At 38.7% G+C, this 117,931-nt stretch overlaps 6 protein-coding genes and 1 non-coding gene across 13 annotated transcripts; 3 read left to right on the forward strand and 4 right to left on the reverse strand.

The window, feature by feature from the left end:
* Positions 1–3,491: 3,491 nt before the first annotated feature.
* On the reverse strand, positions 3,492–14,622 carry LOC135481824 (coiled-coil domain-containing protein 181-like). Its single transcript, XM_064761548.1, is given in 8 exon segments — positions 3,492–5,942; positions 7,044–7,195; positions 8,397–8,617; positions 8,620–9,001; positions 9,003–9,211; positions 12,442–12,823; positions 13,696–13,843; positions 14,562–14,622. Coding segments are annotated over 7 exon segments (1,635 nt in total). The 5' UTR covers positions 13,831–13,843; positions 14,562–14,622; the 3' UTR covers positions 3,492–5,788.
* A 139-nt stretch (positions 14,623–14,761) lies between these two features.
* On the forward strand, positions 14,762–18,608 carry LOC135481755 (ras-related protein Rab-39B-like). Its single transcript, XM_064761434.1, has 2 exons — positions 14,762–15,296; positions 16,322–18,608. Exons 1-2 carry the CDS (start codon positions 15,079–15,081, stop codon positions 16,746–16,748), a joined length of 645 nt encoding a protein of 214 aa, XP_064617504.1. The 5' UTR covers positions 14,762–15,078; the 3' UTR covers positions 16,749–18,608.
* A 6,635-nt stretch (positions 18,609–25,243) lies between these two features.
* Trnal-uaa (transfer RNA leucine (anticodon UAA)) lies at positions 25,244–25,326 on the reverse strand. The gene has a single exon. It is a non-coding gene; the product is annotated as a tRNA-Leu (tRNA).
* A 270-nt stretch (positions 25,327–25,596) lies between these two features.
* LOC135482309 (ADP-ribosylation factor-like protein 13B) lies at positions 25,597–37,730 on the forward strand. Of its 3 annotated transcripts, none has more exons than XM_064762225.1 (10): positions 25,597–25,675; positions 27,653–27,761; positions 28,720–28,790; positions 30,409–30,655; positions 32,096–32,201; positions 32,896–33,098; positions 33,925–34,045; positions 34,356–34,764; positions 36,228–36,431; positions 37,428–37,730. In XM_064762225.1, the coding sequence occupies exons 2-10, from the start codon at positions 27,709–27,711 to the stop codon at positions 37,526–37,528; spliced, it is 1,515 nt and encodes a 504-aa protein (XP_064618295.1). In that variant the 5' UTR covers positions 25,597–25,675; positions 27,653–27,708; the 3' UTR covers positions 37,529–37,730. The 3 variants fall into 3 exon arrangements, with proteins under 3 accessions (XP_064618295.1, XP_064618297.1, XP_064618296.1); XM_064762227.1 differs by having other exon boundaries at positions 36,228–36,407; XM_064762226.1 differs by having other exon boundaries at positions 25,608–25,650.
* Positions 37,731–40,769: 3,039 nt separating this feature from the next.
* Positions 40,770–76,911, reverse strand: LOC135477164 (ralBP1-associated Eps domain-containing protein 1-like). Of its 4 annotated transcripts, none has more exons than XM_064757329.1 (20): positions 76,615–76,911; positions 73,345–73,468; positions 70,681–70,719; positions 69,591–69,639; positions 68,733–68,871; positions 67,186–67,474; positions 66,451–66,633; positions 65,753–65,816; positions 65,273–65,418; positions 64,554–64,630; positions 63,357–63,458; positions 62,112–62,211; positions 61,218–61,382; positions 58,878–59,132; positions 57,541–57,590; positions 53,994–54,218; positions 53,291–53,333; positions 45,843–45,889; positions 44,445–44,557; positions 40,770–43,583 (listed from the first exon to the last, which is right to left on the reverse strand). In XM_064757329.1, the coding sequence occupies exons 1-20, from the start codon at positions 76,762–76,764 to the stop codon at positions 43,412–43,414; spliced, it is 2,532 nt and encodes an 843-aa protein (XP_064613399.1). In that variant the 5' UTR covers positions 76,765–76,911; the 3' UTR covers positions 40,770–43,411. The 4 variants fall into 4 exon arrangements, with proteins under 4 accessions (XP_064613399.1, XP_064613392.1, XP_064613406.1 ...); XM_064757322.1 differs by having other exon boundaries at positions 57,511–57,590; XM_064757336.1 differs by lacking the exon at positions 61,218–61,382 and having other exon boundaries at positions 57,511–57,590.
* A 269-nt stretch (positions 76,912–77,180) lies between these two features.
* On the forward strand, positions 77,181–93,881 carry LOC135462132 (histone-binding protein RBBP4). 2 transcript variants are annotated; one of them, XM_064739502.1, is made up of 14 exons: positions 77,181–77,471; positions 81,006–81,153; positions 83,778–83,828; positions 84,491–84,585; positions 86,598–86,771; positions 87,527–87,581; positions 87,771–87,831; positions 88,135–88,227; positions 88,728–88,795; positions 89,181–89,307; positions 90,240–90,394; positions 91,359–91,416; positions 91,789–91,899; positions 93,762–93,881. In XM_064739502.1, exons 1-14 carry the CDS (start codon positions 77,453–77,455, stop codon positions 93,828–93,830), a joined length of 1,284 nt encoding a protein of 427 aa, XP_064595572.1. In that variant the 5' UTR covers positions 77,181–77,452; the 3' UTR covers positions 93,831–93,881. The 2 variants fall into 2 exon arrangements, with proteins under 2 accessions (XP_064595572.1, XP_064595571.1); XM_064739501.1 differs by having other exon boundaries at positions 77,182–77,471; positions 84,461–84,585.
* Positions 93,882–96,654: 2,773 nt separating this feature from the next.
* Positions 96,655–115,927, reverse strand: LOC135469632 (TGF-beta-activated kinase 1 and MAP3K7-binding protein 2-like). Its single transcript, XM_064748155.1, has 8 exons — positions 115,805–115,927; positions 111,455–111,607; positions 108,353–109,727; positions 104,636–104,775; positions 101,341–101,437; positions 100,985–101,167; positions 100,336–100,524; positions 96,655–97,887 (listed from the first exon to the last, which is right to left on the reverse strand). Exons 2-8 carry the CDS (start codon positions 111,554–111,556, stop codon positions 97,877–97,879), a joined length of 2,097 nt encoding a protein of 698 aa, XP_064604225.1. The 5' UTR covers positions 111,557–111,607; positions 115,805–115,927; the 3' UTR covers positions 96,655–97,876.
* Positions 115,928–117,931: the final 2,004 nt, after the last annotated feature.

Below are 117,931 nucleotides of genomic sequence, written 5' to 3' on the forward strand. Positions count from 1 at the left end.
ATTGTTGTAGGGGGATTACCCAAGCACGGTCCTAGATCTAACAGTCTGTTAAGCCCAGTCCTATAATTTTGCTAGGATTAACCCTGTCTGGCTCAACATTACTCAATTCTACAAGGAATACAGCAAGGAACATAATACAAGCGACGTTACCTTCAATCGGAAGTAGCCCTTTCACATCTTATATTCATTTTCTTTCGCTGCAGTAAGTTTGATGAAGGCGTGGATAACCATCAGTGGAATCTCTTCATAGCGCTGAAGAGTTATTCCCCCCTTACTTCGCCTCGTGTCCACATGGGGCACTCGATAGCAGTGGACGAAACAAGCTATTAAGAATTAAATACAAAAATGTTGTCCGGGTTGGTTTACAAAGATTATAAGCCTGTCGTGTCATTTTCCCTAAGCCAAACTTTCAGGTGTCACTCATGCAGTGTGTCATTTATAGTGTTTTGTTAATTGTGGGTCCTGAAGGCTTATTTCAGGTACCGGTTAAGCAGAACTATCTATCTTATTGTAATAGATGTTTCACCAATGCACAGTGTTTTACATCCCCTTTTCGGGTTAATATTACTTTTCATGATATTCTGGGCCAAAGCAATTAAAATGTCATGACAGAGGTTTAAACATATAAGTAACCCACATCTACGTATGTCGGAACTATTCGCATGGCTATTTTGCGAATGACCTCAATTATACGTGCTCTTGTGTGATGTGATCCTGTGGTATCTAGGCTTAAATAGGCTACATTTATTTATTTGATTGGTGCTTTACTCAAGAATAATTTATTTATACGACTGTGGCCAGGATCATGGTGAAAGGAAACCGAGCAGTGCCAGGGAAAACCCACGACCTTCCTCAAGTTGCCGAAAGACCTCCCCACATTCGACTGGTGATGGGCTCTTGGGTCATAATTGCACCGTGCTGGCACGCTAATGACCACTCCTCTCGCGAAGCTGATACTATAATATCTATACCGTGTATATGAATGACCAGTCCAATAAGGTAGAGGTGACTAATTATCTGCTTGATCGATGTATTTGAATCACGTAGGGGTGATTCTGTTGAATCTGTATAGAGTATTAAAATGACCAATCCTCTCTAGGAGATAATCCTCTGGTATCTGTGCAGGCTATAGGAATGACCAGTCTCCATGTAGAGGTCATCCTGTAGAATCTGTATAGTGTATAAGACTGACCAGTCTCCATGTGGAGCTGATTCTGTACAATCTGTATAGTGTATAACAATGACCAGTCTCCATGTGGAGCTGATTCTGTACAATCTGTATAGTGTATAACAATGACCAGTCTCCATGTGGAGCTGATTCTGTAGAATCTGTATAGTGTATAACAATGACCAGTCTCCATGTGGAGCTGATTCTGTACAATCTGTATAGTGTATAACAATGACCAGTCTCCATGTGGAGCTGATTCTGTACAATCTGTATAGTGTATAAGACTGACCAGTCTTCATGTGGAGCTGATTCTGTAGAATCTGTATAGTGTATAACAATGACCAGTCTCCATGTGGAGCTGATTCTGTAGAAGCTGCATAGTGTATGAGAATGACCAGTTCCTCGCGGAATGGATTCTACAGTATCTGTTTAGTGCATTTGAATGACGAATCATCACATGGAAGTGACTCTGTAGTATCTAGACTAATATTTATTTATTTACTTCTTTGGTTTTTTTTTATTCCATGGTAGAGAATATTTCACTTATATACGATGGGAGGAGACCGAGCTCGGAACTCCATTATCTTGGTACTTCTCTCAAAGACATAACATAATTTACCGCAAACACTAATCTGGCACTACAATCACGTCGGTAAAACATTCGCTCTCTTAACCAGTTATTACACATCATTTTTTCTTGTCATATGATGACCATAACTGTAGATGTTGACACAAAATGATTTCCACAATTTTTCTTTGATAGCTTCACTACAAGTTTTGAACTTTCTAATTAAACTGTTGGATCGAATACAAAGCTTTCATATTTGACCTTCAATGTTCGTCACAACGAAGAAGGCGCTTGTGTTACTGTGTACAAGATGTATATGACAAACTCATGATATAACAAAACAGGCCCACTAAGCCGTCCAGTGGGTGGATCACAGAATTTATAGTACTATAGTATTTTATAGTACCTTGGCCTAACCACCACAACGTCCATTTCTTGGTATTAAATATGACGTGATGACTGACTGATAAATCTGTACATACGTCAAGAAGTAACTCCAGGGGCCGAGCTGACATGTCATTGGCATAGACTGATAACAAAATACCCGTGATATTACAGCCAAGGCAAGCTCGAAACAGAGCAATGTCTATCTCGTGAACATAAAAAGAGCATCAAAAGGAATATGAACACAGTTCAGATTATACCCACCATTCGAGTAATAACTATTTATATCAACATCAGAGAAATTATTACAATCAATATAACAATATTTGTCTTGGTTCAAATTAATACTTAGACCGGGTCGTGACTTCCAATTTAACATAACGCGCAAAGGGCGATGGTCAGAAGACATAAAGCTCGCAGACATCATTTACCGAATTAAAACGTTTGTGCATACACGATGATCTAACCAACAGGTGGACGTAAGAGCCTAGCCTACATGCGTGAAAGCAGTTGTAGGCAAACATTTAACATCAACAATACTAAGATCAAAAAGAGTCACAAAACTAAATAAGCTCTTTACCGAATTCCTTTCTAGTGGGATCATTCCAGTCACCTGTCACCATGACATTGAGAATAGGAAATTCGTTTATAATGGTTTTTATTTTGATTGATTGATAATCGCTGAGAAGTGGTTTGTTATCTGTGTTATCAGCAGGTAACACAGGCGAGGAGTAGTTGCGAGTGTTTGAACTCGAAACTTATTCCAAGCAGATTCGATCGTTCGGACTACAAACTTATTTCAATCAATCTGTGATCATCATACTCGATTATGTCCGCAAATTTGCCTGGAGATGTTCGCTACAAGAGTGCAGTTCCACAAGGTCTACCTTGAGACGGCTTTGCCTAATTCATATCTGCAATGCCTCAACCATAGAAATCTTTGTGTATCACGTTTAGCACAGAGCATTCAGGCGCATACAGCCAAGTTCCCTTGTCTTTCTATCATGGGTATTTTAGATTGACCTGCTTTCTGGGTTCGCGGTGACAACAACTGGTCAACGAGATGCTTCAGTATCTTTGAATTGCACTTGTCTTCCACAAATATGGTGTGTATATTTGTGCAATACGTGTTAGAAAGAGCAGTGGTTTTCCTCAGGCAATCAAGTATCCTCCACTAATAAAACTACCATCATATAAGTGAAAATTCGTCAGTGCAGTGTTAAACACCAAATAAATAAATATGTCAAATATAAGACAATCCATCCTGTCACACAGCACTGACATCCAAGATACCGAGAGCAATCATGTTGGGTGGACACTCAACCAACTAATGAGATGAACTGATGATGTTTTATTATCGTGTTATTTTAAATTATTTTTTAAGATACAATTCTTACATCTAGCAGTTCACGTCTATTTTGTACCAAAAATAAATCAATATGTACAAACAAAATGTACAGTGTGTAATTAAACCTAATTAGGAAGTATAAACAATGTATGCACATGTGGTATGTTCAAGTGTCCATAGACTTCCGCTTGAGAAAGGGTGTTGATAATTAATGTATTTGTATTTGTCATTTGGTGAACTCTATAATATTCTGTAATAAACTACAAGGTAAGTTAAATTGCAGAATAAACATAAATAATTATGTAACTGTTCACATCTCTTGATTGTACCAACACTTGAGCCATAAGCATATGGCACCTCCTTATACACACGGTAAACAACAAATCTGATTTATTTATTTATTTTATTGGTGTTTTACACTGTACTCAAGAATATTTCACTTATACGACAGCAGCTAGCATTATGGTGGGTGGAAACCGGGCAGAGCCCGGGGGAAACCCATGACCATCTGCAGGTTGCTGCCAGACCTTCCCACGTATGGCCGGAGAGGAAGCCAGCATGAGTATACATCTATCTATAAACAGGTCACTAACCTGTAAAAGGGCTAATTATTACATAAAATCAGAGCAGAGAAAAAAAGAACACAAAATAATCCCCTTCAGGTGCAAAAATATACTGAAATCCAAAGTACATCTTTTGCTCAGAAGTATATAAGATGAAATACAGAAACCAAGTCCTTTAAACTTGAAAGGGCCATAAATATGCAGAAACCAATGCATCGGCCACTAAAATAACAGATGTATATCTACAGTTGGTGGGGACATTGTCTATAAAATTCAGTTAAATCCTATGTATATTTTTTGCTAGGACACATTGACAAGAACAACATATAAACAAATACATAAGACAATGTGACATAAGACATCTGTGATATCTGCTTCCCAAACTAGAGTCAATTTTGAATACAAAAATATCACATGCAAATCTACAAATTGCAAGCATGTTTTTAGCTGGGATGCTCTGACTAAAAATTATTCATTGACAAGAAGTTATTATGCTATGACAGATGGACAGATAAACACAGTAACAAACTAATGGCAATGTTTACATGTAAATACATGTATGACCATGGGGATAAAAATATTTCACCGTTATTGAAAACTCACAAACATGACCTGTGAAGTTATTATTTGATCAGATGTTTTTTTAATAAAAAAGACACAGTCAAGAGCAAACAACAAATCCGAAGTTAACAAGTAAAACAGGAACAGGAACAGAGCTATTTGTCTAAAAATTGCAGGGAATCTACATCATTTTGTTGAGGCTCTTCAATGGCAAAAGATCTCAACAGAAATTACTGGTACAGTACATGTTGCATGAAGAGGAAATGTTTTACTTGTGAACTTTTGTATCAAGCAATTAAACAACATTATCAACTGAACAGAGCCAATCTAGATGTAGTTTTATAAAAAAAAAATCATGAACATTTATTGTATGCTGAACAGAAAAAAAAACCCTGCAATACTAACAGTCAATTTCTTTGCGCTTTAAACAAAGCAAAAGTATGTCTTAATGCCTAAAATATGAGCTGTATATGTTCTTACCCTGACATATTTACTGCAAAAAATTGTATCACATGATCAGCAAAATTAGCAACAATGGGCACCACTAGTAGAAACAAAAAGTTTGTTGGAATTGTAAGGTCTCCTGTTCCTGTGCCCCTCCTCACTGTAAACTGTTTGGACAAGGTAGAAGGATGACAGTTAACTGTGCAAAAGCATGTGGTGCCAAGTTGTGTATCTTAGGAACCTCAGCTGAAGCTTTCCTTTATTGTGCTCGATTGCAGACTTTTAACATTTGAACTTTTGATGCTTTTTGGAAATTTGAATGCAGTGTTTATTACTAATATTTTTTTTAGTATTTGAAAAAGAATCATATTGAATCTGTTTGATCAACTTAATCAGCAAGCATTATATGGTCATGGCTTTTGTGGTCGTTTTGAGTTACCCTCTGGTTTCATGCATTATTCAGCATCTCCAAACCAGGCATAACTGTGTAGTCCTGGACACTGGCAGCCCATGCATTATCTCCCTTCATCAACTGTCAAGCGTGCCTGTAGTAGGACTTGAATGTAAAAACCTCCTCCAAACTGTTAGAGCTACGTGATTGGTTAGTTGCCAACTCCACAAACCACTATTAAAATTCATACAGATCAGCTGACACCTGCCCTGAGCTTTGGTTGGGTGTCGCAGCAGGTTTTTCTCCCATCTATCACACAATGACATGCCAGCAGGTGCTATGTTGTAACCAGTGATACAGGTCAGTATGTGTGGTAAGTCAGCAATCTGTAGAAATTAGCCAGTTGAAGGGGAGTCAGAGGTTTGTGTAACCTCTTGGCTGATGACAGCATTCCATACTTCTGTCGCTCCAGGCCACGTCTGTGCCAAGCATCATGATTCTTCTTCCTGAGCCACCTGTTCAAAGAAAAGCAATCAATGAACTACGCCAAGCAGTATGCAACTACATTCACTCATAAGAGTAATAAAGTAAAGTACTACACAGGAGACAAGTCTATTGGATAAAACAGATGCTAGATTGGTTTCCATGGTTATACATGCAGTAGTTTCCTGAAACTTCCTTACAATGGGGAAATCGTAAAACCTTAGCTGTGACAAGAAGCTCTTTAAATCCTTCTCTCCATCCATTGGTTGGTCTGTCAGTCCAATTTTTGACAGCCTATATCTTTTAACTTCGGTCAGATGGTCAACTATTTGACATCCTATCTTTTAGCATGGACAAGTCAGTCATCTGTTTGACATCCTATCTTTCAGCATGATTTAGTCACTCAATTCTTTGACGTCCTATCTTTCAGCATGGATAAGTCTGTCCAATTTTTGACATCCTATCTTTCAGCATAGGCAAGTCAGTCAACTGTTTGACATCCTATCTTTCAGCATGATCTTGTCAGTCAACTGTTTGACATCCTATCTTTCAGCATGGGCAAGTCAGTCAACTGTTTGACATCTATCTTTCAGCATGGGCAAGTCATTCCAATTTTCGAATCCTGTATTTCCACATGGACAAGTCAGTCCAATTTTTGACACCCTATCTATTAGTATGAGCAAGTCAGTCCAAGTTTTGACATTCTATCTTTTAGCATGGACAAGTCAGTCATCTGTTTGACATCCTTTCTTTCAGCATGATTTAGTCACTCAATTCTCTGACGTCCTATCTTTCAGCATGGATAAGTCTCTCCAATTTTTGACATCCTATCTTTAAGCATAGGCAAGTCAGTCCACTGTTTGACATCCCATCTTTCAGCATGATCTTGTCAGTCAGCTGTTTGATATCCTATCTTTCAGCATGGACAAGTCAGTCAACTGTTTGACATCCAAATTTTTCAGCATGGTCTAGAAAGTCCAGTTTTTGACATCCCATCATTTAACATGGGCTATTCAAATAACAAGGGGCCTGTGTGCATTGACTTATTGCTGGATGTTCCAGCTCTTGCAAATTTACTGCCTGTGAATCCGTGAGTAATAGCAAGTTGTTTTAGCACAAGTGAGTATACTGACTGTCTAAAGGCTTGGTCACACTCTTTTTGAGATCGGCATGGCTGACTACATCTTCTCTCTTCCTCCTCTCTCTGCTTCAGTAGCTTCTCTCTCTTATTCTGCTCCTTCTTCACCTGAAGCCACTCCCTAAAGTAGCTTCTCTGATTGCTCTCCTGAATACACAAAACACAATCGATATTTAGAGTCAATGCGAAAGATAAACAGTTAAACTTAATCAAATGCTCTTTTACCAGCCTTAGAAGAAAAAATAATCATACATAAATATCAAAATGTTTTGAGACACAGGCAAAATAGACCAGTAATGAAACAGTTCAAGCGATGGTGGCATTTTACGAGATAATGTACAAGGGGAAACAATCCAACTTCATTGTCTTAGATCGTACAGAACTGTCTCATAATGAAAAACACCTTAGAAACATGATGACATTTATCAAAATGGAAGAGAAAAACAGCAAACCTTGGTACCGCAGATTAATTTTTAGTCACAAGATGAAAGCAAACTAAAGGGAGACATTTTAATGGGACTGGTCAAACTTAATGTTTTATCAGTTCTTGCTCAAAGTTATAAATAAAAAATCTGGCTGTCCTCCATTACACTGGTTTAATTACCGCAGTCCAAAGAACAAGAGGTTACCCTCTAACTAAGCATACATTTACAATATTAGAAATGTAAGATTTCCACATAAAAATGTCACACACTAGGTTGGTATTTTTGTAAATCACAACTCATACCTTCTCTTGACTGTCATACCTCTACACTGTTCATGGTTAACTGGCCTAAGCATGATGAAAAAGCTTGACTTTCAATCAATGTATGAGAGCCTAATGCTAACAGTATGTCATAAAATGTTGCAATTAGATCTGATGTGTAATTCTTAATTCGATACTCTCAATATTAATATCTCTATCAACTAAAAGTACTCCACTGATCGATGCCTCTTCGTACTGAGATGTTAACTGTAAAGTTTTGGAAGTTTTAACATGTCTGTAAGGCTCAGTTTATAAATTATTGTAAATTTTCTCCCAAAATGACAAAATCTACACCTGCACAGTATGTCATTAAACACCTCCTATCAGATATACTGATCAGTGAACTGTAAGGTCATGCCACTTTATGTATCTTAGGCACAAATGTCCTTTTCCAAACTGCTGCAAATGGTCGTGGGTTTTCCACGAGCCCAGTTTCCTCCCACCATAATGCTGGCCGCAGTTGAATAAGTGAAATATTCTTCAGTATCCTTCAAAATAAATACAGAAATAAATCTTTTCTCCTGCAGTGGTATGCTTCTCAGTACATCTCATGATGAACAATTATTTCTTTGAATACACACTGCACGTTTTTTGTAAGCCTACCTCACGCTTTGTTTCCTGGGAATTAGTCCTTATTTTACAAGCTGAATTTTGTTTCCGTTTCAACCATGCATCAAATGCTTCTTCATTTTCCTTTCGTTTCAAACGATCTTCTTCCTTTTTCTTGGCCTTCATGTTTCTCTCTCTGGATTCTTTTCTCTTGATGCCCTCTTGAAGCTGCTGTTTTTCCTGTTCAGTTAGTCCATATGGTGATACATAGGAGAAATTCTTAAGGCGGAGCCATGCTCTATAACATTGGCTGAATGTGGTCGTTGTGAGGCTGGTCTGACACCACGGTGTCCACCAGGGTGTCCAGAGGATGGTCGAGGGGCAGATGGGGGTCTAGGGCTGACAATCACACTGGATTCTTTGTCAGGTTCATCAGTTTGTACAGTGCTTGATGGCGTTATTTCCTCCCGTTTTTCACGTTGCACACTGGACACATCATTGAACTGCATCTGCATACCCAAATCTCGGGCACGAATGTCATCAGCACTGACAAGTTCAAATTTGCCATCCCGTTCTATGAGGACTTTATGTTTACTTTGACCCTGAGGAGAATCACTGCTGCTGTTGTTGTTAAGAGTTGCCTGTGAATTGTCAGAGGGTTTTGTCAGTCTGTGAATGGAGCTGGGTCTGGGATGGCTCCTCCTCTGCTGAGGGGTCCTCCTCCCACTCTGCAGGGGGCACCACCAAGTCCACAGGGTCTTCTTTGAACATCACTTTGTGTTCTCTCTCGTCAGGCATAGGCTCGCTGGCCAAATCTGCATTCAGCTGTTTGATACGGTCCTTAACATCGTATTCTGGAGGTTCCTCATCTGTAACACGTACATAATATATATTAAAGGCAAAAAACACACTAGCACGGAGTATATGTCAGATGAAAAACCAGTAAAAACTGTGTAAAATGGTTTTAAAACATTAGATTCTATGGTAGTCTGTAGTGAGCCAGAGCATCATTGACGCCACATCCACATTTTTTGCTTGAAATAGTCCCTTTGGTGAATATATGGTGAATATGTACATGAATTTTTATTGATGAAATGTAGCAGCCCATGTGTATTAAGTGGCAAAAAGGCTGATGTGATGTCACTGGTTCCAATATTGCCAGAATACGCCATTGAGAATTCAAATTTTCAAATGCATTTTACTAGGTTGAAAAATTCCCAAAAATAAATCAAACTATTTTTTATGGACAGCGTTTCATATACTTGATGTTACCTTTAATAGCCGTATGTGGGAAGGTCTGCCAGCAACCTGTGGATGGTTGTGGGTTTCCCCCGGGCTGTACCCAGTTTCCACCCACAATAATGCTGGCTGCTGTCGTATAAGTGAAATATTCTTGAGTGCTGCGTAAAACACCAATTTATTTGTTTATTTGATTGTGTTTTACGCTGTACTCAAGAATATTTCACTTATATGACGGCGGCCAGTATTATGGTGGGAGGAAACCAGGCAGAGCCCAGGGGAAGCCCACAACCATCTGCAGGTTGCTGACAGACCTTCCCACGTAGGGCTGGAAAAGAAGCCAGCTTGAGCTGGACTTGAACTCAAAGCGACCGCATTGGTGAGAGACTCTTGGGTCATTACGCTGCGCTAGCGCGCCAACCGACTGAGCCATGGAGGCCCCCAAAACACCAAACAAATAAATAAATAAATAAATTACCTTTAATAGTGTTGCTGTTATTACATCTGCTAATATGTACCATCTAGTGACATGCAATAGTTACAGCACGTGACACAATCGATACAGATTATACTTTTGGTAAGGCAAAGCCCCGAGATGTATTCATATTTGGGAATTGGTAATGGCCACATGACACGTCATGGTATCACAGTTGCTTTCACCCAGGATAAAAAAACTGTCATCACAACAAGCAATGGCAGAACATCTGGCGCGAGGGATAGGCATTAAATGTTTCAGCATGCCAGCCTAATCAAGTGATTAGAAAGTAAATTGGGTACAGCCTCCTTTCATAACCATTGTATGCACATTGCCAGCTCCTTCCATAATCGATGGAGTGCAGTTGTTTAAAAAATAAATATTTCTAGCCATATCAACTGGTCAACTGCTACTTCACCAAAGATATCATACCGTATGAAGACCCACCCAGATACACTGGACTGACAACAGTTCAACCAGCAATTGACTTATCTCCTAACTCTGAGGGCGAAATAAAAAAAGTACCTAGGTGGCCTGTTTTAAAGTCTTAGTTATGACCAGGACGAACAATATCAAGGGATTCACAGCACACCTATATCTCACCTGACTTAGCAGATCGTAAAACTGCATAATGTTCAACTTAGGTGATACATTGAAATACATATGTATGTCAGAGTGACAATGTCCCCTTAATGCTGAACGCCATGCGAGGAAGTTACAGCTTCCTCTTTAAAGGTCTTAGGTGTGATTCGATCCAGGGTTGACCCTGGATCTACAACTCCTGAAGCGGAAGCTCTACCAGCTGTGCTATCCAGGCCCGGTTGCATGTCAGATATTATTCTCAGATATTCACGGATATTATCCATGTGAAATATAGAACTTTGAGAAGAACACCATGATAATGAAATGTGTGGTCAGCTATGAAAAGCATTATTATAATATGTACTTGAATGGTGGTATCTATGAAAATAAAAATAATGACCAAATTGTCATTATTATTAAGGATGTAGCTGTCTAAATGACATACACAAGGTTTTAGACAAATTGGTGAAATACTTTAGCAGGAGTTCCGTGGACAAAATCTGTGTACCTGAACAAGAGTAATTATGAAACTAATGCTAAGTTTCATGGAAATATGTTCAGTACTTTCAAAATCTTAATATATGGAAAAGCACTGACCATTATGCCAAGTACTAAATGGGGGTAATTATGAAAATAATTACTCAATTTCCATTAATCAGCGCAGTAGTTTCTTCGGAGATTCATTGACAAAATCGTAAGTACACACAGACAGAATTAGATGTAACTACTGATCCCAATTAGAAAGATATAACCTGTTTAAACAGCAAGTTATCAGGAGGGCTTCTGAGAAAGGTAAGAATGACTTTAAATCCAACAAAAAAACAATGAATTCACTTACATATCTATGATGACAACTACCAATACATGTTATGCTTGGCACTCCAAATAGCCTATGCCTACAGAGGTCTGTAGCCATGTACAATACAAACACATGTACAATGTGACGTCTGTGTTAGTGTACAGGCATTTACAGTCTATCAGGTTTCAGTTCAGTTAATAGCATTTTATAACTACTGTGTGCCGGTGCTATTGTGAAATTTCAGCTGTATTCCTCTTGTAGCTCTCAGCTATATAATGGCGAGAGCAGATATGGCTGTTTTTGGTGGGTACAAAATGCTTTCGAATTGTGCATCAAATCCAAGCCTTCCTGAGCGCCAAATTATCCGGAATTTGAAAAAAACTCCAAAGTTCTTTGGCAATCTGTTCTACAACTGCATGCAGAACAGCAAACCATTTCAAAGAGAAATTTGATATGCTTGTTGTCACTTTTGTATATTTTTCAGCACCTGAACTAAATGGTGAAGTTCTGGCAAGAAGAGAGTACCAAGTGTTGGCAGAAAAAATGCAAAAACACAGCCTCATTATCTATTGATTTTAAGTGTCATATTACGCTGATGACTGTACCCTTTTTCAATCTTGTTTTACACTTAATTTAACGATATATACCATTCAGACATAGGGAGATGATGAAAAAGTTTGACCTTCAATCAATGTATGAGAGCCTATTATACAGAAGCTAAAAACAAAGCTTAACCAGTCACCAACGCCGACACTGCCACTTCTCTCCCCTCTCACAATATCTCTCCTTACCTCGTACAGGTGAGCTAAAAATGATCATATTATTCACCTATGGGCATATTCTGTGCTTCCAAGTGCCCCAACTAGATCAACTGATTTCAACCTACAAAGTATTATTAAATATTAATATAACTTAAATTTTCATTTATAGATACGTTACTTTTGGTTGTTGAGATTTGCCACAAACAGCATAAGTAGAAGCTAGCACATGTGATGTTCAACTACCTGGAAAACCCTCTGTTTCTGCTATAAGCTGCTCCAGCTCATGACTGGCCCGTTTTTGGTCCTCCGTCAACTCATACTCATGGTCATCATCATTGTCAGAGGACATGTCTCCCTCCGTGACAGAGTGGGGTGACTTGACCTGGGAACCACTCTCAGGCAGAATAAATACATCCATGTCTTCAGCCTCACACTTGCCTCTGGGTCTCTCTGATCTATCATCTTTTGTGACCTCTGAGCCTTCACTACACACGCTATCACCTGAATGGGCTTGTGACTTTGTTTCCCCATTATTGACTTTCAGTTGCCCTTTTTCAATGCCTTCTAGTAGCTCATTCAGATCTCTGTCCATGTCATCACTATTTGTCTTGTCCGTCATGATAACCTGTAAAACCAAGAAAAATGAACCAAAAGCGAAATGAGAAATTCATATTGTTTTATACTGTTCATTATTTCATTTACTTAATGTGTGTTAAACACAGTACTCAAGAATTTTTTACTTATACGTTAATGAAGTAAGTTCTGTGGATGGAAGAACTTCGAGTGTCAGGGGTATTCCATCAACCTTTGGCAAGTAATGAGGTTGACACACCCAGTAAGGTTTTATTTAATTCAATTGATTTGAATTGATTCACATTTAATCGGAACATATTTTCTGTTGACTCACAGACCTTCCAAGGGCATCAATGTGGATTGATGTGGATTGACATGGACATACTAGATTCAGTTCAATGCTGTTCCTAAAGTGCAGTTTGGCAGAAATTCTTTCTAATAACATCAATGTATGTCATACTTTCGGTTTAACTTGATAAAATAACTATTATTTATTATTATATAATATTATAAGTTATAATAAAATTGAATTTAGAGGAATGCAACTGTATACCTGCCGATACACCCAATAACCAAACCAATGTACACGTACATCAAATCAAACTGTCACACGAGGTATGTCTGTAGATTGAAACAATGCGCACTGAAGCACATGATAACTGAATCTGGTGTGTGTACAGCCACATTCAATGCGAACCAAGCCCATTCTGTTTCCATTTGTCAACAGCATAACTATCAAAAGTTTCCACAAGTAACAAACTCATTTTTGACAACCCAAATGCCCTTACAAGCACTGTATATTGCTCACTAGGACCAAAGCCCAGATAAAAGTGATAGATGGAGAACTTTTGAGGTTGGCATAAAACAAACACAACATCTGTGTCTTTGCGACACAAAGAAAAAATTAAAACCAAATTTGTTTACTTTTCTGTTGGTTGTAGAATTTCTGTCTGAACTTTTCTCTGAGCTGTCCTCTGCCATAATGTAGGCATCTAATTCCTTGCTAAAGTCGTCATCTACGAAAAGTCGTTTGTCAAAACGCTCCTCCACAGCATTCATGGTTCAACAAATCCTGCAAAGAAATCAAATTCCACAGCATAGTAAGCACAGAAAAACATGTGTACATTTACTGACAGAAGTTAAAATCAAATGTTGTCCATTCATGCAAATAAATTACCTCAGTCACATGCATGAGCTCTTTTTTGGAGTTTGAAACATATCTATATATAACGTACAGAATTAAAACATAACAGTTTGTCATACCGAGAAAAGACCTAATTTTAGGCAGATTGATAAAGTTTTTATAACTGATAGACAATGGCCAAAGATCAGAAACATTATGTGTGAATTTAATATTACGGCTTCAGCCAAGATTTCAAGCATTTCCAAAGTAAACACGAGTGATTTTACCTGCGCTAATACGAATACAGAAAACCTGTGCCTCTAGCTTGTGGGATGTAAGGCGGACGATATTATACTTAGTAACATGTACACATAACATGCATGTTAGTGAAGCCGGAAAGTTTGACTAATTGCCACAAAACATGCACAATCGACAGGTAGACTCGTTACACATCGTGCCCTCACAATTTCCATATGATTCACAGTCACCCGGAACGAACAAGTGCTGACATGACGTAGGTCAGCTCTCCAACTCGTCCTCTAAACCAAGAAACAGGCAATTTGCCAGATGTTACAAATTATACGAATATGGGGTCTACACTCCAGTGTCTAAAGACGAGACGTGTAATTCTAAAAAATATTGTTTAACATCAATAAAATTAAATTACCATGTACAATCCGCTGCCTTGTTAAGCGCTGTGTTGTTGTTGTCTTAATGGCTTTCGGTTTCCCTGGCGATGAGCGCCTTGAAAGAATGAGAGGTTTACGTCATCAAGACGTCACAACCGAGGTAGCTGGTAAAGGGAAATAACTCACCATAAGAGTTTTATGACATGCGCATTATCATGGGAAGCGCTGGGTCCGAAGATTGCAGACGAATACATTGACGGATGTTTTGTCTTGAGAAGACACTTTGCAAGTGACATCGCCTTAAGCAGACGAACGTCGCCACTCAAGAAATTTGAGTGGCTGTGGCTTTCAGTGGTCTCAATAGGAAACAAATTGAACGGTTTCTTTCCGATACGACATAAAGGACATTGCCTACCACAAAAAGATATCTGTCATCTCGAACTCAGTGTCTGTTGTCAAGCCTGTGTTTTGTCATGTTCTGATCGCCCTTTTGACATTAGTTAAGACAGTATACTGCATAGAGTGTGATTTACCCAAGGGTTTAGAGTCTCAGTTATGGTAGAACCAATCTTTGATTATCAGTTTCGTTTGATTTTAATTGGAGACAGTACAGTTGGGAAGTCCTCCCTATTGAAGTACTTCACAGATGGAAAATTCGCAGAAGTTTGTGACCCAACTGTAGGAGTTGATTTTTATGCTCGCTTAATCGAGATAAAACCAGGAGTACGTGTTAAACTACAGCTATGGGATACAGCAGGCCAGGAACGTTTTAGGTACATTACCCTAGCAGTCAATAAAGCCAAAGTTTCCTGTTAATGTGACATATATATATTAGCACCACAGACCCAGGTATATAGAACTATAGGTGTACTGTTATATAAAGATAATATATATAAAGTTTCATCGAGTTCAGGAATAAAGCATTTCTCTGTTGGTCTTACTCTTATCTGTACTTCATGGTGTTCAGCGAGTATCACATTGCCAATTGTTTGTCAAAAATATCCACAATGTGGACAGAATCCATCAACATGTCAGCAGTTAGATTAGTGATTTATCTGGACACAGGGCTTCTCTTTTCGGTCTGCTCTATCTTATAATATCACCTACATCATATTATGGGATAATGGCAAACTATTGGATATGATACTTGCTGGACACCATGAAGTACAGATGCATGTAAGACTAATGGAGGTATGTTGATGTCTAAACTCAGTGAAACTTTGTTTCCGACCTTGCCCTCCTTTATATCACAATACGCATATAGTACTTATCACTAGGTCTGTAGCATCATTGATACAATGGACAACAGGATATCTCCCAAAACAGCAATAATTAGGTGCTGTCTTTACAGGGGAAAAGCCTATTGTCAAGGCATCGATCCCAGTGAGCCTTTCCTTCGGTAATGGTGAACAGCCGCTGTTTCAAGCCAATGAAACCCTTTGTTTTGAAAAAGCCAAATATGTAACAAGATCCCGATTGAACAATACACTGGTTGACCAAGATACTGCCTGTCAGTCACTTCCAGTTCAAAAAGGACCTTCAGTTAATAACTGCCAGACCACAGTTGAATTTTGAGTTCCAACATGGTATGAGATTAACTCACAATGTTATTCAATACCCATATTCATGCTCATACTTTTTTTAATTCAGCACCCAGTGTTTCCATTTTGAGCTTAGCCCTAGTGTGTCCTGACTTGTTCAAGCCAAGAATGTGACCTTTCCCACAACCATATCAATGTCATATGAACAGTTATCTGGTGGTATTATTTGTCAGTTAGTGTATATTTCTTTCTTTCAGATCCATTACGAGGTCATACTACAGGAATTCTGTTGGGGCATTACTAGTGTATGATATAACCAAGCGTAAAAGCTTTGAGAATTTAGGCGAGTGGCTTGAAGAATCTAAGATGCACATAGAGCCTCACCAAGCGGTATATGTAATAGTGGGCCACAAGGCAGATATGGATGCGGAGAGGAAAGTAACCAGTAGAGAGGGAAGACAGTTTGCTGATATTAATGGACTGAAGTTTCTTGAAACATCGGCCAAAACTGGTCAGAATGTGGAGGAGGCTTTTCTGACTGTGGCTAGAGATATTTATCAGTTATTAGAAGAAGGCAAAATACAAGTAGAAGAAGGATGGGATGGAGTGAAAAACGGATTTGCTCGGCCAAGAGAGTCATTCCAGCTGATGGAGGGAGAGGCAGAGGGTGGAGGCTGCTGTTGATAGTCCAGTCAGACCGAGGGGCTGGGAGCAGTATTGTGTGGGTTGTGCAATAGCCGGCTGCCTGTTGGAAGCATAGTGCACTCGCATTTGTTGTGCATGTAAATGTGTGGTGTATGCAGGGGATACAAGCCCCGCTTGATTACTGTGGACTTCTAGTCATGCTTTATACACGGTATTTTGACTTCATACAAATTTTCCTTTGGATATTGAGTGGATAAATATTTCATGGAAATCTGCATTTGTTTTTAAATGATGAAACCTTCTAAACAATAATCTTTACTAATATCTAGTAATTTTATTACCCACTTATACAAGGTTTGAAACAGGTTCTGTTAACAAACAGTTCAGCTTTTGAAATTTCCATTTGAAAAATTAGATAATGAATGTAAATGTTTGCAAAGAAACCATAGATCATTTTATTATTAATCCTCTCAATAATTTGTTACAAAGTTCAAATGTGGTGCAAAGTTGTCTACTTTGGTTTCAACATTGATACCAACAGTATTGGTACAACTTAATGTGTAGTGAAGTGCTCTTGTGTTTGCTGCATTGTCACATAAGCTTGTACAAATACTGGAGACAGGAGCACAAAATCAACTGAATATTGCCTTAGTATGATGACATACAAGTCTTGTGATGAATTTAGTTCTGACAGATTTAATTAAAACCTGCTTACAGTTATCAGGATTGTGCCTATATGCTTGGTGTCAAGGTCAAATTCACATATAAGAGAGAATGAAAAGTACTTGTTTCAAGTACTTGTTATTTTTGCACTGTCTGTGGATGTACGTGTACCACCCAGGGCAGTGGATTCTCCAAAACTTTGTATGTCTTTGGGATTTTCAGTTATTGCCAGAGTGCAAAATGTATTATTGGTCTCTACATTTTTATACAAAAGTATTTGTGCCATTTATAATATGTGTGCTATTTTGATTTTGAAGAGAAACCAATGCTTTTGTAAACATGAAATATTTATTTCTTGTCTTGCCTTAAAGCAACAGAGAATGTGGAACCTTTCCCATTTAATTAACTTGGGCTTTGAAATGGCAATTTTTGAGCAAACCAGTAATGTAGTTCTCATGTATTATGAGGAAACACTGGTCATCCTAGTTGCCATTCCATGGGAAAACATACTCTATTGAGGTGAGACAAAGGTTCAAGGTTACCATGTCTAATTAACAGAAAATTTTGTGAGCATTATTGTAATAATATTGGATACAATTTACAACCTTGAAATAACTTTCTGGAAAATAAGTATCAAGAAATCATGGTAAATAATGCTATGTAAAACTTTTTCTTTGCTTTTCTTACAGTGCTATTCATGCTATAAATTTTAAATTGCTATCATAGCATATACATACGCAGATTGCAATTACTGGGAGCAAGATTGGCGTGTGATGACGGCGCCTAAATTTGTTTGTGCCAAAATACAATTTGACAAACTTTTTGGAAAGTGTCCGTCTGGTACATGTGTTTGGAATTCACAATGCCAGAGTTTCCATCTGGGGTAGTCCAATGAAATAGCTTGATTAGTCGTCTGAATCTGGGAGCTTGCCAGACTCCATTTCCTGGTTTTATGTAAAGGTCTGTTCTGGGTCTGTCATGTCTGAATTGCCAATATTACACTATTGAGATCACCTGGTCAAACCCAGCACCTGCTCAGTGTTGGTCAATTAGCTGATGGTTTCCTGTACCAAGGTTTTCCTCTGTCTATATTAACCTGACTGCCATCTTCCAAGTCAATTATTCCTTAGTGCCCAAACTAAATAAGTAAATAAATTAATAAACTAATGACACATTTAAATTTTATGGAAAACCGGTTGATATACTATGTAAGAAATACGATGTAAGAAATCAGTTGGATTATTTATTATTTATTGTTGGATTATATTTTTTATGTGAAGCAAAGTGCTGTGAGAAAGACTGCCTATTATACTGCCGGTATGTGTTTATGACTGAAAATCCCTTCAATGGTTGTCCGGCACCTTTTACTCCACCTTTTTATTGTTTTATTTACATGTGTTTTTCCTGCTATTTGTCTTTAAGGTTTTTAAGAGATATTCCCTACCAAGTTTTTCACCTACTGAACATGTAGGTTACTAAAATGTTCCAGTGGTAACACCTGTCCATTGTTTGTAGTTCACTTTGTGTTGTGCCTGTTATTTTATTTCTTTACACCCAGTCTTCATTGATTGTTGTAAATTTAAATTAATACTTTGAGGTCTCTTTTTGTTTTAACAATGTGTTTAAGTTTGCCAAGTAAGTTGATTTGAATTGGATGCCATACGAATTTAACACATGATCCCATTATAGTATATGTGAGTCCCGTCCTTGTTCTTGTTAAATTGATTTGGAAATATCTATAATTTTGTTTTTCCTGATTTTATTTACTTTGTTTAAATAGTGTATTCATGCAATTAGTTATGCCCGGCCAAAATTAAGCAGAGAAGATAAGAAAAAATTAACTTAATCACTTACATATGTAATTATTTTATTGCATACCAGGGAAGGCCTGCCAGCAACTTGCACTTGGTTGTGGGTTCCCCTGGGCTGTGCCCGGTTTCCTCCCACCATAATACAGGCTGCCGTCGTATAAGTGAAATATTCTTGATTATGACACCAATCAGATACATAAATAAATGAATAAATAATTTTTATTGCAATTCATGTGCAGCTTTTTAGAATTGTGGCTTGCTTCCTTATATTGATGATTAATGTTACTCATTAATCTTTTATCATTTTTTAAGGCTTTTTATGCTTATATATATATGTATTACATATATTTATATTACTTACTGCTGCAGTTCTCCAACATGTTCTACAGTATGTTCTGATATGTTATAAGTTAGGCAGTAATATCAGTACCCTTGAAGTGCAGCAAACCCCAAATGGTATGTGCATGTTAGTAGTATTGCAAGAGATGTGAGATGGTAGGAATTCTGGGCCAACTTTTTGCAAAACTCTCTTGATGAACTTCTTTGTTAAATCACGTCATCTTTTGGTGCTTGAAAAAATTTTGATTGTTGAAAAATTTGATTTACCAAGTTTTGCGAAAGTGGACCCTGATTCCTTTCTTGTGTGATTAACACAGCATGGAATTATAATGGTGCCATTCTTCAACCTTATATACAGTTAAGTATGTATATATTTTGGTTGATTAAGTTTGTATTTACTCAATTTCGTATGCACAATTTATAAAAAAAAAACATAACTAAGGTGTGATAACATTGTGATCTATGCTTTTGGTGTGTTATTGTCTTGAAAATTAACATTGTCTTGTTCATAGAGCCATATATCCTTACGTCATGATGTCCAAGTTAAGTGTAAAATAAATGCAGATGTGTATATAAGCAAACAATTATCTGGAAATGTTTAAATTTAACCACAGAGCGATCTAAGGACCACATATTCAGACTGATAGAAATGAAAAAAAAAAGCATAATGACATCATTAATCATGCATCCAGTATGAATAATGGTTAGGTCTTCATACAGTCTTTCTTGCCTCAATTGCACGCCTGTTAGCTTTGGATCTTCCTGTTCTGTATTTATACTTATTATGAGGATTTTTCTTGTCTTGCTGTTGCTGGAAGCCACTGAAACTGAGGAGTAAAATAATTTGCACTATTTGTGAAACAATATAGAATGCTACATTAATTGGCGTGTGTAACTGTGGGTGTAAATTACTTGTAATATGTGCCATTTGGTCTGCGCAATTAAACCTCTCTTAAGAAAACTTTCACATTTTGCTGCGTGTGGGAAAAATTATTTATCAAATTATGTGTAGTATATATATTCTGAATGCTAAAAGACTGCTGATTTCAAAAAGATTTTCAAAATTTATTGTCTCTTTCATGTTAGTGAAAATAAAGAGAAAATTGTTAAAAACCAAGGGCTGGTCTTCTAGTACTCTCAGTTGAAGCCAAAATGGCTATGTGGATAAGGCAGTGATGTCAATATGCTTATAAGAATTATGAATATGATTGCTTGATTTCAAATGCATCCTGCATTTATGTGTGATCGTCAGATGTTGGACCTACTTGCCCATTATGTTTGAACAGTGCTCATCCACAAAATATACCAGCAAAACGTAATTAACGTGTGGATTGGACATGGATCAGTATTTAGGTATACTAACTGTAAACACTGATCATGTTGATTTGGTTTTGATTTCATCTTGCTTCCAGTTGTTACAGCCAGTAAAATGCTAATATTCTCTGCAGTGTTATATTATTGTTGTGCCAAATTCACAAGGGTACATTGCTTTCATGAAGCATTAGTTGTCTCTTACTTGACAATAGACCACAGGGCATATTTAGCATATAATCTGTACTTAGCATAGTATGGACTTCCTGCTTTGTAGACATGTCAGCTTTCATTTCACCAGTTGCAACTGTGAAAACAAATCTTTTCGGCTTCATTAATACTGAGAGAGAGAGTACAGCAAGTCTTGCATATGTATATTGTGAAATTCGAAATTTTGTATTCTTAATATATAGCACTTCAGTTTTTGACCTCGAGTTTGAATTTCTTGAGAAAGTGGGTTTTTTTGTTGTATCGGGAAAGGCAAGTTGTCTATTGGCTGTATTATCATTCTGTTTATACATACATGTAGGCCTATAATGTATAATCACGTGACCTTATGAGTTTGAAGCATACTGGTATATGTATATTGAAACATTGATTCAAGATGAAAATATATGTTCACTTGTGAATCCTGACTTTTGTGTTTGGACTTCCTTTATGCTCAACAAAGTTTTATTTCAGGGTACCACATCTGTAGTTTATCTGAAGTTTGACCTATAAAACTGCACATTCGGAAGCACACATACTGTAGACCTCAAAATGATACTTTTGATGCGAACACTTAAGGTTTTGTTATATTTATTTATTTATTTGATTGGTGTTTTACAAGGTACTCAAGAATATTTCACTTATATGACGGCAGCCAACATCATGGTGGGAGGAAGCCGGGCAGAGCCCGGGGGAAACCCACGACCATCTGCAGTTGCTGAAGACCTTCCCACTTATAGCCGGTGAAGAAGCCACCATGAGCTGGACTTGAACTCACAGCGACTGCATTAATGAGAGGCTCCTGGGTCATTACACTGCACTAGCGCGCTAACCAACTGAGCCACAGAGGCCCCAAGATTTTCAATGAAACTTCACAAAAAAAAAAAAAAGCTACTGTAAGATGGATGAATTAATAAGAATCAAGCTAAATTTTAGGTGAAATACAGTGGGCCCTGATGGCTTTGGTAGTCTGTGTGCATGCATCTCTATGGCTCCCTCAGTGCAGGTACTCTTGTCTGTCACATACATGTAACTCCCAGAGATATAGGGCCACAGATTTAATGTTTGGTGATGAGATGCCTGTACCATTGAAATGATAACTTGTGATTCGTGTTAATTAGATCAAATTAGATTAATTAGTTTCTATAGTTACCAGATTGTCATTTACTTATGGGTCACTCTGGAAACAGGTATATGACTAGATGTGGGTTGTCACAGTAAGTCCCAGAGCTCTAGGGAAAAGGTTTTAGTTTATTGATGGGCAAAAATTTCTGAAACTTTGTGATAAAATCCACATTCACCCAGTTTGTAGATTGCCATATTAATCTGGTTCGCATTTCAAGTTTTTTCAGTTTATTCTACTTCAGGTATAGGTTTGTGTCTATACAACATGGAAAATACATTCTTAGACATGGATGAATACGGTATATATTGGCAAGACAATGTCACAAACAACCTAAAATCCACAGCTGAACAATCTGGTGAAAGCTGCATTTGTAAATGTCTGCGTGGGTTGCCAGCTAGTACAAGCTGCTCACAGTGGCACAACAGCATATATATGTATATGTTTGATTAAGCTTGTATTAACTCATATATATACGATTACAGACATCGTATCTTTGAGTGTCTGAAGCTTCTATGTGTCATTAACATACAGCACTACAGTCACCACTAGACTGATTCGTTGCTTATGTTCATAACCTGTTTGGACACGAGTGGATTTGTTTTGCAAGGAGTCTAGGCCTATTTAATAGACTCCTTGGCTGGTTTTATCGAATTCCTGACTTCAAGGAAAATAAATCTTACTTTTGGCCCATTTGTTCAATTAATTAATAGACAAAGATAAGTGCACTGTGATAGGTTGTGTTCTACAGCTTTGTCAGCTGAGAAGGTTTCCTTTAACATAGCAAAACACCAAATTCTAAAACTTAAACTGAGCTTCTGTTTGAAGAGTTGAGAATTGGAGCCAGGAGAAGGATGTGGTTCCCCAGGCAGTTGCAGTTATTTATCCTCTGAGCCCAGACTGGAATCCTCTAGCTACCCTTTATTAAAACCTTATTACTTCTCTTAAATAAGTAATATAGTCATGAGTACCAGTAGCTAGGCTTATAGAACCAATCGAATTTATACAAAATTCATCTCAAATCTGTATTACAGCATATTTGTGGGAGAAATAGTTATACTTGTGAGAAGATCTAATTTATAAACTCAACTAAGAAGAAGTCGGCTCTGTGTGCCAATATTAATAGGTAATTTGTTTTCAAATGTGGAATTCTTAATTTTGTACATACATTTACATGCAGTCCTGGCCATGCAGTGTGTAAACTTGCACTTTAATTCAAGTGAATGAGTGAGTGCTTGGGATTTAACGACGCACTTAGCAATATTTCAGTCCTATCACGATGAAGAGTCCCTAGAGTGCATGTATGTGTAATGTGCCTCCTTGTTGCAAGACAGATTTCCACCGCTCTTTTATCTGGTGCTGCTTCACTGTGACGACTTACCGAAGGCAAGTAAGCCACCCTGCCCGAGCCATTATACTGATACGCCAAGCGAAAAAGTTACAACTTTCTCTTTCAAAGTCTAAAAAGGCTAGGATTGAACAGGATTGACCCTGAATCTACCACTCCTGAAGTGGAAGCTCTACCAGCTGAGCTATCAGGGCTGGTCACTTTAAATCAAGAGCCAGCTATGGACGAAAGCATCAGAGTGGCTTGGGCGACTACAGGTGTGCCACATTAATAAACATTTGTAAATGGGCTTGTGGAAGTAATTTATGGTTGTACATGTATGTGAATATACATTTACGAAATTTGACATGCACTGGTGTTTGAGCAGAATGGATTGCAGCTTTCACTGAATTGTTGGATTAGTCACACTCAATCTCTCACTGTTTGAGCATTGATGACATTAAAGGAGAAGAAAACTTAAAAATATGACACTATGGGCTGAAAAGCGCGCATTTTTTCCTATCTGGTAGTACCTGCTGCATAATTTTGCGATTTTTCCTTGCCATACACGTAAAGCCTGAAAACGGCAAAGCTGGCATAAATCACTAAGTCCATGACGTCTTTCAACTTTAACACCCTGTAATTTATGCTCGGCGTGTGTTGCCTCTCAGCCAGTGAGAGTCGTTAAAACTGCCGGCTAGTTCGTGTAAACTCGGAACCTACATCCAACATTCCGGTTTCCCGATCGTCAAACGTAAAACGAAGTGTACTGTTCGCCGCCTTATGAGAAGAGTTCTACCGGAAATGTACGAACTGCACTTCGGCCGTTTCCGACGGCATTTCTCCTAATACAGAAGACGTCAGGACTGGTTCTTAGGCAAAATGGAGTCGCCCACAGCCGATTTTGACTTTATTTAAAATTTATTAACTTCAAGTACATATTAGAATTTGTTTTGTGACATGCACCTTCGACGAAATGCATACTCTTTTCAATGGTATTTGATTGATATTTAAATTTTCTTCTCCTTTAAAGGGTCGGCATTGCTTGGGTTGCTGTTTGTGGTGTGTAACATTCATTAAAGACGACTAATGGTCTTCTTCCAGTATGGCGTACATATATCTGTACCTGTACATCACATGTATGAAAATTCATCCTGTCAAAGGTCCAATTTACTTCAGGCCCTGAAGTTTCCTCCCACTCATAAAACTGACCATCTTGTACAACCATTCTCAAACATGGCTATTAACATGAATCAAATAAATAAGTACTGGATCAGGATGCCAAAACAAAACAGAAATTTGAAGTAAAGCTTAAGATTTAAACCAGCAGGTATATGTAGTGAAATATGATTGTCTGCGAAATTAAAGGCCAGGCTGTAAAACTTGGTTCAAATATTTAAATTATATTAAATGTTGAGTTCTATTGTCAACGATTTCTGATATTTACCTGTGTCAATCGTTTAATCATTGAACTAAAAAATCCAGTCAGTCCATTCCGCAAAGACGTTGTGTAACTATGTGTACCATTTTCCGCACAACTTGGGGTCCAAAATGCTGGGAAAACATTTCTGTTGTACAACTTGCTGGTTGGTGTATTAGCTATGCATGGCTGCATGTAATATGTGAGAACTGAACTGTTGGTAATTTTTTTTAATTTATTTTAATTGTGTGAAAAAATGGGCATAGTAGAGTATAATATTTGCACAATATAAAAAAGAGAGGGGGAGAAGAGAAAAAAAAATTGTAGCACATTTAGTACGGGTGGGGTTTGAACCCACGCGGACTTACGTCCATTGGAACTTAAGTCCAACGCCTTAACCACTCGGCCACCGTACTCTGGCAACATGTCCGCATCAAACTTGCAATGAAACAATGATGGGTATAGTAATGCACATTTGGTTAACCTTTTTTGCTAAAATGTGTTATAAAGTAATGCATAGTTGTGCGGAAATTATTCAGATATAAAAGATTGTGTTAAAATTAACCCACAAGTCTGTAAATTTGCCGAGAAATGCTCCCCGTGTCACGTGACTGGCATGCAGCGACACGAGCGGATAGTTTGTTGTTGCCAATATCAGCAGGTCTGTGTTGATGGAGGCATGAGATATATTTTTCACAGGTCACGTTGGTGGTGGATTTACTGGAACATTTGTGACAGAGGTAACAGGGTAGAAAACAATTAGAGGTATATAAGTTTTCTATATGTGTAGGATCTTTGAACTCGTTATTTTCATTATTTTGACTAAAACTGTGCGTTGTAAATAAGATGAACCGTGCCTCACTGCACCGCAGCGTGAACTGTCATGTTAAATGTTGGGTTATCTGCAGTGTTTAAGTTCTGTTTTCTAGTTTCGCTAAAGCCGAAGTATTTTGAACGTAAACTGTTTAAGTAATTGTCTAAAAGAACAAACGCCAGTATACCTTTCGAATAGTTAGGCCCAATTAAAGCAACTAATTATAATGTTGTTGTTGTATTGTACTGAGGACATTTACTGGCCCGACATTTGATTTATTTATTTATTTATTTGATTGGTGTTTTACGCTGTACTCAAGAATATTTCACTTGTACGACGGCGGCCTGCATTATGGTGGGTGGAAACCGGGCACAGCCCGGGGGAAACCTGCGACCATCCGCAGGTTGCTGGCAGACCTTCCCATGTACGGCCGGAGAGAAAGCCAGCGTGAGCTGAACTTGAACTCACAGTGACCGCAATGGTGAGAGACTCCTGGGTCATTACGCGATAGCGCACTAACCGACTGAGCCACGGAGGCCCCGCCTGAAATTTGAAACCTAATAATATAAAGGCCTGTATTTTGATCAAGGTGTGAGACATACATGTGATAAGTTAAGTCAGCATTTCCATCAGAAGTCACAAGTTTACGTTGATAAGGACGAGACAGTGCGGGGGCTCTGGCAAACTAAGGCACTGAAAAGGCGAGATTTTTACGCTGCTTGCTAGACAGAATATACATCGTCATCATTGCATAGATGGATCAGTCGTCCCAATGGCACTGTCAGCAGCTATTGTAAAATAACTTCTTCTAGCTGCGTTACTTCGCGAGAGCCCCCACCCTGTCTCGTAAATGTCAGGGGGAACTTGCGGGATTCCTGAAATGCGGTCACGGCTTATTGGTGACAAGTAGGCTTATATACTTGTGGAATATCCAAGCCAGAATGTGTCCATGTTATTTGAACCACTCCTGCTTTCGTATAGTTTTATTAAATTAATGGGAGACTGGAGGAGGAGCCCCACAAAAGGTCAAAATCGCAGTAGCCCACAGCTAAGCTGGGTGATCTGACATAACGCCCAGCTTCCCTTTTATCTACATATAGCCCATGAAAAAATTCACTAAAAATAACAGCTTTAACCCTACTGTACATTTGGTATCAACCGATTGCCTGAAACCTCGAAATGTTACTATGTCAAAGCAAGCATCGGTAAACTATCTTTCAACAGTAATCCAGCTGTTTACACTTTTGAATCGAGCAGCTCCACCCAACCCCCGGCATGTTTAGAATACAAATTTCCAGGCCAACATTCTCTTTTAAGACACATTGACTGGGATAAAATTTTCGCCCGCCATGTTTGGATTTCAGGCTTGCCAGCCAGCATTCACTTTTAAGACGCATTGGCTGGGCTAAAATTTTTAGTGGCTGATCACCTTGGAAGTTTCAATTCCAAACATGGCGGGCATCAGTTTGCATTGCTCAATTCAAAAGTTTAAACGACTGGATTGCTGTGGAAAAACGGTTTACTGATGCTGGCTTGGACATATTTACATTTCAGTCGTAGCCTCTGTACCCATGTGTGTGAAACATAAATGTTTGTTTCATGCCATTGTTTAAATCCCTGTGGGGGAAGTACTAAGAGACGACTCTCTGTTTTGAAAGAAAATCATAATCATCGTCAGGGTGTGTATATCTGTATGTCACATGTTGGAAAGTTTTTCAGTAAGTTGCCAGAGGTTGGTGATTTCCCCACGGCACTCTGGTTTCCTCTCCCCATAAAACTGACCACCATTTGATTCGTCAAAAGTCAAAAATTCTTCAGTATTATAAAACAACGCTGTGTTAAATAAATGATGTTGTGTGTGTGAACTTCGTACAGGGTGTACCTGTAAACAAGGGTGAAATAGTTTGAATTGTGATCCTATTTTACAGGGCTAGTTTACTTGTCTTTTGAGCGTGGAGTCCGCTGGTGAAGTGACATAGGACTGATGTTCAGTCTGATGGGGAATTGTTTGTCAGCCAGGAAGTCTACTCCTAGGAGGTGAGTGGAAAGATACCATCTCTTACTTCTGAGCGCTGTATGTCATTGTACAATGACATCGTTTCTGGGTTCTGTATATTTCTATCATTGCACACTGACATCTTTTCTGGGCTCTGTATGTTTCTATCATTGTATGTAGATATCACTTCTGGGCTGTGTTTGTGTCTGTTATTGGTAAACTGACATCACTTCTGGGCTCCTTATGTTGCTGTCAGTGTACACTGATACCGCTTCTGTGCTACATATGTTTGTGTCATTGTAAAAAGACATTGTTTCTGAGCTCTGTATGTTTCTATCATTGTACACTGACATCGTTTTAGAGATTTGTATGTTCCTGTCATTGTATACTGACATTGTTCCTGGATCTATGTTTCTATCTTTGTACTTTGACATTGTTTCAGGGCTTTGTATAAATCTATCATTGCACACTGACATCTTTTCTGGGCACTGTGTGTTTCTATCATTGTACACATACAGTGTTCCTGGAGTTTGTATGTTTCTGTCATGTCAGGTGCTAAACTCAACTACTACTACACTTACGTGCACCTGAGCACATTGCTTGTTATAATTGTTAATCAGTTATTTTGTCTGTCTCCAGATGTGGTTAAATCAGCAATTAAACTTTTTGTAACCTAAATATGCATGCCTATTACTCATTGTCATCATTGGGGGCCTCCTTGATTCAGTTGGTTATTGGACTATCACAGCATAATGACCCAGGAGCCTCTCACCAATGTGGTTGCTGCGAGTTCAAGTCCAGCTCATGCTGGCTTCCTCTCTGGCCGTAAGTGGGAAGGTCCTTTAGTAACCTGTGGATGGTTTTGAAATTTGCAGAGGAAATGGTAAATACAGTACTCCCTAGGAAGAGTGTGATTAAACTACTGCAGGTATAACTTTGATAAGCTTTTGTTTGGAGATAACATGTTTTGTTATGAGTGAGTTTTTGTATTTGTTGTAGGGAGCTCACATTGGCCATTCTAGGTTTGGATAATGCTGGAAAGACTGTTACAGCCAACATTTTACAAGGGGGTATGATCCTTACAAACCTGGTCGATGTTAATATTTAAGTATATGTATAGTGGGCTTGCTCTCACAGGAGCCATCATTAAACATATGTTTGTTGGGTCTAACCAACACTCCAAACAGGGCCCTACTCTACAGTTTTATTGGGCTTCAGAAAAAATTTCTTTTTGATTTTCTCTCTGTTAACTTGTTTTAAAATTCATATCTCTTTCATTTACCAGATTTCCAAGTTGACCAACCCTATTTTTTCCAACATGGTTTTGTTTTCAGAAATAAAGAAGTTTTTAAGAGTGACATGGTGATATCAGCAGATCTCTGATCTAAAAGATTTGAAACCTTTCAGAAATTATGACACACAGTGATCCCGGCGGTGACGGGGGTGTAGTACTTATAAAAATGCATTATACATGTACATCAAGTTACATGTAATGATGAAATGGAACACAGATTGGGACAGATATACCTGTATTGATACATTGATTTTTTGTTGTTCTAATGTTGACTGGAGAATAATTTTCATCTGATCATGATCAGAAATACACATACATGTAGATAGATGAAACTGGTTAGAGACTGAAGAAAACCACCTTGTACAGTTTTCTCAAATACAACTACTTGACAAACTTCCCTGCGACAGAGGCTTCACCAATGTTAAAGGCAAAGAAAACACTAAAATGAAGTATATGTCAGATGAAAGACCATTAAACACTGTTCCTTAAAATAGTTGGATGTATCTTTTTAGAATTTTTCCAGCCGAGTGAAATGGTTTTAAAACATCAATTTCTACGGGTGTCTCTAGTGAACCAGAGGGTATAAGTGATGTAAAATCCATATTTTTTGCTTGAAATAGCTACTTTTATGGTCCATTTGTGTGAATATTCATCTTTATTCATGAAATGTAGCAGTCTGTGTCTGTTAAGTGGCAAAAACCTGATGTGACGTCACTGGTCCAAGTATTATCAGAAAAAAACCACCGTAGAATTCAAGCTTTTAATTGCATTTTATTAGATTGGAAAAAAAAATTGTTAAAATATGAATGGAACTATTTTTATGAACAGTGTTTAATGGTCTTTCATCTGACGTATACTTCATGTTAGTGTTTTCTTTGCCTTTAATCTACCTGCTGCTTTCACACCATTGCAGATTTGCTTGTTTGGACCTGGTTGAGTTTTTTTTTTTTGCAGGAATTTTCAAGTTTGCAAAACAAAATTAAACTTTTCACTGGGTGAGAGCAGTAAACAGGTGGTTAAGGCTTTAATTAGTGTGCAGGTGTGACATTTCAGGTGAAGGGAAAAGTTCTACATGTATGTTACAAATATTTAGCCCATTTGGTGGACTTGTATGTTCACAATTATAACTTTGATTGCTAATATTCTAAATGTATTTATGCTTCTACATATTCAATCCTTGGTAATATAGTGTTAACTCGATCAACTACGAATTGGTCCTTGGTCCTACCATGTGGAAGGAATTCACAAGAGTACGTAGTTTATTGTTCTGGTTCTAATGTTTTATATGGCACATTTAGCACACATCTTACAGGATCGCTACAGTGATGTATAAATATAAATCAACATTTACAAACCAGAAATGTTCTTACTTATTTTGGCCTAATTTCTTGCAGAAACCCTTCACACAGCTCCAACCATAGGCTTTCAAAAAAGCGACTTAAAATTTGGTAGATATGACCTCACGTTATTTGACCTCGGAGGTGGGAAGAAAATTCGAGCAATTTGGAAGAAATACCTGGCTGAAGTTTATGGGGTGGTGTATCTAGTGGATGCCAGTGACAGCAGCCGTATAGAAGAGTCCACGGCTGTATTCAAAGAGCTGCTGGAAGACCCAAAAGTCACCCAGAAACCAGTACTTGTGTAAGTGTTTTGAAGCCAAATTGTACATGTAAAGATGAGATATTTTAGTTTCAGTGAAGATAAACATTAATATCATGTTTGGTTCAGCAATTTTCAGAGAGTAAGACCTGATGTTGTGCAGACCTGACATCAGGTGTCATTAATGTATGCCATTGTTGTGCAAGCCTACAATTGAAATGTCTGTACAAAGATTATAGTGTAGGAAAGGGCTTCCCTTTGGACTGAGCAATGGTGTCAGTGGGAGACTCGACGAGGAGCTACACAACAGGGTCCAACTTACACAACAGGGTCCAACTTACACAACAGGGTCCAACTTACTGTAGAACATACCTTCTATGACTTTGCAGTACCTGTATACTACCTAGGTTTTTTTTTATGAGCTCGTGTGCACCGCTAGTTGTGATTTGATACAGGTGGGAATGAGTTTTACATGTACCCCATTGAGTTTCTGACACCATTCTGTTTCACGTTCTTTTCCAGTAGATGGGATAAAATAAAAAATGAAATATACTATACTCATTGTATTGTAGCTGAGGTCACAGTGCCACAGAGTGTTGTAAAATGAAATTGGGAATATGAAAAAGGTCTATTCTCATGCTGGAGAGGAGAGTGTCATATTTGTTGTCAGGGAAGTCTACAGTTGCAGACATGTCACATATGATAGAACCCAGTGGGTGCTTGGACATGGCTGGTGGTGTTTTTCTGAGCTGCAAGTTGTTAATTTAGATCATTGTCAAAATTGCTAAGAATTTTTTGACTAATTTAGCCACAATTGGCTGAAGGGAAACGAAAGACAAGCGCTCGCACAATATCTGTGCATAAGGTTTGCATATTTAACAGTCTCTTTAACTCAGATTGTGTAAAGAGGTGGTATCTTAAAAAGGACTGCAGGTATTGAGATCAGGGTATGCACACATGTAGAACACAACAGCACGAGGGGAATATTCCAGCGTTGATTAAATGTGTGCATATTAAGTACCGTAAATGACTGAATTCCAGACTTAGCGTATTGTGTATGAGAATCAATATTAAAGTGTTAGGGATGGTGTCTGCAAAAGTATTGAGCTCAGGGTTTGCACACATGTAGAGCACAATAGCACAAGACGGATATTGTTGATTCAGTGTGTACATATTAAGTACCATAAATTACTGAAAATTACTGTAAATTACTGAATTCCTGGCTTGTATTGTGTATTAGAATAAACAAATTTAATAAAGCGGTTAAACAAATTGATAGGGTTGGTATCTTAAATAGTATTTTATGTATTGACTTGAAATTTTACATGCGTGTAAAGCACAATGGCGCAAGGGGGATGTTCCATCGCTGATGCTCTGTGTGCATATTAATTACCATAATTTACCAAATTCACAATTTCAATTCAATTGGCATAGGATATAAAGTTCTGAGAATTAGCTTGTTGAGTAATGTGATGCTTTCAGACTGGCCAACAAGCAGGATGTGGATGGAGCACTTGATGAGATGGATATCTGTGACCAGATGAGGCTAGAGGAGGTGGTCAATACCAACAAGTGTCCCTGTAGGGTGGTATGTACACGCTCTCATCCACACCTTTTCTCTATAATGTTTCATTATAGTCTAATATTGTTCTCAGGGAAAGCGATGCACATCACCAGCAGTTAGACTGCGGGTAGATACACACTACATGATGGTTTAGAGGAAGGAAACTACAGAGTTATGCTGCACTGATCAATATGCCCTTAAATGTTTTCATTGGAGGACATGCATGGAAAGGTCTGGCAGAAATCTGCAGATGGTCATGGGTTCCCCCGCCGGGTTCTGCCCCCAGTTCCTCCCATCATAATGCTGTCAGCCATCGTATCAGTGACACATTTTTGACCACAGCGTAAAACACCAATTAAATAAATCAAACTTCATTGTAGCAACAAATGTATGGAGTCGGTACTAAAATACCTGTTCACCGTGGGGTGTCCACTGTGAAAAGACAGTCCTTCTGGGCAAGCTAGTTGTAAAAGGTGACTTACCTAGAGCTCTCCCATGTGGGCGGGGTGAATAGAATAGGTCCTCATTGTTTACATTGTAATGTAATTAGGTTCTCAATGGGGCATAGTACTGCGCCCTAAAGTGAAATTTGCAGTTTAAAGATTTCTGATGTTTTAGGTTCTGAATTCACAACCTCTGCAAATGACATTTATGTAAAAAAAAATGGTTATGTTCAGAACAAAAGCACAGTGATTTTTTTTTTTTTTCCTGTCTGTAGGAAATGTGTTCAGCAATAAAGGGCACTGGAAGGAAGAAAGACTCTAGGATCAAGGAGGGCTTACAGTGGCTGTGTGATATGATTGACTTGGATTTTGGGAGACTGAATGCTCGTGTACGGGAAGATCTGCGTGTACAGGACATTGAGAGGAAGAAGGATCTGGAGGAAAGGAAGGCTCGTGTGCAGAAAATACGAGAACAGAGGTACATTCTCACAAGCTAATCAATGTCAGAAAAGTATCAGGTGTTCCATTGCTGTAGAAATCTTCAGTTTAGAGGATCCACCATTATACAGAACTTGAACTTGTTCAGTCTTGAAGACAGTTATAAGCATATTTCAGGAATAATGTTTTTGATAGCTGTTACAGGGAAAGTCTAGAACAGCGCTTCTCAGTGCGAAGTAGTAAACTGGAAAAAAAAAAGTGAGAAATATGGTGGCCTACATAATATATTAACAAATGTTACAGTGAACATAAACTGTGAGACAAAGCCAGTGCCATTTGACACGTCAATGAAGACTGTCCTCAAAGCTATGGTGCACCATAAAAAACATTGAAATTGTGGTAAAATATGGTGGCCTTTTTGGACCACATTTAAGTGACAACACATCACTTTCTTCAAAAGAAGTTCCTTTATGTGTCTGTGGAACATGTTGGAAGTAGTTAATTAACCCTTTCTGATGAACTACCTTACCATCATTTTTTATTACTTTTAGTGGATTATCAGGTGCTCAGAATAATGTCAAATACTTGCGGAAAATTTGTTGCAAAAACGCAGTTTAGAAGGGAATATGTCAGCTATTTCTCCTCAAGAAAATTATAATTCAAAGCATTTTTGAACACAGCTTTCTGTTGCCTTTTATGTCTGTCATAAAATTGTGTTTAAGTTGAATTGCTCTTTAATAATGTTCCTTCAAAGAGATAAACCCACTTTTTGTTCGTCCAACTAAGTTTCTTCTGTAAAACATTTTCTGTCCCTAAATTTGCTGACTAATCACTCATGCTGACTACATGTCACTGTGTGTTTGCAGGGAGAAAGAGGAAGAGGAAGAACGAAAGAGATTAGGCATGCCAGAAGCAGAGAATCCAGCTGAGGATACCATTGACGGGGATCCCTTCAAGAAACTAGACTATGAGGAACTGAAGCAAAAGGTAAGTCTGACATCCTATCTCAATATAGGTCACTGTAATATACTTATTTGAAGCGTGTTGGAAGTCAAGTGTATTCTTTTGAGTGGTCTTGCCCTACTCAATGTCGTGGTGAACTTTTTTTTTTTTTATTTGACTTAAACTTTGCTTGAAGGGCAATCACTCATTTCTTTTGCTTTATATTATTGTTTTAACATTGTACTGAACAGTATTTCAGATATACTATGTTCATTAGACACGTTGTTGTGCATATATCCAGGCTATTTGCCTTTGAGAGCACTCCCTGCCTTTTAATAACCACATATTTCAACAGGAGGCGAGGTTGAAAGAGGAAAAGAAAAAGAAGAAAGCGATGCTTGACCGAAATGATAACAGAGCTTGTGAGCCTGTGAGCAGACAGCTGACGACAGGCTTGTCCAGCTCTCTGCAGGCAGATGATGGTAACGATGATGATGATGATGATGATGACATTGTTATAGCCTCACCTTCTCCACGACACTCCAAACTACCTCCTCTTCATTATCAGAAACAATTAAAACATGACAAGCATATACACAGGCTGGAGGAAAATAGACAGATGGAGAATCAGGAGGAAAATATAGATAATCATAGTGACAGTAAACTTTCTGCAAATCAACAGAATGTGAGTGGCATGGAAAACGGGTATTTGGGTATGTCTTGGAGAGGTGCGGGCAGTCAACTTGCACCATTGGGCAAACCAGGTAAGTCACTGACAAGACTTTTAGTGTTATGTCACCTTTTTATGGTTGGCTTGAAAATGGGGTTATTAGTCTCACTGAGCTCAAGTTATTTCCATTGCAGAACTGAAGTGAAATATATCCATTGAAAATACACAAAAAACTACACTGGGTTTCCAGTGGTCCTTTAAAGTGAAAGACAGCACCTGATTAATGTTTGTGTCCACTGAAAGACTACCATTCAAAGTATGTTAAAGTGACAGGAAATATTTTTTTAGAGTTATTTCAACTTAGTGAAAGCTTAGTTAAACTTCGTCTTGACACAGCTTCAGCACGTCTCCATTATCTCCATAACATCAAATTTATATTTTCCGTATACTAGTCTAAGCAGTAGCCTATGACTGCTGATTAAGTGCTAAAATGAACGACAAAAAAAGTATTTAGGGAGATGAATGCAGTTTGGACGACGACAGTATGCTAGTGTCTGACATGATTTGTGATACCATCGTTGAATATTACATGGCTTGTAATCAACTGATAAAATGACACAGACCTGCCCCACAACACTTTGTGAAATGGCCTTTTGGCCACACATAACTAAATCGTTGTAAACAATCCCTACAGTTTTGTGTTGTCATATGTCATTTCATAGAGAGAATGGGTAAAGACTACATCACAGCTTAGGCCACACAATCTGATAGCAACGTGTGTGATTGGATAAAATTCTCAAGATGGCTGCCTTGACTCACACCAGCCATTTGTACAGTGTTGTTATTTTCTTCTACATGTTATTCAGTGAAATCTCATTAAGGTAATAAAGTATGATACTGTTTAGAAAGCTTGAGTATCCTGCTTTTGATTGAAATATGTTTTAACCAGGTGGTGTCTTGTCCTTTGAAGTTCTAGGAAATGTTTCGACAAAATTCAGGTTCTTGAACAGGAGCACTTGTTGGTATAAGGCATTGAAAGATCTAGGAGGCTTTTCAGTGTTAAATATTGCAGATATTGCATAATGGTCTGAAAGGACCAATAAATAAGCAAATAAATTAATATTCATTAATCTCCACATGAGTGTTTGTACTCTGAATGGTGCTTGAAAGTGCTGGAAAACATAAGATATTAGGGTATACATTGGAGTGTTAGGTGTTGAAAGGCGTATTACATCAGGTTTACTTGTGTATAAGGAGCAGTCTGTGGACGGTGTCCAGTTCTAAGCCAGCTGTCTCTAATAAATCGCAGTAGCCCAATGAACAGTTCAGGGCAGCCAGGCAGCTGTCACATGACCCAGCTGTACAGACATTTAAACATTACCTTGACATAAAGAAAAGCAAGAGATTCCTTGTTTACATCTGATTATATCAGTAAAGCTTGTAAGAATCTGGCAGTGTTTCAGTTTACTGTTTCAGTGAATGGTTGAAATAGCGTGTCATGTAGGGATGTAAGTGATAAAAACAAGAAGTGATTCTAACATATTTTTCGTGTTTTAGTTGCAGTGGAGAAAGTTGAGAAGAAGAGGAGAAAACGGGTAAAGAAAAATAAGCTAGTTCCTCTAGATGGCCAGTTAGAGGTTGTTAACCAGTCCAGTTTATCCCCAGCAGTCAGTCCAGCACTGCCCTGGGAGACAAATAACCATTTGGGCAGCCCCAACAGGACACAGGACCACCAAGGTGACACACAGCTACAACATTCACGTAAGTCAGCTTGGCACAGGAGCACTTCAGATGAAAGCATGTGAACAGCTAGATAACCCAACATAAACACAACGGACAAAGCAACATTGAAACAATGTGCATGTGGTGTCTGTGTAGATTTTCATTCATTTATTTAGTTCATTGGTGTTTTATGCCATACTCAAGAATATTTCACTTGTGCGACGGTGGCCAGCATTATGGGAGGAGAAAACCAGGCGGAGCCCGGGGAAAACTCGCGACCATCTGCAGGTTGCTGGCAGACCTTCCCACGTACGGCGGGAGAGTATAGATTTTCATTAGCACTGGTGTAAACTAATACCATCTTTTCACACAAAATGTTTGTCCATATGCATTTGGGGTAAACCTACATGTAGGTGGCTGTATCTTCTGCTGTATCCATCATTAATGAACAAGTGAATTGTGTACCTTTATATTCCTGTTTTCAGCAACACAAGGTGTATACATTGTCATTTTGTAAATACGCAAGGTCTACCAGATATGGGGGCCTCTGTGGCTCAGTTGGTGAGCGCATTAGTGCAGCGTAATGACCCAGGAGCCTCTCACCAATGCGGTCGCTATGAGTCCAAGACCAGCTCATGCTGGCTTCCTCTCTGGCCGTACATGGGAAGGTCTGCCAGCAACCTGCGGATGGTGTCTTGGATTACCCAGCGGGCTGTGCCCGGTTTCCACCCACCATAACGCTGGCCGCCGTCGTTGTATGAGTGAAATATTCTTGAGCATGGCGTAAAACACCAATCAAATAAATAAATAAATAAATTTACTGTATCCATCAATAATGAACAAGTGAATTGTGTACCTTTACTTTCCAGTTTCCACCAACACAAGGTATACCAGATATATTTGTGGAATGGTCTGAATTGTGACTGTGATGTTTAACCACTAGACAATAGATGACACAAGGTGAAGTGGGGGTAGGGCGTGGGTTCGCATGAAGGTAGGCCTACTCTTATACTCTGTGATTTTCTCTTACCACAGCTCATAATTGGGGATTAGTTGAAGACCTACCGGAACTAACATCACCTGTGGAACTTAGACGAGGAAAACCAAACTTTGACAGTGATGATATAGTGACGTGAAAGGATCAATGACCAGCCCTCATCAAACATCCACTCTGACACTACGTGCAGCAACACTGTCTGTGAAGCCTAAAACACAATTTTTTAATATTAGAATTGTATGTTGTTTTCACTCAAAGAGTATCTTGCATATTTTCAGTTTTATGCAGTATTGTTTATCAAATTTTATGATCACATGACATTTTATTGTTGATGCAAACAAATGTGTATACGAGTCTAGATAATGTGAAGAGTTGGTGCTCAGGTGGTAGAGTGTGCCGGTTCCTAGGAACCCAACCTTTCAGATAATATACTGTAATGATTTTACTATTTATTCTTAGTAATATAGTACATTGTGCTGTTATGATTTTACCTTGTGTTTTAATAAGATATGTACACTTCATGTGTAATATTGTTTGTTTCATTAGGTTCGTTTCATTTTGTACCGGTATGTAAACGCTGACCTCCTGTTTTATGTTGTGTTTTCATCGTACATTCTTTTTCTTTTTAATGTACAGTCCGTATCCAAACAAGGTTGTATTGTGATATTTTAGAATGACCATTGAACAGTTCTGTTCTGTCCGCTATTGAGGTACACTGTGGAAATACTTGCACTCTGAGACCAGGGATTCAAAAGTGTATTAGAGTTAAACCAGGCTTAATTCTTAATACCATGCTCATCCTAGTACAAAGTAAATGGCACTTTAATCTGGACGAAATTTAATACCAGGCTTAAATCCTAATACCCTTTTGAACAGCTGGACCGTGGTTAATTATAGCTCAAAGCCTTAGCTTGGGTTGACAAACACATGCTTTTGTCCTTACAAAACGGTCCAATGTTAGAGAATACGAGCAACACAGCATTAACATTAAAACTGAGATTGCCCTATGGAGTTTATACATGTATCTGTAGATCAGCTACTCTAAGGAGTTAATACGTGTATGTGTAGGTATGCTCCACTGAGGATTTATACATGTATCTGTAGACTTGCTACTCTGAGGATTTATTCATGTATCTGTAGACTTGCTACACTAAGGATTTTACATGTATCTGTAGACCTGCTACACTAAGGAGTTGATACAGTATCTGTAGATCTGCTACACTTAGTAGTTCATACAGTATCTGTAGACCTGCTACAGTAAGGAGTTGATACAGTATCTGTAGATCTGCTACACTTAGTAGTTCATACAGTATCTGTAGACCTGCTACACTAAGGAGTTTATACAGTATCTGTAGATCTGCTACACTTAGTAGTTTATACAGTATCTGTAGACTTGCTACACCAGAGCATCAAACCCTCTGATTTAAACGGCATAGGTATAGCATTGTATCAGTTTAAATCTGGTTTACAATTAGATTTTTGTAAATGTATTTCCTGTTTGTGTAGATCATAAATTAAAAGGACATTTCTCTCTTTACATGTAACTCAGTGCCATGTTGTTACATGTACTTTTTTTAAGGCGTTTTTGAATTGTTTTATAGAAACAGTCCTTTATGTATGTTTGTGTGTATTCATTTATGTGTTTCTCTTGTACATGATTGTACGATCCACAGACTGATATTATGTCTTAATAGCACCATGACCTGTCAGCTGCAAATCAGCAATAATACAGGTCATATGAAATGTGATTTTCAAGTTTCTATTTCAGTCCATAATATAAAAACGTTCAACAGTCTGTTCAGCAGTGTTCACCTATACCATGACTCGGTTGCCAAGAGACTCATGTTACAGGGTTAATTTCTGGCCTACAAACTTTATTGTGTAATAAAGACATTATTTTTGTACATCAGTATGTGTAAATTGTTTTATTTTGACTATTAAAGGTGTGTTTATTGTCGGACACAGCCATTGCACAGCACACTTTGTGCAAAGAAGTTTATCTCTCAGATTGGACATTGAACCTTTGGTAGATCATGATGGCTAACAAGGTACCAGAGGTAGACCATGATTGCTAACAAGGTATCAGAGGTAGGCCATGATTGCTAATAAGGTACCAGAGGTAGACCATGATTTCTTATATGGTACCAGAGGTAGACCATGATTGCTAACAAGGTACCAGAGGTAGACCATGATTACTTATATGGCACCAGAGGTAGACCATGACTGCTAACAAGGTACCAGAGGTAGGCCATGATTGCTTATATGGTACCAGAGGTAGACCATGATTGCTAATAAGGTACCAGAGGTAGACCATGACTGCTAACAAGGTACCAGAGGTAGGCCATGATTGCTAACAAGGTACCAGAGGTAGACCATGATTACTTATATGGTGCCAGAGGTAGACCATGACTGCTAACAAGGTACCAGAGGTAGGCCATGATTGCTTATATGGTACCAGAGGTAGGCCATGATTGCTAATAAGGTACCAGAGGTAGACCATGATTGCTAATAAGGTACCAGAGGTAGACCATGATTGCTTATAAGGTACCAGAGGTAGACCATGATTGCTAACAATGTACCAGAGGTAGACCATGATTGTTTATATGGTACCAGAGGTAGACCATGATTTCTTATATGGTACCAGAGGTAGACCATGATTGCTAATAAGGTACCAGAGGTAGGCCATGATTGCTTATATGGTACCAGAGATAGACCATGATTGCTAATAAGGTACCAGAGGTAGACCATGACTGCTACCAGGGTACCAGAGGTAGACCATGATTGCTACCAGGGTACCAGAGGTAGACCATGACTGCTAACAAGGTGCCAGAGGTAGACCATGATTTCTTATATGGTACCAGAGGTAGACCATGACTGCTAACAAGGTACCAGAGGTAGACCATGATTGCTAATAAGGTACCAGAGGTAGACCATGATTGCAAATAAGGTACCAGAGGTAGGCCATGATTGCTAACAAGGTATCAGAGGTACACCATGATTGCTAATAAGGTACCAGAGGTAGACCATGACTGCTAAAAAGGTACCAGAGGTAGACCATGACTGCTAATAAGGATGGTCGGGGGCACGGTCGTGGGTATGTCCTAGTGTTTATTGAAAGACAAGCATCTTTATAACTTGGTTAAAGTCCTTACCTTAGCAAACTAATGCAACATAAGCGTATAATTTCATTATATAATGATCTACTATCCATCTGGGTGGGTATGGTCAGGTAAGAAACTGATGCGTAGCATGAAAAGGATCCAATCAACATTCACACAGATGGTGAAATTAGTATACAGCTGTATCTCTTAAACATACATGTATTTGAATAAAAAAAACAAGAAGACAAATTTTTTTTCCAGAAAAAAAAAAAACACCATAACATCACATTTATTGACCTTTATGGCAACGAAATACTCTCAGAACATTCCAACAGGTTTTACATATGTGATCTGTTGTTTCTAAGTAGGCCGTATGCCAGTTACCTGCAGACATATTCCCATCCTTGGCACACCCTTCCTTCCTGGATCATGAACAACTGCAGCAGAGCAGGCAACTTAAACACACAGCATTATAAGGAGTGAAGTGTACAATACAATCATTAAGAGTTCTATGTTAAATATGCCCACCATCGAGTCTACAGATTCACTTCACTCCGAGCATCAAAATGGCAGGGAAAGCTACAGGTAACTGACACACGGTCTACACTGATATATTGTTTGTGAAGCTCAGATATTAATACACCCAGGCAATGTTTTATTTACAAGTTTGAAGCTGAATGCATACAAGAGGTTAGGTTACCAGCAGATCTATATGAAATGTGACTGATCATGTAAGAAATGGTGTACAGCTGGACAGCACAGTTATGGACAAGAAAACAGCCGTTGACCAACCAATAGGAGGATACGTTAGAATTGTGAAGTGGAAGACCAGGGTTCTATCCTGATAGATTTGTGTTACAGAGGGGGAAGGGGGACAGAGGGTCTGTCATGCCACCACACAAGCATTCATATTTCAACAGACACACAATGACTTTTGTCAGCTATGTATGTTACAGTATCTTCAGCTACAACTTTTTTTTTTTCTTCAGTAGCATTGAATTTTTAACGGTATCCGAAGGCCCATTGTAAAACATGACAAAAGGCCCAGCTGCGTACTTACGACTATATCCAGCTATTTATTTGCCTCCCAAGGCTGATGGTACAGTGCTCTAATGATGAGCTCCCAGCCCTAACACCCAGATCTGTGTTTAAATGCCACAGTTGTCAGCACCTCACTGGTCAAACTCAATGGTAGGACATCATTAGACATTTCTGACAGATTCATTTGTCCACCAAATCAGACAATTTACAATATTTATGTAGATATACACATATACATATATATTTATATATATATATATATAAACAATCACAGGCTGACAACAGCATTAATACTTGTTCACATGGATTATTCCCCTTGAGTATGGCAGAGGCCAACACCTGACAAGCGCGCACACAGCTGATATATGGTTATGGAATTTACATTATTTTATTAGCACTGAAAAAATGTTGCTATTCCTCTGACAGTATTTACAGTCATACATACATGGTTTATGTGTTAAGACAGGCTATGGTTAGCACTCTATACAGTTAAAACTGATTCCGTCACCACAGGGAGGGCAATATGACAAGTGTGACTTTACATGACTATTTAGTCCTAATCTGGCAGCCTGACAGACCTACAGTCAGAAACATACAGATATAAACTACTTCAGGACTATCAGGGAAAACATGAGTTCATTAGCATTCATCAGTCCAGACCAGAGGTACAGTCCAATGTCCACATTGCAACACTTCATCCTTGTGTCAGAACACCTTTCACAAAAGACCAGCCAAATAGTATTACAGCAGAAAATTGTACCTTAACATTATATCAGCAGTTCACAAGGACTTACATTTCTCTTAATACATTCTTGTTTGTATATGTACATGTAATATGTTTTGAGCCCTCACTCCCGTAGGAATTATTTCAGTTTTCTGCTTGTCCTTTGCTAGTGTAATGGTCCATATGCACAGGCACAAATTATTAAAAAAAAAAAAAATATATATATGACACAGTTTCCTATAGTGCTTCAGTGGAAATGAGTACACAAGTGTTCAAGGTTCTGAAATCAAATCCGGGCTTAGGGATCTATGAACTTTGCAGAATCACTCACCAAAACTGTTGCATCAGCATTAAATATGAGTTAACACTGAGTACTGAAGATGAACCCTGGACTTTCAGTCATGTTAAAACCTTGTCCTCATCCATGAGGCACAGCACACTTTTGCTACTGGATCTTGCAATGATGACAGTTCCAAGTTGTTACCAATCCTCTACAGTCCACTCTTACCAGCTGTCCTGACAGTGAAGATAGATACATCCTTGCTTATCTTACACAGTCAACTGTTTCAATCTACCCTCTTACTGATGTCCCAATTTTGTCCTCCCTAATTATCCACAGTCCACTGTTATGTTCACAACTGAAATCACCATGACCTCTGAGATCCTGCACACACCACCACTAACCCTGTCCTCAAATGGCCAAGATCTTTGCCCTTGTGAAACACACTCTGTCCCCTCATACAGCCTATCTAGGATACAGGCCAGGCAAATGGGTGGATAGCCTACTATCCAGGGACACATGCACACATATGGCTGATAAACCCAGCAGGACTGGTCCATCATTGAATATCCTAGTCAATGTACTAGTCAATATACTAGTCAATGTACGAGTCAATGTACATGTATGTATGAGGACTAGTCAACACAGGAGGACTGGTCAATCGAAGGCCAAGCCGACACAGCAGAATTAATTTGCGTAGATGGAGGGGCATACTTGGGATGTGGACGACTGAAAGGGGACAGGTCAACAGAAGAGGCATGTAGTCAGTGGAATTAGGTGTCTGACTCCAAAAACTGAATGCTCATCCCATGGCGGACAGGCAACCAGCATGGTGAGCATGAGAGCACTGCGTGCACGCGTGTATGTGAGTGTGGACTAGCTGGAGAAGGGCCTGAGGTGCTCCAGCTGGATCTCCAAGGCGATCCTCTGCTCCATCACCTCCTGTAGCTCCTGATTCAGCTCGCTGTTCACACGACACAGCATCGAGTTACGTTCACGGTGAGTCCTCAGAGCGAGCTGAATATCTCTCTTGTCACGACTGCCTTGCCTGCCAAGAAGTACACTCTCCACATTACAGTATACAGCTCAATTTGACACTACATATAACCAACTATAAATTCTTGGAATTTTTTTCATGGACACTATTTTCTCTGATCTATGACATGTAGAAGGGTGACGTGATTTATTGGTGAAAATTCATCTGGAGTTATGCGATTTGCCGTAAGTAGTTCTTCACCAACTTTAGAACAGCAGAGTTGGTCCAAAATTCCAGGAAATTACAACTGATTTACTGTAATATGTTTATTAAATTAAATTTATACCACTTTAACACCAAAAAAAGAATATTCTTATGTTTTTTTCAAATATGGCTTTATGGCTTGACACTTTCTTTTATTTAGCAAGAAATGTCTCTCCAAAAAGAGTTCAAATGAAGATTGAAGAAGTTTATTTTACCTATCACTGATAATGATAACAATCTAGACAAAATATGGCATCTCTAAAAAATGACCAAGCACTAAGATAATGTGCTACTATGATAACCTCAATTTCAGAAAACAACATCCCACAAAGTGGTCTATGAACATAAATCATAGTCCCTCAATCTTCTCATACATTGTATCTGCCTTTGTCCTCAGAAAGCACTCATGTTTGGCATCACACAATTTAAATTTCTCATGAAAAAAAAGAAATAATAATAATCATGATGATGATGATAAAGAAAATTGCTAATGATGATGATGATGATGATGATGATGGTGATGATAAAGAAAATTGCTTAAAAAAAATAATAATAATAATCATAATGATGAAGCGAATTGCTCGTAAGGGTGCTGCAGCTAGGATCTGAGACACTGTTTAACAGAATATATGTATGTATGGCATGTCTGTGTACTGGGCAGTACAATACCTGAGGGCTATAGAGGACTGTCGTGGCTTGTCCCTAGGCCCGGAAATCTCTTCCCTCTCTTGTGAGATGTCATCCTGTAATAAGTCAGGGTCCTCTTCTAGCACAGTCTTTACCTGTAATCAAACATGATGTCAGCATCACAATACAAGCCTCTGGGGGTCACACTCTCTGTCCCCAAATCATCACATGTGGTTTCATATTTCTGCACAGCCAAAAGAAATGGAAAAACAAGTCAAAATACATGTAGTATGTTTGTGTAAGAACACAACAGGGACTAGAAAGTTCTGAAACCCCTCTTTCAGCATTTCAATGTCTTAAGCATGTATGACACAGAGTATGTGATATGAAGAAGAAAGGGAAAACAAAGACAAGTAAAAATCATGATCATCAAAGCATTGACTGCTGCATGACTGCTTCGGCCTAATGGCTAGAGCATCCACCTCAAAATTGGGAGACTAGGGATCAAACCCAGGTTCGGTCACATTAAAGACTTTTAAAAGTCGTACTTGTTGCTGCTTTGCTTGGCACCTGGCATTGAGAGTCTAGAGGAAGGAAAGACTGGTCCACGCGGTGTCAGTATCACGTGAGGTCAAAAATTCCAGAATCCTTATTTCTGTATCCACCTTCATGTTACGTTTGGCCTAAATCCATGCAAGCAATAACCTAGCTAGCAATACATCAAGATGTTCTTTATATGGCAATTGTTTTCTCTGGAATTTGTGCTTGGACCATCCCTGCAGAGGTGCCCCATAGAAGCCCCATGCTGACATTCTTTACATTCCAGTCAGTCATAAGGTAAATGTACGTCAAGCTGACAAGCGCTTTGTGAGAGTGGATTTGCGAGTCATTTGTCTTCGCTACATTACAAGCTGCAAGTTCAAGCCCAGTCAAGGAATTTGTCATTGTTCATGATTCATGAGAGCCTTGGTGACAAGCAATCAGCCATACTCTTGCTTATCTGTGTGCATGGCTAACATCACACATGAGAAAGTTCGAAAGTAACTGGCAAAAGGTCAACAACCATAAAAATGCCCGCCATCACGTAAATGAAAAATTTCTGTGACATTAAACAAAATGCACACTGGATGTACTGAATCTGTGATACATGTTCCTTACTGGTTTGAGCCGACAGAATAATACCTATAATGCACAAGGGAGCAAAAATCATCCTAATTTTATTAGAAATGGACAAAAATGGAAGATAACAACCTTTGTACATAGCAAGTCATGTACAAAGTTTCAATTCACAATAAGGAACACGTTTGAAAAAAAAAAAGTCTGGAAAACTGTCAGAATCCACTACAAGACGACCATAATTTCCATGACACCCCCCAACCACTGCCCCCCCCCCCCCAAAAAACAAACAATGAAACTCAATTTTGATCTGTAACAACTCACTTTAGAATGCGTGCCATCTCCCAACCCAGCTCCAAGCTGTGGACCATCTGAAATAGAAGTGAAATATGGAAGGTGTAACATGAAGTACATGTATCCATAGGCAACCTCACAAGATACAATACAATATCACATGTATCGTGCATAAATCAACTGACTTCACACTAGTGTACACTGGTATACTTTCCATTCAAAATATTCTAAATTGAAAAATACATCATGGTTTCTGAAGAACCTAGTCCAAGATAAATATTATGGTGCACTTGCCTCACACTCATTTATCTCGTTTACATGATAGTTGTCAGGTAAGTGAGTGGAGAAAATTGAACAAACCTCAGGATAAAACATTCCAACAGAATACCTGACCACATAACTCAGGGTAAAACATTCCAACAGGATACCTAACAACATAACTCAGGGTAAAACATTCCAACAGGATACCTGACCACATAACTCAGGGTAAAACATTCCAACAGGATACCTGACCACATAACTCAGGGTAAAACATTCCAACAGGATACCTGACCACATAACTCAGGGTAAAACATTCCAACAGGATACCTAACCACATAACTCAGGGTAAAACATTCCAACAGGATACCTGACCACATAACTCGGGGTAAAACATTCCAACAGGATACCTGACCACATAACTCAGGGTAAAACATTCCAACAGGATACCTGACCACATAACTCAGGGTAAAACATTCCAACAGGATACCTGACCACATAACTCATGGTAAAACATTCCAACAGGATACCTGACCACATAACTCAGGGTAAAACATTCCAACAGGATACCTGACCACATAACTCGGGGTAAAACATCCCAACAGGATACCTGACCACATGAGTCTGGATAAACATCCCAACAGGATACCTAACCACATAGCTCCGGGTAAAACATTCCAACAGGATACCTGACCACATAACTCAGGGTAAAACATTCCAACAGGATACCTAACCACATAACTCATGGTAAAACATTCCAACAGGATACCTGACCACATAACTCATGGTAAAACATTCCAACAGGATACCTAACCACATAACTCAGGGTAAAACATTCCAACAGGATACCTGACCACATAACTCAGGGTAAAACATTCCAACAGGATACCTGACCACATAACTCAGGGTAAAACATTCCAACAGGATACCTGACCAGATAACTCAGGGTAAAACATTCCAACAGGATACCTGACCACATAACTCATGGTAAAACATTCCAACAGGATACCTGACCACATAACTCAGGGTAAAACATTCCAACAGGATACCTGACCACATAACTCAGGGTAAAACATTCCAACAGGATACCTAACAACATAACTCAGGGTAAAACATTCCAACAGGATACCTGACCACATAACTCAGGGTAAAACATTCCAACAGGATACCTGACCATATAACTCGGGGTAAAACATCCCAACAGGATACCTGACCACATAACTCAGGGTAAAACATCCCAACAGGATACCTGACCACATAACTCAGGGTAAAACATTCCAACAGGATACCTGACCACATAACTCAGGGTAAAACATTCCAACAGGATACCTGACCACATAACTCAGGGTAAAACATTCCAACAGGATACCTGACCACATAACTCAGGGTAAAACATTCCAACAGGATACCTGACCACATAACTCGGGGTAAAACATTCCAACAGGATACCTGACCACATAACTCAGGGTAAAACATTCCAACAGGATACCTAACCACATAACTCAGGGTAAAACATTCCAACAGGATACCTAACAACATAACTCAGGGTAAAACATTCCAACAGGATACCTGACCACATAACTCAGGGTAAAACATTCCAACAGGATACCTGACCACATAACTCGGGGTAAAACATTCCAACAGGACACCTGACCACATAACTCAGGGTAAAACATTCCAACAGGATACCTGACCACATAACTCATGGTAAAACATTCCAACAGGATACCTGACCACATAACTCAGGGTAAAACATTCCAACAGGATACCTGACCACATAACTCATGGTAAAACATTCCAACAGGATACCTGACCACATAACTCAGGGTAAAACATTCCAACAGGATACCTGACCACATAACTCAGGGTAAAACATCTCAACAGGATACCTGACCACATAACCCTGGGTAAAACATCCCAGCAGGATACCTGACCACAAGAGTCGGGATAAAACATCCCAACAGGATACCTAACCACATAACTCAGGGTAAAACATTCCAACAGGATACCTGACCATATAACTCAGGGTAAATCATTCCAACAGGATACCTGACCACATAACTCAGGGTAAAACATTCCAACAGGATACCTAACCACATAACTCAGGGTAAAACATCCCAACAGGATACCTAACCACACAGCTCGGGGTAAAACATCCCAACAGGATACCTGACCATATAACTCAGGGTAAAACATTCCAACAGGATACCTGACCACATAACTCAGGGTAAAACATCCCAACAGGATACCTGACCACATAACTCAGGGTAAAACATTCCAACAGGATACCTAACCACATAACTCAGGGTAAAACATTCCAACAGGATACCTGACCACATAACTCGGGGTAAAATATTCCAACAGGATACCTGACCACATAACTCAGGGTAAAACATTCCAACAGGATACCTGACCACATAACTCAGGGTAAAACATTCCAACAGGATACCTGACCACATAACTCATGGTAAAACATTCAAACAGGATACCTGACCACATAACTCAGGGTAAAACATTCCAACAGGATACCTGACCACATAACTCAGGGTAAAACATCCCAACAGGATACCTGACCACATGAGTCTGGATAAACATCCCAACAGGATACCTAACCACATAACTCCGGGTAAAACATTCCAACAGGATACCTGACCACATAACTCAGGGTAAAACATTCCAACAGGATACCTAACCACATAACTCATGGTAAAACATTCCAACAGGATACCTGACCACATAACTCATGGTAAAACATTCCAACAGGATACCTAACCACATAACTCAGGGTAAAACATTCCAACAGGATACCTGACCACATAACTCAGGGTAAAACATTCCAACAGGATACCTGACCACATAACTCAGGGTAAAACATTCCAACAGGATACCTGACCACATAACTCAGGGTAAAACATTCCAACAGGATACCTGACCACATAACTCATGGTAAAACATTCCAACAGGATACCTGACCACATAACTCAGGGTAAAACATTCCAACAGGATACCTGACCACATAACTCAGGGTAAAACATTCCAACAGGATACCTAACAACATAACTCAGGGTAAAACATTCCAACAGGATACCTGACCACATAACTCAGGGTAAAACATTCCAACAGGATACCTGACCATATAACTCGGGGTAAAACATCCCAACAGGATACCTGACTACATAACTCAGGGTAAAACATCCCAACAGGATACCTGACCACATAACTCAGGGTAAAACATTCCAACAGGATACCTGACCACATAACTCAGGGTAAAACATTCCAACAGGATACCTGACCACATAACTCAGGGTAAAACATCCCAACAGGATACCTGACCACATAACTCAGGGTAAAACATTCCAACAGGATACCTGACCACATAACTCAGGGTAAAACATTCCAACAGGATACCTGACCACATAACTCAGGGTAAAACATTCCAACAGGATACCTGACCACATAACTCAGGGTAAAACATTCCAACAGGATACCTGACCACATAACTCAGGGTAAAACATTCCAACAGGATACCTAACAACATAACTCAGGGTAAAACATTCCAACAGGATACCTGACCACATAACTCAGGGTAAAACATTCCAACAGGATACCTGACCACATAACTCGGGGTAAAACATTCCAACAGGACACCTGACCACATAACTCAGGGTAAAACATTCCAACAGGATACCTGACCACATAACTCATGGTAAAACATTCCAACAGGATACCTGACCACATAACTCAGGGTAAAACATTCCAACAGGATACCTGACCACATAACTCATGGTAAAACATTCCAACAGGATACCTGACCACATAACTCAGGGTAAAACATTCCAACAGGATACCTGACCACATAACTCAGGGTAAAACATCTCAACAGGATACCTGACCACATAACCCTGGGTAAAACATCCCAGCAGGATACCTGACCACAAGAGTCGGGATAAAACATCCCAACAGGATACCTAACCACATAACTCAGGGTAAAACATTCCAACAGGATACCTGACCACATAACTCATGGTAAAACATTCAAACAGGATACCTGACCACATAACTCAGGGTAAAACATTCCAACAGGATACCTGACCACATAACTCAGGGTAAAACATCCCAACAGGATACCTGACCACATGAGTCTGGATAAACATCCCAACAGGATACCTAACCACATAACTCCGGGTAAAACATTCCAACAGGATACCTGACCACATAACTCAGGGTAAAACATTCCAACAGGATACCTAACCACATAACTCATGGTAAAACATTCCAACAGGATACCTGACCACATAACTCAGGGTAAAACATTCCAACAGGATACCTAACCACATAACTCAGGGTAAAACATTCCAACAGGATACCTGACCACATAACTCAGGGTAAAACATTCCAACAGGATACCTGACCACATAACTCAGGGTAAAACATTCCAACAGGATACCTGACCACATAACTCAGGGTAAAACATTCCAACAGGATACCTGACCACATAACTCATGGTAAAACATTCCAACAGGATACCTGACCACATAACTCAGGGTAAAACATTCCAACAGGATACCTGACCACATAACTCAGGGTAAAACATTCCAACAGGATACCTAACAACATAACTCAGGGTAAAACATTCCAACAGGATACCTGACCACATAACTCAGGGTAAAACATTCCAACAGGATACCTGACCATATAACTCGGGGTAAAACATCCCAACAGGATACCTGACTACATAACTCAGGGTAAAACATCCCAACAGGATACCTGACCACATAACTCAGGGTAAAACATTCCAACAGGATACCTGACCACATAACTCAGGGTAAAACATTCCAACAGGATACCTGACCACATAACTCAGGGTAAAACATCCCAACAGGATACCTGACCACATAACTCAGGGTAAAACATTCCAACAGGATACCTGACCACATAACTCAGGGTAAAACATTCCAACAGGATACCTGACCACATAACTCAGGGTAAAACATTCCAACAGGATACCTGACCACATAACTCAGGGTAAAACATTCCAACAGGATACCTGACCACATAACTCAGGGTAAAACATTCCAACAGGATACCTAACCACATAACTCAGGGTAAAACATTCCAACAGGATACCTGACCACATAACTCAGGGTAAAACATTCCAACAGGATACCTGACCACATAACTCGGGGTAAAACATTCCAACAGGACACCTGACCACATAACTCAGGGTAAAACATTCCAACAGGATACCTGACCACATAACTCATGGTAAAACATTCCAACAGGATACCTGACCACATAACTCAGGGTAAAACATTCCAACAGGATACCTGACCACATAACTCATGGTAAAACATTCCAACAGGATACCTGACCACATAACTCAGGGTAAAACATTCCAACAGGATACCTGACCACATAACTCAGGGTAAAACATCTCAACAGGATACCTGACCACATAACCCTGGGTAAAACATCCCAGCAGGATACCTGACCACAAGAGTCGGGATAAAACATCCCAACAGGATACCTAACCACATAACTCAGGGTAAAACATTCCAACAGGATACCTGACCATATAACTCAGGGTAAATCATTCCAACAGGATACCTAACCACATAACTCAGGGTAAAACATTCCAACAGGATACCTAACCACATAACTCAGGGTAAAACATCCCAACAGGATACCTAACCACACAGCTCGGGGTAAAACATCCCAACAGGATACCTGACCATATAACTCAGGGTAAAACATTCCAACAGGATACCTGACCACACAACTCAGGGTAAAACATCCCAACAGGATACCTGTCCACATAACTCGAGGTAAAATATCCCAACAGGATACCTGTCCACATAACTCGGGGTAAAACATCCCAACAGGATACCTGTTCACATAACTCAGGGTAAAACATCCCAACAGGACACCTGTCCACATAGCTCAGGGTAAAACATCCCAACAGGACACCTGACCACATAGCTCGGGGTAAAACATTCCAACAGGACACCTGACCACATAGCTCGGGGTAAAACATTCCAACAGGATACCTGACCACATAACTCAGGGTAAAACATCTCAACAGGATAACTGACCACATAACTCAGGGTAAAACATCTCAACAGGATACCTGACCATATAACCCTGGGTAAAACATTCCAACAGGATACCTAACCACATAGCTTGGGGTAAAAGATTCCAACAGGACACCTGACCACATAGCTCGGGGTAAAACATTCCAACAGGATACCTGACCACATAACTCAGGGTAAAACATCTCAACAGGATAATTGACCACATAACTCAGGGTAAAACATCTCAACAGGATACCTGACCATATAACCCTGGGTAAAACATCCCAACAGGATACCTAACCACATAGCTTGGGGTAAAAGATTCCAACAGGACACCTGACCACATAGCTCGGGGTAAAACATTCCAACAGGACACCTGACCACATAACTCAGGGTAAAACATCCCAACAGGATACCTGACCACATAACTCAGGGTAAAACATTCCAACAGGATACCTGACCACATAACTCAGGGTAAAACATCCCAACAGGATACCTGACCACATGAGTCTGGATAAACATCCCAACAGGATACCTGACCACATAACTCCGGGTAAAACATCCCAACAGGATACCTGACCACATAACTCAGGGTAAAACATCTCAACAGGATACCTTACCACATAACTTGGGGTAAAACATCCCAACAGGACATTGGACACAGAACTCGGGGTAAAACATCCCAACAGGACTGGACACGGAGCTCGGGGTAAAACATTCCAACAGAATACCTGACCACATAACTCGAGGCAAACCATCCCAACAGGACACCAGACACAGAACTAGGGGTAAAACATCCCAACAGGATCCCCGACACAGAACTCGGGGCAAACCATCCCAACAGGACACTGGACAGAGTTTTCTGGGCAAATCATTCCAACAGGACACCAGACACAGTACTTTGGGCCAACCATCCCAAAAGAACACCTGACACCGCCTCACTTAAAGTCTTGGCCTAACCATCCTTAGAAGGGTCCACTGGCTATGGGCCAGACACAGAACAGGGCACTGGCTATGGGCCAGACACAGGACACATGGGCTGGTGAATTTTTGTCAGGGACAGCTGTGCCACATACATGTAGAAGTTCTTATATCATCACTAATGAGAAAAAACGTTTAAAGGGCACACCAGGAGCCTGGTGTACTTACCCGTGTGATCTGTATGTGGTACTTCAGTCATTTGTGGGGTGACCTGAAAGTGGCAATTTATAACCATATACATTTAGTAGTAATCTGCATTCTCCCTCAACATAACACATCAGTTCATGCACACGCCCACAAACATACATGTAATACTGTACAACCTGACTTCGTGCTGTTAGTTGCAGGTCTATCACATTAAAGATTAGGGAAGCTTGTCTATATATGTGTGTGTATATATATATACATATATATATATATATATATATATATATATTAATTGTTAATTTAATAATGATCAACTGCAAATACTTCTTATCTCTATGAATAACTAATTAACAGTGAACGAGCGAACGAAAGTTGGTAATTCCATTATGGTATCAACACATAAATGAGAAATGACTAGAATATAAAAGAAAGATTATGAAAAACAGACAAACCTTTGCAGCTGACCATTAAATGTGGAAATAATGTTAGGTGTTCATGCTTAGAAGCTTTAATAACAGGAGGAAAAACAAAACTGCAAATAAGTACACAAGATGCTGCATTAATAAATTCAGCCACTAATTAATTTACATCTCTTTCCAGAATGAATATACCACTATAAAAGTTGGGGAAAACATAAATCACATGCAGAACGGGATGAGAATGGATGTAACCTTTCCCACAGTATCAGTCCCTTAACAAAAAAAAAAAAAAAAAAAAAACTCACTGGTGTTTGATGGAAGTCCAGAGATTTGGCTCTACGATGCCTCTCTAGTGTGCTCTGCCCACTGAAAGACTTTGTCTCCACAGGTTCTTTCTCCGTGGACAGGATATTGAGAACTTCTTGTGACGGAATCGGTTCAAAACGCTTTAGCTTGGCAGCTTCGACTTTGACTGGCCTATCACAATCTACAGGTCCAAAAGTGAATTTCTCACTCGGTTTCTTAAGACCCTTAAATAGCAATGAACACGAGTGTTTTCAGGCATTAAAGATACTCCGTAAAACATTAAGACGTTATAACGGACAAGGACATCTGACCCAAGGACGTTCCAAACAGCTCTGCAGTGAAACACACAGAATGAAACAGAAACTAGGGCGCTGGCCACAATGTTACAGTAACAACATGAACCTTTTGGAGCAGTTTAAAAGGTACTGATGACCTGCATTTTATACACATTCAAAGAAATGTTTTACAATCTATGTACAATACATGTACTGATTATACGGGCTGTCAAGTAAAGATCAGCTAAATGAAACGATATCTCCAATGATGTACACCTTACCCTACACGTACACATTAAACAGGCATATTATTCTCACTGTACAAAACCAAAATACAAGCTACAAAAACACACACTAACACGCAATAACTCATATTTCCAAAAACAATTTATCTTTGTTAGTTTAACTAATGATTCACCACAGAAAAGCTTCTGGCATATGAGTGATAACATCTGAACCTTTATGGTATACATCACAATCATAATTGACTCACAATCATGATAATACATGTATTTTGAATTATTTATATCACTGGCCGAAATCGATAACCAATGAATACAAATCTGCAGCGATGCCCCCAACCCTCTCTGCCCCTCACACAATGTCATTTCAATGAGAGCCTTCATCTTGAAGTTCTAATACAACAGCTTGACAATCACATCAATAATTCTGAGCCCTCTCAGCTCCCCACCCTCACCTAATGTCATTTCAATCAGGGACATCATTCTGAAACTCTAATACAACAGCTTGACAATCACATCAATGATTCTCAACTCTCTCAGCTCCCCACCCTCACACAATGTCATTTCAATCAGGGACATCATTCTGAAACTCTAATACAACAGCTTGACAATCACATCAATGATTCTCAACCCTCTCAGCTCCCAACCCTCGCCCAATGTCATTTGAATACGAGACATCATTCTGAAACTCTAATACAACAGCTTGACAATCACATCAATGATTCTCAACTCTCTCAGCTCCCAACCCTCGCCCAATGTCATTTCAATCAGGGACATCATTTTGAAACTCTAATACAACAGCTTGACAATCACATCAATGATTCTCAACTCTCTCAGCTCCCAACCCTCACCCAATGTCATTTCAATAAGACACATCATTTTGAAACTCTAATACAACAGCTTGACAATCACATCAATGATTCTCAACCCTCTCAGCTCCCAACCCTCACCCAATGTCATTTCAATAAGAGACATCATTTTGAAACTCTAATACAACAGCTTGACAATCACATCAATGATTCTCAACTCTCTCAGCTCCCAACCCTCACCCAATGCCATTTCAATAAGAGACATCATTTTGAAACTCTAATACAACAGCTTGACAATCACATCAATGATTCTCAACTCTCTTAGCTCCCAACCCTCACCCAATGTCATTTCAATAAGAGACATCATTTTGAAACTCTAATACAACAGCTTGACAATCACATCAATGATTCTCAACCCTCTCAGCTCCCAACCCTCACCCAATGTCATTTCAATAAGAGACATCATTTTGAAACTCTAATACAACAGCTTGACAATCACATCAATGATTCTCAACCCTCTCAGCTCCCAACCCTCACCCAATGTCATTTCATTAAGAGACATCATTTTGAAACTCTAATACAACAGCTTGACAATCACATCAATGATTCTCAACCCTCTCAGCTCCCAACCCTCACCCAATGTCATTTCAATAAGGGACATCATTTTGAAACTCTAATACAACAGCTTGACAATCACATCAATGATTCTCAACTCTCTCAGCTCCCAACCCTCACCCAATGTCATTTCAATAAGGGACATCATTTTGAAACTCTAATACAACAGCTTGACAATCACATCAATGATTCTCAACTCTCTCAGCTCCCAACCCTCACCTAATGTCATTTCAATAAGGGACATCATTTTGAAACTCTAATACAACAGCTTGACAATCACATCAATGATTCTCAACCCTCTCAGCTCCCAACCCTCACCTAATGTCATTTCAATAGGGGACATCATTTTGAAACTCTAATACAACAGCTTGACAATCACATCAATGATTCTCAACTCTCTCAGCTCCCAACCCTCACCCAATGTCATTTCAATAAGGGACATCATTTTGAAACTCTAATACAACAGCCTGACAATCACATCAATGATTCTCAACTCTCTCAGCTCCCAACCCTCGCCCAATGTCATTTCAATAAGAGACATCCTTCTGAAACTCTAATACAACAGCTTGACAATCACATCAATGATTCTCAACCCTCTCAGCTCCCAACCCTCGCCCAATGTCATTTCAATAAGAGACATCATTCTGAAACTATAATACAACAGCTTGAGAATCACATCAATGTGTAATATAACAACTCAAAATATCAGATTCTAGACGTATGCACTGTGTAACTCAAAAAGCAAGCAAACCAAGTGAATGACTGAGCAATGAATTAATCAATCGTGCAGGAAAGCAGGAATATGGATTCTTCACATACATGCATCCATGCTGACCGGGGGTGGTGCATAGGTTTGGGGTGGTGGTGTTTGGTGAGGGTTACCATCCAGGTGACAAGAAAAACTAAATTGTTTTATGTAGAGCATATACGTGTAGTAATCTCAAGGTAGAATCTTGATACAGAGCCTGATAATTAGTAGATAATTAAAAATTGGAAGCAGCAAAATAACTGTGATTCTTATATCTGTTTGTCTTATATGCATTCTGTAAATTATTGACTTATCTGAAAACGTTCATTTGGTGTCTAGTTAAAGACGCTATATTGGAGATTTTGGACAAATATAAATCAGTGTAAATTTAATCGAATTTTAGTTATCAGTTATGGTAACTTTTTACAAAACATCAGCCTCTTCTGTACACATGAAAATATCAACTTTTTCAAACTTCAGAATCATGATAACACTATAAATAATAAAGGTATGCATCTGATATTTACTGAAAGAAAACAAATTCTTGGAAATATAGAAAATTTGCTTTGATTAGTGAATATGAATTTTTGGCCAAAAATCTCTGGTATAGCCTAACTGAATGAATAAACTGATGGTGAAAAGGTCTGCCAGCAACCTGTGGATGGTCATGGGATTCCCTTGGGCTCTGGTCTCCGCCCACCATAGTCCTGGCCACTGTCGTATAAGTGAAATATTCTCGTGTACGGCTTAAAACACCGATCAAATAAACAAATAAATAAATAAATAAATAAATAAATAAAATCGGTTAATGGATAGTATTACAATACCATATAAAGAGGGCCTGACCAATGACTCACATCTTTTGGAGACATTCGTGGTGGAACGGCAGGAGGAGGCATCAGTCCACCTGCAAATAGATAACATTCAGGTTATAATTAGGATTTCCTCCAAAATTCATGAAAATAATGAGTAAACTAATTGCGTGTGGAAGTTGGGCAACCCCTTAAAATTCATGCAATCAAGAAATATTTATAGTATTTATGTCAAAATATATCAGGATTTACATTATATTTACTTTTGTTGATGACCTTTGCTCTTACAAAGGAAGCATTCTGGAATTATTGCGAAAGCTGTGGCCCATACCAGTTTGTGCACTCAGCTATGTTAAAATCCACTTCAATTTGGAAAAATCAACCTATCAAACCTCCACAATTTTGTCAAAAATGGACACTTAATCTGCAACTTGCTACAGTGAAGGAATGAATGTAAACTGTTTGGAGTGAGTGAGTGAGTGAGTCCCTATTTCCACCGCTCTTTTATCTAGTGCTGCTTCACTGAGACGCCTTACTGAAGGCAAGTAAGCTGCCCCACTCGAGCCATTATACTGATACGGGTTAACCAGTTGTTGCACTATCCCCTTCATGCTGGACGCCAAGCGAGGAAGTCACAACTTCCTTTTTTAAAGTCTTGGGTGTGACTCGACCCAGGATTGATCCTGGATCTACCACTCCTGAAGTGGACACTCTACCAACGGTGCTATCCGGGCAGGTAGAACTTTTTTGAAAATAGTCTGGAAAACTGTTTTGTGACGAATTGATCAACTGACAGAGAGACTGAACAATAGATAAGGTGTACACCTGTAATCGCCTCTGTTAGTGGTCAAATAAAACTTATAGCCATGGCTTAGTATGGTGAAGATTTTACAGAAAATCTGCTAATGGTTTAGACGTTTAATTATCTATGTGTCATACTTAACAGGCAATGATGAATGATTTATAGGCTTTCTTTTTTGACTAAACAATATGTATAAATTTTTTTTTCATTGTCCCATGAAAGTTCTACATCATACTCGAGAATAGTTCACTTCAATTCTATTAGAACAATCAGACTTCTGGCTGAACGAAAACAGAATGAGCCCGTGTGAGCCCACTGCACCTCAACAGGTACCTGGCCAAACCTGTTAGAGGCTGATTTGGAGATGTGGTCTCACTGCTCAAGCGCTCGGTTGTTTTCCTAAACAACCCACTATACAGCTGGGCTGTCAAGGACCCAACATATAACATAAGTCTTTCTTCCCAGGATGTAACCATAAATTCCTCAGATGACCAAAAATTTAACAGCAATGAGCTCCACATCATTATGAAACTGTTTAAAAAATCAGACATTTTTCTTTGTAGACACACTTTAGACTTACCATCAATCTTTAGCTTGAGGTCCACAGACACACTTCTGTTATGCATAGTGGGTCGTGGAGGGAGTTGCGGGGGTGCTGGGCTGGCCCCTACCCCAGAGGAGGTGGATTCCAGGAGTGAAGGGGCTGGCACAGTTGTGGGCAGGTCACTGCGTACTGAGGGGCTGGTCAGAGGCTCGTCTGGACTGCTGGGCTGTACTATGGCAGGCTGACTAGAGGGTTGTAGGGGAGGTGGCTGAAGCTGACCAGGTAATGTGGCTGTAAAAGACACACCAGAAATCAAATGTATACTACAGAACTGAAACCAAACAACTGTCAAGGTCATTTTCATTAAATAACTATCACTCCTTTTGACCTAAACACACAGATGTGGTTTGTTACTGATGCAGACAGCCCCAACAAAACAGGCTCTGTATCAGGAACGACTCAGAGGGAAGTTAACTGGCCAAACACCGGTCAGTTGTATCGCACTAGTAACAGAAACCAAACCTAACTTAAAAGTTTCTTAGCACTGTATCAATCTGATTTAAAAAATAATACTTTACTGTTAACATGTAGACAACAAACACTGACGACAAATTACAGGGCCATTGATGACTACTATAAAGCTGATCATACAGGAAACACAATCTTGCAAACCGTATCTACATTTATGTTCATGAATTGCAAGGCTCAGACCCACACTTTTTATCTGCCTATATAGATAAAATTCACCGTCATACTATCACATCTCCTGCACTATAAGAGACACAATCTGCACAATCACAACGGCTATTACACCACAACAACAATTTATTATCCCCCTGATTCTGACTCTGATTAAAAAAACCCAAACTCAAGAAAATGCAATAATGATCATTAAAAACCATGTGAGATTCTATGGAGGCACAGTGTCTATTTATAACTTATTAGATTTTTTTTTTTTAATGTAACACTCAACCTTTTTCAGCCCATCTGTGGGAGCATGTTTGGCAACAGGAGAAAATAGTTAACACTGTTTAAGTTTCCCACAAATTTTAATACTTCACACTGATAAAGTATCGCTATATCTTCAATGTATCATCATTTGTCTCTTTTTAAGTTATGCCTACTTTTCAATCCTGTCATAAGTTACAAACTACACATACAAGGGACATATAAGGCAGTGGATTCAAAACAATCGTATCATGATAATGTCCTGCATGTACAACTTCACAGAATTTCACGCACTGGTAGCAGCTACAACTACAGACTACGCAGGGGTGAAACATGCACATCAAACAGTGCTTGAGAAATACTACAGGCAAAGGTCTCAAATGCATCAACAACAGAATGCTAATATTCTAGTTTTCCACGGTAAACTACTTTCACAACAACAAAGGAATGAAGCACTGTTTCCCACTGAGTATTACAGTACAGGGATTCTACCAATGTGCAACAGCCTGTAGGCCCTATCCTTCAGCTCCAACATATAACTCTGAAGCATGGCATTTACTGATCTGGTACTTAAATGTAACATCTTGTGCTGGTCGCAACGGCCAAAGCTGTGTGCCACAATAATATGTTTCTTTCAGTAATTAGACATTATGTCACCATTTTTTTTATCCCCGTGAATTACACAGACCAAAACTAATGGGTGAAAAGGCTTAGGCATCATGTGAAGTTGTCAATCAATATTCCAAATCACATGACTGGGCTGTGAGACTGGAGATGCCTCCAGTTTCCAAGACCTATTCCCCGCTTTCACAACAGCTGTTAGTAGTTGATTCTGCTCATCTTTAAAAGTACAATGGAGATTCTAAATCCCAACCCGTAGTCTAATACTGTATTAGTGGTGTAGATTTCTATGATACACTACATGTCCCGCGAGCCTATGTTTTTTTGGACGATGTCAAACGCAGGGGACTTGAGCCTAGCGACAAAGTCTTGTGATATGAAACTGGTGGTTACCAAAGCCAGCATATAAATACGCAAGTTACATTTCATGTTAACTGTGACATGATGGTGTTCATTATTCAGAATGAGCAAAGCACTTTGAAGTCAGAATAACTTCACAATTAGAAGCAAAACATGATTTTGTAGCTCCTTGCTTTGACCTATCGAGGACAGTACACCAGAAAACACTGAACCCCAGGTTAGTGAACGAAAAAAATACATATCTGTATTCTAAAAACTGGTCTGGGCAGAACGAAACAGATCTTAGATCTATGTATCTTTGTGAGCATAACAGTATTTATGAACCAAAGCCAAGTCCACTGTACCCTTGTTAGTGTTCGGCCAGTGTGTGTCCTCCCCCCCCCCCCCCCCTCCCTCCCCAACTGTTACATAACCTCCAAGTGACAGGGCCTGAGAACTGCCGTCTACCTGAAGCTGATTTCTTGGGGACCGGTCGTGGTCGGCCATGAAGGTTACCATGCAGCTTGAGGATGGGTGACGTAGGCTCAGCGCTAGATGATTCTGTGCTGGACCGGGGTTTGGAAGGTATTAACATATCAGGAGGGTCATGATTTGTCTCGTAATGGACCGGATCTGGAAAGGGCCAGGTCAATGCATTCACAGCAACATCACCACATACAAGATGTACAATACCAAAGTGAAACTCAGGAGAAACAACACAGATATAATGCTAACTACAAAATCAACAAAAGAATGAGGATGGCCAACATGTTGCTCTGGTATGTAGATATCACCTGATGTAAATGCAGCTTTTACTCAATACAAAATATAAAGATAAACATTTGTCTTTGCTACACACTAAGGGGGGCCTCCATGGCTCAGTTGGTTAGCGTGCTAGCGCAGCGTAATGACCCAAGAGCCTCTCACCAATGCGGTCCCTGTGAGTTCAAGTCCAGCTCATGCTGGCTTCCTCTCCAGCTGTATGTGGGAAGGTGTGCCACAAACCTGCGGATTATCGTGGGTTTCCCCAGGGCTGTGCCCAGTTTCCTCCCACCATAATGCTGGCCGCCGTCGTATAAGTGAAATATTCTTGAGTATGGCGTAAAACACCTATCAAATAAATAAATAAATGCTACACACTGAAGAAATGAAATAATTACTCTATGCAGCTGGCCACAAACTGAAGTTTTGTTGATGGAGAGAAATTACGGAGAACACTGGAGAGTCATGTATTTCACTGTCAAGTACAACATGGGTACATTACAACACCGCTAAGAAAACAGGCATACAACAAGAATACTTATCAGCTAACATGCAGTGTGCATTCTGGGATTAGGTAAAACTGAGGGGTGGGTGTCATACCTGATGTGGTCCGGGAGCGGTCTACCATGGCCTCTACTGTAGGGAAGCTGTGACCATCAGGGGACATCCGTAATGCTACTGGATGTACTATGTTAGCTTCCTGTAAACACAAAGCTACACTGTACAAAAATTTTTTGGGATATTTTCTACCAACTACCATACTAACCTACAAGTAGCTACCCTAATTCTTCTAAAATTTGAAACAGATATTAGTAGTGTTGAAAGTCGAATATTACACTTTTTTACTAGCCTTTACTAGAAAGGCAAAGATATGAGTATGTTGTTCGTTAGAGGATCTACCCATGTGAGAAAAAAAAAACTCAATATGTATTGGCTAAAAATGATCAGACTGGGTGGCCCAAATTTTAGAAGAAGTAGGGCATATTATGATACATATACAGCTAACACTTTAACATCACAACATAATCACTATTTACATGTTTCACTGACCTACTCCTAAATGGCTTTTACGAAGGAATTAAAATTACAGAAAAATCTTTTCTATGTGTGTATTACATAGAGACAAGTACTTTAGTGCATTTACATGGAGCTCACCCTCGGCATTGTGGACCATCATCTAAACACTAAGCGGTCACAGACCAAAGAAGTGTTAATTTTAGAGCCATGAAGTTTACAAAGCAGAAATAAATCCAGCCTTCCATAAGAGCCTACATCTGACTCCTGAGGGCTTCCTGATGTTGTTTTGTATGTTTTATCCTTTCTGTTATATCAGAACCATAGGTTAACGACAAAAAGTCAGTGATTAAAACAGCTTTATGTTCACAAACACACTCCACAAAGCAATTTTTACTTCAGACAACAAACACTGACTACAAATTACAGGCCCACTGATGACAGCTATAAAGCTGATCATCCATGGAACACATCTTGCACACTGTATCTACATTTATGTTCATGAATTGCAAGGCTCAGACCCACACTTTCCGTCTACCTATATACAGTAGTCAAATTTCACCGTCATACTATCACATCTCCTGCACTATAAGAGACACAATCTGCACAATGGCAACAGCTATTACACCACAAAGACAATTTACTATCCTCTGGATTCTGACTTTTAAAATTCAACACTTTAATAATTTAAAATCATGAAGTTGTTTTAAACCGGCTTGGTGGACTAGGCCTGATGGCCTGACTTCCCAGAAGTTAGCAACATGAACAATACGAAGGAACAACATTAAAATGTGGATGAATGTGTGAAATGTCCAGGATTTGTATACTTACTGGGTCTTGAGACACAAGGTTGACCTCAAAGTTGACTGGCTTTATTACGGGGGAAGAAATATCGCTGGATGATGGGGAGTCGGATAAAAATGTGGATGGCCACTGAAACAGCAAAGGCAGGAATATAAGTGACATTCAAACAGCATAGGCAGGAAGTGACACTGAAACAGCATAGGCAGGAAGTGATATTGAAATAGCAAAGGCAGAAATATAAGTGACATTGAAAACCAATGCGGATTGTTGCCATTTCATAAAGAGAGCATGGATGTTTCTTCACACAAACACAGCACTGCATTATTAAAAATCATAAAAGGTCATAAACATATTTATTTATGTATTTAAGTACTGATGTATTTCTAGTATTAAAAGTAATCATATGAACAGCATTTATGTACAAATAATATATGTATTACATAGATATCAAGAAAAAAGACAGAGATGAGGCTCAAGTAACACAGTCCATCATTAAGTTTTAAATTCCGTCAACATACACATAAAAACAAACAAGCACTCTGGAAGGAGTCATGCTCTTGAATCCATGTATCCCACAAATACCGGTTTGAGATATCATGTACCCTACCAATACTAGTTTGAGACATCATGTACCCCACCAATACTGGTTTGAGACATCATGTACCTTACCAATACTGGTTTGAGATATCATGTACCCTACCAATACTGGTTTGATACATCATGTACCCAACCAAGACTGGTTTGAGACGCCATGTACCCTACCAATACTGGTTTGAGACATCATGTACCCTACCAATACTGGTTTGAGACATCATGTACCCTACCAATATTGGTTTGAGACATCATGAACCCTGCCAACACTGGTTTTAAACATCATGTATCCTCCCAATATTGGTTTGAGATATCATGTACCCTACCAATACTGGTTTGAGACATCATGTACCCCACCGATACTGGTTTGAGACATCATGTACCCAACCAAGACTGGTTTGAGACATCATGTACCCCACCAATACTGGTTTGAGACATCATGTACCCTACCAATACTGGTTTGAGACGCCATGTACCCTACCACTACTGGTTTGAGACTTCACATACCCTACCAAAATTGGGTTGAGATCCATGTACCCTACCAATTCTGGTTTGAGACATCAAAATAACTGTCTGAGTTGTGAAAAGGTAGTTATTATGTAAGAGGTAGATGTTGCACACAGAGCTACACACCTGACTGGCTGAGGGAGACAATGGTGATGCTCTCTTGATGGTACTTCCAGGGGGGAGGTCAGAGGCAAATGGCTCATCTGAAATACAGCACAAAAATAGCAGTGTTAAGACCATCATAAAATGACAATGAGTGCTTGGTGCTTATAGTAATCACAGCTTTTACCCAGATGTATACCGGCATCTTGACTGGATCTATATTAAAAACATCCTACTAATCAGTGCAGGACACTGTGAATTATTTTATTCTATTTTTATTAAAAATTATTTTAAATTATTTATTTGATTGGTGTTTTACGCTGTCCTCCAGAATATTTCACTTATACGACGGCGGCCAGCATTATGGTGGGTGGAAACTAGGCAGAGCCCAGAGGAAACCCACGACCATCTGCAGGTTGCTGTCAGACCCACTGTGAAAGGATTTTATTTATTTATTTATTTGATTAGTGTTTTACACTGTACGCAAGAATATTTCACTTATACGACGGCAGCCAGAATTATTGTGGGTGGAAACCGGGCAGAGCTCGGAGAAAACTCACTACCATCTGTAGGTTGCTGTCAGACCCACTGTGAAAGGAGGATAGGGAGATATATATATATGAGATGTAAATGAGACAAGGGAATTTTAAATATATAGTATTGTGCAATCAAGTAAGAGATTCCAATAATCTGAAATGATTCCAGCATCATAAAAAAAAGACAGAATAAAAAAATCCAAATACCATTGACTAGTGTGGAATACGGCATAAGGGAAGGTGGTAAATGATCTGGCAACTCCACATCATTTCTCTTCAGGACAACCAGATGCATGGCTGTACAGAACTCCTCTAATGACAGGGCACCATCTTTGTTAAAATCAGACAACTGCCTGGCAAGTGAATAAAATACACCAGTTTACATACGAAACCCTTCCAGATGTATCATTACCATTTTTTTTGTAGTACAGTTTGGCTCAAATTTCAGCTACATGTAGTTATGTATTCTAATCCTCGAGGTCTGACGATTTTACCTCATAATACATGTAATGATGGCATTAAAAAAGCCGAATTCATGATATCTGTTGAAGTGAAGTGATAGTGTATGAGGAACTTCACAGCTTCAATCAGTAACTATAGTACACCTGATAACGTACAAATCTGAAATATTCATGTTCAAATGCATATTTTCTGAGGTCTCAGAGAAAAAACCATCAAAAATCCTACCATATTTTGGAAAGTTCTTGAACTGGTAACCTTGACTTCTCAAAGAATTCCTTAGCAATATTGCCTGTAAATTAAACATATACAGAACAAGTTGGTATATTTTCACAGTATATTTCACAAATGCATGATTTTTTAAGGACAGTTTTACAACTGTAATCTGCCAAACATATAACAATTCCATTTCCCTTTAATTCTTTTCCCTTTAGTACATTTTGATATATACACTGCTACTAAGATGTCTTTCATTTATTTATTTCACTGATGTTTTACGCTGTACTCAAGAAAATTTCACTGATACGACAACGGTAGCATAATGGTGGGAGGAAATCGGGCAGAGCCCAGTGCAAACCCCCGCCCATTAGTAGTTTGCTGACAGACCTTCCCACGTACGGCCTGAGAGGAAGCTAGCATGGGAGGCTCCTGGTTTATACTCTGCTTTTATTTATTTTAATGGAGTTTTTACACTTAATCTTTCACATACAAGAATGATTCACAGAAATTAAGAACCTATGACATGCACCCCAGTAAACACATTGGTTCTGGTCTTGTTTCATTTATTTGCTTCTTGTTGTTTGGAACAACAACTTCAGATAGTAGGAATAATGGAATTACATTTAGCTCGGACCAGCTGGAAGACCAATCCTTCCAAATATAACCTTTCTCTCTACTGTACATAAATCCCATGTAAAACATCCCACCTTTAATGACACCTGATAAATCTGGCTGCATTGTCTTAAACTGATTGATATAATACTCTCTCTGCTCATCCGATATTGTCCAAACATCATCAATACTTTCATTCTCGGAGCTGATGGAGGAGGTGTCGATGGTGTGACCTTCCAGGTGTTCCCACGACTTTTTGGCACCTGATCCCAAAAGTCCTAGCAAACAGAAATACTTCTTTCAAAGGTCTTTATTTTATTAAACATTTATGGTTACTTGTATATGTAATTATAAATTTGCAACATTAACATTTAGCTTATAGTGGTAATTCTCAGCTTAATTTTAACCTTAAACATTCAATTCAAACCAAAGCCTTATGCTCATGCTGCATTAGAGCAACATCTATTCAAGCCACCAAGATGATGCATGGCTGGTTACCACAATTTACTGATTTGACTGGTGTTTCATGCCATACTCAAATATATTTCACTTATATGACAGTGGCCAGCATTATAGTAGAAGGAAACCTGTAGTTCATGATGGAAACCTCCAACCATATGAAGCAGTTACCAGCATGTTAAATTATTTATTACCATGCTGTTACATTACAGGCTACTATGATTTTGAATAACCAGTTAGCATAATGTTACATTACTTATTTTCATGCTGTTACATTACTTATTACCATGTTGTTACATTACAGGATACTATGATGTTGAATAACCAGCATGTTAGGATTTCTGTAACAAAAGCTGTCGAGTTAGCGTTACCATGATGTTCATCATCCTCAAACTGGGCCCACCCTCCACTGTCGTGTACGGAATTCAGAGTGAGGTTGTTCCGGGCTTGAGAAGGGATGATATGCCCCACAGGATGTACTGGCTGGACCCTTAGCCCTGGGGGAGGGGGCTGTGATGGGGGTTGCGTGATGACTGAGGGGTCCTCCTGAGACACCCCATCCCGGACCCTTATTCTTGGAGAGGTGGGTGGGGATGTCTCATGGGGGAGCACTGGTGATTTGGAATTGTGTGCGGCTTCTCCTTTTGAGTCATTTACCACCTGAAGAAAGCAGAAGAAAAAATAACAGCGGGCAGTCCATCTTTAAGATTCAATTATACTGTTGATGAACCATTTTTACACCTGATGATAGTTCATGTATTGCTCAAGGTGATTAGGTATTACCTAATGATGGTTTAGGTATTGCTCAGAGTTATTATGTATCATAGGTATTGTTCTAGGTGATCAAGTATTTCCCAATGATGGTTCAGGTATTGCTCTGGGTGATTACATATTACCTGAAGATGGTTAAGGTCTTATCTGGGTGATTATGTATTACCTGATAATGGTTCAGTTATTACTCACGGTGATCATGTATTTTCTGATGATGATTCAGTTATTACTCAGGGTGACTATGTATTACGTGATGATGGTTCAGTTATTACTCTGGGTGATTATATATTACCTGATGATGGTTCAGGTATTACTCTGGGTGATTACATATTACTGATGATGGTTCAGGTATTACTCTGGGTGATTATATATTACCTGATGATGGTTCAGGTATTACTCTGGGTGATTACATATTACTGATGATGGTTCAGGTATTACTCTGGGTGATTACATATTACTGATGATGGTTCAGGTATTACTCTGGGTGATTATATATTACCTGATAATGGTTCAGTTACTATTCACGGTGATTATGTATTTTCTGATGATGGTTTAGGTAATTATTCAGGGTGATTATGTATCAACTGAAAAACACACATGTAGAGGTATTGCTGAGGGTGAGTGTGAATTTCCTGAAGATTAGACTTGCTCAAAGTGAGTATGCATTACATGGGGATGAGACTTGTATTGCTCAGAGTGAGCATACATTACATGGGGATGACACTTGTATTGCTCAGAGTGAGTATACATTACCTGTGGAAGACACTTGTACTGCTCAAAGTGAGTATGCATTACATGGGGATGAGACTTGTATTGCTCAAAGTGAGTACGCATTACATGGGGATGACACTTGTATTGCTCAAAGTGAGTGTGCATTACATGGGGATGAGACTTGTATTGCTCAGAGTGAGTATACATGGGGATGAGACTTGTATTGCTCAGAGTGAGTATACATGGGGATGAAACTGGTATTGCTCAGAGTGTGTATACATTACCTGAGGATGAAACTTGTACATGTATTGCTCAGAATAAGTCTGCATTATCTGAAAAGTAGACTTGTATTATTTAGGGTGATTATGCATTACCTGAGAATCAGATTTGCATTGCTCAATGTGAGTCTACTCTCCTACTCTACTAAATGTGTTACCTGTGGATGGGGCTGGTATTGCGGGGCCCCCTCAGGTGGATGTCCTGGTACACCACGATACTGACCAGATAAATTACGAGCATGTTTCTTGGTGGGTGGGGGCGGAAGCTGACCCATTGGTTGTTGACCAGATTTCCCACTAAGATATCAACAAAAAAGTTAAGTCACAAAATGCTTAAATACAGGTCAAATGTACTTCAAACTGAAAAATTATCAGAGTAAATACATGATCGTGAATTATTTTTCACAACCCAAACATGTTTATTTGCAAGACCAAAATGTGAATTAATATGTTGGGTTTGCTTTCGGTGAAGGGACAGACAATGAAGTACTTCATAATATATGTACTTGCATGTTGGAAACTGTTATATAATCTCGAGCAGTTAGTGAGGGCCTTTGTGTACTTCTGAGAAATGTATCTTAAGAGATTTTCTCCATATTACATGTACATACGCACATCTACAAGCAGTCCCAATGACAAGTGACTTTAAAATGAATGAAAACAAAATTGAAGTTTAACAAAATTTCAGCAGCAAATTTCTCACCTACACGTACATATCAACAATGTCACATGGAAAATACAATACAGAGAAGCACTTTTGTCATATTTATTACACACTGTTGCTTTTTATTTTCATGTAACTTGTTAGTGATTTCACAAAAATCTATGAATTATTCACAAATTTTCCATTAAATTGTTCTTTAAACAATGCCTCCTGGCACCAATCTCAAAAGCTGGCAGGAAAGACCATTTTTGCACTGAGTTGCCTGAAGGTACTACTAGTACTGAAAGTTATGGGCTATGTAATTCTGCAGCAAAGAATTAAAGTGTAGACTTTGCAGTCTACAGTTACTTACATATCACCAGCTGCAGCCTCCTGCTCTATCTCTGACACCCTCAGAGAGCCTGAAAAAATCCCAATTACCCCTTAATCTCATTCACTCTCACTCTACAGTACATGTAACTATGGGAAAAGACAGCACTGCAAACGCTCTACTTATTTTGTTTTTATATTTGGGGGTGGGTGGGGGGGGGGGTGATTTTTTTTTTTTTCGCAGACAGGGCCAGATCTATAGCATTTTGAAATCCGTCAAAAGAGTCTGGGGTCCCAAATGATAATACCGTCATACTTTTGTGTTATTTACATGTACAAAAATGGTGAAACTGACCACTTTGCGAATCAAAAAGATGTTCACAGTATTTAGTATATCAACTCCTGGTAAGTATATCAACACCTGGCAAGAATACAGTATCAACACCTGGCAAGTATATTAACATCTGGCAGGTATATTAACACCTGGCAAGTATATTAATACCTGGCAAGTATATCAACACCCAGTAAGCGTATCAACACCTGGACCATACTTTCAGCGGCACTGTATCACTGCACCTGCTTTTATATTCACCTATGCGAGAAGTTGTCAAACAGTGATAAAATAATGTTTTATTAGTTGGTAATAAGACTAAGCAGCCATTTCAACTTTTAAAACTGTATTTAGAGCAGGGAAAAACTTTCTGTGACGTAGGAGTACCCCAACACTGGTAATATACATGTAGTTCGTAAAGCCCACCTTAGAATTCAAACATGGGAATGCATTTAATTCTTGTACAAAACGTCTAAAACAATACATGCCTGTATTTTTAAGCATAATTTTAAGCTTTCCAAGTCATGAACATTCAATTCCCATTTTTAGCTACCTTTCTCTTTAAGTACACGGAGGCATGAAGTAAAAAACAACAACAGCAGCTTGACAGATTACCATCACTTGCCAGTAAATAAACAGAGCATCTATCACCATGGTCCTTATCAGTTATGGATCAAATCAGCGCTGTTTCAAGACCACGAACAGAATCCCACATAATGACTTTATTGTACAAAACAAAATCCACCAAATGACTAAAGTCTACTGAATTATTTGATTGACGTATATGAAGCAAAGGCCTTACCTTGATCTAAATTACGCTTAAACTCAGGGAGAGGAACATCTGTAAACAAACAGAATAATCCATTTAAACCAATGCAGACATATGAAGATCTACGATTGTGGCTAATGTAAGCGCCTTGTGATTATGCATTACAAACAATGCCATTGACTTTTTTTTATAAATTCGACTAGTTGGATGAAAACACGACACATTCCCATGGTGCTAGGTGTCACCTCCTTAAATTGTTTGAAACAACATTTGCAATCTTTTCTTTCAACTAATCAAATTTGAGTCAATCTGACAAATTGCACCATGTGAACTGGGCTTTGTGCTTTGTGACTAGATGAAAAAAAAAAAACAAAAAAAACGCCAACAAAGTATTATCTTCTTAAATTGGCCTTGTGTCCAAATGTTAAAGAGCAATAAATGAATATGTTCACAAAACTGCCAAAAAATGATTGTCCTATATGTGTGATTATCGTACATGTACGGCACCTTTGTGAAACTGGGCCGTGATTTAAGTACTTCCCAGTATGTGTCTGAGTTATAAATACTTGTCATAAGTGGTGGGTATATGTTGGAACGACACAGGTAAGTACGTGTGAAGGGACTTTTTTGAAAAAAAAAAAACCTGAAGAGATATTTTGAGAGCTCATCATGCACAGGCCTAAATCATAATAACATGTTCGTAGATGTCCAAATAGCCCCGGCAAGAAAAACAGACAGCTTATACAAACCACTGATGAACAAGCGATGTTCTGTGGAAATCTTGCAAAAACCACAACGTTTAGAAAGTAGCAGTGAGTCACGTAGCATGATTTCAAGCCTTTCACTGAATTTTCCAGCTTAGCATGAATGTTCTCATAAAATATGATCTGATATCAGAGGATATATAAACAAGCACGAAACAGTTAATCCAGATGTATTTAAGATTGGAAGCTATTAATGGTAACATGATGCCTAATCAAGACCCCTATTGTTATCAGTTGTCATGGAAACGTATTATGTTGCACAGAATTTACACTTAAGACAATTAATGAATAATCATTATGAGTCATTATCGTATAACAGTCTTATTCCCCAAGCGTGTGAAGGTCAACAGCAGAATCTACCACCTTGGTCTGAGTGGCCTTGAGATGGCCTGATCAAGTGCTGATTAACTAATGTACTTAACCAGCGGTTAAACCACCATTTGTTAATTGTCTGTATGGCAGAATAAAGAAAAACAACAACAATACGAGAGAATAAAAGTGAAAGTGAAATCTGAATAGCTGTAGAGCTCTTATTAAATACAGTACATTGTGAAAACAGAATTGTTCTGTGCTTTCACCTTGATCACACTCACTGTTGATATGAAGTTAAGTGTACTTCCTTGTTTGACACACGATTATTTCATTTATCTCGCGTGTGGTGAGGTTTACCCTAGCTCTGCAGTGCAGAGATTACATTCACTATCGCTGTTCTGTCATGTTCTATAAACTTCCCTTGAACACCTCTGTACATGTGGTGCTGTATCCTGTGGATTGATGCTGTGAATTCTAGGTAGGTGTCCTCAAGTGTTATCAGTGGTAAATCCATATGGGCCTAACACTGGTTCATATTTGATAAATTCCAACTCCAGATGCCATGTTTGAATGCTTCTAAACACCTCGAAGTGAGAGGAACCATATATATATACAAGGGATATCACTGCCACTACTAGACCAGTTTGACCTTTTTACCCGATGCGACACACATAGGCTTAGTTTCGGAACTGGAGTGTGGAGTGGGGTGGGTGTAGAGGTACTAAACTAAGCTTACGCGCGAACCCATTCAATGTGTAAGTCGGCTTGCGTACACTGTATGTACATGTATGTGTATAGGGCTAGCAGCCAGCCAAAGAAAAATCAGGTGCAATGTATATAAGTGAACAGAGACCAATGTAAATTTACACAACATAGAACGATATCAGTTTGAACCAAAAATCTACGACCATTTAATGTAGGAATCTGAAACACAATCTTTGTTTTAGAGTTCTTTTCCATGTATCCTTTAATGACTTATTATCAACATTCATCAATAAAAAGATTTCTGAACAGAGTATTCTCGTGGTGTCAATCATGTAATGATAGTCAAGAAACTGGCCCCTTTATTATCTGACTTGTATGAATCCTTGTGTTGCAAGGAGATTGCATTCAAAACATCGTGGTTGGAGTTGGAATCTGTCCCATTTCGCCCAGCTTTTTGCTTGTGTGGATTTACCATGATGAGACATAAGGATACCTACATGGAATTGACAGGTAAGATGTCTGAGAGTATAGATGTATACTTTTTCACGCCACCAGTATCGAGTCACTGGAGACTGCACAAAGTTGTTTCGTTAAACTTAAGACATGGGCTGTGTTAGTGTAAGTATTCGCTGCCCTACACAGCTATGGTGTACATCTCCATATAATCCTCTACAGCCCCTATTCAGTTTAAAATATTGTAATGCAAAAAAAAAAAACAAAAAAAAAAAACATTTCTTGGACACGAGCAATGCCAGAACAGAACCGAGATCACTGCACTGTAAGACCTGGATACAAATATTTGACCTCACTGGTCTAGGGCTTCTAGTAAGATATGAGGCAACATAAACCTCTTGGTTACAAAGTACCTCATGGAGAATAGGAAGGGAGGCCAGTTTATGTACAGCAGACAACCCACCTGAACTAATACTCTCTAAGGTGACTGGGAGTTTACTCTGGGCAACTGCTACCAGCTTCAGTGCCACGTAGAACTGACTGCGGCCAAACATCCCAAGTCGCTTTGCACCACATAGTTCCATTATCTGAAAACCAAAGATGAAGTGCACAACTGAATTGCTTCAAGAAAGATTGTCCTCTTACCAAGCTGTTTAGTTGGACCAGGTTAATCACTATTACCACTGATACTGCCTACAAAAACAACGAATCAAAGTTTTACATCATAGGTTAATATACATGTTTTTGGGGTTTTTTTGGGGGGTTTTTTTCTAGTACTGTTCTCTACTGATTAAGAGGTACACTGTAATGATGGTACAAGTAGATGTAAGTGTCAGATTTCAAAGTCATGCTGCTTTAACATCCTGAAGGTAGTACATGTATCTTAGTACAACCTTATACATTACAAGTTGCTAGTTCGAGTACACTGACAGTTGGTTGAGGAATATTTGGGTACGCCACATTCCTGGCTGCTCAACCTATAGTCACTGACAAGTACCCTCACAGACATGGTGGGGATCAGGAGGTGGCCTGAAAAAGCACTCCAATTACCTCAGGTTGGTCATATCTATGTCATAACATCTCCCCTTCCCATCCAAGCACACAATGTTGTAATAGTAATCCTAGGGTATTGTTTTCATGTGGTACTGTTATGTTTTCAAGACGGTTGCCATTATCTAACATGGGTAAATACAATTTTAGGACCGTGCCCATTAGCTGACTATTGTAGCTTTTCTTTTCTGACTGTGATGATCTTAATCTCTTGTATTATTTTTGCAACGTAATTTTTAAGTTTTGGAATTGGGTTATTTATAATACCATCATTTTGCAGTATCTTAAATAAAGTCAACAAAGAAATATAAAGTCTAGAAGTTTGACTGTCGGTGACGAGTCAAGTGTTCGTGTGAGCCGTCAAATGGTGAAGCAAATGGTGGTTGTGACAAAATCCCTTGTGACAATATAGCCTAAGGGCATTTTTTACCTGAAATGATACTTTATTAGATTACCATTACAAAATTGCGTGCGGCGATAGTAAGAGGAGATTATACGACATGGATCTGAGCAACCTGAGGTAAGTGGAGTGCTTGTTCAAGCCGCCTCCCCACTCTGACTGTAGGTCGAGCAGTCCTGAATCGTATATATTCAAATATTCCTTCACCAACAGTCAGCGTTCTCAGACTGAGGATTTGCCAATTCAAGTAAACAGCTGCCAAATCCAGTCCACAGGACAAAACCATAATAATATAAAGTTGCAGAATCTCAAAAGTCCTTTTTTTTCACATGTTCAATTTAAGAACACTGGCAAAGTGATTACAGCATGGAAAATATGACCCTCTCACTGCAATTAAAATGTGATAAAACCATGGAGCTTTTACTGATACATGTATTTGTATTTGTCTTTAAGCTTACTTCAAAGCAAATGACAAAGAATACAGTGATAACATTCACATTCAGAACATGCAAATGTGTACATGCAACAGTATTCAAACCTTCAATACTTATAACTAGGGCTTATGTGGCTCTACCTTACAGAAGACGGAGGTTTGAGAAACATATTACTAGAGCAATGAGAAGAATTTCTGTGACATCAATGTGGCCAAATATACAGTTTAAATCACTGGGTATAATTATAAGGGATATAACTAATCACCATGCAAGCCTGGAAATACGTTGCTGTCAAGGACAATGTCCTGCACTCAACAGTGTTGTGATTTGATTTATTCATTTATTTGATTGGTGTTTTACGCCGTACTCAAGAATATTTCACTTATACGGCGGCGGCCAGCATTATGGTGGGAGGAAACCGGGCACAGCCCGGGGGAAACCCACGACCATCTGCAGGTTGCTGGCAGACACTCCCACTTACGGCCGGAGAGGAAGCCAGCATGAGCTGGACTTGAACTCACAGGGACCGCATTGGTGAGAGGCTTCTGGGTCATTGCGCTGCGCTAGCGCGCTAACCGACTGAGCCACGGAGGCCCCCAACAGTGTTTTGACAGAGACCAACTGTTTGGAACAGGACAAATGGCAATGTTCATGACATTGTAACTTTTTTAATAATGTGGTTAGCCAGAAAATTTGCTGATCATGCCATGCACTCACCTAAAATCAATTCCAAGCTTGCCATACATTTATGAATAGCAAACAAAACACAAGGCCTTCAACATGGTCAATGAACAAACTGGATATCTGTGCATTTTGAGTAAGACTTTGTGCTTGGAACACACATGTTGTCACCTCAAGCTAAATACTTTGCAACTGTCTCAACTTGAACATCTGTCTATAAACGGAATCAGAATTTCAAGAGTCTCACAAGTTTAAATGCAGGTTTAAATGAGGTAAGGTAGGAGGATCTCCTAATTTAAAGCGGCTAAATAATGTGGTTTAACAGTAGATTTTAGCTACCCCATCGAGCTGACAGACCAGACTATGCAAGATGCATACTCAGTATGGCTACTACATGTACCGTAAAATCATGTCATTCAGTCACTTTAATTATATAGGTCTGTGACAGCCCACACAGTGCCTCTCCCAAAACCTGTGTCAACTTGACAGACTCTTGCAATGCAGATTCTTCAATACTGACCCAGACTGAACAAAACCCCATTACATGTAGCTCCAGACTTCAACTATTTGCAGCAGCAAGGACATTACATTTTGTTTCAAATGAAGATAGATGCTAAATGGGGTAAATCTAGAAAAACAGTTCTGAAAGTCAAGGAAAAACCTCCATATACATGTCAGAATTTATTTATTGGTATACCAAAGAATGTTAAACAACTATTTCTGTGCATACTATGAAAGACAAAGCCCCCAGACTTGGATATTGTTCCAAGCATGCTACAAGTATTTTGTTTGGTGATCCTTGGATTAGGCAAGTCTCAGTGAGTGCAAAGTTTCAATGCATATATGAATGGTGATAATCATTTCGAAGTATACATGTCTATTAGGTGTAATTAAGTCCTCATAGGTTAGTCTAGGACCCACCTTAGGCAACACCATAGTACAACTTACGGGTATTGAACCTACAGAATAACAGAAAATCTGATCAGGTGAGATGTTTTGACTCTCAAAGGCATAAAATATCTCCACATCTGGGAGGTGGAGGGGGCGTGGTTGTTAAATCACAGATTACTAATCAGTTGATGAAGCAGCAACCCAAAAGGGTGAACGCAGCACCATTGAATAATTAACGCCCATTATTGGATTTCATCGCCCATTAAGGTCCCATTACCTCGTACAAGGTGTCTGCCGACAGCCCAGCGGTTCGGAGGAGTTCAATGGCACTTGTTCCTGACACTTTGCCTGTTCCCTCAACATCACACGAATGGAACAGGTCCTGATAAAGTCGCTGCTCTTGATCGTTTAGCTTTAGTGCTTCCATCCTGATTATTGAAAGACAACTCCGCGAACAGTTCTGTTATTAATCCAATGTGGAGCAACTATTGGCTTTTTTGTCCTCTGATACACCACACACCCGACATTCGTCATCAAAGCCATTGACGTCCACAGAAAACTATTTACATCTCATCTGCCGCCATGTTAGATGAGTGGGGTTGATCCTACTTTAATGCACTACAACCGAGTTTTTATCATTTAAGGGAATAATAAATCTTTGCATGGAAGTTCGTCGGCTATTTACTGTCAGCATTTATACTAATATCATTTGTTATTCACTTTTGGTAAAGATAAATGTTTTAAATTAAAAGAGACTAAGTCCCATCAGTTCTGCATAAGTCGACTTCCTACTTCCGAAAAGGTTAACAGACCGCTGAGTGTGTGTGGGACTGTCGATGCTAGGTCGGCTTAGAGTTGTCAGGACACCAGTTCATATTTCAGCATAGAACATATTAAACAGTCGTAGTAAACTCATAAAATTTTCTAGACATTCACACACCCTAACATTTAATATAGTTATCAAAATACACGACATCAGCGAACATCCAGGCAAGAAACGGCTTCTACGCATGTCGGGATAAATTGGCGGGAGTTGTCGAAGTGCGCATGTGCTCGTATTTCCCTCCATTACTGCAGAAAGCTGAAGCTCATTTTTGTTCTCGCCGGTGGACAAGATGACAGAGAAAGACGGAGGTAAACTAATCCATTACTATATTTTATTTCCCAGCCAGTTTTAATGACGCATTCATTTAGTATGGCGGGTATTGCGGGTGTAATCAGTTGCAGCTAGAGAGAAGTTTGGGTAGGTAAAAAAAAAAGTGAGAACAATAAAGTTTAGATTTGCTGAAGAGCTGACGACTCCAGTTCACACTCACAAGTAACAAAGCCGAGTAGTAGCAGATTCACCTTCATGTTTTCCTGTGCATGTGTCCCAGTGTCTGAGTGACATTAACATAGTGGTAATAGTAATGAAAATGCAGGATGTTTAGCTATATTAGACTTTGGTGTCAAAATTTCAACCATTCAATGTGGGCCTTCCTGGTTAAGCGTGTTTTACTTGTGAGTAACAAAACTATTGAGTTGGCCTATATGCAAGTGAAATGGTGATAACGATAGTCGATGACTGTCGTTCAGTTAAATTAAACGCTGAGGTCAATTTTCAGCAATTTCTGACTGATATTTTTCTGCCTCAACGTTTAATCATTGGATAAAAAAATTCAGTCAGTCCACTGCATAAGCATTTCGTGGAACAAAGGTCGACCATTAAATCTAAAACAGCAGCATTCGTTGGTTATTGACCGGATTGAGGAGAAAACGATCCTTTCAGTCACTCATACACGTTTAAATTGCATTTCATATGAGTTATGTGAAGAATATAGGATCAAGTGTTGACTTTCTTTTTCAAATTAGCAATGTGCACACACGACACAGCGGGTGCATCCAACATCTGGATTGTATGTTAGGTCACGGGCAGAAAACATTGATAATGAGACAGTTGCACAAGTCTTGACCTTTTTTGTTTTTGAATTTTCTCACTCAACTGACTTGGCAAATTGTTGAATCTATTCTACCACCATGATTGATGAAACCATTGTGAAATTTGTCATTTAACACTGGCTGCGTGGTCCTGCCTGGTAGGTTGAATTCCATATCTTCTGGTTTATGGTTCTGAAATTTTAGTACCCCAACTCGACATGACTGCACAAAGTTATTGTGATGGGCTATATGGCAATATTTCTCTGGATTTCTACAACATTTTGACTCGGGAGTGGGGGTGGGGGGATTTATACTTGCAGGAGTGGTAATAAAGGCCCTAATCTATGAAGCCCACAACAGAAATAGGCTTGTGGTATTATGTTTTAAGAGTAAATTTAAAGGTCTACTTTATTCCGCAAAGTGGAATGGAACAACTAGATTTTTGACTTAAATTATTAAACATTGAGGAAGACAAATATCAGAAATTGTTCAATATAAAACTTAATGTTTAATTTAATTGAGCTGTGATGACTGCAGCTTCCTGTTCAACATCACCTCAAAGTATGGAATTTTAAAGACTAGAACTTGCAAGGTAGATCACCAGAACTGGGACTGTCAAACTGCATATAGATAGTTTAAAGTCTGTTGAATAGATTCCAATTATTTAAAACATCGAAAACGGAAGACCGTGTGACGTCACAGCCTTACATCACCTGCAGGCATGTGTACAACACATACAACAACACACAGGTGACAATAGCTACGCTACACTTTAACAACTAATTTAGAGATTATTCCATACCCATGTATGGCTTGCGACTGCAGCAACCTATCCCAGGATACCAGAAAGTTACACACATAGCCTTAAAAGCCACAGATTAAGAAAATATAGATTAGATATTACTGAAAATACCTTTTGATTACAGAGGACTCCATTGTTGTGATTTTAATTGGATTAGGCCTAGCTACTTCAAACACACACCGAAGGACGTGATTTATCCCAAAATGAAGCAAAACAAAAGAAAACTGAAAGTCCAGAATTTGACTCTCGGTATGCAAAAAGTTTTTGATTGCTTGTTTGAGAAAGCAGGCTGTGACACTAATTATCGAGAGCCACTGGCCTACAAAGCCACTAGGAGTATGGACAGCCAGTCACCTATCGGGTCAGTTCACATCTTGCGTACAAATTCTCCCAAGATACTACCATCATTCCATGGATGTCCAATTTGTCAGGAAGTAGATCAAATGGCGGCGTTTTTGTGTCATCTACAGTGGCCGGTATGCAAGCGAAAATTGGTCATCATATCGCTCAGCAGCTATGCTGTACACGCTGTTAAAGGATTTTTAGAATGCAACTCTGTTGTCTGTCAAAATATTTGGTATAAAACTGTTTTTACTTAAGTGATTAGACCAACATAGCAAAAAACATTGTGGTGGAAAATTTAGTGTGAAGATAAAAGCACTGGAGGAGCCTCTCACCGATGCGGTCGCTGTGAGTTCAAGTCCAGCTCATACTGGCTTCCTCTCCGGCCGTGCGAGGGAAGGTATGCAGCAACCTGCGGGTGGCCGTGGGTTTCCCCGGGCTCTGCCTGGTTTCCACCCACCATAATGCTGGCTGCCTTGGTATAAGTGAAATATTCTTGAGTATGGTGTGAAACACCAATCAAATAAATAAATAAATAAAAGCACTGGAGATCTCCTGTGAGAAAAAATACATGCTCTGATTCTGATTTTTTAAAGTACAAGTAAGAAGAGAATGAAACGAATTTACACAGTGTCTTTACATCGTGAAATCGATTAACCAGCTTGAAAATACTAAATTTTGATGATTGCCTTTCTTAAAGTGAAAGCTAAAAGCTACTTAAATCAGGGTATGTGCACTGCTTTATTTTCCATGAGAAAGAGGCATTTTGTTTAGCTTTATCCTCCCACTTTTCTCAGTATTTATTTTTTGCCCAATTTGAGAGGCAGTCACAGCAGGCTTTCTTCAACATTGGGGTTGTTTATTTGACAAAGTCGTGTTAATAATGGTATTTTTTACTTCAAGAGATTTCTTGCCTTACTTTTTTTCTCAACTGAATAAACTTCTTAATTCTGATCTAATTGGAATTTCTTATAATTCTGCTGATTTGACACTTTTACAGTACGTGCAGGGCTTGAAATTTTTTTTTTTTTTTGACCTGGGAGCCATTGGACCCTAGACATAAAATTTCCAGGGACCAAATAATTTTTTCAGGGGCCATCTATACGTGGAGATTTATTTTCAGCAATCTAGGAAAATGTTATCAGGCATAACATATAATATATGAGAAAATCAAGGGCAAGATTCACAAATTGCAAGTTGTACATGTACAACATTTTTGTCATAATTAGCCTTGCCTCATAATATGGTGCCTGAAGCCAGGATTGGCGGTTTAAGACATGACAAAATATTGTACAAAGTTTCAAGAATGTGGCCCCTGATTAAAGTCCCTGTACTGTGAAACATACAAGCAATATTATAAAGATCACTGGACACCAAAAATTTACAACAGTTTATACTTATAAGTTTGTCCTGTTTTGACATAGATGAATATTCAACCAAGGCAAAGTATAACATCAATCAGTGAGTCCAAAATGGTCTGCAGTGCAGAGATAAGACTCTGCATAAGATAAGATAAAAAATAGTTTTTAAAGCTGTAAAAACGAAAACGTTCCAATGTTGGGTGAAAGTGTAAGCCATTGTGGTTAATTTGTGTTGAAACTTTGTAGAAGGATTTGATGATGCTGTGGAGGAGAGGGTAATCAATGAAGAGTACAAGATATGGAAGAAGAACACCCCGTTTCTCTATGATCTGGTTATGACACATGCATTGGAGTGGCCCAGTCTTACTGCCCAATGGCTCCCTGATGTTACCAGGTAAGACCATCCTGTCAATTGGAAAATTGCAGATAGATTCTCACCCGAAAACAGACAGTTGTATGTAGCAATACACACAACTGGGCATAGTTGTCGAAATTCATAAGGGTTAGGCTGATGTTTCTTTTGCAAACCGAATTGTCAAAAGTGTGTACATCTGTAAAATCAACTCGCACTACACATATATCTATTCAGTGGCACACCAAGCATTCTCTCTACATGTAAGCCAAATGGAGTAGTCCAGGCATACAATTTTACATACTTGTTCTTTGTTTAGGAATAACATGCACTGATTTGAGGATGGTTGAAGTATTCTGCGATTTAAGTCTTTAAGTGAAAGAAATTTGTGTGAAAACTTAACTTTTTATGGAGAAACCATCAAAGTTTTGTTTGATTTACTCATTAGTTTCCTTACACTTATGGTGGCCAACAGTTTGGGATCATAAACATGTTCAATAAAAAAATTGACCCTAGATAAGACTCTAGAAGTGTATAAAGGCATTAAAATGATACTTTTGCTCAAGACTTAAGTTTTTCTGATGAGAAAGTTATTAAACTCAAAACTTTGAATTGGCTGAATCAAGCAGAATGTGTTACTTTAGATGAAATACAGTATTTACAGTGTCACTGTTCCTGAGAAAAACGAGCGATTAGTTCATGCTCGTTATCATGAGATCGGTGATTTAAAAATTTTATCCACTAATGGACAGTGGTTGAGTAAACAACATGCTGCCTATAGCGAATGATATATTTTGTGTAAGTAGTTTGTCATTTAGTTGTCAAGATACACTGGTTTATTACAAGCACTCCAATTTCATTGTAAGGAATGCCTTCATGTAATTGAAATAGTTTTTCAAATACATGTACAAACACATTTTAATACCCTTTCCTTTAAAGATGCCCAATTAAAATTGTGCATGATAAATTTAGCTTGAAATGCTCAAAAAATTTTTGTATTCCTTTAGTCAGAATGTGCAAAGGATACTACCATACCTTCTCAATAATTACAGACACATTTTCAGAAAGTGTATACCATAATGCCCTGCGAGGGCTCTTGTCTAAAGTAGTAAACACTCTGTGGGAAGTAAGGGATTACCAGTAGTAGATCAGTGACAAGCTGTCCACACCCCTGCCACGTCTCAGCGAGTCTGACCAGCTTGGCAAGAAACTCACTGCCGCTTTTTTTCACTTTTTTTCCATTGAGTGTTTGTCAGAGGCAGGGATGGACTAAGTGTTTTGATGAATGTCAAGATGTAAAATTAAAAAAAACATGTCCCTATAACATCAATCAGTGAGTCCAGAATGGACTGCAGTGCATGAGAATTTGGCAATTCTTCTCTTTACCCTAGACATTTATTAGGACACAGAATATATTTGTGTGGTCTTGCATCTGGAAATGACTGTCCCAGACCTGTAGGTGCCAAATAAAATCTACATGGTTTGTATTCTCGTCCGGGAACTGGGAAATCTAACCACTTGAGCTTTGTTTTCTGGGTATACATTGTTTGTATACTTTCTGTCAAATTAGTGATGCAACACAAATATACTCAGAGGTCAATATTCTGTCAAAGTCTGATACATAATAAATATGTTAAACCCGGTTTAGCTGATTGAATGACATAGATACATGAATGTACATGCACTACTAACTTTTTCTCGAAATATCTGTGGTAATATGTAACGAACTATCTTTTTAAAATTAATCTAAAAAGGGAGAAACCCTTACTCTCCCCCTCCTCATTGAGGTTGAGCTGTTAGATTTGTCATGTTCCTGCCAAGGTAGACAAGTGATGAGTAATAAATAGGAATTCTACTACAAGTCAGACAAGCGTGCTACAGGCGTTGTATCCACATTTGTAAGGCAGCATTGTTAATTCAGTGATCAAACACCAGTCATCCATGTTCCATTCGTATATGGACCTAAACATGAGTGGGGAGGAAGACAAGCGATCAGTGGATTCAAGACAACCCTGCGGATATAATAGCTAATGCGGTAGGGTGTTGCACGTTCCCCTGTAACTGATGCCACACAACCAGCGACTTAAATATAGGATAGCATAGTTTGTAAAACATAGCCGGGACAATGACATAGTGAGAGTTTTGGGTAGGGAAATGGCAAAGAGGTATTTTCACTATGCTGATGTTCCGTTATCAATATTTTTGTCTTCTATTGGTTTTTAAACAAGTGTGTGTACTGTAACATGACATTGTGAGTGCTGTGGACAAGCTGATAGGAAAGCCGAGCTTTATAGTCTAGAGTAGGCCTATACTCCAGCAGGGCGAGCTCACATGTGAATATCACCCACTGTGAGCCCTTAACGGGAGACTTCTGTGATCTACCTGCTTACTTCCAGTGTGCCTCAATTAGCGAGTGTCTGTAATTATTGAGGAGGTACGATATGTAAGACATTAGCCCAAATTAGTCTATTAAGAGAGTGTTCAAAGTAAAAAGCTGAATTTGACTGAGAGTACAACATTAAACCTCAGTGCTTTGATTGTTCATATTTTCTGAAGATCTCACATGGAGATCTGTGCAGATACGCAAATAATAATAAATGCTGCATTTCATGACTGGACGTATTTGAACTAAACACGGTCTTCATTGTACACCTTTTTTGTTTCAGGCCTGAGGGAAAAGATTACTCTCTTCACAGACTCATTTTAGGGACCCACACGTAAGATGCTTAAATGTGTGTATTTCTGTTTCTCAGCCAGATCTAACAGGCTGTCAAGCACCCACTGATAACATGTCAGCATCTTGGATTGCTGATCTTGTTCTAGCTGTGCTACATAAGTATAAGGAGACTTGTGTTCAGGTGTGGCTGTTTTCATGTGTTTATGTCTACCAGTCATTCTACCTAGCACTCTTGAAACTTGAAAACTCTAGAAACCCATATTTTACTCCGTTGGCAATTTCCCATAATGCAGTATGTTTATGAGATACACACGGGATAAAAATGTTTCCTTTAAGGCTTGTATACATGAATATTCTTAACTGTTTTTTTACTGGTTGTACCTTTTTAGCTAAGTCTCGCCACAATATGGCTGAAATATTGCCGATGTGGCGTTAAGCCATAATCATTCATTCATTCTTTAGTTGAGCACCCGTTTCGACTGTGCTAACTAGCTGTTAAATCTTGTACACTTTGAGAGAAACTTGTAAGGCTACAGATGATCCGTTTTTACACGTTTCATTTCATATTGTACATTTTGGTATAATGTTTCATTTGAATTTAATGTGGAATAGTTTGTTTGTTTGTTTGTTTTGATGAACTGAGTTTAGAATTGTGACATTTAGCGCATGCAGGTCTGCTTCTTTATCCCAAAATCCATACAGGTCGGATGAGCAGAACCATCTGCTTATTGCGTCCGTTCAGTTACCTAATGACAATGCCCAATTTGATGCCTCACATTATGACAGCGAAAAAGGAGGTGAGTTCATGCTGTCTTCCATTTAAACGTTATACCTGTGGATTTAGGTCAGTAATTATTCCAAAATATTGACATGTGGACTTGGTGGTAGTGATGGGTTTGGTTAAAACCAAAAAGTATCAAGAAGGATTCCAATCCTCATGCTTATTTCTTGACAGTTAATTATATACAGTTGGATGTGAACAGCAGGCCTTGCATGTGGTTGCTTATAAGCTGAAGTTAGTCGACAGTTGCACTGGAATGGACATGTATTTCCAGGCCGTCCTGTTTGTAAATTTATCTATGACCAAGGGACTGTAGAATTGTTTTCTTAGTTCTGTTGAGATATGATCTTTCATCTTTGTCTGAAACATGGGCTCCATAGTAATACTCTGTGTCTGTGCAGTGTTTTGTATGTATACATTCCAGTGACCACAGGAACAGCATTGTTCCAAAATGTTTGCTCTTTGTGAAAAATCATTTTCAGGTCCAGGGAGTGAGTGTGTGTGTGTTTGTGCGTGTGTATGTGTGAAATGGCCTCTTCATGTTATTCATTAAAGCAGCGAGCCACATTTGTCTTATCACAGTGGTATGCTTATTTTCTCTAAGTCTTACAAAATAAGCATATACCAGTGTTTTTGAGATTTGATGTACTTGTAGAGTGATCCCAGTCAGATCGAGTTTGAAAAAATTTTGGACATTCATCGAAAGCTTGGGAAAGTGTCCAATTTTTTTATTGTTTTCACGTATTCTGGTGTATTTGGCAATGCAGATTCCGAATCTTCTTTTGGATTTTGTCTATCTTTGTAAGGTTTGAGATAAGGTCATAAGGACTTTTTGTCAGTTACATAATTTCAATGACTTGTAACTCCAGAACTATGGGAGCTAGAAATGTGAAACTTACACCAAATTGCAGCTCAACACATGCCCTTTCAGCAATGGATTTGAGCTACGGTCAATAGTTTTCTCGCCAGAAATGTTCAAATGATACCACCCTACTTCAGAAATAGAAATGTAAGCCTGTGCATTTAGCATAGACTTTGGAGGTAACTGTGTATCACTATACATGTGCTGCATGTTTACATCCTGTTCGCAATAAATCATGGTTAATTCGCAACAATTCCGACACTATTCCCCAATATCCCTGTGCTATCAGGAATATAAGTCCAAAGCCATGGCCTAATATACCAAAAATTTGTATTGGGTATCGCTGTTCAGAACATAACAGCTTTAATTTGGGTTTTGCTTTGAAAACTTTGATGAATACTTTTTATTCTCAAAGTAATTCTTTTATTAATTGTCTTTCGTGATGCAAATACGAAAGACATTCTTGTCAATGTTGGCTTTCTGTATGTAATTTTTCGCTTGCTTTTAGCCAGTAAGAGACGGCTTAATTGAGGCCTGACAGGTAACTGTTATTTTATCACATCATTCATGCCAGAGAGGGTAATTCTTATGGTGGCTTTGCTGATGACTACAAACAAATGAGAAAGTCACAGTAAAAACCTGCTCCAGCTGATCCTTATAGCTGTACCTATGGTACTGACTGTACACTAAGGATGAGGTGAGTGATAAGTAGTTAGGCATTGAAGATGCCAGGATATACTGCATTTGACTGGAGTTGTATCAGGTATGCACAGTTTTTTAATATTTCCATTTTATTGTATTTTAAGCTGAAACAATGAAGTACTGAAGGCTCAGAATTGGAAGAATGGTGTCAGTGAAGTACGGTGCTTAGAAGCTTTTTGACTTTTTGATGGAGCTGCAAACATTGGTATCCCAGTTCATCAGTGGCCATGCACAATTCCTCATTTGTCAGAAATGTAGTTCATTGTCTGTGTTTTTGGTGTCCAGAGACACGTAGCTATTCAGCCATCTAAGCTTCTTTTCTTTAATCTTTGTTATTTTGGTATAGCCTATATATAGATCAAATAGTTTTCAGAAAGGTGTCCAAACACCACTCAATTAATCATGTATATATAATTGTCTGTTATTTAGCTCTGTAAAAAGTTGAACATTTTCTTGGTTTTCAGAATTCGGGGGATTTGGTTCGGTTAGCGGAAAGATAGAGATTGAGATCAAAATAAACCATGAAGGAGAAGTAAACCGTGCTCGATATATGCCCCAGAATCCCTGTGTCATTGCCACAAAGACCCCGTCAAGTGATGTGCTTGTGTTTGACTACACAAAACACCCCTCCAAACCAGGTATGCACAACACCCCTCCAAACCAGGTACACAAAACACCGCTTCAGACCAGTTATTCAAAACATCTCTTCACTCCTGGCACAGGAATCAAGCCTTTAAATCAAGAATTCAGCCTGCTTAAGTTGCCAAGAGTGGTCAACAGCTCTCTTGTAGTGAAAGAAATAACCACCCATCCAGACAAATGTCCATACAGTACATGTGAACTCGAGCGCTCATCCAGACTAGACATACACAAATGCCCATACAGTACATGTGAACTTAGCACCCATCCAGACTAGACATACATAAATGCCCATATAGTACCTGTGAACTCCAGCACCAATCCAGACTAGACATACATAAATGCCCATGCAGTACCTGTAAACTCCAGCACCAATCCAGACTAGACATACATATATGCCCATGCAGTACGTGCAAACTCGAGCACCCATCCAGACTAGACATACATATATGCCTATGCAGTACATGTGAACTCTAGCACCCATTGAAACCAAACATTAACATCTGCCAAGCCAGGTCCATAAAGCAGACCCTTTTACCCTTTTAAATGGATTTTTGTGTATAGTTAGAGCTCCTAATGCACTGTACGATTTCTAGCTTCATGGAGGAACAGTGGAGTATTTACATGACGTGGTTATTCCTTGGGATAGAACTAGTTTCTTCCTTTTGGAATATTTTCTGTGTTACCCAGCTTTTGCTGTTGAGCATACACTTCATCTTACACAACTTACACAGTGGTTTCTGTATCTTTGCAGATCCCAGTGGTGAGTGTAACCCAGAACTGCGATTGAAGGGACATCAAAAGGAAGGGTAGGTTCTTCACTGATCATTCATAGATGTCTTTTACTCGTATATTTACTGCAAAATATTGCTTGAATATCGCTTTTTGCTTTTTGTGATATTGACTGTGGTGATGCAACAAAGTGAGATTTCCAGATATCCCGCCCTAACTGTGAATATGATTATGTTAAATGTTTTAATATTGTATTTGTGTTGTAGATATGGGTTGTCCTGGAATCCAAATCTGAATGGACATCTTCTAAGTGCTTCTGATGATCATGTACGTCAACAGTTTTGTTGTTTTTTTTTCCCCCCCTTTATATAGTTGCGAATGATCTTAACAGGGCCCTGCTGGGATGCAGCCATGGTCATTGAGTTTTGTTACACTGAATGAACATACTGAATAAACAGAAAAATTAAAGCCTCTTATGCCAATCAGACATTATAAAGCGAACATTCTGTATGCTTTTTTTGCTATCTTTATGTAAGGAATAAATTATGAACTATTTCCGTAAGTTTGGATGTTTGAAGGAATGCAACACCTGTTGTACTGTTTTAAAGCTTTGACATTTTTATCTTGTAGACTATATGTTTATGGGATATTACATCAACTCCAAAAGAAGCACGAGTAATTGAGGCAGATACAATTTTTACAGGACATACATCAGTTGTGGAGGTAAGCATTCATTATACAAGTATTTTTGTTTGTGATGTATGCCTACAAAGTTAGTGTGTTTTTAAACATGCCATTTAAAGTAACCTTCAGTTTTTCCAAGGAGAGTTCTGGACTTAATGGAATAATAAATTTCTTACCTTATGTATCCTAATGGTCAGCGTGCTAGTTCAGCAGGTCAGTGACTCGGGAGTCTCTGTGAGTTCAAGTCCAGCTCATGTTGGCTTCTTCTCTGGTTGTTTGTGGGTAGATTGATCCCAGGTCCCTCCATAATGCTGGCCGCTATCGTATAAGTGAAGTAATGAGCATAGTGTAAAAACCTCAATCAAATAAATATATATTTAATAAGCTATTGGTAGTCTGTGGTGAATCCATTTGGTGACAGATCTTTACACAGGTAGTTTTACTCCAGCTGCTGAGTATGAATGCAAAAAAATTTGCTGAATGACATGAAAATGGAAAAAAATGTTCAGTTTTCTCTTATGGGTTTTTCACTTCTTCAGGATGTGGCTTGGCACCTTCTGCATGTTAGTTTGTTTGGATCTGTGGCAGATGACCAGAAACTTATGATGTAAGTATAAATTGCTGAACACAGATCTAGATAGCGGCCTGGTTTCGTAAAGCATTTGTATGCTTAGTTAACTGCCATGGCAACATTTATGTGTTTAACAGGTGTCTGTCTACCAGAATCCTATGGTTGAATCATGAGTTTCCACCAGGCTCTTCCCAATTTACAAGTGAAAATATTCTTGAGTACCCAAAACACCAGTCAAATAAATTAATTGAACAGGTATCACCCTACTAGTTGCACTCAATGATTGCTTTGTCATTATGTAAAGGGTAATTTCGGAGTGTACTGCAGTGTACTGGTTTATGTGTTCTTCAGCTGTGTTGCTATGGAGATCAGTGAAGAAGCTCTAAAATGTTATTCACTTGCATCAAACTTATCATTGTAGCTGGGACACAAGATCGGCCAACACAAACAAACCAAGCCATACTGTGGATGCTCACACAGCAGAAGTCAATTGCCTTTCCTTTAACCCCTATAGTGAATTTATTCTGGCCACAGGCTCTGCGGACAAAGTAAGTATGGTCTTATCAGATGCAGCGGAAAATCAAAAGGTATTATTGATATCACACCAAGTCAGGCAGTTTCCTCTACCCTTAATCTGTCTGTAATCATTACCTTGTCAACGCATGATATCCCCCTACAGTTTTGATTGAATTTCCATGAAACTTTGTGGGCATGACAGAGACCTTTTGATGTGGTCCAAGAAGTATTTGATTGTGCCAGATGCATTATTTCGAGAGTTATTACTTGTTAAGCATAGAATCGGGGCTGGTAGATAGTGAATACTTGTTTAGAGTTGTTAGAGCTGGTCTCTCAGTGTAACAGGTCCTGTCCGTGGTTTCCATTGCTTTCCACTTCCAGATCATTTGCTACCTGGTGTATACATGTTAACCACGTATGCTGAGCTTTCTCAGATTGATGACATACCTCAGCAAACTCAGTAAACAAATGTTACCCTATTTTAAGCACATATTGCATAGTGTGTGCAGGTCATGTCATGGAGTAGGTCTGTCAAATGTAGACCCAGGCGAATTGGCCATCCTCAGATTTTTGGACAAACATTTAGGTAAATCATATCCAAATACATGTACTGTACATGTACAGCTTCTCACAAGTGTGGTTGCTTTGACCAACATCATGCAGGCTATCTGTCTGGCCACAAGTAGAAAGGTCGGCCAGCAACCCGCGGAAGGCCGAGGGTTTCCCCTGGCCTCTGCCCGGTTTCCTCCCACCATTATGCTGGCTGTTGACGTATAAGTGAAATATTCTTGAGTACAGCGTAAAACACCAATCAAATAAATAAATAAATCGCACACTGTGTCTGTTTTCCTCACACCATTACGATGGCTACCATCGTATAAGTGAAATATTTTTGAGTACACCGTGAAATGCCAATCAAATAGATGTTCCATATTTCATAGTTGTTTCACATAACTTGTTTCAGACAGTTGCGCTCTGGGATCTACGAAACCTGAAATTAAAACTCCATTCCTTTGAATCACATAAAGACGAAATATTTCAAGTTCAGTGGTCTCCCCATAACGAGACTATCCTGGCCTCTAGTGGCACAGACAGACGGCTGCACGTGTGGGACCTGAGGTAAGACACAAAGTTGGCCAAATCTCTTAGTACATGTAAGTGCTTATAAAGAGGAAGTGTCATCCAGTTTCTGTCTGTCTGTCCCTCTTTTACTTCACATAATACACTTGAGAATGGGCTCTTTTGTGTTTGTGAAATTTGAGTCATCCTTGAGTAGGACAGTAGATTACTGAAGGAAATGGACCTTTGCTTAATTAATTCCTCATATTTCTCCAACTCTGGCCATTTTTCGTGATTTACTGTTCAGTTCCTGACATCTGATTGGTGGTTGTATTGTCTCCAGAACATTCAACTACAGGCCCAACAGAACATTGTAAATAACTTCTGCAATAAGTTCCCTAGCCCTTGACTAGTGAGGTCACGTGTACCCTAATTCTTCTTAAATTTAGGACAGATATTAGTAGTGTTGAAAGTAAAGTATTACATTTCTTTACCAGCCTTTTGGAAAAGTAAAGATATGAGTATGTTTTTAATTAGATGTCTAACCCTGTGAGAAAAATAAACTAGAGTAGGTCTTAAAAACTACAAGCCAAAGCAAGACTGCATAAACTCACAAGCTGTTCCCCAAGACCGGTTTAGTGTGTGGAGAGCCTGACAACCTTTGACCTCTTCATTGGTTTGAAGTTGAGGTTTGGGGTTGTAGTAGTTTCTGCAGAGCGGCTGTGCCATAGTATACCAGTGTTGTCATTGGTTCAGTTGTGATGTGCCTCAAAGCAGAGGCTAATGTGGGCACTAGCTCAGGATTTGTGTTTAGGAAATGACCTTTGGAACTATTATAACGTTCAGAGCATCATACCATACAGTTTTCAGATATACAGTTTACTATCAAAATGTTCAAGCAAATATTAGATGCCTTTGCATGAGTCACTGTGGAATAATAGCCCATATAGGGCATTGTCAAGGAGATTTATATTTGGTAAATTTCTGAGTAGATTGTAAAGCCTCAGCGTGATCTGTGTTTCAGTAAAATCGGTGAAGAGCAATCGGCTGAGGATGCTGAAGATGGACCTCCAGAGCTTCTGGTATGTACAAAATAGAGTTAAACTACATATGCCGAAGAAAGTATGAAGAAAAGTAAGAGTGTTTATTGACTGTTTTGGGGTTTTCATTTTTTCTGGGGTTTTTTTTTTGAAATTAGAGAAAGTGTTCATTTTTTCTATTCTGATGGTATATGTTTTACATTACCTTTTATTTAAAAATGTAACTGCAAGTGCTGTATGTCACTAAAAGTTTGGTTTGTAAAAATGTACTTTCAGATGCACATTCGATGCCAACAAGTAGTTTTTCTTATCACAAATTAATCAAACTTCACAAGAAAGGTGGATGAATTAAAATGTGTCACCTGAAAAATTATAAACTTTTGGTGAATTACAGTATGTATGGTCTACTTTCAGTTTATACATGGGGGACACACTGCTAAGATATCAGACTTTTCCTGGAACCCCACAGAACCATGGGTGATCTGTTCTGTGTCAGAGGATAACATCATGCAGGTTTGGCAGATGGTAAGTTAATGGAGCTAGGGCATTCACACTGTGTTAGTCCTGCTTGAGCATTCTCACTGTGTTAGTCCTGCTTGGGCATATTTCTCATTGTGTTAGTCCTGCTTGAGCATTCTCACTGTGTTAGTCCTGCTTGGGCATTCTCACTGTATTAGTCTTGCTTGAGCATTCTCACTGTGTTAGTCCTACTTGGGCATTCTCACTGTGTTAGTCCTGCTTGAGCAATCACACTGTGTTAGCCCTGGTTGGGCATATTTCTCACTGTGTTAGTCCTGCTTGAGCATTCTCACTGTGTTAGTCCTGCTTGGGCATTCTCACTGTGTTAGTCTTGCTTGAGCATTCTCACTGTGTTAGTCTTGCTTGGGCATTTTTCTCAAAGTGTTAGTTCTACTTGGGCATTCTCATTGTGTTTGTCCTGCTTGAGCATTCTCACTGTGTTAGTCTTGCATGAGCATTCTCACTGTGTTAGTCCTGCTTGGGCATTCTCCCTGTGTTAGTCCTGCTTGGGCATTCTCACTGTGTTAGTCTTGCTTGGTCATTTTTCTCACAGTGTTAGTCCTACTTGGGCATTCTCATTGTGTTTGTCCTCCTTGGGCGTTTTCACTGTGTTAGTCCTGCTCGAGCATTCTCATTGTGTTAGTCCTGCTTGAGCATTTTTCTCACTGTATTTGTCCTGCTTGAGCAATCTCACGGTGTTAGTCCTGGTTGGGCATATTTCTCACTGTGTTAGTCCTGCTTGAGCATTCTCACTGTGTTAGTCCTGCTTGGGCATTCTCACTGTGTTAGTCTTGCTTGAGCATTCTCACTGTGTTAGTCTTGCTTGGGCATTTTTCTCAAAGTGTTAGTTCTACTTGGGCATTCTCATTGTGTTTGTCCTGCTTGAGCATTCTCACTGTGTTAGTCTTGCATGAGCATTCTCACTGTGTTAGTCCTGCTTGGGCATTCTCCCTGTGTTAGTCCTGCTTGGGCATTCTCACTGTGTTAGTCTTGCTTGGTCATTTTTCTCACAGTGTTAGTCCTACTTGGGCATTCTCATTGTGTTTGTCCTCCTTGGGCGTTTTCACTGTGTTAGTCCTGCTCGAGCATTCTCATTGTGTTAGTCCTGCTTGAGCATTTTTCTCACTGTATTTGTCCTGCTTGAGCAATCTCACGGTGTTAGTCCTGGTTGGGCATATTTTTCACTGTGTTTGTCCTGTTTAGGCATTCTCACTGTATTCCTACTCCTTGGGCATTCTCATTGTGTTTGTCCTGCTTGAGTGTTCTGTTAGTCCTGTGTGAGCAATGTCATTGTGTTAGTTCAACTAGGATCATGTCCATGATATTATTGCACTGTATTACATAACCAGCTTTTGCTTTTGAAAAAAAAATATGTGGATTGAGTGAAGAATTAGTATTACCATAATTGAAAAATATACTTAAAAAATCATATAACTTGTACCGGTATATAAAAGCTATCAGTTATGCACGTATTAAGTGCATGTGTTTAGATTCAGATATATACATGACAACAAGTGTGTTCTTTCACATGTACATACCATGTCATGGGGTTAACTGTCATCCTTTATGATACCAAGTCAAGGGGTTAACTGTGTCATCCTTCTTGATACCATGTCATGGGGTTAACTGTCATCCTTTATGATACCAAGTCAAGGGGTTAACTCTGTCATCCTTCTTGATACCAAGTCATGGGGTTAACTGTGTCATCCTTCTTGATACCATGTCTTGGGGTTAACTGTCATCCTTTATGATACCATGTCTTGGGGTTAACTGTCATCCTTTATGATACCATGTCTAAATTGTAGTGCAATGCGTGTATTGGTGCCAAAATGTTTTGTTCTGACACAAACGTCTTGTTCTTTTTTCAGGCAGAAAATATTTACAATGACGAGGAACCCGACACCCCAGCTGGAGATTTGGAACAAACTGCATCCTAGTGAACTAGTAAACCTAGTCATCAATTTTTTTGTCTTTTTTTTTTTTTTTTTTTTTTTTTTTTTTTTTTTTTTTTTTTTTTGGAATATACTAGCGTACCATAGCTGCTTCACCAGAAACCATCTAGTGGCTTGGTAAAAGAATTTTTATCATAGCAGAAGAGAAGCTTATACTCAGTCATGTTAACATACAATTTGGCTTAGTGTACATGCTTTGAATTGTGTAGACATAAATAATTTATATATGTACCATTATCAACATCATGATCACTTTCATCTGTGCCATTCACTCATCTTTGAGTTCGTTGTAACGTTCAAATGGTCACGAAATCTGTGCAGTGTTTGCATTCTGTTGACTCTATTGTGGGTACTAAATTTGTAGGCAAAGTTTTGTTACCAACTTTCTCAACGTTTAATTAACTTCCACAGTAATGACTCTTTATAGACAGTGTGATTACCTTGTAGACAACAGAAGTCAAGTGTCTTTTTAAAGTGAGGTGGTCTCACAGGTTGTTAGAGTGTAAAGAATTTTTCACATTGGAAAAAAAAGCTGTGTAATTTAAGGATAGTTAGAGAATGCAAACACTAGGACCTTATCAGTTCTGGTGTTCATCAGATTTTTAAGTAATATTCTGATTGTACCTTAATGGAACTATTTGTCAGATATTAAACACCCATCAAACATTTTTAATGCATCGTTTTGTTTGTTTTTGGAGGGTAAATAAAGTGAAGTGCTTTAGCTTCACTTCTTTAATACATTCCGTTTCAAATCTCATTACCTCCTCTGGTCATGGTCAGATTTCCTGCCTTTAATTTTGTAGTAACAGGTTTTCTTGCTACGCATTTCTAGCAGGAAAATGTTTATTAGAAAGCAGTGCCTTTGAAGTTTTCTATCAGTGTGTCTCCGTAGCATCAAAACATTTTCAGCATGGCACAATGACCCAGGAGCCTCTCACCAATGTGGTCACTGTGAGGTCAAGTCCTCTGTTGTGGCTGTACGTGGGAAGGTCTTCCAGCAACCTGCGGATGGTCGTGGGTTTACCCCAGGCTCTGCCCAGTTTCCTGCTGGCCACCGTTTTATAAGGGAAATGTGAGTTTCCTCATGTAACAGGTCTGGGGTTCTGTTATTGTGCTGACTGTGGTGATGAGTTACAGTCAATGAACAAGACTTCCAGCCCCAACTGATCAGACCAAACACTGCTTGTAAACACATAGGAAAACAATATGCATAATTCTATCACTACATTCAGAGCTGAATTTTTTAAATTATTCTTACTGGTAAGTAAAGATTGTGATGTGTGAAGGACGTCCTATGTTTAATCTTAATTGTCCGATATTTTTGAAACGTGTCCTATATTTCAGCTCAATGGCATTTGCAGGCCTGTAAATAAAACACATCAAAGATGTCTTAAGTGCTTTAGCTGTTGAACCTCGTGGTATGGTTCAGAGGTAATAGAACTGCATTTTTCGATTCTGAGTTTCCATTAAGCGTTGTGACCTCACATGGAAAATAAAGAATTACATCAGAAGGTTTATGTGGATTCATGGATTTGTGAACCTAATATCGTGCACCAAAAAGGCAGACTGCCATATAAGTGAAATATTCTTTTTTTATTTTATCAATAAGATCTGTGCTGTTTGACAAGTATATGGTTTTATGCCTGTTGTAAAAAATGCATTTCATAACAATTGGGAGTCTAGCAGATGTGGTTAGCTCTCCTGGAAGTTCGGGCTGCAGATAAGCAGACCAGCATCAAATTATTGTGAGGCAAAACGACATTGTAGAGTGATTGTAGGTTATCAGCATTGTAAACATGTTTGTTTTATCATTTTAAGAAATTTTTCCCCTGCTCTGAATTTGTAAGGCTGTAATGACAATCACTGGTTGACGACTCTAATTGCTGGTGGAATAGCGGTTTCTGACTGCCCTAACCTCTCTCCAACCCTGTACCATGAAGCAAATTCCCTTAAGTTAACCTGGGCACACTATCTTAGAACGTTATTAATGTAAAGTCAATCCAGCTATTAAAGCAAGGTCAGTACTGGAATTACAAGTTGTGACGTTATATCTAATAGTGATGTTATGGCATGGTGGGGCAATAATGAAAATTATTCGCCAAACATGACTTGTACATGTCTATCTGGACTTATATCTTCCAAATCTGCTAAAATACATTCAGGAGCCATTATGAATACTACCATCTCATTGTCAAGTAGATGTACCAGTGAAAAGTCCCCAATGACTCCTCCAAATGTATACCATAGTAGTTGTGGGATCTAGTTACGTCATAATTTTCATAACCAAAAACCTGATCATTTATTTGGTATCTAGTCATCCAGGTTACAGGTATGTAGAATTGTTAGTGATTGGCTGAGCGAATTAAAAACAGGCAGGTCCAGTGTATTAGCCTGGACTATCACGTGGGACAGTATATCCTAGCCCAGTGGTTATTAGATTATTGCATTTTAAGTTAGGAAACCTGTGGATGGTCGCAGGTTTCACCCAGGCTCTTTTCGATCTCCCATCACAAAGCTCGTTGCCGTTATAAAAGTGAAATGTTGTGTAGGAGTAGTGTGTAAAACACCAGTGAAATAAATGTATTTTAAGGCAAACAAGATTCACCACTGGAAAGGGAATACAGGCATTCCAGTGGTTGCGCTGTTTGTGTGGCCTTGATGACAATCAGAAGTCTAGCTGTACAGCTCTGTAGACCTACACTGAATACAGGTAGTGATATCCAAACTGTGGTAGAAATACTACCTTTCACCTTGCCTTGATTAAACAAACTAAAAATTTGACAAATGAAAAAAGAAAATCCAACCCATTCATAAGCTCAAATTTATTTCAATCATATATTATGTCGGTTGTCTTGGCCGAGGCTAACAACAGTACATCCAATTGTTGATAGACTGAACCAAATGTTGAGCAGTGAATACTGCAAAATGCACGGTGATCGCAGCTTTCAATTATCGAACAGAAAGTCACAATTCTTTGTCAACAGTAATGAAGGACTGAGCATATCGGTAACAGTTCTTTAGCATGTAATCTGTCTGAAAGTCTGCTGGTTTGGGGTCTGGTTCTTCACATATGATGAAGACAGTCAATACTTGATTTATAAAATCTTATATTTACATAACCTCTTACATATATGTACAAGTTACAACAAATAAACTTTCAATATACATATCATACAATGTACAAGATCAGGTGCCAGCACTTATCTGTGCTGCCTACAGTTTATAAGTAGGATTCAGCCCAAAGGATTCCTCATTGTAATGCGTAATTCTCAGCAGGGATTATGAAAAGTTCTTCACCATGATTACCCAGTCTAGATTACACAACATGTGACGTTACGACTACTGAGGAATATTTCGTCAGTTACCTGTGGAAATGCCACCAATTGCGAGAAAAACAAACTAGATATTATGCAAGAGATAGGAGAAGTTCTGGTTGCAGCGATAATAACCGTAAACAGGGAACAATAGATAACTGAGGTTAGATTATGCATTAAGCATCGAAAACGATGTGATAGCACTCTTCAACAAGCCTTTAGAAACAGCTGAGCTCTCATCAACAAGCCCTTAGAAAAAGCTTAGATTATTAAATTTTAGGATTTAAATCTATGCCTCAAAACAGACATTAACACACAACATTCAGTTTCTCAATTAACAAAATTTTTTGCATGTCCAGTGAGTTTCACAAGTTCAAGGCACCTTGGAAGGATTTAAATAAGTGTTAAACAATATTTCTGGTTTTTCTACCTCTTCCCCCACTGTGACACCAATGCATCCGATAATCCAACACAACATCGCCCAGGCCAGTTCAGAACAGAAATGGTTCAAAATCACCCAGATTCACTTCAGCTCGAAGTGACTAGCTGGGTAATGCAAGAGTACTGAATCCAAAACTATGTGTAAGCTGTGTGGAGTGGTCGCAGCATGCTGTTAGCCCTCCTCAAACTGAAGACTACCATGTAGTATGATGATGAGGGGAGGGAACTCTGCAGCTGAGGCTGAAGGATGAACGGCAGTTAAATCATCAGGCTCACCTATTGCGACCCTGGCAAATAAATGGAAAAAAAAAACATAAAAAAAGCTTCTATAATGCAGAAAAATGGAATTTTCAAATAGCCATGGTAAATGATGAGGGTTCATGGATTCTGTGAGAAGTTAACATATCTCTGAACAGCTGTGAAAGCATAATTTTGAGTCTGTAAACTTGAGTAAGTTAACTTGGATGACCGATGTAAACCAGAGTGTGAGCAAAATTTAACAATGCTCTTAATTTTCTGTTCAACCTTTTCGCATGTAAAAGACAAACTTTCAGTGTGATTCATGCACCTTTGGTGATGAAACTATTTTGGCTGAGACGGCCAATTCTGGACTTCATAAAATGTATAATGTTATCAGTCTATGCAGAATATTACCCTCAGAACATACTTGCATAAACACTTTGCAAACATGTGATAAGGTTGAAGAATTACCATAATACATCATCTCTGCACAGTGGACAACAGAGGTGTATACTGGTAAAAACAAACCATGGCTATCACTAGTTCATGCGTTCTCTTCCGTAGTCAACCTTTAATTATCTACAGTACTTTTTTGCTAAACTGATGACAAGAATCAATCAAATTACCATTGATTATAGAACTACAGTTTCCTGTGAACTGTGGCATCACGATTTGTGCACAACCATTAGGTTTCCATGCGGAAGACAGAATACATTGTGTGCTAAAGAGAACATCTCTTACACTGTAAACATATGTAATGTTGACCTATTAGTTATGTTGTACTAATCTTCACAGGAACACATCTCGTTAACACCTTCATGTACCCAGTGAAGCACTTTATAGGCTTGTAAGGAAAAACAGACATACTGTATTTCACCTGACACAAATGACAAAATGACACGTTTCTCAGTGATGACTTACTCATCCACCTAGAGTCACCAAGTATTTTTATATGACATTTTATTAATTTTTTATCAGAAAACCTTAAATGTTGGCATCTGGTGTATCATTTTCATATGCTTCTGAAAGTACACTTGTACGTATGAAACTTTAGATGAAACACATAAGTGGTAAACAATAGTGAAAAAAAAAAAAAACAGGTTGTACATCTAAACTGCATTACATGTACCGGTCCTTTGGTGTAACAGGTTTGCTCAGATGAAAGCCTTGAGAGTGGCGAAAGGGCAAGCGGTTATTAATAAGTGGGAAAGCATGAAAGTTATGTATTAGTGGATGGACAGCACTGCACCAGTTTCAAATATCACCACATGAACATTGATACATTAGAAGAAAACAAACGAGGCCACCTGTTTATTACAGCTGAATACAGCTCAACTGACATACCCGGTAACAAACATAACCCTAGCCAAAGCTTTTCACAAGTCTTTTCACTTTTTTCCCATTGTTTTCCAGTGTTGGGCTCAGACTTGTGCTTAGTTCATTTTTTTTTCTCTCAAATTGATCAAATGACACGTGAAAAAAATTAGGTATTATTTAGGGCAAATAAGCTGATCAAAGTTTGCACATTTGTGAACATTACATTTCCAATGACTCTTTAACAGGTTGTCAATTTGCAAGTGAAAAAATATCAATATGATATCCATATGCTCAACTTCATTTGATTTATTTTATAAATTTTGGGCCATTTTCTTTTTGGAGGAGTCTTTCTGAAGGATGCAACAAGCTCATGTTAAACCACCTGGCAAATAATTATGACTTTCTTTCTCATATCGACAATAAAATCTAAACTTAGGTTTTTGTAGCCAAAGACAAATGCAATAAATTTATATTTTTCTTTGCCATGCCAAATAGTTCAAATGTAATGAAAAGGTCTGAATTATGCCCCAAAGATATTTGATCCTTCTGAAATACATGTATCTAGTCATGGTGTCATGAAAACAAACCTGATGAGGTATTAAATTAACAATAAAATTCACTGTGGCATAATATGCTGTAAGTGGATGAGCAAAATTAGAAGTTTTTTTTATGTTTAACGTCAATGGGAATGAATTCTTCTTTCAAAAGGATTCATGATTGACACTAATCACAGAACATACTTGTATACTGGGCAACATGTTAACTAGAAGCAAGGAGGTTAAGACTCAGCAGAAAAACAAGGCAGCAGCTGTGATTTGTGACTAACGGTCATGTTAAGCTCATCAACACATGGATTATCACAGAGTACAACATTGTGATCTTTTTTTACCCAATACTGATACACAATTATCATTACAGTATACCAGTTAAGAAAAATATTCATGAGATGATCTAACACTCTGTCTAATGCTCTAGCTTTGCAAGAAAATAATCATTCACATGTTTTCATTACATTTTGCGTCATTTGACAGACACAGTTCCAGCCTGTTCTTTGCACTGGATATGAGTTTCTCAAGAGAAGCCACATGGCTTGAAGCACTGGCAAAGCCTATAACAGCAGGGGTGTCACGTGTGTTAGTGATCATGACAATAGCATAGGTCTGAGGAGCAGATTGTACCTAAGTGAACTCTGGGTATTTCACAACATTCACACTTATTCAGCGCTGGGTGGTTGAGGAAGGTGCAGGCTGTACAGCTCCACTGTTCCCCCTCCTCGGAATCCCCACTCGAAGAGTTGGCCTGGGGCCCTGGAGCCGGTGGAACCTGGGACGTGATATTAGGTACAGGGGCAGGCACTGATGGCAACGCTGAAACCACAAGAAACATTACTGTCAGGTCACATTTACTCATATAATTCACAAAATACAGTTACCTCTTGAACTAAAAATATCAGCAACTTCTTACTCCAATATTGGTGCTATGACAGCTTTCATCATAACCGTAATCATGTATTCTCAAGGGTTCCCAAAACAAAATCAGGTCCCACAGTAATGAATAATTTCCCATTCACACAAGTGTATGCATATGATCATGAAACCCCTGAGTGGAGTTGAGGTAACTGTTATACATGAGATACTAGTATATCTTCTTTCTCATACAAAATACAGGGTTAGCCATGTAATGTCCAGCTCATTTGCAAATGCACTGTGATTTTAACCATGACATCTTCAAAATTATTTACAGAATAACAATGTGCTATTCTGAGCAACTGTAGATCTGTTCATTTTCTAATCACCAATGCCTAGAGGGTTTTAATTTGTCACTTACGTCTGCTTGTTCTTGGGGGAGTGAGTGTCTGGGTGGGGCGCTGAGGGGTATGGCTCTGCGCGTGAGTATGAAGAGGCACCCGGTGAGGCAGCGGCACCCCTACGTTAGGTAACGCCGACGGTCGACCCTGGTCCAGATGCTGGAAAAACTGTTCATCTTGAGCATTCCATATGCCCAAAGGTGCTAAAACACAAGGATGTTATACAGTCAGTTCCGATTTGTCATATTACACCTGGAAAATCATTTCAATTAGTAGGACTCTTGATTAACCCATACATCATTGTTGTATCACCAACATATTATAACCTAATTAACAATGAGAAGTTTTACATATTGGTTAACGCTATTAAACTTACTTCTTCCCTGGTTATACATGTCTATTTCACGGGTCATGCACTGTATTTCTGTCAAAAGCTTGCGATTGCTGTCCCTTAGCTTAGTAAGATCTTCAACCTGAAATTTCAAAAACAAAGTCATGCTAAAACCACGTGTATATCAGAACTCATGAGTGCACACATGCGTTTGTATGTAGAGAATAAAATAATGATAAACAAAACACCAAAACATAATGTCTGAAACACAACTCTAAATATTCAGAAACCAAAACTGAAATCTAAATTTACTATTTGCGATGAGTGATTTACACTGGACAAATTTACTTCATTGAGGCTGGCATCTGCTTGCCATCATGGACATTTTATCTGCTTGAGCAAACATAATCGTAAATGATTTCTCATAGGTGGCACAGGAAGAGGTCGTTAATGGGCTGTCTCCCACTACCCTGTCTCACCGGCTGGTTAAGACCGTTGCTGGTGCGGCAATCACATTTGTTTCTTTGTCACAGCATAACTATTTCTATCTATTGTTTTTGTTTGTGAAGGCCTTGGTGAAGAACAGTTTTGTACAATTTGACTCAGCTACCTTCAATAAAGATATATTTATAATAAATTCTGTTTCTTTTTGGTATATAAGTTATCATTTTATCACTTGAAACTTTTGTACTGTTGTGGATGTATTGTTCATGTGCTAGACATACTGAAACCAGTCAATATCTTTTTTTGTATGATATGTGTCTACACGTAGTGTACGGGCGATTGATGCACAATATACATGTAAAAGCTTTAAAGGATTAGTGTCCAGATTCACCTACTTGTCCTAAGTATAAAAATTATAACCTGTTTAACAGTATGTTACCAGGAGGGCCTCTGAGAAACGTAATTAATGACTTTAAATCCACCAAAAACAGAACATATACAACCCCAGCGGATCTCCGGCCAGCCACCCAGTAAAGCTCAGCTGGTGACGTCATAGATGACCAACCCAAGTCTCGGAATTATTTAAAAGTCCTTCTGTATTTATTTCTCTATTTAAAATGCATTGAATTAATTTTGAGTAACATTTTGAAGTGAGTTACGTCACTTATGACCTTTTGGCCCACAATGAAAATCTGGTCATCCACTTCAGAGAGCATTAACTTTCAGTTTCTTTTATTCAGTTTCCCTGATACCTACCAAGTCGTTCAAAAGCATTGGAGAGTATCTACTTCATTTCTGTTTCTGTTTTATCTAACACAAGTAAAAATCAGCACCAACAAGACAAAAAACGGCAGTGGCCACGTACGACAGTCTAAACTACATATAAATTTCATCTGCACATTAGACAAATTCATTATGCCAGAATTTTCTCACTAAGTGACACCATTTTTTTATTTTTACAAAATGAATATCGGGTGGTAAAATCTACATGTGTGAATCCCTGCAATTATGGATGTTTTTATTCACTGGTGATTATCACACTGTATAGACACATAGATAACAAGACGCCAAGAAAAACTAAAGTAAACACAGTACATATGCGCATTCTAAGAACCTCATCGTGCTAAAAGCGGCCAACCCAAGTTTAGATGGCCTATATAACGTGGGAATTCGTATCAAAACGATGTCATTTTCAAGATGAATTCTAGCTACAAGGAAGCAAATATGCTGTCTGTGTTACACTGAAGGTCCACATTTCGTGTGTATATCAGATTTAATATTTACTATTCTTTCCTTCTGTCCAAAAAATAAATATTATTCCATTCCCTGAGTGGATTTACTTCAAATGTGCGTTCGAGGAAATTTATTTTCTCGCATTTAATCAAGGCAATACTGAAAAAGAATTCTTACAACTGTTTAATTTTCCAAGTTATATTATGGCCAAACTTAAGCATGTCAAACAGGTCTTTGGAAAAATGGCTTTAACCCTCTTTTGTTTCCTGCGGTGTTGCTAATCCTCGTAATCTGGATTAGACGGAGATTAACACAATGGGGGGATGGATTATGACTATGTAAGATTGCTTTGGCACCTGCCCTGAGCGGTATTCAAAGAGATGTCACTTGTTTTCACACCTTTGATGGCTACTTTTAATAAACAACCAGCATTTCAACCCCAGTCATTAATTCTTGATTTGCACAGTCAATTGACATGGTTAGTTTTGGATTGTTTTCAGTTTAATTGTCCTCTGTAGCCAGTCAGAAACAGCTGGCATGGCCATAGCTGTTAAAAGGCCATTGCGTTGTTGTACACAGTCCACAATTTGTTAGAAGCTCACTCATTGGTCCACAGGAGGGACACAGCCACTGGGATTGCATGTATCAAAGTGACATTCATTGGAGGCATAGCGTGTATCAAAGCAACATTCATTGGAAGCAATCATGTGGCTGTATCTACTTTTCTTTCACTTTACTTGCATTCCAAAGGTTGATCAAACTAATGACAAATGAACTCATGCTTTTGTTTTACACCCACCAAACTTTATCACCAGGGTTTAAATGCACATATTTAAAGCCAAATTTTTCCTCACTGCTGTAAAAAATTTAGCTGCTCGCAAGGCAAAGATTTGGCAGTGTTTGCTGGGTATAAAACCTTTTCGCCTTGTGAGGGGAATCCACGCTTTCCTTAGGGCCAAATCGTGTAAAAACTTGAAAAAACTAACTCTAGGATTCTTCAACGACCATTTTCACAACTGTATGCAGAACAACAAACCATTTCATGGCGAAATTGGATATGCTTGTTGTCACAAGTGTGGCTTTTTGACACTGAACTAAATGGCAAAACTCTGACGGCTGGTAATGGTTGGACTTGTATGACGTCTTTCGGCGAAGATTACCAAGTGTTGGCGGAAAAAATATATAAACTCAACCTCATTATGTAGTGATTTTAAAGCCATATTACTCACATTACTGTAGTTTTTTTCAATATTTTGTTATACTCAATTTAACAGTATATACAAGGGTAGGAATTTATGACCAAATAACCAATCTCGACACTAATCCTTTAAGTTAATCTTCCTCTTCAAAAGTGGAAGCAGGAAAGACACAAAATCATGGGTTATGGTTGATCAGAAAGTTGAAAGACACTCATCAAAAAGGCTCTGAAGAACTGAGTATGTTGCTACGGTGAAATGTGTAAATACTGTAATGGCAAGAAAGCTACAAGTAGCCATACTAGTTAATCATACCACACCAGGAGCACCTGCTCATGCTCAATGAGCGGGAGGTCTTACATGTTAACATTCTGACCAGACATGATTTAAAGATTCATGAGGGTTAGCTATTTTTTTTACTCTGAGGTGTCCAAAAACTATGAAATTCAGTCCATGCATGTACTTACAGTTGGAAATGCCTGACTGCTCTCAGCCATATTTTCCTCCATCTGTGTGACCTGTCCTCGTAATTGCTCCAGTTTTTTGGTCTCTCTATCCAAATCACTCTCCAATGTTTCCTTTCTAACATGCTGGTGACTTAACAATGCTGCAAATAAAACATCAGCATAAAGAAAATAAATCTACAGAGTTAATGTATGTGTTTACCTATTACAGCTCTTTTTGACCACAACTTGTTTGGCCATGTTTAAGATTGTCTGAAACACTCTGTTCTTTAATTCTCTAAAACAAACACCAAACAACTGGAACGAAGGTGGGTGCAGTTTATTACTTCAATACTCAGCATAGGTCAGCCTATCAGCCCAAAAGTGACCTATCGTGAAACCAAATTTCAGTCGGTTTCATTCATTTACTTGAATAACACCGTTCTCACAGCCTGTTTCAGGTTGCACACAACCTCTTCATAGGCCGGTTAGAGGTCTATAAAAATTAATGTATATCAGTTACAGCGGTTACAGTAGTCATATTTCAGGTTTAGGCACTTTTCAGTAAATGCTATGACCAATGTCATCCAAGTTTTATAATCCACATTATATGGCAATGAACGAAAAAACAACAACAACAACATGCGAGTGTGTATCCATTCATTGCAAATTTCATGCAATTTCTGTGAATCTTTGTCACTAATGAAACTTTGCATGGACACATACATACATTTAGTTTCTAAAAGTCAAAAATTTAGAAAAATACACACCAGAAATGATCTGAATATTGGACGGTCACCAAGGGTTCCAATGTTGAAGCATGGTCAAAAATTGCCACGGGCTCTAGTTTGTTCCCCAGTACCAATATATGGCTAATACATCATACATAATAGCTGATAAAAGCTGAATATTGTCAGGCCCTTGTCAAATACAACGACATGTATCTACATGTTTTTTTTTTTTTGAGTAAATGTCATCATCTGTCTCACGTTGTGTGAGAAAGCATATACGTGTATGGTTTCTTATTTATTTACTTCATTGGTGTTTTATGCCGTACTCAAGGATGTTTCACTACACGACGACAACACGCATTATGGTGAGAGGAACATATATGATTTTCAACAACACCACATTAAATTAAATTGAATGATAGTATATACTGTATGTAGGCCTACATGTACATCTCTTTCTCTTAAACATTTCTCTTCACTAATGTTTTCCTGATACCCATCTTACTGAGGAAAAAAAACAAAATTATTCGTTTTAATTAGTAAACTACAGTACAGTACAACCCAGAAATAACCTTACAAAAAATGCAAGCGAAGTGTTAACAAAATACATGTGTTCTATCATGTTCCCAGAACATCACTATTTAAAGTTTCATATGTGATGTGATAAAGACAAAAATGAATTGCAATTGACACAATGCAATGAGAGGCAATGATCACATGTTGCAGGCATACTGTACATACAAGAAGCTACTTGGTTGCCTGATTTATTTATTTACTTATTTCAGTGTTGTCTTATGCCGTTCCGGTACACAAGAAAATTTCACTTATACGATGACGGCCAGCATTATGGAAACCATGCAGGGCCCCAGGGGAAGCCCAAGACCATCTCGGGTCCCTGGTAGACCTTCTCGCACACAGCAGGAGAGGAAGCCAGCATGGACTGGATTTGAACTCGCAGCGATCAGTTACCTGATATAGTTCTTACTTGTTGTTCAAGCACAAAACCACCACCCGCCTTGTCTGGCCAAAAGGTTTACATGTTTCTTACATATAATTTCATTGATGTATTTGTTTATATTGACCAATTACATCAACATTTATAACTGTTGCTGAACTAGGACATTAGCCACTGAGAGACCCAGGAGAATCAATATTTTTCAGCTTAGGTAAAATATACAATATGACTGAAATTGTCTTTTGTACATATATATGAATAAGGAATACATGTATTTTATTTCGTCCTAAAGGCTTCAAAATTATATATCATTTGTCCTGGGCTTTCCAGATAAGCTTACAAAAGTAAAATCTCTCTTGAAGGTAGGTCTTCAATTATCTTATTCCTCTTGAACTTAGAAACTTGCCATTAGCCATTACCAGAGTTCCGACCTAACTGCAGCTGCTAAAAACACACCATTAAAATAGTAGAGCGGTAATCTGGTGCAGCATATTGAGTCAGTAGCTGAATTAATTTTTAAATTTATTTTACACGTACAAACAATGGAAAAGTTTATGTTCTAATGTGTCATTACAGTACCAGTACAAATGTATATAGATTTCTGTAAATGTCTCCTGTTTGACAACTTCATAACATATGCTTCACAGCATTCTCCTAGCTTTAGGGAACAAATAAAAATTGATAAAAATGTAGAGGTTGGACCTGAATACAAAAATGTCGAAAATGTCTTACAAATTCATACACTAGATTTACAGGTGGCTTTTAGTATAAGAATCAACGGGAATTATTTAAAAATCCTTCTGTATTTATTTCTCTATTTAAAATGCAACAAATTAATTTTGAATAATATTTGAAGTGAGTTACGTCCCTTATGACTTTTTGGCCCACAATGACAATCTGGTCAACCACTTCAGAAAGCTTTAACTTTTAGTTTCTTTTATCCCCGATACCTAACAAGTCATTCAAAAGCATCTACTTTGGAGAGTATCTACCTTATTTCTGTTTCTGCTTATCTAACACAAGGAAATCCCCTAAAATCAGCGCCAACAAGACAAAAAACGGCAGTGGCCACGTACGACAGTCTAACCTACATATACATTTCATTTGCACATTAGACAAATTCATTATGCCAGAATTTTCTCACTAAGTGACACCATTTTTTAATTTTATTTCTACAAAATGAATATCTGGTGGTAAAATCTACACGTATGAATCCCTGCAATTATGGATGCTTTTATTCTCTGGTGATTATCACACTGTATAGACACATAGATAACAAGACGCCAAGAAAAACTAAAGTAAACACAGTACATATGTGCATTCTAAGAACCTCATCGTGCTAAAAGCGAGCATAGTGTAGTCGCAAAGCAACTACTGTTTGACGCTCGCAGATGGCATAACAGTTGAAAAAACAACCACAACTTTATTTAGTTTTATGTCTACTGGATGTCAAGTGACATGTATTTCTGGGCTGTACTGTGTATACATTTAAAATCTCAAAAGAGCTTGGGTGTTCTCCAAAGGTGAGATTTCACCTGCAAAAGTCCTCAACCAAAGTTGAAGTATCAACCGTTTTCACTGGACTCAATAAACAACATCCATCACAAATAATACTGAATTTGTGGCTGGACCTCATTTCATGATGGGTAACACCATTACAGGTAAGTACGTGTAAATACCAAAACAATCTGCAGTGAAGAAAAAACCCTAACGAGGTAGCACTACATGTTTACCTGAGTTACAGGTAAGCAGAACAAGGATCCAGAAGTCTTGGCAGCTTCACATCTCAACAATTCTCATTGATCAAAACTATAGTTGTGAAAAGTGAGAGGTTATTATTTCAGCATGGGATATTCCCCATGCACACTTCAGGCATAGTGCATATACATGTATTCGTGGGCCAACGGTCCACATAGTTTTCTCTTAAAATTCAAAGGACCATGAACACAAAGCAACACACTGACATCAATGGCATGCTCAAATCACACATGTACACAGCCCTTGAAAATAACTGATGAGCATCAGGGCACATCTACTGTTATGTGTAAGTTTTACCTTTGATATAGTCTCGTTCATCTTGTTGACTGGCTGCTAGCTGGGTAGACCCTTCCCTTTGGGAGGCCTCAGAGCTGGCACTGCTCTGACTGGGGGTAGGGGAAGCCTGCCTCTGTAACCCAGCCGGATAAAAAGGCACCATATTGTTATAGCGGCTAGATGTATAGTCCTCTCGTGTAGGAGAACCAGCTTTGCTTGCCTTTGGTAATGTGGTAATCATAGTCTGATAGTTTGGCAAAAATGTGTGGGCTGGGTAACTTATTGTAGACACATTAGTACTAGGCATGACATCACGTCTACCAGGTATGTCTGGAGGATTGAAAGTGGGCTGGTACACTGAACTTGGAGGATTAGTCGGTGTAGAGAAGACCCCACTTATAGGCGGGGTCACAGAGGAGACAGACACCTGTATCTGGGGCCGCGCATCATAGTTACACTCCACTAGGAATGGTCCTGTTACACCGGTAGAGTTGACTGGTGAGCTTGCCTGTCCAAGCTGGTACCGGCCGAGTACATTATTGAACTGGCTGGACGACACATCTATTTGCGACGACTGCTGGTCCTGTTTGGAAATAAAATGATGCACGGGTATCCGTGATCCCACATGACTGGCTGGGGGCTGCTGAATCTGTAGCTGAGGCTGAATAGCTACCTGTGGCATCGTTGTCATGTTTGCATTCCTGTCCTCAGGTTTTCTGTTTTTAATGTATATTGTTGCTTGTGACAAATGCTGAGGTGTTGGCACACGTTCATGGTGACCTGCACCAGAGTTCTGCACATGAGTTTCTGGTGAGAACTGTCCGACAGGATACATGTTTGAATTCATTTGGCTGAAAACTGTCCTTTTTGGTGCAGTTTGTGGTGGGGTATCCCCACTGGCATGGCTAGGAGCTGGCTTCACTATGTACGATGACTTGTGTGGAGAACAAAACTCTGGAGAACCACTAGGGATTTCTGAGCCTGAATGTCGATTTGGACTGGCTACATTTGTGTTGCACTCAATGTTAGGGATCTGACCTGTGGACCTGGAGTGCTGAAGAAACGGACCGAAGTCTGGTGATCTGCCACTGGCACTGGAGTCTGTGTTGGGTGAGGCAGCAGGTGCCTGGCTGTTGACAGTAACTGGGGGCCAGGCATTGGCCAGTGAAGCCACAAGGCCTGAGCCAATGCATGGCAGGCTGCCGGTGCTGGCATTACTCTTTAAACTGGAGCCAGAGTCACTTCTTTGGCGTACACTTTGAGGATCCATCAGACGGAGATCCCCCAACTGCTGTACCACAGGAAAACCTGAAGTTTCTGATGTGTAGTCTCCAAACATGTGCTTGGGACTTTTACCTGCCAACACCTCAAGGCACTTGTTCTTGTTGTTTGAATGCTGCAAAACAAAACTAAACCATTTTAGACCATTCTCAATTCTCTTGATATAAGGTACAACTAAAAGTAGTCTAAATGACTTATATGAGATAATCAAAAATGTAGTATATATTTGTTAATACTAGATTTGATTTCGAAGCTGACCAACCAGGTTACGGTTTCATGAAATCAGTTTTAGGTTAAAAACCTTGAAAACAAATTCAGGCTCTTATGTTTCCAGGTGCAGTTCACCTTTTCATTGGTTTAGCTTTTCAACAGTTTATCAGACAAGGATTACACCAATTTTCAGTCTGGCTTACTGTGTAGTAGCTACTGCACTACTACCTGACATCATAAGAGCTGCAAACATTTCAGAAATAGCCCATGAATATGTACCTTTGCCAGCAAATGAAAAGTATACATAAATTCAGTCAAACAGTTTAGCTCCTGGCTAAACATCATAATAACAATTATAGGCATTACACTTTTGGACAAGAAATGACAACCCAAATTTGTGTCTATTTTCACTTTTTGGGGGGGATGGGGGGAGGGTAATCTTACTGAACTAAAACTTTGTACATGCTGGACCATGACACGTTACAGATGATGTTTTAATTTTTGGATGTTTCATTCATTTTTAACCAAGTTAATTTTTCTGTTCTTGACATTGACAGTTTTTTTGATGTTTTATTTTTTTGTTTTTTTTTTCAAAATGGTTTGTCACTGAAATGAACACTGGTATATGGTCTCACCACGACAAGTTACAGATCAGTTGTAGTTCTGCTCTGTTTCTTCAGTTTTCGACAACATTATGTCATAGTTTTTGGACAGTTTTCCTAACGTGTCACAAAACTTTTTCGAAGGGGTTCATCACTAGAAATAAAAGTTGGTGCACAGTTTCTCCACAACCAGTTGGAATTCCATGCAATTTTGCTAGATGCATGGTTGATGCATGAGATGAGTTGCAGTAAAATTCCAAGATTTAACTGCTTTTAACCAAAATATCATGTTTTCAGCTCCTCGACCAATATGGCATATCTGATGGCCTTGATAGAATTCACGTAACCAAGAACATCAGAAAAGAGCCGTCTGTTTCCACCTTTTGACCAAAATAACAACATTAACTGCTGTCTTTCTATTTAACAGAATATTAAGAATATTTTAAAAATCAAGTGTATAAGGACATTGTTTCATGATTATCTCCCTTGGATGTAACAGAAAATAAGTATCCATCTTGCCTACTCATTCTTAATATTAAAGGATACATGACAAGTTTGGTTTTTATTTCTTAATGTGAATTACAATGCTGATGATGTGGTTTAACACACAAAACTACAAAAAAGTTTTCTTCTTGGGGTGTAAACATGGCTTTAACTACACTTTTCGTAAGGCTCCAGTCATCAGTGCGGAGTTACCTGCCGAGGTGATTGTTACAAGAGCCAAAATTGGGGTCGCTAAACTGGTCCCATATTCTTAGTGTGTGCATTGATGATGCTCTTTCAAAAGTTTTCCGACCACTGAGAAAAAATATGAATAAAATAGAGGGTTCTTAATACAAAATATGCCTTAAAAATAAATAATTTTTTTTTTTTCGTTTTTTTTTTGCATATCTTTCTTTATGTTCCTTAAAACCATATTACTGGAATTCATTTTATAGTGCCCTTTCATCTATTCTTTAAATGTGGATTAATGTTTCTGACAACACAGAAGAGATTACCAAGCATACCAAAAGTACATGACACAACAAACCTGTTGTATAAGATCTGCCACAATGTAGTCTGGTATTTCTGGATAATATGTTTTAAGTTCGTGAAACAGCTGTAGGTTTATGGCACTATCAGGTGCTGCCATCTGATCATCTTCACTTACTACTCTCCATGTTCCATTGCTTCACAGTTTAATCTGTAGCAAAGCAAAATAATAAAATATTGATAAAGCTCTTGTTTACAATTAGCTAATTTAATAAATCTGTAACGGATGGTCATAAAAGCATTTGAAATCTACATGTATATCGCTAGCTAAGTGATATATATGACAGCAGCCAGCATAATGGTGGGAGGAAACCAGGTTGGGACCAGGGAAAAAGCCATGGCCATCCACAGGTTGCTAACAGACTCTCCCACGTATGGTCAGACTGGGTTATTAATATCACTGAAGTAACTGCCCATTTGTGTATAAAATTAAGAAATTATGAAGTTTATAATCTGTATAATCTGAATAATCACACTATTTTAATCACTTAAAATATCAAAATAAGACACCACAACAACTCACCCAAAGAACATTCACAGTGAAGAAATTTATATACATTTATACATTTAGATACATGTAATAAGGCTGGCAAAGATGATAATCTGCCAGTACAGTTTTCTGACATTTAAAATGGCCAACAAGAATTTTTTGCCATGTTTTTTTTCTTCTTTTTACACATAATTATTTGAATTTAGACCCTGAGTGGAGTCTACTCCAGGGAGTCCATTAGAAGGCAGTTACCTACTACCGGCAACCTGTATACATGTATACGTGTACTTTGTCCAAAGCTCCTTCTTAACTTCATTAACCTCTCTACCAGGTAGCTGGATACTTTGGGAGAATAAAAAAGCCTTTTACTCAAAAAAGCAATTACAACCCTGCCAGTCCCCTAAATTCAGTAGCTCATTTTCACAAATGAGGCCACACCAGTTTAACTTGTTGTTTTACGGGCAGAATAAATCTTTTCCAACATCGACCTATGTAATAACAAGAGTTCAGGTGAACACAACACATGCCCCAACAAATGCATTTGCTTGAAATGTATAAAAGAATACCAACAGCTATGTCGTGAGTATAATCGCTGAGCAGAATCTTCATGGGTGATGATGATAGATCTGTGATTACAATGACAACAAAATGGACAAATGTGTCCACCAAAAATAAAAACTCTATGCTTTATAGCCCAGACATGAAATCATATCTGTTTAAATAGTATATTTATATACAGAAAATGGTTATCTGGTTATTATGACAACCGCGAAAATGGGACAAATGTGACTCAAGTCATAATACTAAAACTTTGTGGACAACAGTTTGAGTTACAGCCCAGACATGAAATCATACCTATTTATATAACATATATAGGGAAACAGGCGATTTGGTATCCATGACAACCGTGGAAATAAACAAAAGTGAGTCGCGACACATCGTCATCTGTGTATCCGTGTATCCACCAACAAGAGTTCAGGTGAGCAAAACATACACCCCAAAAAATGCATTTGTTTGAAACGTATAAAAGAATACCAGCAGCATTGTGGTAAGTATAACAGCTGAGGGGAATCTTCAAAGGTGTTGATGATGGGTATGTGGTTACCTGAACAACCTCGCAAGAGGACAAATGCGTCCATTAAAAATGAAAACTATACAGAAAAAAGTTTTGGCCAGGCATGGAATCATATCTATTTATACAGTGTATATGTGTATATATATATATATATATATATATATATATATATATATATATACACACATATCTGGTTACCAAGACAACCGAGGAAATGCACAAATGTAAGTCGCCATACATCATCATCTGAGTATCTATGTATCCAGCAAATATTAAAACTTTCTGTGGAAAACAGCTGGGAGTTACAGCGCAGACACAAAATTATATCTATTTATACAGTATATATGGAGAAATGGCAATCTTGTAACCATGACCAAAAGACTAATGTGAGTCGTGACACATCTTCATCTCTGTATCTATGTAGCCAATGAAAAATAAAATTTCTATGCAGAAAACAGTTGGAATTATAGCCTGGACATGACAGTGCCTATTGGTACAGTATATATGGCGAAAATTGCAATCTGGTTAACATGACAACTGTGGAAATGGACAAAGCTGAGTCGCGACCCATCGTCATCTGTATGTATGTATTTACCAAAAATAGAAACTCCTTGTGGAAAACAATTGGAGATTAGCCCGAACAGAAATATGGAGGGACAGACGGCCATAATCGCTATGAAATAATACACTCCATCTCATGGCGGGGGCATACAAAAATAAAACTTAAAATCATCAAATTTGTGGGAAACGTTGACTGTCCAAGAAAATTTTTCGTCTTGAAGACGTATTTCCGTGATCAAAACGACTTGAAAAAAGAGGAAAAGTCGTACAATATCAAGATCGTACAAAATAAAAAGGTACATGTACATTTTTAGTTTTAGTGTTATTCCATTTTTGGATTTTTTAGTGTTGGCTCACATACATAACACAGAATAAAATTGGTGTCACCCAACCCAAATGGCCAAACCAAAAAGGACAAAGTGCTTTGTCCCTATTGGCACTCCAGATGTAATTTGAAATACTCTCTGATCATGTTTTAGTGTTGATGGAGCAGAAACATTCATAAGCACAAGTTCATAAGCTTAATGTAAAGGTACATGTTGTTTCCTCGAAGTGTTTACAAAATTTGATAAAGGCAGGTATGAAGCTAAAATACTGAAGTAATCAAGAGCAGAGAGATGTTCTTTAAGGCAGGAATGACATTGTACATCTCTATGATGCTTCACCTCTATTGTCTCTCCTTCACATGACATCAGTGATCTTGCGTTCTTCTAGAGGCTACAGTTTGCACTGGCTAATTCCAGAACCTCCATTATAAGGAGACTGTCATATAAGTGAAATATTCTTGAGTATGGAGTAAAACACCAATAAATCAGAATCCATTCTAAGCTTCAGGTACTCTATAAGTATATATGTATGTATGCTAGGGTTCTATTTTTGTATTTAATGATTTTTCAGTCCTATCATGAGGAAGAGTCACTCTGTGCGTGTACATATATTGCATGCACAAACAACTGTGTCTTCTTGTGGTAGAGTCCATGCTGCCAAAGTGCTGCTAGGGTGTTCAAAAAGGGCAAGTAGCAGGATGCACACAGCTGTCTACTGTCGTCCTCGTAGCCGCCTACTTTGAATATTCTTACTATTTAAATCAATGGTAATCGTCATCTTTCATCTGATTTGACATCATTTTTATGTTTTCTTCTCCTTTAAGGAATCAGTGCATAAAATAGTCCTATACAATATGACATTTATAGTTCTACAGAGTTTTATCTCCATGTTTTTATTCCTGGGCAAAAACTACCTATCTCTCAACAACAAATGCACACCCTCAAGATACTGTCCAAACCATCATGAATTTGGTGTTAGAGGAAGTGAGGGACTCAGTGTTCAAATTTTAAAATAACACACGAAATCCATCAAGATGGACTAGTACAAACTATATTATACAAAAACACAGTCATAACCTGCCCCTGTTAAATATGTTGAGGCTGTCAGTACAGCGAGATGCTTTGACCGTTACCAAGAATCTCAAATCTACAGAGCCTAAGAAATGACAGATCAATGCGATCAATCAACAGACAGAAAGGTAAGGAACATAAGTGTGAACAATTAAAGCCATTGAGACGTATTTGTTGGCTAATTGTTGTCCCAAACGCAGTGACAAACTGCCCCGGCAACTACATCAGATTTTTAAAGGGAGCGCGCTGTGACATTAGTTTGGGGTATTCCTTAGCAGTACAAAATTTTTGCCCTGCCTAACGTCAGTCAGAGCAATCTCAAACTAATAATGTATAGGATTAAGCATACATAGACATGGCTTTAGAAAAAGTTTCTACATTACATTATCACAACAAAGGCAAACATAACATAATTTCATGAAATACATTCATCTAGTGGTGACATCACTCACTTCAGATCCAAGGGCTTAAACAGATTTATACAACGTACCAATCACCATACAGCCTGTAATACAACCTAAACTGATCACTCGTCCATTGTTTTCTTAAGCATCTATCACATGCACAAGTACTTTTGACAAGTTCCTCAGCATAGTGTGTACGCTGGAGTCTTGACAGCTTGAACGTCCCAAAGAAGGCAAGATTTAGGTCAAAGTGTCACAAATACAAAAACAAAATCTAAACATAAACAGTGACTACAACATCAGTTGACCAAAATGACGGACACGGCGATGATGATAGATAGGGAGGGCTTCTTCAAAGAGACATACCTGTATTATGCACAGTCATCGATTGACATAAAACATTAACTCCCTATTTCCTCACCTAGATACCACTTGATTAATCCATTCGTTTGAAAATTCTTGGCATTTCACAAGTGAGATCGAAAGAAACATAAATGTTACGCTCCCAACATCGGTAAAAATTGTCAATGGCGGACCATGATCCCACGGGGCATGCGCGGCTCACCAGATGGCGCTAATGTCAGATGGAGAAATTCAGAGGTGGCGCTACAGGAAAATGTCTGTACATAGTTAGTGAAGCAACCGGTGAAAGTCATTCTTCTCAAGCCAAACGTTCCAATATTCATTAGTTCTCTTCAAATTCAATACAGCAAAATTCATTCAATTATCGTATTCTTAAAACATAAATTTCGTTTTGTTTAGTTTAAACTAAAAATAAATAAATAAATAAATAAGAAAAATAAGGTTATAAAATGCTCAATGTTTAAAAAAGAAAAAAAGCAGCATGCCCTTTTTTCGAGTCTAAGTTAACCAACATGAGATTAGCGTTTTGCCATTACTGAAATAGCCTGTCTCTCTGGAATAAGAAATAAGTTTAGTCCACGATGCAAATGTAAATCAAATATATTAATTTTTTTCTTTATTTATTTAAAAAGCTTGAAATAACCGGGTTGGGAACTCAAATTTAAAAGCACTTCATAAAAACATTGTAAACTGAAAAATAATTAAATTGCCGTCAAGAGCTACCACATATACGACGGGGGTCCGGCGCGTGGCTAAAAGAAACCACAGTGCCTCGAGTAAACTACCGTCCGTTGCCAGGTATCTGATAAAACCCACTTAACGTGTTAAAGCCCGTGCAGCGAAGGCTGGATTCGAACACTCGACCTCATTAACCAAAATCCAAACAGTTGGGGATATGCGCATGCGCATTACTGTTTTGGCGCTCAAATTGAAACTACGAGGTGAGCCTGGAAACGTGAAGTGACTGAATCCCGAGGCCTTGGTAATTTATTTGAAGTCTGTCAGCCTTACAATAGTTTATATGTGGTAGATAATATAATCATTGTCAGTCTTTTAGGCGTCTCGATTCCACTAAATTTTCATGGATTTACACTGCCTCTGTAAAAATACCTATCGTTGTTGTTGTTGTAAAGTGACATTGTGAACTGACAACCCCTTGTGTTTCCAACCATTCTTGGTAGTTTTGGTCACACGACGTTAGTTTATTGAAGAATCTGATTTTCATAATGAACGTATGAAAAGCGGGTCAGTTGCAGTTGCAGCAGCTTATACTTAACGATTCCCGGTGTGAAGTGTTTGTTTCGCTGACGTGGATCTAGTTCAATTAAAGGAGAAGAAAACTTTAAAACATGACACTATAGGCTGAAAAGAGCACATTTTTTTCTATCAGGTGGTGCCTTCTGCATAATTTTGCGATTTTTCCTTGCTATACACGTAAAGCCTTAAAGCGTCAAAGCTGGCGTACATCGCGCCCTCCATCGTTAACACCGTGTAATTTATGCTGGGGGTATGTTGCCTCTCAGCCAATGAGAGTTGTTAAAACTGCCGGATTGTTCATGTAAACTTGGAACCTAAGTCCAACATTCCGGTTTTCCGATCCTCAAGAGCCAAGCGAACTGTACAGTTCACTACCTTCTGGGAAGAAGAATTCTGCCAGACGAACTACACTTCGGCAGTTTCCTTCCCAACACAGAAGACTTCAGGACTAGTTCTTAGGGTAAATGGAGTTGTCCACAGCAGATTTTGGCGCTGACTTTATTTATTATTTATCAGCTTGAAGTACATACTTTTGGGGCATGCACCTGCAAGAAAATGCATACTCTTTTCAGTGGTATTTGATTGATATTTAAATTTTCTTCTCCTTTAAATTAAACATTGAGGTCTATTTTCAACAATTTCTGATATTTACTTGCCCTAATGTTTAATCGTTGAATTCAAAAACCTGGTAGGTCCATTCCGCAAGGCATGCTGCAGAACGAAGTTGACTGTTAAATCCACTCCAAAACAGGATTTCTGGTGTGGACTGAACAGAAATGGGTATAATCCCGAAGTCACTTGATCTACTATATACCTATCATATTCGCCATGTTCTTTAAAATTGTCCCAGTTATAAACCAAAGCGTTTACACTAGATAGTGTATTTATAGTCTGTGTTGTTGGGTTTTCTGAGTATGTATGAGGTACT

The sequence above is a fragment of the Liolophura sinensis genome, chromosome 1, assembly GCF_032854445.1.
Source record: "Liolophura sinensis isolate JHLJ2023 chromosome 1, CUHK_Ljap_v2, whole genome shotgun sequence".
Classification (NCBI taxonomy): Eukaryota; Metazoa; Mollusca; class Polyplacophora; order Chitonida; family Chitonidae; genus Liolophura; species Liolophura sinensis.

Bases quoted from the DNA above. Each gene is read 5' to 3' on its own strand.
- LOC135481755 (XM_064761434.1), top strand. From the start codon at position 15,079: ATGGTAGAACCAATCTTTGATTATCAGTTTCGTTTGATTTTAATTGGA. The intron at 15,297-16,321 runs GTACATTACCCT...TCTTTCTTTCAG, and splicing joins GCAGGCCAGGAACGTTTTAG to ATCCATTACGAGGTCATACT.
- LOC135482309 (XM_064762225.1), top strand. From the start codon at position 27,709: ATGTTCAGTCTGATGGGGAATTGTTTGTCAGCCAGGAAGTCTACTCCT. The intron at 27,762-28,719 runs GTGAGTGGAAAG...TATTTGTTGTAG, and splicing joins AGGAAGTCTACTCCTAGGAG to GGAGCTCACATTGGCCATTC. The intron at 33,099-33,924 runs GTACATTCTCAC...GTGTGTTTGCAG, and splicing joins CAGAAAATACGAGAACAGAG to GGAGAAAGAGGAAGAGGAAG.
- LOC135477164 (XM_064757322.1), bottom strand. From the start codon at position 76,764: ATGGAAGCACTAAAGCTAAACGATCAAGAGCAGCGACTTTATCAGGAC. The intron at 68,872-69,590 runs GTAAGTAACTGT...TTGATATCTTAG, and splicing joins GAGGCTGCAGCTGGTGATAT to TGGGAAATCTGGTCAACAAC. The intron at 57,591-58,877 runs GTAAGTCTAAAG...ATCTATTTGCAG, and splicing joins CCTCAAGCTAAAGATTGATG to GTGGACTGATGCCTCCTCCT.
- LOC135462132 (XM_064739501.1), top strand. The intron at 88,228-88,727 runs GTAAGCATTCAT...TCACTTCTTCAG, and splicing joins GACATACATCAGTTGTGGAG to GATGTGGCTTGGCACCTTCT. The intron at 91,417-91,788 runs GTATGTACAAAA...GTCTACTTTCAG, and splicing joins ATGGACCTCCAGAGCTTCTG to TTTATACATGGGGGACACAC.
- LOC135469632 (XM_064748155.1), bottom strand. From the start codon at position 111,556: ATGGCAGCACCTGATAGTGCCATAAACCTACAGCTGTTTCACGAACTT. The intron at 101,438-104,635 runs GTAAGTACATGC...TTGAAATTTCAG, and splicing joins GCAGTCAGGCATTTCCAACT to GTTGAAGATCTTACTAAGCT. The intron at 100,525-100,984 runs GTAAGTGACAAA...TTGTGGTTTCAG, and splicing joins TCCCCCAAGAACAAGCAGAC to CGTTGCCATCAGTGCCTGCC.